General features: G+C 39.8%; 2 protein-coding genes across 8 annotated transcripts; both read right to left on the minus strand.

Moving 5' to 3' along the window:
• Positions 1-4373: 4373 nt before the first annotated feature.
• Positions 4374-4811, minus strand: KCNE5 (potassium voltage-gated channel subfamily E regulatory subunit 5). The gene has a single exon (XM_032618779.1). It carries the CDS (start codon positions 4809-4811, stop codon positions 4374-4376), a length of 438 nt encoding a protein of 145 aa, XP_032474670.1.
• A 15494-nt stretch (positions 4812-20305) lies between these two features.
• ACSL4 (acyl-CoA synthetase long chain family member 4) lies at positions 20306-94594 on the minus strand. 7 transcript variants are annotated; one of them, XM_032619285.1, is made up of 17 exons: positions 94400-94594; positions 68006-68058; positions 56633-56739; positions 54934-55464; positions 54518-54695; positions 54011-54120; positions 53755-53893; positions 49962-50112; positions 49693-49816; positions 47584-47655; positions 41269-41408; positions 40307-40479; positions 37889-37963; positions 33611-33802; positions 31920-32034; positions 28711-28868; positions 20306-23166 (listed from the first exon to the last, which is right to left on the minus strand). In XM_032619285.1, the coding sequence occupies exons 4-17, from the start codon at positions 55282-55284 to the stop codon at positions 23009-23011; spliced, it is 2136 nt and encodes a 711-aa protein (XP_032475176.1). In that variant the 5' UTR covers positions 55285-55464; positions 56633-56739; positions 68006-68058; positions 94400-94594; the 3' UTR covers positions 20306-23008. The 7 variants fall into 7 exon arrangements, with proteins under 7 accessions (XP_032475176.1, XP_032475181.1, XP_032475180.1 ...); XM_032619290.1 differs by having other exon boundaries at positions 54934-55170; positions 94400-94592; XM_032619289.1 differs by having other exon boundaries at positions 54934-55173; positions 94400-94592.
• Between the last annotated feature and the right edge of the window lie 49585 nt (positions 94595-144179).

The following is a 144179-nucleotide window of genomic DNA, read 5'->3' on the forward strand; positions in this document are numbered from 1 at the left end:
CTACCTGTGCTATGCGGCTGCTTCCCACTAGCTATCTATTTTACATTTGGTAGTGTATATGTGTCTATGCCACTCTCTCACTTCGTCCCAGCTTACCCTTCCCCCTCCCCATGTCCTCAAGTCCATTCTCTACATCTGCGTCTTTATTCCTGTCCTGCCCCCAGGTTCTTCATAACCATTTTTTTTTTAGATTCCATACATATATGTTCACATATGGTATTTGTTCTTCTCTTTCTGACTTATTTCACTCTGTATGACAGACTCTAGGTCCATCCACCTCACTACAAATAACTCAATTTCGTTTCTTTTTTATGGCTGAGTAATATTCCATTGTATATCTGTGCCACATCTTCTTTATCCATTCATCTGTAGATGGACACTTAGGTTGCTTCCGTGTCCTGGCTATTGTAAATAGAGCTGCACAGTGAACATTTTGGTACATGACTTTTTTTGAATTATGGTTTTCTCAGGGTATATGCCCAGTAGTGGGATTGCTGGGTCGTATGGTAGCTCTATTTTTAGTTTTTTAAGAAACCTCCATACTGTTCTCCATAGTGGCTGTATCAATTTACATTCCCACCAACAGTGCAAGAGGGTTCCCTTTTCTTTACATCCTCACCAACTCTTGTTATTTCATGTCTTTTTGATATTAGCCAGTCTACCAGGTGTGAGGTGATATCTCATTGTTATTTTGATTTGCACTTCTCTGATGAGACTGGCAGATATAGAGAACAAACTAGTGATTAACAGTGGGGAGAGGGAAGGGGGGGCAGTATAGGGGAGGGGGAAAAAAGGGGCTTATTATGGGATTATATGAAATCATGTGTGTGAAACTTTTGAAAATTGTAAAGCACTATAGAATTGAAAGAATCTTTCGTTCAATTAAAAAAAACACATCTGATGAGGGACTGGTGGGGTCACCTGGTCCCATGCTCCGAGATCTAGCAGAGAAAAAGAGTTGCCTTAGTCACATTGTTTGTCTTCCAGGATAGGCTGTAGTGTAGGTTAAGTAACAAAAGGGGCTGCGAAGTGACTTTCCAACCAACTTCTTCTCTCAAAGCCATTCTGATGGGTGGTTCAAGTTCACCTAGGCTTGGCTATTGACCGATCTAATCTATTCACCCTTGGGGGGTCCTCGTTCATGCTCCTTCACAGAACATTCTCGACTTCCCTTCCTCCTACCTCTCTCATGAAGCCCACAGTCTGTGATTCTTTCCCTTCATTCTCTTCTCTTATGCTCTCTCTCAATTCCTGACCCGTGTCTTCAGTGTCTAGACAAAGCCAAGGCTGGACCCCAGTTCTCCTGATTCTCATCCTATGCTCTCTCCACGACACCACAGTGCACTTGCTTTAGCCATCAGGCAAGACTGCTTGGAAAGCAGCCCATTCCCTTTTCTCTTTATTACAAATCATGTGCAGATCTTTGGTTTCTAAAGGATATGGCAAATTGTAAAGGAGATGGTAGCTACAAACAAAGGAAAGACCCCATTTATATCCCTCTAGAAAAGTGACTCGACAGCACAGAAGTATGTCTGTAGTGGGAGAAAAGCTTCTGTTTATTTTTGCACCGTCCATGAGCACTTCCAGACATTGGAACTCAAAACATCTCCTAGCCCCACTTGGTTGAAAGCCTCAAGTTACAAGTAAGGAAGCGCGGGTCTTCTTCTTCGTTATTATTATGGAGCGAAGATCTGAACCTGAACTGAAACGGGACCTGCTTACACAGAAGAAATAGACTGGTGGGGGAGGGAGTTGAAAAAAATTCACTCTAATTGATTAGAATCCCAGTTTGTACCGTCAGCTCGCGCTATTCAGGAACACATTATTAAAACTGCAGGCTGGCCAGGACTCTTGTTTTTCTTTCTTCTATCTCTTGCTCACCGCAGTGTGATCACTTCAATGCTGTCGACACCCGCACTGGCTGGTAGAGAGTCGAGTGTCCAAACGTCTGGGAAACTTCATTATCTGGGACACAGTTGCAACCCTGAAAATGTTTGGGGAAAGTGGGCAGTTAAACAAATCGCTCTCCCCAGACCAGCTCACTTTTCTCACTGGGAAAGCTCTGTGGCTACTCTCACTACATGTGCTTAATGAGGAACGTCATCATCATAAAAAAGGTTAAAACGTGTTTAAAAGCAGGAATATTTTGGCAGTGGGATTCGTTTCCCACGGCACATTCATGCTTATTACGGGCATCATCCCAACTGCTCCCAGCTGCCTTTTTTTGGCAATATATATATTTTTAATATCTATGAAAAATACTACAGATGTTTACAAAATTTCAACACCTAAAGCACTGGGGATGCTTCATTATCAAACAACCTCGTGTCCCCAGTCATGCCAGATCAATAAGGGACCTTGTTGTACCTGAAATACAAGGCTGAGGCCTGCCCTCCCCCATATGCACCTGGCATGGCTGGGTATCTGTGCCCTCCCTCCGCATCCCACTCAGGCCTCCCTGCCTGGCCCTGAGATGGCTCTCACAGCATCATCTCTCTTCGTCTCGTTATCTTGGACCACTGCCCAATCCCTGGCCCCCACCTGCAAGGAAAGGAGTCAACCTTAGGGCTGGAACTAGGACTGGAGAGGAGCCAATGGGGTAAGGCCATTATATCTTCAAGGAGTGAATCCTGGGAATGAAAGTAAGTTCATTTAACTTATTAATAGCTCCAGTAAAATACCATATGGGCTACAAGGTCAAAACCAATGCCTTGAATGAGGCTTGTGTATTATCCGTGCATTTAAGTAACCCACAATATCTTTGTCCTGCTGTTACTGAGAAACCAGTTGTCTTGAAGCAAGTTGGCTTAACGCTAAGAGGTGACTTTATGTGTGTTTGCTGAGGCCCAAACAGCCACCATCAGGTATAAGCATTTAAGCCCTAATCAGGCAAGTTTCTGATGACCTTCAAAGAAGGAGAATAAGTCAATAAGCATACACCTCTAAACTTACCCAGCATTGGTTAAGACAGCTTAGTTCAAGCATCTCCCCTCTGACTTAAGATTTACACTCTTTGGTGGCTTTTTCTCTTTTAATAAGCCGCTTCTTTGGGAGTTATGAAGGTGGCTTCTAAAAATGAACTTTGATAATAGCTAATAGTGATGGGTGTGAGAGGTTGTTTTAATTTAAAGTATATCCTGAAAAACTGCAAGAGGTAAGTGGGAAATCCTTATTTAGCACTGTGATATTTGAAAGTGCTTCAGAATTAAGGGAAAAGGAGCGGAGAAGTAAGAAAGTAGTTATAACTTGGAAACACTTGAAAAAACAACCCATTTAGCCATACATATACCTTTTCTTCACGCACAGTGATATCTGTTGCATTGGAACTGGATATATAGATATAGGTATCAAAACAACCCAACTCCCCAATCTAAACATTATTTCCAAAAGCAAAAAGGGTTCCTTCTCTATATAGTACTGGGTCTCAAGGCTGGGATCTTTGAGAAAAGAGTCTCAGGTTATTGTTTAAACGACCTTTATTACCTGCCTCTGACATTCTCCAGGTTACAGAGCAGGAGACGACTGAGCCTCATGTTCCATGGATGAAGCAGACAGCTGCCATGACAACTGAATCAATATAGGAGAGGCATTGGGAAGTATTAGGGTGACACGCCCAGCAATGGTTACCCATGGCAAAAGATGGCAGAGCTACTCAAAATTAGGCAAGTTACCTTCAGGACGACAACTGGATGCAAGAAAACCATACAGTTGGGGGTAATAGGTCTTCCCCACCCTCTGAGCCCCCCTCCACCTCCAGTCCCATTAAGTCCATTCTATGCCACAGACTGGTCCTAGTGTCCTGCTAGCTCCCTGCTGAAGGAGGAGGGAGGGAAAAGATGTCTGAGTTCTCTTCATTTTCTTTGTCTCTGTCCCTAAGGCAACAGGAAGCTGGAGCTGCCCCAGCCGGCCTGGCAGTGATGGCAAGCCCGTTGGCTCTACAGAGTGAGCAGTCCCTGGCAGCCCCCGGAACAGCTGCCAGTTAGACGGCCCAGAGTTCGGATAGACTTCATTGCTTCAATTCAATGCCAAGTGTTGGACGTGTTGGATTCAGTTCCCAGAGGGCTGGAGCGTGCTGTCAGGGCCGTCTGAAGACAAGAGAGCAGAGGCAGTTTAGTGCAGTGGGTTGTGCGGGGTCGGAGGTGGGGGGTGGGGGGCGGGAGAGGAGGGAGAGGCTGGCCCGGAGGGGGTAGGGTGGTGCTTCTTCCAGGGCCTTCCAGACAAGGTCTCCTGGCCTCTCAACGTTGTCCGGGCCTCAGGTGAGGAGAGCCCTGGAAGGGGAGGAGAGGAAAAGGCGGCAAGGCAGGCGGGTGCCGCGCCCAGGGATGAGCGAGCTGAGGAGGGCGCGGGCGAGCCAGCGAGCTGGGGCGGCGGCTCTAGACCCCCTCGGCGGCGCGGGCGAGGGCAGGGGCGGGCAGCCCGGCGGGGCCGGGCTGGCGGCGGTCCTCGGCGGGCGATCCGGCGGCTGTCTCAGCGTCGGCGGCGGCCGGGGCACCTCCCGGGAGCCACTCGTGCTGGGCGCAAGCCTGGGACGGCTCGTCCTTGGCCTCGACGAGCTTGCGGGAGCGGGTGTAGGCCAGGATGAGGCCTCCGGCCAGGCAGGCGTAAAAGATCATGATGAGCAGGATGTAGAGATAGGCGTCGTTGCCCTTGGCGCTGGTCACCTCGCGGCTCACGAAGGGGTCGGGCACGACCCCCATGCCCATGCTCGGGCCGGGGCCAGCGCCCAGGCCGCTGGCGTTGCCCCGGTGGTGCAGCTCGAGCAGCAGGCGGCTCAGCAGGGTCCGCAGCCGCTGGCTCTCGCTGCAGTTCATAGCTGTCGGGGAGTGACACGGCGGCTCCAGATCGCTGCTGACCTTGCCCCCGGGCCGGGCCGAGGGGATGCGGGCGAGCGGCGGCGGCTGCACCCGGCTCCCGGGCGGGCGACGCAGTGGCTGGGGGACCCCGCCGCCCGGGCCTCCTTATCCCCTCACCCCGGCGCCTCCTCCCCTTCCCCACCACGCCCCCTCGGCCCGAAGCCGCCTCTTCCCAGGCTCCGGCTGTCTCGCCGCCCCGGGGAAAGGGGACAGCTGGTGGGGGGAGGAGAAGGGGACGAGGGAGGGGGCGAGGCCGGGAGAGGGGCGGAGGGGGCGGGGGCGCGCGGAATGCGCGGGGCCCCGGGCGGCAGAGGCTGGCAGGGCGGCTCGCTGGGGCCAAGCGTAGACCCCGGGCTGCGGAAGAGAATTCCTTCCACGTTCTGGCCACCTGCCCTGCAGGCCCAGCTTTGGCCCAGATACAGCATCTGGCCCCCACGAGGCGGGTCCTGCACCGGGGTTCCATCAGCACTCACGAAACGGCAGCCGAGACCGCGGGTCCACATCTCAGGACGGGTGATTACTCCCAGGGACCAGAACCCTGGCCTATCTTTCCAGCCCTCACGGTTTCCCCTGGACCGAGGTGAGCATCTTATTCAGAAGATGCTCAGGACAAATTTGGTGACTGAAGTGGAGCAGGACGCCCGGGGCTTCCAAAAAAGGTTTCTGATATTATACCAGCCTCCTGGGAAGTACCCCTGCTCCGATTTCCTATCACATCTTTAGAGGGGCCTCCACATCTTAGCGTGTGAGTGTACCATCCATGATATGACCCTGTTTCCCGTGGGCGGCAAGCCATCTTCCCAGAAATGCAACCAAGTTCTTCCATTAAAAGGAGCAGGGACATTTAAAAGGCCCTTTGGCTACACTCCCTAGACGTCTCGGGATCTGAAAAGTGCCAGTTCTAGAGAATATGCTTACCTCCACATGCAATTAGCCAGATACTCAGTTCTGTGCCTCTCTGGGGCTTGGGAACAGGTCTAGGCCCTGCTGGCTCATGAGGCAGCCATTTTTTTTCTCAGAGGGTATCTTCCTTTAGGGGAAAACAAGTCACTAAGACAAATAAATCCATAGTATGTCAAACTGGAAACAGACTGGGATTCACAAAGGGAGAGCGCTCAAAGGATTGATTTCTAGACAGCGAGTAGGAAAAAAAAATGAAGTAGTGCTGGTCGGGTCGGGTTGTATATGATTGCCAAGTAATAGAAGGAATGAAACAAAGCTATATGCCTTTATGTATCCCTTGCAAACCAAGGTGCCTGTTCAAGACCATTGGGTCCAGGGACCATTCAATCTTCAGGGGCCATGGGTTAGAAAAAGAAGGTTTTCTGATGCCTCTGCTTCAGTCACCCTTCAGTCCACTGTCCACTCCGGGCTGTAGCCTTCTGTGTGTTGGAGTGAGGTTGGCACCAAACTATATCCAGGGTCTCAAACGGAGCCTCGCTTAACAGCCTCTACATACATCTTAGAGACATTCCACGTGCCCCTGACCACTGGCTCCCTCCTAATCACCTTGCCTCAATGTCCTCGCCTCAGAGGGGCTCAGGGAAGAATTGTTCAAGTGAGTTGGCATGACTAACGACAGAGGACACAGCTAGGAAATTCTCAAAGCAGTACCAACCTAGAGACAGGACTGTTAAGCTAAAAGACTCCTCTGATCTGTTAAAACATGCCCAGAATCTCTAGGGGTTTTTTTTGGTTTGGGGCAGTGGGAGGAAGAAGTCCCTTCACTGTAGCATAAAAACAATCATTTAAACGTGTATTGTACTTTTAACAGCCTTATGAGCCAGTAGATTCAAATGATTGAGCAGCAGGTCTAGAATAATAAAGTTTGACCTTGTTCTCTGTCATAACACATGACTCTTGTCACATGGGCTGCCTCCATTTCCCCACCACTCCCTTCCCTGGAACCTTCTAGAGTCCAGCGCTTTCTGCCCAAACCACTCTCTGTAAGTAAGTTCACCAGTGGCCTGCTGGCCAAATTTAAGGGTCTCTGCTCAGTTTGCATCTTTGACCTCAAGGATGAATTTGATACCATCAACCACCCACTCCTTCCTGTCCTGCCCTTGGCTCTCATGGCATTGAGTTCTCAAGTTTCTCCTCTTATCTCTCTGACGCATCGCTCTCTGTCTCCTTTGCTGGCCCCTCTTCTTTCCTCCTCCCATTAACTGTTGGAATTCCCCAAGACTCAATCCTCAGCTATTCTCTCTTAACATCCATTTCCTTGGAAAGTGTCTCCTTACATGCTTTCACCTACCACCTGGCATATATTTAGCCAAATTTGAATCTCTAGCTCTGATTCTTTCTTGGTAACATCTCTCAAATCCATCCGCTCCTTCCTTTCTGGTTTTATTGCCACAAGCTTAATCCAAGCTCTCGTTACCTCAGGTCAAATATGCAAACTGAGAGTCTCCTGGCAGATCACCCTGCCTACAACCCAGTCCACCCTGCTATGGCTGGAATAATCCTCTGCCAACACCACTTCCATCCACTTACCCCTGTGTTCAGAGACCCAGAGTTGCTCCCCACTGCTTCTTTAATGGAGCCCAGTCTTCTTTGATGGACCTGAAGTCCTCACCACCAGTAGACACCACCTTCTTCCTTGGCACTTGAAAAACAGCATATTCCTCGAGTTCCTCTCCAATACTCTGTGCCTTTCACCTTCCTCAAAATACACTCACAAAAGGAAGTCTTGCTTGATTCCCCTTATTTGTGCTCTCAGAGTCCCTACAATGCACCCCTCTTGATAGTGCCCCAATTCAGACTGCAGCATTCAGCGCAGAAATTTGGAAAACACAGAAAAACACCAATAAGAAAAGTCAACAATAGCGCACATGGACACACACACACACACACACACACACACACACACACAGGCACTATACATCATTGTTTTGTAGCCTATTTTTTCACTTAACAAGAGACCGGTAATTTTTCCCCGTGTCAATTAGTATTATTTACAACATCATTTTACTACCTATACAGTATTCCAGACTATGGATCTGCTAGTATGTATTTAAATTAGCTCTTATTGTAAGATTTCCGATTAATTTCCAGGTTCTCGCTCTTAAAGATAATGTTTTAATGAACACATACAAGGCCAATTCTAACTAACTCCATTAAAATAAATAATTACCAGAGAGAAAGCAAATTAGAAATTTACAGAAGACTGGCATAGGAAGCAAGAGATGTATAGAAGGGGGTGGAAACAGGAATGGAGACTAGTCATAAAATTTAAAAAGGCCCAACCCTCAGAAAAAAACAACAGGTGTGTGTGTGGGAGACTCTGGCTTTCTTTTCACTCAAGGAGCTGCTGGACATCCCTTCAATCCCAGCCCTGAATGGCTGAGATGCCAACCTCCTTTTCCTCCCCACACTCAATGAAAGTCCGAATCCATCAGACAAGGACTGAGTCTCATTCCTCCCCAGACTTCCAGCCCCTCTACACCTGTCCCATACCTGCCCCATAATCATCTGTTGATCTATTGTCCAGAACTCACTTATTTCCTGAACGGTAATCAAGTGTGTTGACAAAGGGAAGTAATTTATAATCATGTATTTAGACTTTCAAAAAGTCTTGGAAAAGGTTCTGTTCCATGCCAAGTTTGTTTTAAAAGTACAATTGAGGCGCCATGGGCTAGGAAATGCTTTCACCATTCCTTGAGACTGTGAATGCTTCCTGCCAATAGTGCAGCTCCATGGAAGTTGGTTGAATTGAACTGAGTTGAGTTTGGCTAGTTGCCAAAGGACGGGCACAGATGGTAAGCACTGTTGGAGTCCAGGAGGTTGGCAAAGCCACAATGCGCTCTGAGGGAGGGGAGGAAAAAAGTCTTCGTGAAGCACCAACTACAGACCCAGAATGAATCACTCATTCATTCATTCATTTATTCAACAAACACTTGTTGCATGTTACACTGTGCAAGGCACTGTGCTGGGTCCTAGAGACACATCAGTGAACAAGTCACACTGGTGAACTGTCTGTGGCTTTGATGGCTTACAGCCACTTCTTTGTGAACGGGGGACAAGTGCCAGGATCTGGAGTGGGATGAGCAGTGGGCATGAAATCCAGCGAGAATTCTGATTTGGAGAGATTTTTTTTTTTTTTTTTTTTTTGGTACGCAGGCCTCTCACTGTAGTGGCCTCTCCCGTTGCGGAGCACAGGCTCCGGACGCGCAGGCTCAGCGGCCATGGCTCACGGACCCAGCCGCTCCGCGGCATGTGGGATCTTGCCGGACCGGGGCACGAACCCGTGTCCCCTGCATCGGCAGGCGGACTCTCAACCACTGCGCCACCAGGGAAGCCCTGGAGAGAATTTTGACTCTGGACCCAAATACTGGAGTCCGAAGCCTTGTTCGAAAAAGGAAGATCCCTCTTTATTCAAAAGAGGGAGGAGAGTAAATGGGATAGTTCCTGGGTCTAACTGGGGCTTCTCAGTTGCTTTATGGGAATATATGCTCTATTTGGGGTGGGGGGACTGGGGTTTGATAAAGATCAATATTTATGGGTTGGAATGCACCCCAGGGGCTTCGAGTGCCTACCTTAAAGATTTCTTGAGGGTCTTGGTGGGCTTGTGCTGGGGTCACCCTATATCAGGCCACATACTGGAGCATTGAATATAGTCCCTGATCTCATTTATCAAATGCCTAGCATGTGCTATTAATTAACCTTACAGCACCCCTATGATGTGGGTAGGGTTGATATTAAAACTATTTAACAGGGACTTCCCTGGTGGCACAGTGGTTAAGAATCTGCCTGCCAGGTCAGGGGACATGGGTTCGAGCCCTGGTCCAGGAAGATCTCACATGCTGCGGAGCAACTAAGCCTGTGCGCCACAACTACTGAGCCCATGCGCCACAACTACTGAAGCCTATGTGCCACAACTACTGAGCCCGCGTGCCGCAACTACTGAAGCCCACGTGCCTAGAGCCCGTGCTCCGCAACAAGAGAAGCCACCACACTAAGAAGCCCGTGCACCGCATCGATGAGTAGCCCCCACTCGCCGCAACTAGAGAAAGCCCGCGCACTGCAACGAAGACCCAACGCAGCCAAAAATAAATAAATAAATATTTAAAAATCTATCTAACAGCCCTATGTCTTGGACACTGACCAATCAGAATGGACTAGCAAACAATCAGAATAGATGCTGGCTGTAAACAACCAGTATAGCCTTACAGAGGCACAACATCATGGGGCAAAGAGGTAGGAGAGGGGCACAGACCAAATAGCTTCCCGTTTCCCAGAAGATGAAACCAAGATCTCATCTCCTTGGACTTCAGAGCTGTCCCAGGTCTTTCTGAACCCCCTTCCTCCCTGTGGATGCCTCCACTGCTCCCTGTGTTCATAGCAGGTACATGAAAAGATCCCTCGCCTGCTGACTCCTCTAAAGCAATGATATCTACTGCAGCTGCCCTTTTCTCCCAGCAATTTTCTAAGGATGCCACTTGTTGGCTCAAAATTCTTGAATGTGCCCCATCAGATTGACAAATTATCACCTTAGTGTGGACTTCAAGACTCTCTGTGCTCTGGCTTGAAGACGCCTTCCAATCATACTTGCAGCAATAACTACCCACATGTCTCCAATACCAGGAACCTTTTCTTTCTTTTTTACAAATTATTTTTTATTCAGATATAATTGACATGTAACACTGTGTAAATTTGAGGTGTCAAATGTGTTGATTTGGTACATGTGTATTGCAATATGATTACCACCGTAGCGTTAGCTAATGCCTATATCACTTCACATAATGATCATTTCTTTTTTGTGGGGAGAACTTTTAAGACACTCCTTCAGCTAGATGAAATCTCACTGTCCTTAGCAACTCGACAGCATAGGATAACAGTGATATGTGTGCTTGTCAGATGGCCCCAACAATCCTTTTGAGGGCAAGGGCTGTATTCTTCCTCTTCGTATTCCTCACCTAGCCTGAAACAGTGCCTGGCATTATAGTAGGTGATCAGGAAATATTTACCTGGGTTTGAGGTCTGCCTTCCTCCAACGAAGGCTTTTAAATTTGAAAAAAAATTGGCTCCATTCAGGATATGGAACTTTGTGGATACATTTTTTTCCAAAAATTTATGCAAATTTCAAACATAGAGCGGAGTTGAAAGAATTTTCCACTGGTGCCTTGTTACTAGCCAGATTCTACCGCTAATGTTTTCTGATACTGGCTTTATCCATCCCTCCCTCACCTATCCATCTGTCTCTCTATCCAGTGTCTTTTCTTTTTGAAGTCGCAGACATCAGTACACTTCACCCGTAAGCGCCTTCCACATACCCATCCTTAACTAGAGTTCAATATTTGTTTATTATTCTTTTGTTTTCCTTTTGAAGTAACATATATGTTCGATGAAATACACAAACATTAATTGTATATGTGCTGAGTTTTGACAAAGGTAACTGCGTAACTTAGCCCCCTACTAAGATGTAGAACATTACCACCACTCAAGAAAGTTTCCTCTTGCCGCTTCCCAGGCGATCCCCTCCCTTCACCCCTAGAGGCAACCACTGCTTTGATTTTTTCCATCATTGATTAGTTTTGCCTGTTACAGAACTTCATATATATGAAATCATATAGTATGAAGTCTTTTGTATAAGGCGGCTTCTACTCAGCCTGATGATTTTGAGAATCATCCGCGTTGTCACATGTACCTGTAGTTTGTTCCTTTTTACTGCTGAGTAGTACTCCGTTGTATGACAATAGCACAGTTTGTTTATTGATTATCCATTTATCCATTATCCATTCTCCTACTGATGGACACTTGGGTTGTTTCCAGTTTCTGTCTATTAAAAGTAAAGTTGCTATGAATGTTCTCAAACAAATCTTTTTTTTTTATTTTTATTTTTTTCGGTACGCGGGCCTCTCACTGTTGTGGCCCCTCCCGTTGCGGAGCACAGGCTCCGGACGCACAGGCCCAGCGGCCATGGCTCACGGACCCAGCCGCTCCGCGGCATGTGGGATCTTCCCGGATCGGGGCACGAACCCGTGTCCCCTGCATCGGCAGGCGGACTCTCAACCACTGCGCCACCAGGGAAGCCCTCAAACAAATCTTTTTGTAAACATATGTTTTCCTTTTTCTTGGGTAAATATCTAGGAGGAGAAATGCTGGGTCACAGGGAAGATGTAGCTTAGCTTTATAAGAAACTGCAAGACCTTTTCCCAAAGTGGTTGTATTTTTCTATACTCCCACCAGTAATGTATGAGGATTCCAATTGTTTGTGGTTACTTTTGCAGCTCTTTGCTTCAATCGCACACTTAACTTTGTCTTGTACACGTGACATGCGTTTACTCTTATGATAGGGCCAACCCTGATTGTTTGTGGTTTATTACTTAAAGCTCCCCCCCATTTTCCTGACTACTAAATGTATAGCCAAACTCTAGATGGAGTTGCTGAAATGTGAGTTAACTCTATGAGATGATAGCTTTTCCTGAAAGCTTATGTGTGCCGAGCATTGTGTTAAGCACTTTATATGCATTATCTCACTTAATCCTTACAGGAACCCCATTATACAGATGAGGAAACTGAGGCCCAGAGAGGTTAACTTGCTCAAAGTCACATAGCTTGTAGGTGGCCAAGACTTGAACCAGAGTCCGTAATCTATTACCATCATGCTATAATGCTGCTGCCTAAGGTCCTTTGTCCAGAGGCTAGCAGGAAAAAAAAAAAAAAGAGCTTCTGTGTTCCCTCATCTAACCCCCTTATTTTTCAGCTGAGGATACGAAGGCCCAGAGAGGAGAAAGGACTTGCCTGAAGTCCCCTATTAGTTAATGGCAGAGCCATCAGAATCCAAGTCTCCTGCCTCCCAGTCAGGAAATCTTTCCACTCCAGTGCCCAGCCTCCTTCAATGCTTTGGGCAATTCGGATTTTATTTCTAGCTTTTTAGTGTACAAGAGTCTGAAAACCACTTTGAGATCTTTGAAAGACGCGCGTGAATCTAGGAGGGTGGAGTAAGGTCAACCTTCCCTTTGGGGCCAAAACATAAGGTCATAAATTGTCAAATTTGTGTCAATTCATACCTAAACGTTATCATGAAAAATGTTTCTCCTGCCCACTCAGTCTTCTCTGGAAAACAATGTGAAGACTTGGGGTATTCTGTGGGAAAGGAATGGGAAAGGAAGAAGCCAGAGGGCATTTTTCTCTTGGACTCCCACATCGCCATCTGGTGGAAGCCTTGCGTTTTTGTTTTTCTTCGTTTTTCTGCTCACACGTTTGTTGCCCTTTTCTGTGTCACGCCCTGCGTTAGGAGCCGGGGATCTAGATGAGACTTGCTTCCTGACGTAATGGAGCTAAAACTCTAGGGGGCGGGGGGGCTACCCAGACCCTTACAACGCCATGTGGTCAAGGCCCTGTTAGAGGCAAATAAGACAAACCTGCATTTTCGTTCTGGCTTGGCTACCTAGCAGCTGTGTTACCTTGAGCAACGTCACTTAACTTCTCTGTGCTCCGGTTTCCTCTTCTGTAAAATGGAAATAATAATAGAAAGCGCTCACTGTAGGATTTTGTGGCAAGGACTGAATAAGATAATGCTGGGAAAGCACTTAGCATAGTGCCTTGAACGTATTAAATGTTCAAAAATGTCAGCTGTGGTTACTTCATTATTAACAATAAGCGTGTGGTGCTGTGAGGCCCAGAAGAGAGGCATTTAACTCAACCTTGGAGAGCTCAGAGAAGACGTCCCCGCGGATGTGACATCTGAGATGTTTTGAATAGGAAGTAGCCATTCGGACCCTTTCTCCACGTGGAGAGCAATATCCGCAACGTATGAATAAGGAAAACAACAGTGAGAAATTGGTTCCCACAGTGGGTAGGCAAAGCCTGACTTGAAATTAGATGCTAAGAGAAAAATCAAGACCAGTTGTGTCAACTACCACGTGTTTGTTTTAATTTTGACTTTGTTTGGGGGCAATGATGTTTCAGCGGCTCTTTATTCATCCAACATTATGTTCAATAGGCAGGATGGAGCCTGCTCATTTCCCACTGCCTCAAAACATGAATAATTCTCAGCTGCTCTCGAAATTTTGCCTGGCACACACCATGACCACATCTGATTCTGTTCATACTGTTTTTCCCTGCCAATGCTTAACCCTTCCACATTGTCCAAGTTTTACTCGTCCTTCAAGGTCTAGACTTTCTCATTTGTTCATACATTCATGAAATATTTTCTTTTTTAATTAATGTATAATTGACCTATAACATTAAAGTGTACAACATAATGCTTCGATATTTGTATGTATTGTGAAATGATCACCACAATAAGTCTAGTTAACATCCGTCACCACACAGAGTTACACATTTTCTTCTTGTGATGAGAACTTTTAAGATCTACTCCCTTAGCAACTTACAAATATGTAGCACAGTGTTATTAACTATGGTCACCATGCTGTACATTACATGCCCAGGACTTATTTATTTTATAACTGGAAGTTTGTACTTTTGACCCCCTTCACCCTTTTCTCCCACACACCTCCCAGCAACTACCAATGTTTTCTGTATCTGTGAGCTTGCTTTTTTTTTGTTGTTAGATTCCACATAGAAGTGAGATCATGCGGTATTTGTCTTTCTCTGTCTGACTTATTTCACCTACTCCATTGTATATATACACCACGTTTTCCTTATTCATTCATCCATTAATGGACATTTAGATTGTTTCCCTATCTTGGCTATTGTAAGTAATACTGCAGTGAACATGGGGATGCATATATCTTTTCAAATCAATGTTTTCATTTTCTTCAGGTAAACACCCAGAAGTGGAATTGCTTGATCACATGGTGGTTCTATTTTTAATTTTCTGAGGAACCCCCATACTGTTTTCCACAGTGGCTGCACCGATTAACATTCCCACCCAACAGTGCATGAGGGTTCCCTTTTCTCCACACCCTCTCCAGCACTTATTTCTTGTCTTCTTGATAATAGCCATCCTAACAGGTGTGAGGTAGTAGCTCACTGTGGTTTTGACTTGCATGAAATATTTTCTGAGAATGTACTATGTGCTGGGCACAGTGGCAGGCGCTAGAGATATAGCAGTGAACAAGACAAACACAATCTGTCTACCTTCCCAGAGCTGACAGTCTGTCTGAAACTACAGACATGAAAACAAAGCACTGTGACCATGTGTTACCAGGGCTTTCTCAGACAAGGGATATATCTAGAATAGTGCTTTCCAATTGTTTTCACCACATAGCACACATAGATAACATATATGACTCCCTAGGATAAATGGATAAGAAAGCAGCCTGCCAGGGAGCTCTGGCCACTCCAAGGGCAGAGGGCATCAATACCTCAGGCACACCTAGCATGTCTGGGAGATCTCTGGTTGAGAATCTCAAGCTATGGCCCATGGCATTGCTGTTGCTCTCACCCCACTTTGTCCTTGCAGGCTGATGGGCACAGAAGGGATGCTGCCGCAGACGGCTACACGCTCTTTGTTATTAGCTAGAAGTTGGTAAGAGTCACTCTTGCCTCTTCAGCATTAGGCGCAGACCGGAGGCTCCAAGGAAGCCTTCCCAGACAACTGAAGCCTAAAAGGATCTCTGTCTTTTCCAAATTCCTACATATTTAGAGTCTTCAGCTCACAGTTCAGCTTCTAATTCACCCCCATAGTCTGACATTGTATGCTGAGAGCATAAGACCATCTTTTGTCTCCTCTATAGCAATACTACACATGAGAGGGCTCAGAAGTACTTCTTAAGTGTCACGGTTCAAGACAAAAGAAATCTTATTGGAACTTAAGAGGGCCTTCAAATGGAAACGGCTTTGCTATCTAAGAAAAGTTCAGTGCCCAAGCCATCTTTTAAAACTTCAGAGAAGAAATCCCAAAGCTGTAAGAGAATGAGGTCATCCAGCTCCAGGCCAGTTTGGAGTTTTTCTTCTCTGAGCACAACCAAAGGCCAACCAAGATATCCCACAACCCCAGGAGATGGGGTCGAGAGAGCTATTGTTTATATCATGAGCAAAAGGGAAGAATTCACAAGCAAAGAGAGCCAAAGGGGCGTCTTGCAGAGAAAACAAAGACTCCTGCTGAAATGAAACAGAAGAGTCCACATCTTTTCCTTCACTGGGACTCCCTGAGAAAGGTTAATTCTCTCAGCATCAAGAATCCTGATGGCTAATGAAATGCAGATCCAGTTTAGAAATGATGCAACCTCCAGGAAGGCTGGGGGGCAAATCTGACAAATTTTAACTCATCTCTGTGCATTGCTTGCTCAAATAGTTCGTGATTCAGTTACTAGGCAGGAAACCTTCCTGATTTCCCTCTCTGGCCCCGTCTCTCTCCCACTCTTGGGAAGCTACATTGCTACTTTCCTATACTGACACATACAATTCACCATCCCAAACTGAACGTGGGCATTGGAATGCCTTATCCTAAGGAATGTCAAAGATACTGCTAAGGTAGAGCTGTTGACCATAAAGAAGAAAATGTGTGTGGACATGTCTGTAATATATACATATACATATACATATATATATACACACACACACACACACACACACACACACACACACACACCTTGTTCCGAGCTTCTTATAACTCTACGAGCTAGAAAAAGCTGGGCACAAGAAGAAATACCTGACTTCAAAGGAATCATTTTCATAATTCTGCTTCAAAAGTCACTCTGAAGAGATACATGGATGGGTCAACATATTCTCTCTTCTTTTCCCTTGTCCCTAGGAGTCTCTTGACTCTTTTTTATTATTGATTTCTCACAGCCCCAAGGCAAAAATATGAACTAGGTAAAGTTGATGTTTAGCACTTCCAAGCGGTCCCACCCCTAGAGCCCATTTCTGATTCTTGATACCCTTAGGAGTATCTTCTAAGAAATAAAATGGTTCTAGACCTCATTCTCTCAGAATCCCTCAGGTTTTCAAGTGTCAAAGGAAATAGCTAATCTATCAACACAAAAGAAAAATCAATCCCATATCAACAGGAGAGGGTTAGGGGAGCCTACAGTTAACCAGGAGCCTCCTTCTTTGGTAACCTGTGAAAACTGCCCTCTCTTCTGTGAATTATTTTGTAGTTTAATCCTAAGGACAGGTGTTAATAGAGGAATTTACAGATCCAGCAAACAGGTCACTGTTGGCCAATGAGAGAGGACGAGGCACAGGTACTGTTTTTTGTTTGTTTGGGTTTTGGTCATTGTTATTGCTGTTAACCTTCCCATGTGATTCCTAAGTGCAGCCAGGGTGAAGAACAACTTGGAGGGATGAGCTTGGCAGATTGGAGAACACGGAAGTGAAAGAGAATGGAGTTAAGGTAAGACAGGTGAAGAGAGATCTTCTGATTCAGGGACTTGAATACCAACCTGACATTTTGATTTGAATAAGAACAGCATCAACAAGGTGGTATTTTAAGAAGGTAAGTTTGGCAGATCTCTGTACAAGATGGAGTATACTGAGTATCCTGGCAGGGATGGAAAGAAAAGACTTGCCAAGAAACTAGTCAGGAGGTCGGTATAGCTCTTCGAGGTGAAAAGGGGTAAAGGTCTGATGTAGGGTGGTAATAGCGGGAAGAGAGTAAGAAATGAACTTTAGGCACATGACGTCATGTCTCTCAAAAACTAAGCCCAACTGAGACTGAAAGTGGGTGCAAACACTGAAATATCCTGACATACTTCAGGTATTTTAAGTTCACCCAAGTTGTCTGTGTCCCTTACTTCACAGCTACCTAGGTCTACTTCCTCCCAATCAAGCCCACAAAGATGCTTCTCATCAGATGAACCTTTCAGGTTCTCCCACACCCTTAATTAAAACACATTTGTTCCAAAGACTGACCAGTTTGATGATTAGTACATGCCGAACAGAATATGATGAACCCGATTGGTTCATCCTCTTCTCCTCCAACACACCGAAATGCACCCAACTTTCAACTTCTCCTCCATATTATCAATCTTACCTGCTCATGCCGGACATGTCTGACCCTACCTACCCTGGATGCTCATGTAAACAAGATATGGGACATTTTCAGCATGCCAGAAGATTCCCTCATGCCCCTTTCCAGGCAATACCACTCTCTTCAGAGAAAACCATTATCCTGGATTCTATCACCATAGGTCTGTTGTGCCTATTCTCGAACTTCATATAAATACAATCATAATGTACTGTGAATAGCTTCTTTCGTACATCATAATTATCTGTGAACATAATTTATCCATGTCTTTGCATGTAGCAGCAGTTTACTCTTTTTACTTGCTAGGTAGCATTTTCTTGTATTGGATATACCACAATTTCTTTGTCCATTCTCCTGCTGATGGACATTAGAGTTATTTCCAATTTGTGGGTCATTATGAATACTGCTGACATGGGATCAACTTATAGCAAAGCTTTGTTAACAAGCCCCACCCACACTGTTCTGGGAAATTTTCTTTAATTCTTGTAATCCCTTTTTTTGGTTGTTATTCTCTCTCTCTAGAACTTCTGTTATTCAGATGAGGAATCACTTGGGCTGATCCCTTAATATTCTTATCTTTTTGTTCCTAGTTTTCATCTTTAAAAATTACTGTTTGGAATTAGATAGCGCTGATGGTCGTACAAAACCGTGAATGTAACTGTCACCTAACTGTACACTCAAAAACGGCTAAAATGGCAAACTTTATTATATATATTTTACCACAATAAAAAACATTTGGCCCCTCCAAAAGTTCTACTTCCTTTCTCTTGAATTTTTCATTTCAGCCATCATGTTTATAATTTCTAAGAGATGTTTTTATTTTTTTTTGTTTTCTATATATTCCTTTTTTGCAGCCTTCTCTTCTTGTTTAATGGTAGTTTTAAAAGTTTTTTTTAAAGCTTTCTTTATTTACCCTGCGGAACCAATTTACTCCAATTTGCTTTTTTCTCCTTGCTTTTATCTCTAGTCTTCCAAGGTTTGGTAATCCTTGCCTTCTCATTTAAGAGGAGAGTACTAGTACTGACTGGGAGGTCTAAGAGTGTGGTTGCCACTGAGGTGGAGGAGGTGGGAGTATGATGGCAGGGGATAGCTTTCTTTCATGGACATCGTAGGATAGCTTTCAACCTGTGCTTTCCAAACTGTGGCTTGCAGACTCTCTAAAGCCGTGCTGTCCAACATGGACACTAACTACATCTCGAATGCTCAATGGCCACACATGACTAGTGGTACTATAATGGATAGCACAGATATGGAACATTTCCAACCTCACAGGAGTTCCGTCGAACAGCACTATCTTGCAGGGTCATGAAATCAGTTTAGAGGGTGACAACCAACATTTAAATAAATGAAATAGGAAGTCTCATTAGTATTGTTGTTTCACATAAACATTGTTTTCACATAAACATTTCACATAAAATATTGTTTTATATACACATAAGCATGTGTGCAAAGCATCGTGGATCACAGTAAAAAAAAATGAAAGCACTGCTTTAAATTATGTGTTCACAACTCTCATTTTTAAAGAGAGAGAACGTGAGGATAACAGAAGTTCCTTGTACCTAGTAGAATCCTCACTTCTTGTGATGGCATCAGCCACAGCCTCATATCCCTATAGGAAACTTGGGACCTAGGGCATCATTAAAAAACAAACCGAAAATCACCTTGGGACAGCAAAATCACAATATGAAAGCTAGATGTGATGGGCCTTGGGGACAAATACACTCCCTATTTCTTCTGTCATTCATCTTTCCCTTTTTACAAAGCGTCTTTTTTTGAAGTCCAGTCTTTCTCCCTCTCTCCCTCTCTCCCTCTCTCTCCCTCTGTCTCCCCCCCTCTCTCTCTTTCTTTGACACAGGAAGAAGAAACTAAAGCTAAGGGGGGTATTTTGAGATTTGTCCATGGCTACAAAACTAGTGATAGAAAAAGCCCAGGTCTCCTCACCTCTAAATCCAGAAGTTTTTCTTCTAAGTCTTCAGGGGCAAGCAGTCCTTTAAGGCCCTAAGGTGCAAACCAATACGTTAAATAACTTGACTCATGAATGTTACCTGGATACAATGATAATGATAACAGCTAACATATGTTTTAAACACTTTATACGGATTAACTCATTTTTACCCTCACAACCATCCTCTGACGTAGATCCTATTTTATCAATCAACCCCATTTTTCGGGAAGGAGAAACGCAGTGGAGGGATGTTAATGAACTGCCCAAAGTCACACAGCGAGTGAGTGGCAAACTCAGATAAGTTAATTTCTCCCTAAATTTTAATTAGCCTAAAGGTAACAGTTACCATTTATTAGCACGTACTAATAATCCACACAACATGACTATGTTTTGTCCCACAGTATCAGTGCTGCAGAGGGATTCTACTCTATTAACTGTATGAAAGTTAACAGCTTTGGGTTCAAATCCTCCAAACTAATGGATATGATTTATACAACCCAGGTTATCTGCTTAATGCGATTCTATAAACCTAGAGAGGAGGACTTTTGAAATATGTGTTTAAAAGTTTGGCTAGTATTCTTCAAACTTGCACACTTTATCTTGACGCATAATTAAGCACAAACTGGCTTGATAACGTGGGTGGATTTATTTCTTAAGATCCGAGTGCAAACTTAAAAACCAGAACAAACGAAGCTTTTCATTAAGGAAAACGTGAAAACCTAAGTAACAATCCTGCAATCGTGCATTTTAACAGAAAGTAGAAATACGAATACATTCTAATTTGTAACTACATTTGAAAATTAAAATATTTCTCTCCGAATCCCAAATACCACACAATCTTTAATCTGTTCTCATCTTGTTACTCCAGAAACATCTGTCACATGCTAGCAGGAAAATATAGGCAAGGATTATTAATCAGTCTTTATGACCAAAGAAACATTATTCTCCTTAACTTCTGACTTTTTGAATCATTCACGTGTATCTCAGTTCCAAAAAGTGACACAATTATACCTCCATTCCAGAAAAAAAAAAATCAACACGAATATCAAATATCAAGGAGGCAAGGTACTTTCATGTAATTAAAGCAAAGTCACAAGGGTTCGTCTTAAAATGTACATAATTGCAGGAAATTTTCTAAGTACAACTATATTTGATGGCTGACATGTAATAATAACAATGAACGATTTAAACAGGTATAAAAAAGGTAGGATCAAAATCTTTACGCTCAAATACTTGAAAAGTCACTATGAATATGGAAAGATCTGTTTACATAAACACGTATATTTGCTGAGGAAAAATCAGGGGGTAGTGGCATCTCCCTGGTCCGTTAACAATATTTGGATTTTCGCAAAGAATTAGCAGCACCCAACCTTAAGTGTTGATTACACGTTTCTAAAGGACCCATACAACAGATTAGTTGGCAGTGTTCTAGCTTTTGGGAGATGGGAGCGGGTGAGGGTTCAAATATCTGAGTACGCATGCACTCACACATTTAAAATCACCATTCCAAAAGGAGGGGACTCACATACTGAAAAAGTCTAAGAACACCATCCTTAGAGGATCAACAGTGGGCCAGAACAGTGGAAGCTGAATAGTAGTCTACTTGGTAAGAATGGTTTTTCACTCTTAGAAGGCAAGTTGGGAAGAATGAGAATACTCACGTACACATAACTCAGGGAGACCTTGCTTCAAATTTTACATTGCAGAACACTGAACATTCTTGCTTATAATAACACCAGATGATTTTTCCTTTATACCACCATATACATAACATTTAAATATTTTCTTTATAAATATTCTAGAGCAAACAGAATGTGTTTTGTTGCAGTGGTGGCCCACATCTGTACAAAGCAATGTAAGCAGCATATATATATAGGTGTATATATATATATATATATATATATATATATATAAAATGACTAAGAAAAAAGTGCAAAGAATAACAGTATTAAGAATTTTTGTTTTTTTTTACAGTAACTATGGTTCAAGTGTGAATACCTATCAGGGACATATAATCCCAGATTTTAATTAAAGATTCAAAAAGAAGCCCACATACCAAGTTACTGCACAAGTATCAGTCCCTTAGCGAGTAACTTCCCTTCTCCCAAATCCAGCATTTCCAGTTTCTGAACTCTTCTCAAACAGAAAAAAAGTGGTAACAGTGTGTTCTTCCCTTTAAGTTCCTAAAAGTCGTCCAAGTTAATTAATAATTCAGAGATTAAATCAAGATAGTAGGGAAGTCATTCATCATAACCCGCTTTTGCTAAAATTAAAGCAAAATGAAAGGCTTTTGGTAATACAAATAACTGATCAAGAATCAAATCAGCAACAGCAAACAGACCTTAAATTACAAGTGTGATTTAATACACTTTAAAATCAATCCCTGCTATCAAAGATAAGTTCAAAGTCGAAATCCTCTCCCAGGTTCAGTGCTGTGCAAGGGTTGGAATTCTAAATACTTATGATTTCATCACCTTTTCTAACAGAGAAAATGCTTCCTGTTAAAATTTGATTAACTTTCTATTATTTTAACTCTTGGTTTGTCTTATTTTGAACAAACAAACGCAATGTTCGGCATTTTTTAAGATGTACTTTTACTCTTACGTCATTCAGATGATTACAGTTACTGATTTCACATCTCCAAGTTTCAAACAAGCAGTTGAATTTCCCTTTAAATATATTACTAGATAGTTTTGGGTGCGTTTATATTGTTTTATTCTTGCTTCAGGCACCGTAATTACTCACAATGTTATAATGATTCTGTGTAACCTACACAACGATTATGAATGCTAAAATGGTTTCCAAGGTATTACTTGATTCTGTATATTATGATTCAAGACAAATGGTTGGAAGAGAATTTTAAAGCCCTGCAGCACTTCTGCTTTGAGTAGTGTTAATATATTTTTTTTGGTCATGCTTAATATTTGAGCATCTTCTGAACTAGGAAGACAGTAGACATTGGAAGTTGCAAATTTCCTCAAACTACATTCTACTCCAGCTCCAACTTATTTTGTTCAACATTAAATATTTTTCTTTAATGAAACAAGTATATCTTAGGCTAATTTTTAAAAAACAGGAATCTTGCTCTAAAATTAATAACACAGCTACAGGGAAATAACTTTTCAGTTTCAGCTTCACTAGAACTATGCAAAACTAAGTCAAAGTAGACTCGACAACTATTTTAATCACTTTGGGTTTTGTTTTTTTATTACCATGGTTTTAGAATGATACACTTTACATTCTAACAGACAGCTCAACAAGGCTGAAAACTCCAGAACTGAAAAACCACCAGGCCGCCTCCTGCACAATTGTAAGTAAGAGAGCAGCATTTTATTTGCCCCCATACATTCGCTCAATGTCTTTGAGGTAATGGTTCTTCAGTTCCTTCCTTTTGAGTTTGAAAGCATCAGTGACCAAACCAGTTTCAGGGGTCCAGGGCTCTGGGCTTAAGCGAACCTTGATTGGAGTTTCAAATCGCTCCAATTTCACTGAAATGAGAAAGGGGGGGGTAGGAATGAGGGGGAAAGAGGGAAAGAGAGGGAGAGAGAGGGGAAAGAAGGGGGAAGAGTGATGAGGGTTAGGAAAATGGGGTCGAGTGGGAGAGAGAGAAACAATAAAACATGAATTTTGCAGGAGTCACCTAGATGATGCAGGTGATGAGGCAAACTTAATGGTATGTTAGAGTTAATTAATGATACCACCACCTTACAATTTCATTTTATATTTCTCAAAGTACACATCAGTTGTTTCAGTTGAATGGTTTTGGACTATGCAGTTTTTTTTCCCTAATATGTATGTAGACACCCTCCTCTTCAGAGTCTTTCTATCTGTTGCGCCTTCCGCCTGGGATGGCCTTCCCTGCTGTACTTGCATGGCTCACCTCCCTACCCCATCCACGTGTCTGTTCAAATGCCACCGCCTCAGAGAGGACTCCCTTGACCACTCCTAACAAAACAGAAGTCCCTTTGTCTCTCTGTATCCTCTTATGCTATGTCTTCTGCAAAATACTTATCACCACCTCATATATTATATATTTATGTCACCTACTAGAACGTAAGCTCCATGAAAGCAGGGGCTTTGTTCTGTTCACTGCCATCCATAGGCTACACTGAGCCCTCAAGAAACATACAAATTTATTCATTCATTCTACAGAAAAATAGCCTCTAGACAACTGTTCTTCGCAAGCTTTATTTTAATTCAAATAAGAATCAAAAGGGGGGGTTGCGAGTTTCATACTCTTAAATGATATAAGAATTGATGCAGCACATATTGGAGTTGAGTTACACAACACAACACATGTTGAAAGAAATGTAAGAAAATGGTGAAAATAAGGACACAGAAGCAATCCATACAGTACTCAATAATTTTAGACTCAATAAATTATATTCAATGAAGTTACTTATTATTAATACAAGGTCATCCTTAAAATTCTGAAGGCCTACTAACAGTAATGTTAATCTACAGATGAGCTTTATTTTATATGCAATTATTTAAAATAGCAATTTCGAAGAAGCAAACATCTGCATGTTTTAAAACAGCCTAGGTAACCTGAGAAACAACTTGGTTTCAGTGATAAGCACAAAGAACTCAAATTCAATGAAGTTTTTGTTCTAATGCTAGTCTGAGCTTTATGAAAGCTTGGGTGAATTAGCGAGTTTCTCATTAAAATAAGAGAAAAATATAAAGCTGAGTGTGAAAAGTAATGTTTCAAATTACTTAGAACCAACTTCCTAAAAGTAATGCCTAAAAAGGTAACAAAGGAATATAAAACTTGTTCAAATTAACCATATCTACTCTGATGATAGATTATAGCTCAGTTATACAGAGGTGCCTGAAATGAGGTCACATTTGGATCTCAAGGGAATAGTTCAATTCTCAAATACTGATCTGGCTCCCAAACCTTTCATTTCATATTACTTTACCTACTTACACAGGTCGTGTTCCAGAAACACTGACAACAATGGGACAAAGCAGGTACGTTATTTCAATTGTGCACAAGCAAATTAAGCATTTTTTTTTTAATGCTGCATTAGAGGTTTCATAGTTTTGGAAACTCCTAAACATTAGCTAGTACCACAAGCTATAGAGAGCAACGGGCAATCAATCACACAGTTTCCTATAAATTAAATAAATTTATAAATTGCAAACAAGTGAAAAAGATTAGGGGAAGAAAAAAACAAAAACAATTTTACACGTGGCATTTTATCAGAATTACCTAGGACATTATGAAATGTGACCTGCAGGTGGCAGCAAATGTCAATTTTTCTAGCCACTGATAGTTGTCAAATCCCCCCAAAACCATTATTTTGCATTCTTAGGATACTATCTATACCTTGCACTTATATTTAAAACATGAAGGGGCCTGCTATGAACGATGTATGATTTCAGGCAGATTTAACTGAAAACAATCAAAACTATTTTAAACCTTTTGGCCTAAGTCTCTGAAATTATAATTTGAAGCAAAAGGTTAGCAAAATAAATCTTCACGAGCTTATGAGTTATTTAGATTTAGCTCATGATTAGTGTCCATTATCCAAATCATGAATTGTTCGATTTCACGCCTCAATCCAAGCACAGGAAAGTTATGCAGGCCTAGCAGGTCCTAGAATTGTATTCCATTTTCCAGCCTGAAAAACTTTCCCCACTGTTGCTTTTACACAGGTGAATATTCAATGACAAATTATTCAAGTCACGTTCTGCTCCATTAGTACGTTCAGAGAGTGACTAAGAATAACAGCCTATTGGCTGAAATACTTTTGTTTTTTTCTTTTTTGTGTGTGGTACGCGGGCCACTCACTGTTGTGGCCTCTCCCATTGCGGAGCACAGGCTCCGGACACGCAGGCTCAGTGGCCATGGCTCACGGGCCCAGCCGCTCCGCGGCATGTGGGATCTTCCCAGACCGGGGCACGAACCCATGTCCCCTGCATCGGCAGGCGGACTCTCAACCACTGCACCACCAGGGAAGCCCTGAAATACTTTTTAAAATACTACATTTAAAGAAAAAAATGAGGATTTGTATCAAAGAAAATTCTGGAAGCCTGGTGATATTAACATTAAAAAGTGTGATATGTCAATAATACTATAATTAACAAAACCAACTTTAAGAAAAAAATTAAGCTACTGTCTTTATGCTTATACAGTAACTTACTTTGCAGATTATGTTAATAGGTAACTGCTATTTAAAACTTTACAGTGACCAGAGTTAACTAGAAGAATGTTCTTCTTGGGGAAAATAGTTTTTCAACTTCAACTTGCTAACAGATGTTACAAACTATATTTTTTAACCAAAATGGAACCCAAGTAGTTAATTTAAAAAATAAATAATAGTAGCCTAGTTAGGGAAACAGGTGTGCTCATGTATCTCTGACAGGAGTATAAACTAGTCCAGTTTTTCTGAGGGGAAGAGGGAGTTATCTGGCAACATAAGGGATAAAAGCTTTTAAAATATACATTTTTCTTGACTCAGATAATCCATATTAAAAAAATAATTACATAAGAAAATAAATGAGAGTAAAAGATATATATTCTATTTGTTTACAGTGGAGGGGAAAAGTCTAACAATAAGGACTTAAGTGGACACTCCTTTACTGGAATACTATTTAGCTTAAAAAACGGTAATTCAATTCTATATCTACTGACTTAGAAGAAAGTCGATGACGTTGGTAAGTTAAGTATATATAACAAAATGTAATGTCACCACCCAAAGGTAACTACTATCAAGTGATTTTTACTTCCTCCTTTAAACTTTCTGTATTGTCCAGTACTTTATAATGAATACAGGTACCTGTAATCAGAAAAATGACATTTTCATTTTTTAGGAGGGAAAGCAATAGGTTAAAACTAGGTTAATCGCTTCCAATTAAACATGAAGAGTACATAGTTTATCTCTGCTCCCCTGGAAAATAAACAGTTTAAAAATAATTTTTTAAATTCAAAAGGTATTAACCACAAAGGAAAAATAGAAATGAGAGAAAGAGGACACTGGGTGAGAAGGCCCAACAAAATCTTAGAAGACCAAAAGCAAACAGGCCAGCAGTTAACTGACTGGGAGCCAAGAGAGCTAAAAGCTAACTGCCCACATCGAAGAACGCCAACAAGAGGCAAACCAATCTCCCGAACCCGTAGACAGAAGCTGAGGGACAGAAGACAGAGATGAGAGGCCTGCTGAAAACAGCAGGGCTGGCCCTCATCTGTTCAGAGGATAGTTCTCCCTCATCCTGCTCTTCCCCAACCAGGCTGGAGATAGATAGATTTACCTTTTGGAAAAACTGAACTAAAGAGACTCTGGACTCAGGACACTTACAATAGAGGGAGGGAGTAAGGCTGAAAACCTAAAGGTTCAGTGAGGGGAAGACCTACCCACCCCAGCCCCAGCCCCCTTCCAATGCCCTTTTTTTTGGGCTACCAGAATATTGGCAGTCATGCTAATATCTCCCAGGTAAGAGACTGCAGAAGTCTCCTCTGGAGAAGTGGAATGACTCAAGACACTAACATCTGAATAACTTTTCAGTGAAGCCCAGCAAGCTTTCCAAACAGCTTTTTAGAACCTCATTCTCAAATATGAATGGACAGACAAGGATCAGCAGATATATGCGAGGCCGACCAAAGCAAGCAGAAAGTGGAACTTGAAGGAAACAGAAACAATAACAGGAGAAGGAAACTTCATAAAAGGAATCCCTTCAACATCCTCAGAGGATGACTGCACCCATGAAAGAGCAACAGGACGCTATTAAAAGGACACTAAGAAAGCAGGAAAGAACTCTTGAAAATTGAAATTCTGATATTGGAAGTTGGAAGCTCGACAGACTGAGGCAATGATAAAGCTGAGGGATCTGCCAGAATATAAAACAAAAAGGACAAGATATAAAGAAGATGTGGCACATATATACAGTGGAATATTACTCAGCCATAAAAAGAAAAGAAATTGAGTTATTTGTAGTGAGGTGGCTGGACCTAGAGTCTGTCATACAGTGTGAAGTAAGTCAGAAAGAGAAAAACAAACACTGAATGCTAATACATATACATGGGATCTAAAAAAAAAATGGTCACGAAGAACCTAGGGGCAGGACAGGAATAAAGACGCAGACCTACTAGAGAATGGACTTGAGGACATGGGGAGGGGGAAGGGTAAGCTGGGATGAAGTGAGAGAGTGGCATGGACATATGTACACTACCAAACGTAAGGTAGATAGCTAGTGGGAAGCAGCCGCATAGCACAGGGAGATCAGCTTGGTGCTCTGTGACCACCTAGAAGGGTGGGATAGGGAGGGTGGGAGGGAGACGCAAGAGGGAGGAGACATGGGGATATATGTATATGTATAGCTGATTCACTCTGTTATACAGAAGAAACTAACACACCATTGTAAAGCAATTATACTCCAATAAAGATGTAAAATAAATAAATAAATAAATTGCAATCCTCCCACCCCCAGCGCAAAAAAAAAAAAATAATAATAAAAGGCAAGATAGATTACAAAAGAAAAAAAAAGATAATAAAATTAGGGGATGAAAGTAGAAGGTCAACAACCATATAAAAGTAGTCCCAGATAAAAACATGAACACAAAACTCAGAGGGGAAAAGCAATGAAAGAAAAGCAGACAAACAACAAAAGGTAAATGGAGATTTCCCAGAACCATAGGGCAGAGATCTCTAGATTGAAAGGGCCCACACCAAGTAAGTATATGCAATGATAAATGATAAAAGATTCACACCAGGGCACATTAGTATGAACTATCAGAACGAAGATGGACCATTCCAAACACAGACTAGATGACCACCTAGCAGGGATGCCGTGACATGCAACAAAGAACTAGTTAGGTTATTCTACCATATAACATTTAAAGATCCTTCCAACGTGGAAATTCATTATGTATATTTAGGAGGCAGGTTTTGTAAAACACAACATAGTAAATCGACTATACGCCAATAAAAATTTAAAACAAACCAAATAGACATCTTGAAGAGTCTAATGCACAGGACCTCATTAAATAACTTTTAGGGACATCAACAGATAAGCCACTTCTTACTTACTGGTATTTGCAGCTTCTCTAATCTCTTTCAGTATTTCAGCTTCCATGGCAGGGTCATTGCAGATATCAACCCAAGTGCCTTCCACCCCTTTCTGTTGTGCCAAAAGCGTCAACCTTTGCTGATTAGGAACCACAAAACTTATCACATAGGACTGGTCACTAAAAAATTAGAAAATAAAACAAACTAGAAATTAGAACATTAATAACAATTATTCATAAATTATGCAAAGAAATAGTACACATAATTCTGAATATATTTTTCTCTTATTTGTTACAGCTTCATTAAGAAGTAATAAAGCCCATAGTACTGTCATAACGACAGACACATAGATAGCCCAATGATACAGAGAGTCCAGAATAAACCCTTGCACATATAGTTAAATGATCTTCAACAATGGTTCCACGACCGCTCAGTGGGGACGGTCTCTTCAACAAGTGGTATTAAAAGAACTGGATATCCATATACAAAGGAATTAAGTTGGACCCTTACCTTATAGCACATACAAAAATTAACTCAGAATAGATCAAAGACCTAAATCTATAAGAGCTAAAATTATAAAATGCCTAGAAGAAAACACAGGGGAAAAGATTCATGACATTGGATTTGGCAATGCTTTCTTAGATATGACACCAAAAAGCACAGGAAACAAAAGAAAAAATAGATGAAGAGTACAACAAAAATAAAAAATGTTCTGTGTATCAAAGGTCACAACAGAGTGTAAAAAGGCAATCTATGGAACTGGATAAAAATATTTGCAAATCATATGTCTGATAAGGGGTTTATATCTAGAATGTATAAAGAATTCCTACAACTCAACAACAAAAACAACAACAAAATAACCCCATTAAAAATGGGCAAAGACCTGAAACCATAAAACTCCTACAAGGAAACATAGGGGGAAGCTCTTTTGACATAGGTCGTGGCAATGACTTATTGAATTTGACACCAAAAGCAAAGGCAACAAAATCAAAAATAAACAAGTGGGAGTATATAAAACTAAAAAGCTTCTGCACAGCAAAGGAAACCATCAACAAAATGAAAAGGCAACCTACAAAATAGGAGAAAGTATTTGAAAATCATATATGATAAGGGGTTAATATCCAAAACACATAAAGAGCGCATACTACTCAATAGCAAAAAAAAAAAAAAAAAAAAATCAATTAAAATATGGACAGGGGAACTGAATAGACGTTTCTCCAAAGAAGACATACAGATGGCCAACGGGTACATGGAAAGGTGCTCAATATTACCAGTTATCAGGGAAATGCAAATCAAAACCACAACAAGATATCACCTCATACCTGTTAAAGTGGCTATTATCAAAAAGCCAAGAAATAACAGGTTTTGGTGAGGATGTGAAGAAAAGGGAAGGGAACCCTTGTGCACTGTTGGTGGGAAGGCAAAGTGGTACAGGCACTATGGAAAACAGTATGGAGACTCCTCAAAAAATTAAAAATGGAACTACCATATGATCCAGCAATCCAACTTCTTGGTATAAATCCAAAGGAAATGAAAACAGGATATCAAGGAGATATCTGGTCCATGTTCATTGCTGCATTAGTCCATAACAGCCAAGATATAGAAACAACCAAGTGTCCATCAACAAATGAATGGATAAGGAAGATGTGGTGTATACGTTCAGTGGAATATTACTGAGCCATGAGAAAGAGATTCTGCTATTTGCGATAAAATTGATGGAGCTGGAGGGCATCATGCTAAGTGTAACAAACCAGACAGAGGAAGACAAAAACTGCATGGTATTGCTTAAATGTGGAATCTTAAAAAAAAAAAAGTCAAATTCATAGAAACAGAGAGTAGAAAAGTGGTTGCTAGGGGCTGGGGGTGGAGGCTGATAAAAGGGTACAAACTTTTAGCTATAAGATGAATAGGGTCTGATGATCTAATGTGTAACATGGTGATTACAGCTGATAACACTGTATTGTATAATCAAAAATAAGAGGGAAAAAAATTTTAACAAGCAAAGGACTTGATTAGACATTTCTCCAGAGGTGATATACAAACAGCCAAACAAGCAGATGGAAAGATGCTCAAACATCACTAATCCTTAGGGGCAAGATATCCCCTCAAACTCATTACCGTGACTATTATAAAAAAAATTTAAAAAGTAGAAACAAATGTTACTGAGGATGTGGAGAAATTAAAACCCTTGTACACTGTTGATGGGAAGGAAAAAAAAATAGTGCTGCCATAATGGAAAGAGTATGGCAGTTCCTCCGAAAATAAAAATAGAACTACCATATGATCCAGCAATCCCACATCTGGGTATATACCCAAAAGAATTGAAAGCAGGATCTTCAAGAAATATTTGAATATCCATGTTCATAGCAGTATCATTCACAATAGTCAAGAGGTAGAAGCAACCCAAGTTGTCCATTGATGGATGAATGACTAAACAAAATGTGGTCTGTACATACAATGGAATATTATTCAGCCTTAAAAAGGAAGGAAATTCTGACACATACTACAATGTAGATGAATCCTGGGGAGCATTCTGCTAAGTGAAATAAGCCAGTCACAAAAAGACAAACACTGTATGATTCTATTTATTCAAGGTAGCTAGAGGAGTCAAATTCACAGAAACAGAAAGTAGAATGGTGGCGGCCAGGGGCTAGGTGGGGGGAGGGGAAATGGGGAGTGGTTTAATGGATACTGAGTTTCATTTTTGCAAGCTGAAAAGTTCTGGAGATTGGTTGTACAACAGTGTGAATATACTTAACCCTAGTGAATGGTACACTTAGGATGGTTAAGATGGTAAATTTAGGTTTTGTGTTTTTTATAATTAAATTTTTTAAAGGGAGTAATAAAGCCCAGAAAAATAAACCATATTAACACATAAAGAAAGAAAATGGTTCAATCTCTCAGGTTTTTTTATTTAGAAAACTTGTACTAGCTGTGTTACCCTCTTGGGAAAATTACCTATGCTAAATTTCAGTTGTTATGGATGTTAAATGAAATAACTGTTGTGGCATAGCTAAGTATTTAGCAAGACACAGTAGGTGGTCCAGTAAACAGTTAAAATGCCTGGATTATCTCAAATGACCTTTAAGCTGTTGAATTCAAGAACTTTCATAGATTTCTAACATTCCCCAACTCTGAAAGTTGGATGTTTCCCTTATGATTATATCAATCTTTCCCCAATTATCCTTTTACTGTAAGTATATGAAACACAAATGCAACTTTAAAATTACCTTTTGGCAAAAGCACAGATGTTGTCAATAAGTGGACAGTTCTTCAGTGCAGCTTCTACTTTCCCAAGAGATACATATTCCCCTGCTTGTAACTTCACCAGATCTTTCTTACGATCTGTAAGTCATGAAGCATGTTATGTTATCCATAGTACATTGATTAAGGTATGTCCAATTCTGATTTTCTTTCAGTCTCATCACCTTAATCTTTATTTATAAAGATATTTCTTTTAAAATCTTGTTATATCTAATGTTTGCCCAAACACATCAGTTAAAAAGAAAATGCCTAGTTAAAGAAGTACTGGCTAAAATGTTATATCCTACACCAAAAGCTTTAATATCTTACTATAATGTTTAATATTATCATGAATTTAATAGAAGGAACAAAGACTTTGGGGCATTAGATTTGAATGGTAGCTCTGCCCATTACTAGCTATGTGATCCTAGACATGTCATTTGACCGCTCCAACCCTCAAATTTTATCAGGGATAATGATGCCTACCTCATACTGGCATGTAGCACAATGTCTGACATACAGAACAGTCAATAAATGTTAATTCTCCATTTTCCAGATTTGTCATTATCTTGTTAAAATGACAGTGCACTAATAACATGCTGGCATAGGATGGCACATCATCAGGTTGCCTTACATCCTTCGTGTGAGTGCTGACTTGCCTACCCATAGGCTGGGAACCCAGCACACATGCCACCAGAGCCAGCCTTTGATTCCAGCACAATTAAGGATCAAGGGGAAAAAGGCGGTGATGGTGTAGGTGGGGGAGTTACTGGTTCTAGACTGAGCCGTGTTTCCTGGGAATTCCCCTGGCAGATCAAACTTCTAGGTGAAGAACCAATTTTCCCAGGAAATCTCTAACTATATTCAGGTCACATATGGGTCCAGAGACAGACTTAAACGGACCACTAGAGATAATGACTGGGGAAATTTTATGGCTTGAAAAGGATCTGAATGGGACCCAACAGAGTGGTCCTTATCGGCTAGTCAAATTTTTAACTTTTACCTGATTAAAATGAATAGTGTAAGGGCTATTCTGGAGTAGCTTTGAACTTAGTCTATTTCAGTAGGCTCAATAAGGGCAGTGCCAAGCCAACTGACATTCTCAGAAGAACCGATTCATGTTGAGGACTGATATTATATTTTTCTAAGAGTCCAGGCTAGTTAGAGTCATATAAATGGCCACTAGGGAAAATAACATGTCCACAATGCTTCTTGGGTGGGGAGGTAAATGGTGAGGAAGGCCTAGAATAGGGTATGTTACAGTAGATGGTTATACGGAACCGAACGTATCAACAGTTGACCAAAAGAAAACAAAACAAAGAAACAAACAAAGAAAGCCTCTTCTGAGCAATTTTTGTTTTCTCACTGCCAACTGCTCTTTTCCTGCCCACCCTCCCTACCCCAATGCTGCTTCTGCTACCACTCAGTAAGGTGCAGGCACTGCCCTGCTCTAAACATTTTACATGTAACAACTCATTTAATCCTAACAAAACCCCTACCAGGTCAGTACTGTTGTCCCTATTTCACAGATGGAGAAGCACAGACCAAAGTTAAATAACTCTTCTAAAGTTTAAACCAATGGAATCATCAACCCTATTAATGACCTGACCAATATTACCTTTCATATATGTGGAAGTTGCAAAAACTGAAGAAAAGCACAAAAAGAGAATACACTGACCAATAATCTGTAAACACCCATCGGGATGGAATTCTCCAATATCACCAGTGCAAAACCACCTTTGGCCATTTTCGTCCACAGAATAATCCTCAGCTGTTTTCTCTTCATTTTTAAAATATCCCATGGAGATATTCTGTCCACCAATTACAATTTCACCTCTGGGGTTTGGTTTGTCGTGAACTGTATAACCACCTGGAAGTCATAAAAGCAAATCAGTTATTGTTCTAAAACAAATTTACTTGTATTAATTCTTAAAGATCCTTTGCTACTATTTTTCTGCTGATCAAATTTTACTTCACTTTACGGGAGCATATTAGTTAATATTTCCCAGGATCAAAATTTCATACTTAGAACATCATTCAAGCTTAGGGTTCACAGAGTTCTGTTAAGATAAAATCACCCCCAAGAAGGGTAACACGTGAAGTTTTTAGAAGTAAATTATTAATATGTTGATATCAAATGTGTTTCAGATATATTCTAAGGTTTTAATCAAAGAGCATAGGTAGTTATAAATTTAAAACTATTCAATATTTCAGTATGACAAAACCCACTGTACACAAAACATTAAACTCATTATATAAAGCAAAGGTTCTTTCATAGCAAGGAAAACTCCAAATATGGACCCACTCTCCAAAACTGACATTAAAGCCCAGTACCAGAAAAATTAGAAAAATAAAAATTAAAGGCAGAATTCTCCTTACCAAGTTTTACAATATACCTTGTTTCTCTGATTCCACTGCTTAATAAATAACCCATTTAGTAAAGCAATATTGATGCTGGTGCCCAATATACATAGACACACACTCCCTATATTTTTAAAGATTTTCATTCTAAAATTGGAAAGGCATTACCATGGGAGAAAGGAGGACTTATTCCCAAGATGTAAAACGCTTGGGAATAAATTTGGCCTTTCAGTGTGGTATTTAAAAAGGAACGGCTGTTTGCTCATAGAGCACCACGGTAATGCACATAATAAAAAGTCACATAGGAGAAACACTTTTTGAAACTTCAAATTTATGTCAGACAAAGCTCATTCATTTTCTTGGGTTCAAACAACCTAAGGGATGTGTCCTACAAGGTAACTGGTCCTTTAAAGGTTCAGTCTATGGCTCTTTACAGACAACAATATTGTACTATATTCATCAGACTTGTTTAGAGACTAAAACTTAACTATCCCACCCACTAAAAAGGCAATTATGTAATGTAATAGAGATGCTAAATATCGCTATGGCAGCGATCATATTACAACATGTAAATGTATCAAATTAACATGTTGTACACCTTAAATTTACAGAATGTTGTATGTCAAGTATACCAAATTGAAAAATTAAAGAGGGACTTCCCTGGTGGCTCAGTGGTTAAGAATCCACCCTGCCAACGCAGGGGTGACAGGTTTGATCCCTGCTCTGGGAAGATCCCACATGCTGCAGAGCAACTAAACCCGTGCACCACAGCTACTGAGCCTGCACTCTGGAGCCTGCGAGCCACAACTACTGAGCCTGCGTGCCACAACTTCTGAAGCCCTTGCGCCTAGAGTCTGTGCTTCGCAACAAGAGAAGCCACCACAATGAGACGCCCGTGCACCTCAATGAAGGGTTGCCCCCGCTCGTTCCAACTAGAGAAAGCCCGTGCGCAGCAACAAAGACCCAAAGCAGCCAAAAATGAATAAATAAATTTAAAAAAATAAAAGAAAATCTTAAGCTTTTTAATTACTCTTCCTTTATCTGGCATGGCTAGGCTATTAATTATTTTGCAGTTAATGAATATGTTTAATATTTTTCACAATTTCATCATAGGAAGACTGCTTTACTTTTGCAGATTATCACCAGTGTCTGTAAAGCACAGGTTTCCTCTAAGTGGCTCGCCTTCTGCAGTTACTTATAAAAATTAAACTATACAAATAGCTGGACAATTGATTATCAACTATAAAGATGTTTCCTGGGGGCAATTGGGATTGACATGTATACACTGATGTGTATAAAATTGATGACTAATAAGAACCTGCAGTATAAAAAAACAAACAAAAACAACAACTAATACTAAACTTTCTTTGGGTTATTTGTATGGGAATATGTTAATATAAATGTTTCAGACATTACATGAAATTTCTAAAAACCTTCTATGTTCTGGTATAATGTTATAAGTCATAATTCTAGTTATTACTTTAAAATGTATATCTCGGAAATAACTAAATTTCCTTGTCAATTGCATTATTATGAACTTTCATCAAATCTTTAACCGTGGTCATTTTTAAGTCTTTTGTCATTTACAGACAGTTCTGGGTGTACTCTGATGCTTTTGCAAATATGTTCCTATAAAAGGGTTTCATCTTCAAGGAATTCATGGAAAAGACTCTGACAGGTACAGGTTTCTGGTAACTGACTATACTGCTGAACTGAATGGATAAGCATTTTCAGAACTCTAATGGAAAACTGATGAACTCATAAAAGTGCTAACAAAGAGTAAGATAAAAAAAATTAATTACATGGGACTGAGTGAACTAATGAGGATGATTATAATTTTTGTGACTTTCTTTTTGAATGAAAAAAAGTCCCACAAGGACTCAGAGGCAAGAAATATACAAAGCAATTTTCACTGCAAAGTAAAGGAGCGGTTACAGTGGAGGATTACTGGACTGAATGTCAATATTATGACGTAGTATGAGTGTGTTTCGTAATTGCAATCATCGTTGCTTTTGTTGTGGTCATCCATTTACAATGCTTGGTGCCAGTTTATTCATCTCTTGTAAAAATAAAATACAGTGTGTGTGTGTGCGAAAAAAAAAAAAAGCTGGAAAATTCCAAAATACTTCAAGGTTAAATGGTTCTATTCTAAGCAATACATGGATCTTGCTGTCTGTATGTGAACTGAATAACATGCACAGTGACCAAGCGAAAACAAAAAAAGAAATACAAATTATCAGGTCTCCTCAGATCTACTGAATGAGTCTTTCTGGAGGTAGGGTCCAGGAATCTGTGTTTTATCAGCTTTCTAGATGATTCTCATGCATGTGAAAGAGTAGGAACCACTCTTCTATATGCCAGGTTCTGTGAAAATCTGTCCCCATTGCTACATTCTCTGTGAGGTTATAAGGCCATATAGATAAGACAGGGAGTAAAGAAGGTAGTTTTTGAAAAGCCAGTAAAAAATTACTTAATATTGTTTACATAATGCTGTTTGTTAACTTCCTCCTTTCACTTAGTTGTTTGGAATAGCAAATAAGTGAGTTTAAGGTGCACTGGTGAATTAAATGCAAAACCTGGATTAAGTTTTAGATTTTCTTACTCCTTGTTCAGACCCAATCCATTCTTTTTATTTTCCTCCACAAGGTTCCCATTTGCCTCGAGTAATCCAGTGGAACTGTTTTTGCCTTACTAAACTTCAGGATGTACCAGGAGTCAGGTCCAGGAAAATGTCTTCAAAATAATTCTCTCCTTGGTATCTTTTCTGATATGAGATCTTGCCAAGAGCTTGTTCTCCACTGCAAAATCATATGCTGATTCACTGTTTACCAAAAGTTTGATTGAGCCAAACCAGGGATGTGACTTAGGAGACAGCAAAGTATGGTAGAAAGTGCATCAGTTTTAGTGCCAAACAGTTCTAGGTGTGATTCACGGTCTGCCACTTACTAGCTGTGCAATTAATGTCTCTGAATTTCAATTTCCTTGGCCATTGAATGTGCTGTGTGTTAAGTAATTCTTAATTTACTTGTTTGTCAGTCTATGGGTTTATTTGTATATGCCTATCTCACTACAAACAGCTGATGAAGTTAATGAAACAATTCACATCAAGTGTCTGGTCCTTTGCCTGGAACCTATAAGATATTTAATAAAAGTTAACTCTCTTTAAAAAAAAATGTTTGCTGGGGTCAAGCTCTAAGAAGTTGGGGGGTATGTGTGTGTGTGATTAGTCACTCTATCCCCTGAAAATATGGGGTTTCATTTCCCAGCCCAAACCTACTCACTAGCAAAATCTAGCTTCAAAAGATAGGATATACATCCTTCTCCAAATCCAGGGAATGCCCCACTAAGAATTTTTTCCTCTTTACCATCGAGTATTCCCAAGTTCAGAATCATCATGCCTAGATTCTAGAGATTTCCCTTTCCTCTTGGGAACCTAACAATGTTACTGAAGAAAAAGAAAGCACAGGGAACAAGCAACAGCAAAGACTCGCTTGCTACCGCAGACAACCTAATGCTTTTTAAAAATGGAAGTCTAGAGGCTCGCGGTAGGTTTTAGCATATCTAGAAACACTAGAGCTTGTCATAAAATGCTTACCTTCCTGCCAGTCTTTTAGCTTAATTTCACAGCAAATAAGAGGGGCTCCAACTCTGCCAGTAGTATAGTCAGTAACTATAAGGGAAAGAGCAACAAAGATATTAATTAGTGAAACACATTTCAGACTCCCACTAATGTGATTACAGGAATATTAAAGTTGGAGCCAGATTCTGAAAGATGACAAAAGAAGAGGCCATAGCGAGAGGAATGCAAAGCGTGACCATTTTTCAATAATTCAGCTTCATTTTTAAAAATTTATTTATTTTTGGCCACACCGCACAATGTGTGGGATCTTAGTTCCCCGACCAGGGATCGAACCCGTGCCCCCTGCAGTGGAAGCATGGAGTCTTACCCACTGGACCGCCAGGGAAGTCCCTTCAGCTTCATTTTAACAGTGTAATTGATTTCAATGTTGGTACACCATTTTGGCTTCTCATGGCTACATTTCAGATAATTAAGTATAAAAATCTGTTAAGGGAGGAGAGCTGGCTCCACCATTATCTACGTAGGATTCTGGTAAGACAGATTTTGATTGGAAGTCCTCCTCTACAACTCACTGATTGGATGTATAAATTGGACAAGTTACTTAACTTCTCTAAACCTCCATTTCCTCATCTATATAAAAGGGGATAATAACAGAACCCATTTCATATAGGGATATGCTGTGAGGGTTAAATGAGATGATTCGTAGACGTGCTTAACACTTCTTGGCAAAAAACAAAGTGTTCAATAAATGTCAGCGGCTATCATCCAACGTGATGATGATGATGATATTATCCTTTTGTAGTTTGTGATTATTGCTCGCAGTAATCAAGTATTTATGGACAACCTATTATGTACCTAGCGTTATATTAAACATTGTGAGGAAAACACATTAAAGGTAAGGAGACCCTGCCCTCAATGAGCTTACGAACAAACTACCTGGAGAGAAAAGCACGTGAAATAATTAGAGCACTTTTAAATACTAAACTGCATGGTACTGATGGTGAGAACAATAGCACCTTGGAGACTAGAAAGATCAATGTAAGATGAAATGTCTGGGAAACACTTAACTGAAGAGTTGCACATGAGAAGATGGCTGCGACCAGATAGCAAAAAGGGCATTGCAAGAGAAGGGAACAGGGCTTCCCTGGTGGCGCAGTGGTTGGGAGTCCGCCTGCTGATGCAGGGGACGCGGGTTCGTGCCCCGGTCCGGGAGGATCCCATGTGCCGCGGAGCGGCTGGGCCCGTGGGCCATGGCCGCTGGGCTTGTGCGTCCGGAGCCTGTGCTCCGCAGCGGGAGAGGCCACAGCAGTGAGAGGCCCGCGCACAGCAAAAAAAAAAAAAAAAAAAAATGTAAAAGAGAAGGGAACAGAAAATACAAGAGAGAGTAAGAAGATTGGCTTATTTGGAAACAAGAATCCTGGTGTGTACACAGGTGGCACATAATGATGAAGAGGTACAATGGTGCCAGGTGAGAGACGTCTTGAAAGCTACGTTCACCAGGTATGAAGTAGTGTTTGAGGTGGATGTGTCTAACAGAAGAACAGAGGATGAATCAGAAGCAATGTAATAGAGGCAGACACAGCAGCTGAAAGGCTGTTACCACAGGGCAGTGTGAAGTAATAAAAGGTTAGATGCCAAAGGTGGCAGGCAGTGGAGGGAGCAATCCCATGAAAAAGTGGGAAGATCTGGTGAAAGTTAAAGATATTAAAAATAAACAATCAGATGACTTCAAAGCTAATGCCCTGAATGATTTTGAGGATGGTAGTAACACTGTCAAAACAATTCGGCAATGGAAAGATGGTTTTGGAGAATGGCATTGACTTTGGACGTAAGTTTAAAGTGAAAGTGAGATAGTAAAACGATTACTATACCGCATTGTTTCACAACCTAGGGTGATTTGCCCCTTAAGGGATATTTGGTAACATCTCAAGATATAATTCACTGTCATATTATCTGGCAGCTATCTAGGGGCTAAACATCCTACAATGTGCAGGAGAGCTCCCAACAATAAAGAATTATCTGGTTCAAAATTTCAGCAGTGCTGAAGTTGAGAAACCCTGCTATAGGCTGTTGAAAACAACAGAAAGCAAACAAGAAGTCAGGGCAGGAATATAGATTCGAGAGGGAACACAAAAGTGATACCTTATTCCAAGAGTGCAGTTCTCCGAGGAAGTGATCATTTAGAGAAAGAAGATTACAAGACCAGGGTGACAGAACTTTCAGGACTGACAATGTGTCATAAGTATTTACGAGGCTTAAAAATAAAGGGTACACATGACTCAACTACAAGTTTCTAAAACTAAAATATGTAGATTTTCATTGAATCTGATTATTACTTAAGAGGTATAAAGTTACCATGGTTCCCAAAGGCAATGCAAATTGGCCTTACCAGTAGAAATTAACATAATTATTTGCCCCATTAAAAATGCTTACCTTCAGTAACTGTGCCAGCACCACACGATTCTGTCAGTCCATAACCCTGACCAACCGGGCAGCAGAAGCAGACATTCATGAATCGTTGTGTCTGCGGAGACAGGGGTGCTCCACCAGACAGCATCATACGGACATTCCCTCCTAGCAGAGCCTTCACCTTTTTAAATAGTATCCTTGATAAAAGGGGTGATAAATGATTTTAATATATGCACAGATTATTCTTGGTGACACACTAATTTATAGGCTCTGGAAAAGATTTCTCAACTTGGGTTGAACACCTATATTTCAGGACCATTGTGATAATGAGAGGTGAACAAAGCAACAACTAGTAACACACTGAAAAAAATGCCAGAAGAACTCTTAAAAAGGCAAAAAGAAAAAGGTATGGTGTCAGGAAACTACTTTGACACACAGTAAATGAAAGAAAAGGATGACGTCAAAGGAAAAAATGTAAAGTTACCTTTGGAACATTTAGTCATCTATCTTATTTCCTTTCCAGTGAAAAATGTTTCCCCATCTCAACTCCCCAGCACCACATTTAAAATAACCGTTATATTCAGACACTTAATATGCTATTTTATGAATACAATAAATCAGAAACCTTCACGCCAAATAAACCTTGAAAATCATTTTTTTGAGTTAGAAATGGCATTTTTTAAACTCAATTGTCTTGACACAAAAGTCTACTCTAGTTTTTCTTCATGAGACCAAATATTATAATTAGCTCTTAAATATATACTCAATTATTAAAATTTGTTAATTTGCCAAGATCAGAGTTCAAGGTTCTCTGCTTGCTATATAAGCAATGAGGCTTAGAAGTGAATAAAAGAGAAATTCAACGTTATGATCATGGTGGTGATGCTCAAACTAAATTAACTTGTCATTTACTTACTCATCTTCCCGATGTAAAAACACGAAAAGATTTAAAGGCTCAAACTACAGAGTCTATGAGATATACTTACAGATTGCAAAGCGGTGCATCATATCCCTTTTTGATCTGTTCCAATTTGTAATCATACCCTATCTTGAACAGAGTTTTCTGGATATAATTCATCTCTTGGACTTTGCTCATAACATTCTTATAAATTCTATCCATGATTTCCTAAAAGGCAAGCAACATATTAAATAAACAAAAGAACTACACCAACACTGAGACAGTCTTAGTTGAAAACACCTTATTTACAATACCTTAGGTAAAAGTTTTAGTAGAATGGAAATATTTATTATATCGTGGGATTAATTTCACTAACTTGTTCACTATTTCAAAAACACTAAGGACAAGTATAGGGGTTTCTTCAGTTCGACACACTAAGTTTATCTAAAATTTTTTAAAAATTGACTGGAGAATAAACAGTTCATTCACCTATCACATAAAGATAATTTTTTAAAAAATTCTTTTCTTCAAATATATTCACTTACTCTCAAATAGCACTAAAACATCCAACTATGTTGAATCTAATCCTGATGTTTTTCTTACTACTACCTTGTGACTCTTACAGCCTGGCAGAGAGTTTTACAGTTTCTTAAAATTCTTATGTCCCTATAATTTAGGCATTTCTATTCCATTTTAATAGAAGCTAAGATAACAACAACAACAACAAAAATAGGATTCTTGTTCACAGCTCCTTGGAAAATTAGACGTAGGACTAGGTTTGGGATATACTGACTCCCAAGCTAATACATGCAAAACAGAAAACAAAAAAACACCAAACAAACCAATAAAAGCCCCAACTATCACTAAATGATGTTTTCTTGGCATTACTTAGCACAAATTAACAAGAGTTATTGCATAAAACACACCTATTTATAAATACCTAGTTTTAAATATTTAAAATAGCAATTAATGTAAATTCAGTTGTGCTACAATGAATAACTCTATGGATGGCTCTTTCAATATTAGAACAGAGTCATTCGCAAATGAGGACAGCAGAACCAGCCCTTGCATTATGCTAAGTGAAATAAGTCAGACAGAAAAAGACAAATACTACATGATCTCACTCACATGCGAAACCTAAAAAAGATGAATTCATAGGCAAGAGAGAGTAAATTGGTGGTTGGCCAGGTCTAGGGGGTGGGGGAAATGGGGAGATGTTGGTCAAAGGGTACAAACTTCCAGGTGAGTAAGTCTAGAGATCTAATGTACAGCATGGTGACTACACTTAACAAGACTGTATCATATACCTGAAAGTTGGTAAAACAATAGATCTTAACTGTTCTCATCATAAACACACAAATAGTAACTATGTGAGGTGGTAAATGTGTTGATTAACATTACTGTGGTAATCATTCCACAATATATATGTATATCAAATCATCACACTGTACACCTTAAGCTGACACAATGCTACGTGTCAATTATATGTCAATAAAGCTGCGGGGGGTGGTGCATGGTACAGTGTTGTTTTCTACATTTCCACAAAAGGTATCACTGCTGGCTAACTGAAATCTTTGTTTATATCTGTGACTGAGAAATCCCAGAAGTTCCCTAAAAGGACTTCAACATCCTATAACTATCCTGCTTTAAAAAGTGTATGGAAACCAGACAAGGATGTCACAAAGAAAGAAACCTACAGGCCAATATCACTGATGAACATAGACGCAAAACTCCTCAACAAAATACTAGCAAACAGAATCCAACAGCACGTTAAAAGGATCATACACCTGATCAAGAGGGGTTTATCCCAGGAATGCAAGGATTCTTCATTCAATATACACAAATCAATCGATGTGATGTACCATATTAACAAATTGAAGAAGAAAAACCATATGATCAACTCAATAGATGCAGAGAAAGCTTTCGACAAAATTCAGCACCCATTTATGATAAAAAAAACCTCCAGAAAGTAGGCATAGAGGGAACTTACCTCAACATAATAAAGGCTATATATCACAAACCCACAGCCAACATCCTTCTCAATGGTGAAAACCTGAAACCATTTCCTCTATGATCAGGAACAAGACAAGGTTGTCCACTCTCATCACTATTATTCAACATAGTTTTGGAAGTTTTAGCCACAGTAATCAGAGAAGAAAAGGAAATAAAAGGAATCCAAATCAGAAAAGAAGTAAAGCTGTCACTGTTTGCAGATGACACGATACTATACTACATAGAGAATCCTAAACATGCTACCAGAAAACTACTAGAGCTAATCAACGAATTTGGTAAAGTAGCAGGATACAAAATTAATGCACAGAAATCTCTTGCATTCCTATACACGAAGGATGAAAAATCTGAAAGAAAAATTAAGGGAACACTCCCATTTACCACTGCAACAAAAAGAATAAAATACCTAGGAATAAACCTCCCTAAGGAGACAAAAGACCTGTATGCAGAAAACTGTAAGACACTGATGAAAGAAATTAAAAATGATAGAAACAGATGGAGAGATACACCATATTCTTGGATTGGAAGAATCAACATTGTGAAAATGACTATACTACCCAAAGCAATCTACAGATTGAATGCAATTCCTATCAAACTACCAATGGCATTTTTCACAGAACTAGAACAAAAAATTTCACAATTTGTATGGAAACACAAAAGACCCTGAATACCCAAAGCAATCTTGAGAAAGAAAAACAGAGCTGGAGGAATCAGGCTCCCAGACTTCAGGCTATACTACAAAGCTACAGTAATCAAGACAGTATGGTACTGGCACAAAAACAGAAATATAGATCAATGGAACAGATAGAAAGCCCAGAGATAAACCCACGCACGTATGGTCACCTTATTTTTGATAAAGGAGGCAAGACTGTACAATGGATAAAAGACAGCCTCTTCAATAAGTGGTGCTGGGAAAACTGGACAGCTACATGTAAAAGAATGAAATCAGAACACTCCCTAACACCATACACAAAAATAAGCTCAAAATGGATTCAAGACCTAAATGTAGGCAAGATCCTTCTTGACCCACCTCCTAGAGAAATGGAAATAAAAACAAAAATAAACAAATGGGACCTAATGAAACTTCAAAGCTCTTGCACAGCAAAAGAAACCAGAAACAAGACCAAAAGACAACCCTCAGAATGGGAGAAAGTATTTGCAGATGAAGCAACTGACAAAGGATTAATCTGCAAAATATATAAGCAGCTCATGCAGCTCAATATCAAAAAAACAAACAACCCAATCCAAAAACGGGCAGGGACCTAAGTAGATATTCCTCCAGAGAAGATATACAGATTGCCAACAAACACATGAAAGGATGCTCAACATCACTAACCATTAGAGAAATGCAAATCAAAACTACAATGAGGCATCACCTCACATTGGTCAGAATGACCACCATCAAAAAATCTACAAACAATCAATGCTAGAGAGGGTCTGGAGAAAGGGAACCCTCTTGCACTGTTGGCGGGAATGTAAATTGATACAGCCACTATGGAGAACAGTATGGAGGTTCCTTTAAAAATAGAACTACCATACGACCCAGCAATCCCACTATTGGGCACATACCCTGAGAAAACCATAATTCAAAAAGAGCCATGTACCACAGTGTTCATTGCAGCACTATTTACAGTAACCAGGACAGTAGCAACCTAAGTGTCCATCGACAGATGAACAGATAAAGAAGATTTGGTACGTATATACAATGGAATATCACTCAGCCATAAAAAGAAACGAAATTGAGTTATTTGTAGCGAGGTGGATGGACCTAGAGTCTGTCATATGGAGTGAAGCAAGTCAGAAAGAGAAAAACAAACACCGTATGCTAACACATATACATGGAATCCAAAAAATAAACAAAAAAGTGGTCATGAAGAACCTAGGGGCAGGACAGGAATAAAGACTCAGACATAGAGAATGGACTTGAGGACACGGGGAGGGAGAAGGGTAGGCTGGGACAAAGTGAGAGAGTGGCATGGACATATATACACTACCAAATGGAAAATAGATAGCTAGTGGGAAGCAGCCGCATAGCACAAGGAGATCAGCTCGGTGCTTTGTGACCACCTAGAGGGGTGGGATAGGGAGCGTGGGAGGGAGATGCAAGAGGGAGGGGATGTGGAGATATATGTATATGTATAGCTGATTCACTTTGTTATACAGGAGAAACTAACACAACATCGCGAAGCAATTATACTCCAATAAAGATGTTAAAAGAAAAGTGTATGGTATGCAAATGTCAAATCATGTAGAACACCCGGAACTAATGTAATATTATACATCAACTATACTTCAATTTTAAAAATCACCCCGAAAGGAAATAAATAAATTGTACCATGTGTACCCTACCAATAAATCATGTGTATGTCATTTTTTTAAAGAAAGTATGTTGGGTGGAAGAGAGCATATGGGAGTGAGACAGATGTGTGAGAACCACTTCCAGCGCTCCTTCCCATACTATATACCAATCACAGGCACAGAAAGGGCTTAATGAGTAAGGAACACAACACAGCTGCAGCAAGTTGGCAGGGTTTATTGTTAGCACATTCAGTCACCCTTTACCTCAACCTAACATTGCATGACGTTCGGTGGAGTCACTGCTTATCAGCAGCGATTTAGTCTGAATTCTCACACCGTGAATATGTGACCATCACAATACTAAATGGATCTTTTATTCTGACTCAGGAAAGAAACAAACTCAGAAGATAGAATCTATCAAAAACAATTGTCAATAATAAGATTTTTTAAAGGCCTATTTACAGACGAGTGGGAGGAGCTAAGGGAGCCAATAAGGCTTGGTGAAGCATCAATGGACTAGCAACACAGGAGGCCATTTACTATTCCTAGGTCTGAAGAAATAAGAGGAGAGAAGTATTACTGGACCCTGGTAGAGGATGGTAACCATGGGAAAGACCTGGTTAGAGCCAACAGGAAAGAGACTGTCCAATGAGCACCTGGCAACAAGTGCCAAAAATCGCAGCCCAGCAGGGAGAGGCAAAGGCAGTAAGTATGCAGACCTCTCTCCCTGCCCTCTGAACTTTCATGAGCGCCAACAAGTGGCTACACCCCACCAGAAATCAGAAGGCAAGCAAGTCCTCCTGGTAATTCATCCACAGCACTTAGCCCTTCCCGCTCCCTAATTATGTTCTCTGATACTGTTTCCTAGGAACTCCTGGGTAATAAATCCAACACATTGCTTCCCAAAACAAAACACAATCCTAAATAGACAGCCATAGTGGTTAAGAAGTCTCTGCGATCAGACTGCTAAGAGTTCAAGCTTTAATGACCACCTATGGGCTCTGTGACTTTTGGCAAGTTTTTTTTTTTCTTTATAAAATGGGGACAACAGGACCCACCTAGCAGAGTCTTAGGGGGGATTGAGTGAGATGATCCATCTAAAGCACTTTGGCACAGTGTCTAGAACATACTTAAGTACTATGGTACCTATTATCACCATTGTATTATGCTTTTAATCAGAAGCCTCTCCTTTTAGTTTGTCAACTTGCTGAATTCTATGGCACCTGGAAATAAAAAAGCAAAGGCTACACTGATCTGTTCTAATTCTTTCGTTATTTGGTAATTTCGTAATTAGAAGCTAAGAAAAAATTATCTTCCATCTGTAATTCTTAGAAAAACCTGAACACTTCATTGTGTAATCGCAGGCTTTCCGTGTGCAAAAACAATTCTTTGAAAGATACTGGGATAAGATGTAAAGTCTGATCATGATACAAGCAGTGGTGATACTCCCACTGGAGTTTCAGAAGCCTAAAGCGCTAGAATATATTTGATTATACAAGTTAGAAACACTGTGTTAAATATCTCATAATTTATCATTATAAGGCTATAAAATGTAACATCTTATTTTTATAAAAGGCGATATTTCACATAAGGATTTTGAATATCTAGAATTCAACTTTTTTCTCTGGGAGTTCTCTCAAATGACAGTTTCCTTACTCTTTCTTAGCCACCATAAGGGTCAGGAGGCTTGGATTCTAGAATCAGCTCTGCCATGAATCAGCTCTGCAACCTTGGGTACACTGCCCCAGTTCTCTAGGATGGCCTAGGTTGCCTCACTTTTGAATGAAGTCATTAAACAAAATGATCTTTAGAGTGCATTCTACCTTTAAAATATTATGACCAATTCCCAGACTAGGTAATTTGAGCTAGGTCAGTTTCATCGCTTAATTTTCAAGAATTGGCAAACCCTAACAGGCATACACTTCAGAAGTTTGCCATTTCATCTTTTCCCAGTGCTTAGCTAAGATTTTAAGGGACACGTTTGGCCATAATTTCCCCAAAGTAAAATTATTTTAAAATGTAGAAAAATACCTAAGAGTGTTACTTTTTTACAAGTCCAAGGGTAGGCAGTGAATAACATACATTCTGTACTCACCGGGACAGCTGCCATGAGTGAAGGCTTCAGTACAGTACAGTCTCCTTTGCTTCCCTTTTTAATTTTGCTAGACTAGAGTAAAGAAAAAGTAAATAGGATCAAGGAAAGAAACTTTCAGCAGAAAAGGTTATAATTCAAGTATTAACAAGAGCAAACATGGACATTTTTTAAAACATCTTTATTGGAGTATAATTGCTTTACAATGGTGTGTTAGTTTCTGCTTTATAACAAAGTGAATCAGATATACATATACATATATATCCCCATCTCTTCCCTCTTGCGTCTCCCTCCCTCCCACCCTCCCGATCCCACTCCTCTAGGTGATCACAAAGCACCGAGCTGATCTCCCTGTGCTATGCGGCTGCTTCCCACTAGCTATCTATTTTACATTGGGTAGTGTATATGTGTCCATGCCACTCTCTCACTTTGTCCCAGCTTACCCTTCCCCCTCCCCGTATCCTGAAGTCCATTCTCTAGTAGGTCTGTGTCTTTATTCCCATCTTGCCCCTAGGTTCTTTGTGGCCATTTTTTTTTTTTTTTAGATTCCATGTATATGTGTTAGCATACGGTATTTGTTTTTCTCCTTCTGACGTCACTGTATGACAGACTCTAGGTCCATCCACCTCACTACAAATAACTCAATCTCGTTTCTTTTTATGGCTGAGTAATATTCCATTGTATATATGTGCCACATCTTCTTTATCCATTCGTCTGTCGATGGACACTTAGGTTGCTTCCACGTCCTGGCTATTATAAATAGAGCTGCAATGAATATTGTGGTACATGACTCTTTTTGAATTATGGTTTTCTCAGGGTGTATGCCCAGTAGTGGGATTGCTGGGTCGTATGGTAGTTCTATTTTTAGTTTTTTAAGGAAACTCCACACTGTTCTCCATAGTGGCTGTATCAATTTACATTCCCACCAACAGTGCAAGAGGGTTCTCTTTTCTCCACACCCTCTCCAGCATTTGTTGTTTGTAGATTTTTTTGATGATGGCCATTCTGACTGGTGTGAGATGATATCTCGTTGTAGTTTTGATTTGCATTTCCCTAATGATTAATGATGTTGAGCATTCTTTCACGTGTTTGTTGGCAATCTGTATATCTTCTTTGGAGAAATGTCTATTTAGGTCTTCTGCCCATTTTTGGATTGGGTTGTTTTTTTGATATTGAGCCGCATGAGCTGCTTGTAAATTTTGGAGATCAATCCTTTGTCAGTTGCTTCATCTGCAAATATTTTCTCCCATTCTGAGGGTTGTCTTTTCGTCTTGTTTACGGTTTCCTTTGCTGTGCAAAAGCTTTGAAGTTTCATTAGGTCCCATTTGTTTATTTTTGTTTTTATTTCCATTTCTCTAGGAGGTGGGTCAAAAAGGATCTTGCTGTGATTTATGTCATAGAGTGTTCTGCCTATGTTTTCCTCTAAGAGTTTGATAGTGTCTGGCCCTACCATTAGGGCAAAGACAAACATTTACACATGGAATATTATCTCTACTGCTCTGTGAGTTATCTGTTCCAACTAATGTAACCTACAAGTCTGAGGTATGAGTGCCTAAGTGCTTTATGATGTAGATTATTTCTTCTAGCACATTTCAGCCTTTCTTAGAGGAGAAACTCTGATCCAGGATAAAAGAAAATGGGATATCTTGGTAAACTGAGCATTTTTATTAATAACATATCACACATAGCACAGACCATCCATTTTCAAACAAAAACAAAAACAAAAAGCAAAAAACTTCAACTAAGGTAGATAAAGCACTGAAACAAGCCTGAAGATAATTTTAACTTTCTTTGATTAGCCAAAAGGCAAAGCCACATCTCAGTCACCACTATGAACATCAACTAACATCACACAGAAATACTAATTTGATAACATTTTGGCTGACAGAATACTGAAGACAATGGAAGTAATTATTTGTCTCAAAATAATTTTAAAATATGTAAAATAAAGCAATGCTAACAAATCCTCAAGGTTATTTACTACAGCTGCATACTTTTGAAACCAAGGAGAAAGTTTTAGCTGAATTAAAATATCTCATGTTTTAGTAATCTGTTCTCAGCCAAACACTGTAACTTAGTATGATCATGCCAATATACTGAAAAGCTTGTCACCTGGTCAGAGAGAGTAAGTGGAGAAGAATATCCAATCCTACAACCATAGGTAAAACAAGATATCTCTGCTGTCAATTCTAGTACATGAGCCAAAGGCAGGTAGCCAATATATGTGTCCTTTGGTCTAAAACAAAGTAAGAGAAACATTTTAGCCATTCTTACAAAGACACAATGAGAAACATCAATGACCTTATCGTTTTAATACAGACTAGAGAATGCCAAACATGAGCTCTGATTTCTAAGAAGAAAGCTGAATAATTCTCTCTTACCCCAGTCCAGGAATTCTCTCACACTGGCCTGTCATTCCAGCTATCAAATTACTATGATGCATCATCACTCCCTTAGGTCGGCCAGTAGAACCGCTGGTATACATGACGATAGCCAAGTCCGAAGGAGTTGGTCTATTTGGAGGAACGCTTGCTAAATAAATGACAAAGCACCAAAATTTCTCTAGTTTACAAGTCAAATTGCTAAGCAAAGGTAAGACTTTCAGATTTTGGCGTAATGGTAAACTATTTAAAACAAATACTCTCTACTGTTAATCACCACGAAAATGGTTATCAAATTCTGGTTACCTGCAATGAGGATTTCAAACTCAATCTGGCCCATCTTCTGGATGTTTAACCTAATCCCTGTCTGTTCATACCTCTCCACAGTGCTGTTTACAGGGCCTTGTTGTGGAAAGATATCTAAGATTCGGACAATCAGGGAGATAGAGTAGTTTGTGTGAGCTCCTCAAGCCTCCGTTTTCTCATCTCTAAAACGAGACTGTTGGACGAGATTATGGTTCTTAACCACTGGTGGGCATGAGAATCACCTGTGGAACTTAAATAAAATACTATCTCTGGACCCTAGTTCTGAAAATTCTGATTCTATATGTCTGAAATGGATCAAAGGCTCCACAGGTGACACTCGTACACACTCCTGATTGAAAACCACTGGACTTGATTCACTCACTCCTGTAGTTAGAATACTTAGTATGTGTCTGGATTGGGGATTCTTTTGCATCTCCCAGAATTAGTGCTTTTTCCCCTATCAGGGCATACCATACTTTGACTCTTTTTAACCAAAATCAGACAGGAATTTTTGGAAACTAAGAAAAAGAGACAGTTTAAAGGGGTTTACAAGCCCTTCATTTCCTACCAAAGGTAATATCTAAACAGCTTCTAAACTTCGTTTCTTCTTGCCCTCTGTCTGCAGGTAGGAACGTTTAATCATAAGGGTCCTGAGCCCCAGTGCCATCTCTGCTTATTGAATGATTGGGGGAGGGAAATAGAGAGGTCTTCCCAACAGAATACAGTCAGCCATCTTGAGCAGGAATCTGCAGGCTTTCTTTGCAAAGGACCTGACAGTAAATATTTTAGGCTTGGAGGGTCATATGGTCTGTGCCCAAACTACCCGACTTTGTTGCTATAGAGTGAAAGGAACCATAGGCAGTTGTTAAACAAATGGATGTGACTGTGTTCCAATCCAACTTCATTTAGAGAAACAGATGCAGGCTGGAGCTTGTTAACCTGTCTGTTAAGAGTTGTGCTTCTCAAACTATCTGCTGTGAGGACCCTTTTTTCCCCTAATAATTGATGGATGGGTGCATTTGTAAAATACGATAAAAATGAATTCCTGGAACAACGCAGTTAAAAAGACGTAACGTAGAAGCTTAAAATTTTTAGATGAAACAGGCAACAAATTACATTTCAATAAATATAATTAGAATAGTCACACGCAGGGAAAAAGAATTAGAGAACCTGTAAATGTTCCTTGAAAGTATCTTTCAGCCTATTAATAAAGAGAACTGCTGTTACAAGACGTAACATTTTTTGTCATTCCACGATATTAACTGAACAAAAAGTTGAGTGAAATTTCAATTCCCCGTTTATTAACTGCCTACATGCACACTCTAAACAAACACTGTGTGTGTGTATATATATATATATATATATATATATATATATATGTGTGTGTGTCAATATTTTAAATTTTAACGTGACATGAATTTGCTTCCAGCTCTTAATCTATCTAACCTAGGCTGGATGGACAACAGTGCTGCCCACAAGAGATAACGTATATCTAAACTGTTCATATAGTTTTTTAATAGCTTTATTGAGGTATAATTGATAATATAAAGAACTGAATATATTAATGTGTACACTTTGATGACTGACCATATACAAACATCTGTGATACAATCACCACAATCAGGGCAACAGGCGTGTCCATCACTTCCCTAAGTTTCCTTGCGTTCCTTTGTTGTTGCTGTTGTTTTGATTTGATCTTTAAGGCGACATCAACTCTAAGATTCTAACATGCTAAGTTTTAAACAGCACACTGGGGCTTCCACTTTCAAGACAGTGTATTGTGCCAACCCAGTAATCTCCTTTCCTTTCTAGAATACACCAAAATAACGAAGAATCCCCAGGTATATGATCGCAATTAAATAAATAAAAGTTTAATAAGGTTGTTGAATGCTAAAAAATGAGTTTATACTCTGTATGATACTATAATGATAATACATGTCAGTATACATTTGTCCAAACCCGTAGGATGTGTAACACCCAGAGGGATCCCTAATGTGAACTATGGATTTGGGGTGATAATGATGTCAACGTAAGGTCATCAATTGTAACAAACATACTACTCTGGGATGCTGATAATGGGGGACGCTGTGCACGTGTGTACCTTCCCCTCAATTTTGCTGTGAACCTAAAACTGCTCTACAAAATAAACTTTTTTACAAATCAGTTTATAAAATGAATCACATTTATATATACAAGTTAAAATAACCATTTTAAACAGTATGATTTAGTACTGAGATAACCAAAGATAAAGCTATACTTAAATGGGGTGATGTTAGTGCTCCTTAAAGGTATCTACTGTCATAGTTTATAAATCAAGCAAATAGGGACTGCATCCTTCTTCTGATGACTGATGGAAGCGGCAGCAGTAGATATGTCAAGGGTCTTCTCAGGCTAAGCACACAATGTGACACTTCACTTCTTGTCATCATCATAACAACTGTCTACTCAGGTAAAGTATCACCCCAAACATGTGTGTCTTATTAACTGTAGAGATGAGTGGACTAGGTGGGACCTGTGGTCTATCATGCTCTGGCTCACACAAAATTATGAGGACCAATACCCCCCACAGTTTTGTGCCAACAAATCCCTACCAATCAGGACTTCCCAGTCAAGTTTACCGCGATCTTGCAGGGTCAACCTGGTGTTGAGAGATAATTCTCCACGGGTCTCTTGGGTTTCTGTACATCTTGCGAGCAGAGGCACTGACTGTTCCAGGCTGTCTTTGCGAGGATGACTGCACAGTGAACAGCCTTGGAAGACAGAGAAAGTGTCTCCCTCCAGAGCAAAGAGCAGGCATGTTCACTGTCCAGTACAATAAAGATAATATCTTTCCCCAGAGCAAAGGGCAGGCATACTTATGCCTATGATAAAAGACTCGGACTACTCATCTAGTAGAGTATTGTGATCTTCTCATTAAACATGAGAAAGAAAAATATTTCCGTGGAGTACTTCATTTGCTCAACCCTCTGTCCTGATGACCAACTGCCACTTTGATATAAGACACACTTAACTTGTTTCAAATGAAATACCAACTACCGTATCAGTGGTAGAATAAGCCAAGTATGGTTTTGGCAAACAGCTCTGCAACCTCTGAGACATGATGAAAATCAGCAGCATTAAGCATTAAAAAAAAAAAAGTTTACTGAATGGAAGGCCTGAGATCTTTGCCTTACGTGAGTCCAGTTTGGAAGGTTACAGTGGGTTTCTTTGAAAAAAGAGAAGTTTGGCAGCAACTGCCATAGGCCTCAGCCATTTAGTAACATTTCAAATAGTGGTTACCTTTTGGAGGAGAAAGGGAGAGAAAAATCTTCATCGTATATGGTCTTGAGAGTTTTTAAACACTTTCAAAGTTTTCTTATTGAGTTATACAACACTTGTTTTAAATCAGAGAACTTTACAGCTTTCACTTGCATTACTGCTTTTCCTAACCTACTGGAATAACAAGCCTTGAAGAGATTAATACATTTGTTTTAACTGCTTTACTTACAGTTTTCTGGCTTGGATCCCAACTCTTCTACCGATTGCATGCTGTGAATCTCAAATCCTTCAGGGTATTCTGCCTTATTGATCGTCTTATTATCCACATAAATGATACGTTTAACACAGTTAATATCTAACAATGCCGTCTGTTGAGCAGAAAGAAAATCCAGTTATTAAATATGGGTATGCAATAAACTCAATTCTTGAATATTCTCCTATGCTGTCAAACACTGCCATGAATTAAAAGAAAATTTCGTACTTACCTTAAGTTTACTCTCCAGAAGTTCGACACTAGTAATCAGATAGGTAGCCTCAGATTCATTTAACCCGTGAACTACAGCTTCTTTGCCAAGTGTGGCATATAAAGTCACAACTACATAATAAAAAATGAACACAAAAGTTAAATGATAAACATTTCTTAGATACATTATTTAAGTCAACTTTTAATGACAGATATACTCACAGATGCAAAGACATTTTATAATCTCATTTGATTTCATAGTCTCTGCTATTACCCTTCAACCTTGCCTCAAACTTCCTGGTAGTCACAAATCTTTCTTACAAATTTTCGGGCTTCTAACTTTTTAAACCTAAAGAAACCCAGAAATACTGGAAGTGCCACAAACTGGGCAAAAATCATCAGTCAATTCAGTTTCTCAAGGCCAATAGGTTCTGGCTGAACACCTGCTTGGAAAACAAGAGGCTCTCAGGACAATTTCACATGTAAGCAAAGCCCACTCTCTCCCCCTCCAAAAACACCAGGCACTTACGAGGAAAGTTGTACTTAAAGCAGGTCTGTGCGGCAATCATCCATTCAGCCCTGGTCTCACAGAAAATGGCAATAGTGCTCTTTGGTTTCAGTCCCAATGCAGCGAGTCCACTACCAAAGTTATTCACTCTGTGGTTCACTTCGAGATAGTTCATCCATTTATAATTCCCAAGAATTAACTGTTAAAGTGAGACATTCTGTAATATTAGCATATGTACTCAAACAAGCAATTAATATACTATTCAAAGTGTAGAACTCTAAAAATACTCTTAAGTGAATTACACAGATGCTGTGAGCACCTTCTGAGAATTAGTTACGGGCACTATAATGGAATGCCAGCATGTTTTAAATGCACTTGATTTATAATAAAGTGTACCTTCCCCTTTAAAAACAATAGAAAGCACAAAAATGCTTTACCTTCTTAAAAACCTTTCCATTTGGCTGCATTTCATTTTCTTCACTTAGGATTTCCCTGGTCCCCAGGCTGTCCTTCTTCCCAAACTTGGATACGGCATGATCGAATAATTTATCCAGGGTGTCTGCTCCAGGGATGTCTATGACAGCTAGTGAGTCGAAGTGCGTGACAGAGCGATACGGACTTCCAGGTTTGTCTGAGGTGGGCTTAGCTTTTATTCTCTTTGCCATAGCGTTTTTCTTCTTGGCATTGGTAAGAAAATACCACGGAATAAATACAAGGGCACTGTATATTGTTATTAACAAGTGGATAGGCAGCAAAATAACGGTGAGCACATTTTGCTTAAGTTTCATAGTGGCAAGGCTTCTAAAATGGTGTTTATTTCTTGTTATTCTTTGGCTTCAGAAAGCCTGATTTTGCTGAAGAAGGCAATAATGGAAGCAGTAGTGAGAGTAGCAGAAGAGTCAAGGCAGTTCAATTTTAATGATACAGACAAGAGTTAGTAATCTTTGGAAGCCAACAATAAAGTACACCTGTAGGCGAAGACAACGAACCAGGCAGAGAGCAGGGAAAACAAAACAAAACAAAAACAAAACAAAAGAGTATTAGCAAGTTGATAGACCATTGATTTAAATACTCAGGTCTTTATTAGTTTCTATAATTGATTTGATACAAGGAAGCGGAAATAACTGGTCTGAAAGACTGGCACTTTCCAGTTTTAATCATTCTGGCCATAAATTTTAAATTTAATTTTTATAGGTTTTTAGGTATACTACACATCACTCTGTAAGTCAGTCGTGTAACACTTATAGGGCCTATATGAGTGCAGGCATGTGGTATTTAAGTTTGGCTAAACTTGGGGAGAGTAGTGAATGCCAAATATTGAGGTTTCTCTTAAATATGTATATGTAAACTGGACAGCTTTAAATAGGATTTGGTTTTGTTTCCAAAAGAGAGAAAACTTCTACCAATTTTGGTTTATTTCTCACAGATCAAACCAGAAATATTATTCTGAGTTCTTCTTTAAAATAATTTCTTGGTAATGCTATTCACTACCTCCTATCCCCCAAACTGGAGCAATACAATCATAAAATCATTTCCTACTTGTCCACTTTTGTGCTCAAAATTGCACTAGTTGCCTGGGAGTGGTAGTATTAAGTCCAAAGTAGTGTAAGTCCTGGCCCTTGCTCATTACGAGTTAACACTTGTGAGGCCATCAGCACACAAGATAGGTCCAGTGTTTTCAAACTTTGTTTGCAGGAGAAGGTGTGGCAGCAAAACCATTTCTTCAAATAAACGCTCACGCAGACTTCCCATATATAGACACTACAGTGGAACTGCTCTGGCTGAAGCAGGGATTGGGGGTGCCCAGAGTCCCACCCTGGACTTCCTGGAATCCCACTCCCAAAGTGACCACTGGACCCTTTCCGATGAAAAGCCTGTGGAAATACCTAAGTGCTACGGTGTGCACTGCAAGCAATAAATGCGATAGCAGTTCAGAGCAAGTGCAAAATGGTCCACCGTTACTAGGGGAGGCTTTGTGGAGATTAGACTTAAGCTGGACCTTATGTCAGGGATCTGGAAACAAAGGAGAAAGAATGGAGGTCATTCTGGGCTGGGGAACCACATGATAAAAGATAAAGACGTAGAAATGAAAGGACTTCGGGAGAGGAGAGACTGCCAAAAAAAAAGGACACTCACCTGAGTGGGGCACAGAGTACTCGCTGGCTAAACAGGCCACAGTAGTACAGGGTCTGACAAATCAGGCAAAGTAGTTTTGATTTGATTTGACAGGAAACTGGAGGCCACTGCAGGTCAGAAAAAACAGTGCCAAATGGAAAGGAACTGCAGAAACAGCCTCAGGGAGAATAATGTCTCTCCAGGAACTTGCCTTCAGCTGAGAAAGCTATTTTGGAGAGTGGCAGTGTATTTCAACTACAAAAATTAAAATACTAGTTCACTTTGAGGAGACAAATTGAAGTGCATCCTCCTGCAACTCTTGTGGAAATGGACTACTGACCCCAAGAGAGTTGTGCGTTTTTACACCACACCAACTACTATAAAATGGTTAGCTTAATCCTTAATCCTGCCTCTGCTTTTGTTCATGTTCTTCAACTGAGTGTGGTGAAATGAGCAAGAAACTACAGGTGAAAAGACCTGGGTTTCAGACCCCATCTCTGTCACTGACTGGCGGCTGCGTAACCTTGGGCAAAACAATCTGTCTGAGCTTAGGATCTGACTAGATCGGTAGCCCTTAACTTCCTAGAGGTGATGGGCCCCTTTCAGCATCCAATGAGAACTATGAACCCAGTTCCCCTCAGAAAGATAGGCAAAATGGTATACACAAATTCAGGGGATTCCTGAGTTCCCTGGAATCCATCCATGAACACCAAAGGGTGACACCACCCTTACACTAAAAATTTCTGGCCTAGATGATTTCCTGGGGCCCTTCCAACTTTAATTTTATGATTTACTATACCTAGAAATTGCTTTCTCAGTCTCTTTGACAAGTCTGGTCATTCATTTTTTCAAGACAAGGTACATCAAGTGTCTATCATAGTGCCTGATCCTCAATATGCAAGATTCCCTCTAACAATCCTCTCCTCCATCAGACATTCCATGACTACCCAAATCCTTGATAATCTTTCCTTTTTCTAATTTCCCACATCACTTGAAATGTCTACCACTCATTCTGATCCTTGATTATACCATCATTTTTAAACATCTAAGCACCTAAGTACAGGGCACAGACCAGGAGTTCTCAACCCTATCAAACCCAACACCTCTTTGTTATAACAAATACTTCATAATACTCCTTTATAAACCTTAAAAGACAGTCACAGATGATAGTCCCAGATGATAGTCTACCCACACACACTATTTTTTAAAATAATTCTTTACTGGTAATATAAAGAAGTACTGAAAGGAAATCAATTCAAAATAAATACTTATTTCAATATGTAAATTATCAGGGACAATACCAGAAGTACCACCTCAGGCTCACCCTTGGGGCTGAAGAAGTAGAAGACAGCTTTTGAAGAGCTTACAATCTAGCTAGATTTAAACTGTATTGTATGTGTTCAGTCATTCATGTTGTCACATACACTTAATTTTTTAAACAGATTTGCCTTAAGTCTTGGAGGTAGGGAAACATCTACTTAATCCTCGTAGTACAGAGACACATACACATAAACACACACACACACACACACACACACACACACACACACAGTACACAAGGCTCAAAGAACATTCAGGTAAAGAGAGATCAGAGAGGTCATTTAGTCCAGAAGTTTTCTAATTCTTTCTGGTGGTACTGGGGGCAGGGGGCGAGGCATGGCTCATTCATTTGAATAAAATCTTATGTGGACGTGAAAACACAAGTACAGATAAAAGCAAAAGGCAGAGTTGCTTTGGTGGGGGCACACTGGAACCTCCATTTCAGCTGAATATTTGAGCCACTGATATTGTCTGATCTTTCATCTCAAAGAGAAGCAAATGTTGTGACAGTACAAACTGTAACCAAGGCCTGTCCCCAGTGTTACATCCAGCCTATTGATACATTCGTTAAAAAAAAAAAAAAGATCTGAACACCTACTATGTGTAAGTTTTGAACACTTAACACAAAGATGAGTAAAACATGTTCTCAATCCTTTACATGCACGTGTGCATGTACATATGTGTCCATATGTATGGTAGGGTGCAGGGAGATGAGTTCACAAATATATACGGTAGAATATGATAGATCCCATCAGAGAAACAAGAATGAAACGCTAAAGGTATTCAAAAGAGGGATGAGATTACATCCAGTTTTGGGGGGACAAAAAGAGGGAGGAAGGAGAACCATCCAGAAAGGTTTCACAAAATAGCACAGTATTTGGAGTCGGTATGAAGGATGGATATGTTTTCAAAAGGAGAGGACAAAGATTGGGAAATGAGGACAGTCCTCATGGACTGGGGAATGGATGGGGGCAGAACTGCAGGATGTATCAGAAAACAGCAAGTAGAGTAGCAGATGCTTTCGAGCTTTCTGTGGAAAGTGCTGTTCCCCTTTTATGATCTAAGTCAATGGGAAAATTGAATTATTTCAGAGTCAACGTTACTAGAACGCCACTATACTATAAGAGACACGTGTATGATGATTTGGCAACTCAAGACTATGCACCCCACTATTATGTTAGGGGAAAATGAATTGTTCTCTAAAGAAGAGAAAGTCTGATATCCTGGGTGGTAAACGGACTAAACGAAGTTAGGAAGTCTGGCTTCTAACCTCAGCGTCTGCTCTTATGTGTGACTTCGGATGAGATATATGACCTCTCACCTAAAAGCTCTGTACCAGTAGCATTGCGGGTAAAACAGGAATACCGCTTGTGTTATCTACTTCGTGCCACTGTTGGGAGAATCCTTCGTCTGATCCAGCTTCAATTTCATGAGCATTAATAATCAGTTCCTGGAATACACTTTCGACCTGCTTGCATCTCTCCCTCTTCATTGTACTCACTCAGCTAAACCACAACCTGGTTAAATCCTGTCCGCCACCTAATCTGCACCCGTCCCCATGCAGCTGAATTTGGCTGGAGAAAAACCCAGCTGCGCTGAACGTCCCCCTTTAGATCCGTGATTGCTCCCTCAAAGGGACCCTTGAAGCTGCACAGAAACCATGCTGCCCTAGCATCCACTAGGCCATCCAGAGGCTTGCTCTCCTGGGGTTACACCTTGTTCTCTCTCTTCAGACCACCGAGGCTCCTCTGCTATCCTCATCCTCAGCTGCTGACCTGGCTTACCATTTGGCTGAGAAAACTAAAACCGTCCGAAGAGAACTTCCACAGACTCCCACCAGTGTGTCTCCCCATCTACTCGGATCTGTGGCCATGTGCTCTCTTCTCTCCCATGACTAGAGATGGCCTGGTGATGCTCCTAGCTAAGGCCGACCCCTTCACTTGTGTGTGACACCCCTGTCTAGACCAGAAAGACCTGGCGGTGCCACTCTACTGATTCTTCCCTCTCTCTCCAGCCTCATTAATTTTTCTGGCTCGAATCGGTTCCATCAGCATCCTAACAGGCTTTTATTTCTTTCATCTTAAAAACCACTCCCTCTCTGTAGGAGAAGGAGAAGAGTTGTCTCTGTGCTCTCTCACCCAGCTCCCTCCTCCTATTTTCTCTTGAACCCACTACGCTCAGGCTTTCCCCTCTACCATTCCACAAAATTGCTCTGATCAAGTTCACTGATGACTTCCATGTTGTCAGATCCCAAGGTCAATTAAAGCTCAGTCCTCATCCCCTTTGACCCACTACCAGCCTTTAGCCCCGTTGACCCCTCTTTTCCTGCTGGAAACGTCTTCACTTGGCTTCCAGTAGACCCCATTCTTCAGGTTTTCTTCCGACTTCCCTGGCCATTCCTTCTCCATCTTCTTTGCTGCTTCTTCCTCATCTCCCTGACCTCTAAACGCTATAGTGCTCAGTCCTTGAACCTTTTCTTTATCTATGCTCACTCCCATGGTGATCTCATTTAGTCTCACAGCTTTAATTAGCATATATATGGTGATGACTCTCAAAATGTCCCCCCTTAGCCTGGAGGTCTCCCTTAGGCACCTAGGTTCGTATATCCAACTGTTTCCTCAACAGATCCATTTAGATATCAGTTACATATTCAAATTTAATACATATGTTGAAAATTGAGCCACTGATCGTCCTCCCACAAACCTAGCACACCCAGTCTTGCTCATTTCTGTAGTTCCAGTTGCTTCGACCAAAAGCCTTCGATGACCAGGTTCACTTTCACTCCCCTCTCTTTCTCACACATTCCACACCCAATTCAACAGCAAATCCTACCAGCTCTACTTCCAAAACAGATATCAAATTCAACTACTTCTCACCACCTCTACTGCTACCATCCTGGCTCAAGCCACTATCCTCTCTCACCTGGATAAATGCAATAGCCAATCTGATCTCCCTGCTTCCACCTTTATAATAAATTCTAAACTCAGCAGCCAGAGTGCTCTAGTTCAAGTTCAAGTTGGACCATACCATTCCTCTGCTCAAAACCTTTCAAAGAATCCCCATATGACTCATTCAGAAATACAGTCCTTACTCAGACCTAGGAGACGGGATCTGTCCTCCACCTCAAGTTTCCATCTTCATCTCCGACACTTTTCCCTGCCTCAGTCTGCTACCGTCCCACTTGTTCCTTGCTGTTTCTGGGACACACCAAGCATGACCCTGCCTCAGGGTCCTTGTACATGCTATTCTCTTTGCCTGGAATGTTCTTCTAAGATACCTGCACAGCTTATTCTCTCACCTTCTTTTTGTCTTTACTCAAATATCACCTTCTCAGTGAGGCCTTCTCTAGCCACTCCAAAATCGAACCCCAAGACCTCCTATCCCTTTCTCGCTTTATTATTCTCCTTAGTACTTGTAACTACTATGTCATATGCTTTATTTTTCATGTTTATTATGAATGCCCCCATTAGAACATAAAAGCTCCATGAGGCAGAGAGTTTATTGTTTGCTGCTGAATCCTCCTACAACAGTACCTCTGTGTGTTAACTGTTCAATAAACTTGTTGACTGAAATAAGAACGGACATGGAGGTACTTCCCTGGTGGTCCAGAGGTTAAGAATCCGCCTGCCAAGGCAGGGGACATGGGTTAGATCCCTGGTCCGGGAAGATCCCATATGCCTCAGGGCAACTAAGACTGTGCGCCACAACTACTGAGCCTGCGCTCTAGAGCCCATGAGCCACAACTACTGAGCCCATGTGCCACAACTACTGAAGCCCGAGCGCCTAGAGCCCGTGCTCTGCAACGAGAAGCCACCGCAATGAGAAGCGTGCACACTGCAATGAAGAGTAGCCCCCGCTCGCCGCAACTAGAGAAAGCCTGTGCGCAGCAATGAAGACCCAGCGCAGCCAAAAAAAAAAAAAAAAAAAAGGAATGGACATGGATTGCTCTGAAACTATAAAGTAAAAATGGACGTAAGTGCAATAGCCGGAAGACAACCAACCTTAGTCATCTTCTTAAAAAATCACTTGTCCATGCCAACACTCTAGGAAATGGTATACTCTTAAAAGTCCCTGGTAATTAATTTGAACACGTATTTAGTTGCTTGAGAGAAAATATGAAACTGGAAAAACTGCCTGTTACATGGAGGGAAAGGACAGTTGTTATAAAAGCAAGAGGGTTACAGAATTTTTACTATGTGCTTTTTCAAGGATGCCTTTCAGAGAGGAATGCTGTCCTGCCATGTATGAAGAGAAATACCGCTGTCCCACCAGGAGGACATAAACTCTGAGTTGCGCTTCCTTGAAATCAAGTGATGCATTTGTATTTCAGCTGTAAAAGGGCAGGGCATCAGCTTCAGTCAGGGGATAGCTAATCATTCCTCTTGATGTTCGGCATTCTATATGAGAATCAGATTAATAACCACTTATTGAGCCTGTACTAGGAGCTAGGCACTGTGCTCAGTCCTTTAGATACATTATTTCATTTAGTCCATCAGAAAACCCTTTTGAAGTCATACCCTGATGACACAGCTGATGATATAACAGTCGCAGACAGATCATTTGCCCAAGTTAACGCAGCTAAGTAGGGATTTGGACCCAGGTCTATCTGATTTTAAAGTCCATACTTTCAGCTGTACTGTCTGTGACCTTGGTCATACTGGTATAATCTAAATGGGTGAGAGTGACAAACTTTGTATATGAAAAAAATCCTGATGACAGCTTTGAGCCCTGATCTGTCCTAAAGCCTAAGGCATTTTTATAGGGGAAAAAAAGCCCTTTAGGTGTCTAGTAAGTCCTAGAAGTGTAAGTGAAAATCAGGTGCAATTTTTTTTAAATTTTGAGGTCAAGTTTAATGTCAAGTATTTCATTCCAGTTACTTCAAACGCTCTGAGATAGTTAGGTTAAACACAAAAAGCATTAGTAATACATTAAGCTCCAGTATACAAAGTAAACAAACACTACATACTGATTAAAGTCTGAATTTAAAAGATCTCATCTCTCCCAGCAGCACAGAGAAAAACTAACAAACTGAAGTCAATGCCAAGACACTTTTTTCCAAAAGTTTTATAAAATAGACCAAACCAAGGAAGGATGCACACATCTACTAAGCTGAAACACGTGGTAGGGCAAATTAACTTCATCTGTCCTTGATATAATAATACCTTATGAAAACATACAAAATATAAACTTGATAATCAATGATTAACTATGTCAGTGCTACTTTAAGAAATCACATTTTCAAATCATACCTCACTTAAGGGTAATTTAAACACCAAATAAAGAGATAATTTGCCTTCTGAAAAGGATAAGCTGTATTCACTAAACTTTAAATCAGAAAGTTATAAAAAAATACAAGAGATTAAACAGGTAAGCATACCAGTTGCACTTTAGAAGATCATACTTCTACATAGATATTACATCACTGAGACTTCTGTAAAGGGCTGGGGTGCTTTTTAAAAAAATCCTATTTTCTTTCACACACTATTAAAAAGCTCCAAATGATTTTAAAACATATAGGAGAAAGCTCATATACATGTTAAAGAAATTGGTTGCCTTTGGTTCATGAAATCAAACTTTACAGGAGCTACATTACAATATAATTAACTTTATATTTTAATATTAAAACTTTTAACATTAAAACATTTGTAGACAAATGACTTATTTAGCCATTTTCTTACAAAATGGCTAAGTAAGTCACTACAACTCAGCTACCTGGCCACCATGATGTGAAACTGTATCATGGTAGAGAACAAACAAAAAAACTTCACTCTGCTCTTCAGCAGTAAATATACCTTATAAGTGAGATTAATAAAAGAATTCCAAGACTGATAAATCTGTTGAAGACTGAAATCTTACAGCCATTCAGTCAACCCTTAACACTAAAACTAAAACATTAAAATTAACATTTTAACATTAAAACTTTTTAAATGTTAATATTTTAAGAAAATAAAAGTCATTAAGAGTAGCTAGCAGGATCTTTTGCTATCAGGCAGTCTACGAGACTGAATAATCATGTGAAATATACATCCGTCTGCCCCTTGTAAGTCTCATCTGACTCAAAGTTAGTAAGCCAATATAATAAATATGAAATAGCTAATACAAGCAAACTTTTAACCTGGTATACAGTAATTATAATAAATACATCTGAAAACTGAAAAAAGCAAAATAAAAACACCTAGGGTGAATATATAGATGCTCTCTAACACCACATTGCACCTGTGCCTAGCTACCTTGACTAGGAGTATCTCACAACTATGACTGATCTTTGGGTTTGTCTCTAACAAGATTAACCAAACCTGTTTACTTCATCACCTGGACAGGTATTAACTCCTGAAGTCGCCATCCTGCTAGTCTCTTCCCAGCTTTCCCCAGAAAAGAAAGCACCTCAGCTGCCATGTTGAAAATGCTCTTTCTTGTTCTAGCACGTGTTCCCTCCCATAACACCTTAAGAACATCCTCAGCATTCATTCATCAGATAATGTTTGTTCTAGGTCATCGGATAGTATATAATTGGGACCCTACTCACATGTGTTAAAGAGATCTAGTATGTCGAAATGAGATCTAGGAGCCCATGTTGTGCTTCTGCACTTCACACACACTGTGTATGTAACACTGTGTTACATATCTCTTCCTCATTTTAAGTGATCGCAACACACGATTTTTTTTTAACATCTTCTGGAGTATAATTGCTTGACAATGTTTTGTTAGTTTCTGCTGTATAACAAAGTGAATCAGCTCTATGTATACATATATCCCCATATCCCCTCCGTCTTGCATCTCCCTCCCACCCTCCCTATCCCACCCCTCTAGGTGGTCACACAGCACGGAGCTGATCTCCCTGTGTGATGCAGCTGCTTCCCACTAGCTATCTGTTTTACATGTGGTACTGTATATATGTCAATGCTACTCTCTCACTTCGTCCCAGCTAGCTTTCCAAAGTTGAGAGTGGGCTGGATATAATTTAATCCAAAGCTTACGTGTAAGGAATTTTGAGGATATATGATGCTAGAAGTGGCACCTACTGACAAAGCATGATGTTACAATCCAACTTTATCAGACGTCATGAAAAAGGGGAGACAAACTAACTAAGTTTTAGGAGTTATGTGTTCAGTGCTGTAGAAGGGAAGCAGCCAGCACAATGACAATTCCAGTGTTCTACAGCTGCTGCTAAAGAGGATCTGCTACAGGTCCCTGTAGACAAAACCCTGCTGCTACATTAGACGGCCCATCACGCATGGTGTAGACTTTAATTTTGTCTGTAGAGTCTTCCATTTACTGGATATTTTTTCTTTATGATCTTAACACTAGTTAATCAAAAACAACTGGGCTACAGATCTGGTCTTTCAAATTAGCTCACAGTTACACATGTGTTTCATCTGAGTGAGAAATATGCAGACTCTGTCATCTTACCTATTTGTTACTCATCTGTCTTCTATCATCTTATCTACTAATTATAATAAAGTAATACAACTGTGGGCTGCCAAACATGAACTCAGGCTCAAATAAAAATCTGTAACCAGCAGTGATACTTTCCACAGGAGTACCTTTGTGTTATAGGGAGAATTTTGCAACTTATATCTTTTTTGGCCACATGCCCTATCTTCCACCTTTGCTAGAAGAGGGACCAGTTTAATAGGTTGGTTCTCTGCTAATGTTGTTTCCCAGTACTTCACACTGTTAAAAGTTATGCAGCAATGTAGTCTTAAACCATTTCTTACAAAATGGCTGATTAAGTCACTACAGCTCAGCTACCTGGCCACCATGATGTGAAACTGTATCATGGTAGAAAACAAAACAAAACAAAAAAGCTTCACTCTGCTCTTCAGTAGTAAATATTCATTATAAATGAGGTTAATAAAAGAACTCAAAGAGTGATAAATCTGTTGAAGACTGAAATCTTATGGCCAGTCAACTCTTAAATATTAGTGTTGGTAAGAAAAGGGCACAGGTATTCCAGACAACGAAAAATTCAATACGTATTTTTTATTAACATTATTATTAATTCAATATGTATTTAAATTGTTGACATTATTATTAATTCAATATGTATTTAAATTATTGACATTGCATTAGTGTGTGCCTGACATTTGAGAAATTAAAGAATTCTTAACTAAAGAAGGAAGCCACATGAAGTCAAATACAAGAAGCCCTGGAAAAGTACTCCTAGAGATAATGTCTCCACGTTAGGGATCGGTAATACTTTCTGTTCTGTTCTCTCTTCACGTTCATTTGTTTACCTGGCCCATGCGAGCTTCACAAACGTGAGTGAGGCAAGGGAGATGAGGGAATTAGGTATTTCTGTTTTGAAGTGTGTTTGGGGATAGCCAAGGCAGAGCTATGCCAATTGAAGAGGAGTCTCCAAGGTGTCTGTTGACACCTGAACACAACTGGCCACAACTGGCCTCTCGCTAAGGCTCCTGGCAACTCCAGCTCTTCACCTTGGTAGTTTTTTCTGTTACACATCTAGACGGGCTGCAGGCCAACTACTGTAAGTATTTATCTATGTGTGTAGATGTGTGTGGTGGCGGGGGGGAGAGAGGGAGAGAGGGACAGAGAGAGAGAGAGAGAGAGAGAGAGAGAGAGAGAGAGAGAGAGAGAGAGAGAGAGAAAACAGACTCTCTGGATAAATAACTATAGAAGCCTGAATACTACAGCCCTCACAATTGCACTGTGGTCTATTTCCCAAAGGAAACACTAAACTTATTGGTATCTTCTTTGTCAATCATGGAAATAGCATGCTGCCTATGTAGCTGAATTCAGGGACAACTAATTCTGGCCTGTTGATGAAAATCTTTGGTCATGTTCAAGATTTTTCTAATGCAGGCTGATCAGTAGACTTTAAGCCTTAGCTTTACAAGAACACTGAGTGTTTTGAATTAGCACATAAGAACTACTAGATCTTCTGTTTCAATTTCATAATCTATCATAATGAAAGCAATTCTCAGAAGAGCAGAAACACAAGAGAGGCAGCATTGTATACAGGGCTTTGGTCCTAGCTCAGCAGCTCGCTCAGCTGCACTACCTGGAACAAATTAAATAACCTCCTGTGTGTTTCCTCATCTGTACCATGAGAAAGTTGGATTCAGACTTTAAGATATCATGGACCAATACAAGTTTTAAAAACAAAGAAGGCAGCAATGACACAGCTGCCAATTTTTGTTTTGGCCAGGTATGGACATAAAAACAAAACCCATAAACCTGTCATTTACTATCACTATCATTTCATAAAGTACAGAATGGGTCTAACTCCTCAAAATTAGGAGGATGTATCTTATAATAAGAAGCAATCATTTAAATGGAAAAAGTTTAGCTCTAAAAATCTCATGGCCTGTTGTCTTTATTTTCCTCACTTCACCATGGACCAGTAAAAACTCTTCACTGGTGAGGGCACGGTCTATAGGTCAATGTTTGGGAACCCCTGGACTAGGTAATTTTCAAGGTCCAAGGCTCAAACACTAAAATTCTAACTTTAGGTGCTCTGTTGTATTTCTTTCATTCTATATTATAGTCTAGAGTAGATGCCTCCGTAAAGGACAGTAGAGATGCTTAGATTTTTGAAGATCAGAAATATATGTAAAACAGTTTGAGAAACAGTAAGTAGAATAAGCTTCAATTTACTGGAGAAAATATACACTACTACAGATTCAACTTCATCAATATTAATGAACCAGTCACTGGACACTTACACTTATTAAGCTCATTTTACAGATGAGGAAATTGAGGCAAAGGGAAGCTAAACAGCTTGTCAAAGACACACCGCCTCAGTAGCCAGAATTGGAACTCCAATCTGTGACTCCATTTTTTGGTAATACTCAAAAGAAAAAGATTGTATTTGGATTTTAAGCATCACTTCCCCTTTGATAAGTGAGTGACAGTTTAAATTGTAGAAGTTGCCCAGAGTAAAAAGCTTTCCTATTTTACTTTCCCAAATATTGCCTTTTTACCACAAACATAAATACTGGCAGGGCTTTTCTAATATAAAGAGAGGAAAAATGCCTGTTAGTTTGGTCACTTAGTTTTCTCCAAAAGCTGACAAGATGGCAAATTTAGAATTTTTAAAGGACAAATACTTACAGATTTCCTCTTTTTCTCTTAAGAAGAACCCGTGTATCTTTCGTGACTCCAATCTGCAATAAGAGACAACATTTATGTATAGTGACATGAGAAAAGATCCCCTTTAAAAAGAAACCTCGGACTTCCCTGGTGGCGCAGTGGTTAAGAATCTTCCTGCCAGTGCAGGGGACACTGGTTCAAGCCCTGGTCCGGGAAGATCCCACATGCTGCAGAGCAACTAAGCCCGTGCACCACAACTACTCAGCCTGCGCTCTAGAGCCCGCAAACCACAACTACTGAGCCCGCGTGCCACAACTACTGTAGCCCATGCACACAGAGCCCGTGTTCCGCAGCAAGAAAAGCCACCGCAATGAGAAGCCCACGCACCGCAACAAAGAGTAGCCCCCGCTCGCCACAACTAGACAAAGCCTGCACACAGCAACGAAGACCGAATGCACCCAAAAATAAAAATAAATGAATTTTTTAAAATAAATCACTAAATAAAAAGAAACCTCACATGCTGTTTCACATTACCTGTGCATGATAAGCCAGGTAGTTCATGATAAGCCAGGTACCAAAGGAAAAACAAGAAATGACTAAAAGTCGTGCTATTGGGATCTCACAAAAGTAACTGAGCCTGGCTCAAAGAAACAATATTCAAAACTCTACAAGTGGGGTTTACCCCAGGAATGCAAGGATTCTTCAATATATGCAAATCAATCAGTGTGATACACCATATTAACAAACTGAAGGAGAAAAACCATATGATCATTTCAATAGATGCAGAAAAAGCTTCTGACAAAATTCAACACCGATTTATGATAAAAACCCTCCAGAAAGTGGGCATAGAGGGAACCTATCTCAACATAATAAAGGCCATATATCACAAACCCATAGCCAAATTGTTCTCAATGGTGAAAAACTGAAACCATGGCCTCTAAGATCAGGAACAAGACAAGGTTGTCTACTCTCACCACTGTTATTCAACATAGTTCTGGAACTTTTAGCCACAGCAATCAGAGAAGAAAAAGAAATAAAAGGAATCCAAATTGGAAAAGAAGAAGTAAAGCTGTCACTGTTTGCAGATGACATGATACTATACATAGAGAATCCTAAACATGCTACCAGAAAACTGCTAGAGCTAATCAACGAATTTGGTAAAGTAGCAGGATACAAAATTAATGCACAGAAATCTCTTGCATTCCTATATACGAAGGATGAAAAATCTAAAAGAAAAATTAAGGAAACACTCCCATTTACCACTGCAACAAAAAGAATAAAATACCAAAGTGAGACAGTGGCATGGACATATATACACTACCAAACGTAAAATAGATAGCTAGTGGGAAGCAGCCGCACAGCACAGGGAGATCATCTAGGTGGTTTGTGACCACCTAGAGGGGTGGGATAGGGAGGGTGGGAGGGAGGGAGACGCAAGAGGGAAGAGATATGGGAATATATGCATATGAATAACTGATTCACTTTGTTATAAAGCAGAAACTAACACACCATTGTAAAGCAATTATACTCCAATAAAGATGTTTAAAAAAAAAAACCTAGGAATAAACCTACCTAAGGAGACAAAAGACCTGTATGCGGAAAACTATAAGACACTGATGAAAGAAATTAAAGATGATACAAACAGATGGAGAGATATACCATGTTCTTGGATTAGAAGAATCAACATTGTGAAAATGACTACATTACCCAAAGCAATCTACTTCTCAGTGCAATCCCTACCAAACTACCAATGGCATTTTTCACAGAAGTAGAACAAAAAACTTCACAATTTGTATAGAAAAACAAAAGACCCCAAAGAGCAAAAGCAATCTTGAGAAAGAAAAACGGAGCTGGAGGAATCAGGCTCCCAGATTTCAGACTATACTACAAACCTACAGTAATCAAGACAGTATGGTACTGGCACAAAAACAGAAATATAGATCAATGGAACAGAGTGTAAGCCCAGAGATAAACCCACGCATGTATGCTCACCTTATTTTTGATAAAGGAAGCAAGAATATACAATGGAGAATAGACAGCCTCTTCAATAAGTGGTACTGGGAAAACTGGACAGCTACAAGTACCATTATATTTCAGAATGATGATAATCAATTTTAGCCAAACAGAAAATCTTTCATTTTACTCCTAAGTCAAAAATTATTCTTTTCAATGCTAGAAGAACATATAAATTGTATATCCATGACAACAATGAATATTTCTTTATGTAGTTAAAGCTGCAGTATTCAGGGGTAAGTTCTTTGTTTCACTTTCTAAGTTTTGAAGCAATGTTTATTTATACTATACCCACTGTCTTTACCCTAGCTCAAAGACAGAGTCTAGTTTGAATGTGAAGAGAAATACTTCAACTCTAGCTAAGAATTCTATTATCACTCTTTCTGTTACTTAACTTCTCCCCTTATAATTAGTATGATAAATTATGTATATAAATTATATATACACACACACATATAGTTTTATCATTAGTATGGTTTTATATATATCACACATACACACAATTTGCATAGCACACATATGTAAATTGTGTATGTATAAAAATGACAAGTACCTAACCTACAATATAAGTACCAGACTTCACCTGGGACGGGAAGATAAACTACGTGCATAGAAACTCCACTCCTTACTTCAAAAGTTGCACACTTTCAGAATGGAAATAGGCTTTAAAATGAGAGTAATGAACTAGTCTCTAAAAACAAACTCTCCTCCCTCTCCCCTCCAAATGGACTAAAATAGGGTCTACTTTCTAGAACATTAGGAAAGCATCTTATATGCTTCCCTACACAGCAAAATTAAGAATTTCTTTCTAATCAGTATTGATTAGTTTTACTCTTAAGGTGAATGTGGGGCTTCCCTGGTGGCGCAGTGGTTGAGAGTCCGCCTGCCGATGCAGGGGACACGGGTTCGTGCCCCAGTCCGGGAAGATCCCACATGCCGCGGAGCGGCTGGGCCCGTGAGCCATGGCCGCTGAGCCTGCGCGTCCGGAGCCTGTGCTCCGCAACGGGAGAGGCCAAAACAGTGAGAGGCCCGGGTACTGAAAAAAATAAATAAATAAATAAAGATGAATGTGAGAATATTAGAAAACAAAAAAAGGTGCACTATCCCTATCCTTTTGATTACCTTGGATGAAACTAACAACAGTATCAAGAGGGAAAGGCACATTCTTTTAAAAGTTCTCAATAGAACAACTGCATTTAAATAAGATTTTTTTTCAAGCAACAAATATCAAAAATCTACTTGTAAGATCCACCTAAGATACAGCTTGACTATTAGGAAACAACCACTGGGAAAGAAAAGTTTTAATAGATGAAAATTGCTGTCACATTGATAATTCTTGACTCAGGACCAGCAATCTTTTTTTTTTTTTTGCAATTTTAAAATTTTATTTTATTTATTTATTTATACAGCAGGTACTTATTAGTCATCAATTTTATACACATCAGTGTATGCATGTCAATCCCAATCGTCCAATTCAGCCCACCACCATCCACACACCCCCGCGGCTTTCCCCCCTTGGTGTCCATACGTTTGTTCTCTACATCTGTGTCTCAATTTCTGCCCTGCAAACCAGTTCATCTGTACCATTTTTCTAGGTTCCACATACATGCGCTAATATACAATATTTGTTTTTCTCTTTCTGACTTACTTCACTCTGTATGACAGCCTTTAGATCCATCCACGTCTCAACAAATGACTCAGTTTCATTCCTTTTTATGGCTGAATAATATTCCATTGTATGTATGTATGACATCTTCTTTATCCATTCGTCTGTTGATGGGCATTTAGGTTGCTTCCATGACCTGGCTATCGTAAATAGTACTGCAATGAACATTGGCGTGCATGTGTCTTTTTGAATTATGGTTTTCTCTGGGTATATGCCCAGAAGTGGAATTACTGGATCATATGGTAATTCTATTTTCAGTTTTTGAAGCAAATTCCATACTGCTCTCCACAGTGGCTGTACCAATTTACATTCCCACCAACAGTGCAAGAGGGTGCCCTTTTCTCCACACCCTCTCCAGCATTTGCTGTTTGTAGATTTTCTGATGATGCCCCTTCTAACTGGTGTGAGGTGATACCTCACTGTAGTTTTCATTTGCGTTTCTCTAATAATTAGTGATGTTGAGCAGCTTTTCATGTGCTTCTTGGCCATCTGTATGTCTTCTTTGGATAAATGTCTATTTAGGTCTTCTGCCCATTTTTGGATTGGGTTGTTTGTTTCTTTAATATTGAGATGCATGAGCTCTTTATATATTTTGGAGATTAATCCTTTGTCGGTTGATTCATTTGCAAATATTTTCTCCCATTCTGAGGGTTGTCTTTTCGTCTTGTCTATGGTTTCCTTTGCTGTGCAAAAGCTTTTAAGTTTGATTGGGTCCCATTTGTTTATTTTTGTTTTTATCACCATTACTCTAGGAGGTGGATCAAAAAAGATCTTGCTGTGATTTATGTCAAAGAGTGTTCTTCCTATGTTTTCCTCTAAGAGTTTTATAGTATCCGGTCTTACATTTAGGTCTTGAATCCATTTTGAGTTTATTTTTGTGTATGGTGTTAGGGAGTGTTCTAATTTCATTCTTTACATGTAGCTGTCCAGTTTTCCCAGCACCATTTATTGAAGAGACTGTCTTTTCTCCATTGTATATCCTTGCCTCCTTTATCACAGATGAGTTGACCATAGGTGCGTGGGTTTATCTCTGGGCTTTCTATCTTGTTCCATTGATCTATGTTTCTGTTTTTGTGCCAGGACCATATTGTCTTGATTACTGTAGCTTTGTAGTATAGTCTGAAGTCAAGGAGTCTGATTCCGCCAGCTAGGTTTTTTCCCCTCAAGACTGCTTTGGCTATTCGGGGTCTTTGTGTCTCCATACAAATTTTAAGATTTTTTGTTCTAGTTCCGTAAAAAATGCCATTGGTAATTTGATAGGGATTGCATTCAATCTGTAGATTGCTTTGGGTAGTATAGTCATTTTCACAATCTTGATTCTTCCAATCCAAGAACAGAGAATCTTCTTTCTCTACTTCCTTTAGGTGTAAGGTTAGATTGTTTATTTGAGATTTTTCTTGTTTCTTGAGGTAGGCTTGTATTGCTATAAACTTCCCTCTTAGAACTGCTTTTGCTGCATCCCATAGGTTTTGGATCATCGTGTTTTCATTGTCATTTGTCTCTAAGTATTTTTTGATTTCCTCTTTGATTTCTTCAGTGATCTCTTGGTTATTTAATAACGTATTGTTTAGCCTCCACGTGTTTGTGGTTTTTTTTACATTGTTTTCCCTGTAATTCATTTCTAATCTCACAACGTTGTGGTCAGAAAAGATGCTTGATACGATTTCAATTTTCTTAAAATTTACTGAGGCTTGATTTGTGACCCAAGATGTGATCTATCCTGGAGAATGTTCCGTGTGCACTTGAGAAGAAAGTGTAATCTGCTGTTTTTGGATGGAATGTCCTATAAATATCAATTCAATCTATCTGGTCTATTGTGCCATTTAAAGCTTCTGTTTCCTTATTTATTTTCATTTTGGATGATCTGTCCATTGGTGTGAGGTGTTAAAGTCCCCCACTATTATTGTGTTACTGTCGATATCCTCTTTTATAGCTGTTAGCAGTTGCCTTATGTATTGAGGTGCTCCTATGTTGGGTCCATATATATTTATAATTGTTATATCTTTTTCTTGGATTGATCCCTTGACCATTACGTAGTGTCCTTCCTTGTCTCTTGTAACATTCTTTATTTTAAAGTCTATTTTATCTGACATGAGTATTGCTACTCCAGCTTTCTTTTGATTTCCATTTGCATGGAACATCATTTTCCATCCCTCACTTTCAGTCTGAATGTGTCCCTAGGTCTGTAGTGGGTCTCTTGTAGACAGCACACGTATGGGTCTTGCTTTTGTATCCATTCAGCAAGCCTGCGTCTTTTGGTTGGAGCATTTAATCCATTCACGTTTAGAGTAATTATCGATATGTATGTTCCTGTGACCATATTCTTAATTGTTTTAGGTTTGTTTTTGTAGGTCCTTTTCTTCTCTTGTGTTTCCCACTTAGAGAAGTTCCGTTAGCATTTGTTGTAGAGCTGGTTTGGTAGTGCTGAATTCTCTTAGCTTTTGCTTGTCTGTAAAGCTTTTGATTTCTCCATGGAATCTGAATGAGATCCTTGTGGGCAGAGTAGTCTTGGTTGTGGGTTCCTCCCTTTCATCACTTTAAGTATATCATGCCACTCCCTTCTGGCTTGTAGAGTTTCTGCTGAGAAATCAGCTGTTAACCTTATGGGAGTTCCCTGGTATGTTATTTGTCATTTTTCCCTTGTTGCTTTTAATATTTTTTCTTTGTCTTTAATTTTTGGCAATTTGATTACTATGTGTCTGGGAGTGTTTCTCCTTGGGTTTATCCTGTATGGGACTCTCTGCACTTCCTGGACTTGGGTGGCTATTTCCTTTCCCATGTTAGGGAAGTTTTCGACTATAATCTCTTCAAATATTTTCTCTGGTCCTTTCTCTCTCTTTTCTCCTCCTGGGAAACCTATAATGCGAATGTTGTTGCGTTTAATGTTGTCCCAGAGGTCTCTTAGGCTGTCTTCATTTCTTTTCGTTCTTTTTTCTTTATTCTGTTCTGCAGCAGTGAATTCCTCCATTCTGTCTTCCAGGTCACTTATCCATTCTTCTGCCTCAGTTATTCTGCTATTGATTCCTTCTAGTGTAGTTTTCATTTCAGTTATTGTATTGTTCATCTCTGTTTGGTCGGTCTTTAATTCTTCTAGGTCTTTGTTAAACATTTCTTGCATCTTCTCGATCTTTGCCTTCGTTCTTTATCCGAGGTCCTGAATCATCATTATTCTGAATTCTTTTTCTGGAAGCTTGCCTATCTCCACTTAATTTAGATGTTTTTCTGGGGTTTTATCTTGTTCCTTCAACTAGTACATAGCCCTCTGCCTTTTCATCTTGTCTATCTTTGTGTGAATGTGGTTTTTATTCCAAAGGCTGCAGGATTGTGGTTCTTCTTGCTTCTGCTGTCTGCCCTCTAGGACCAGCAATCTTATGATACTGATTTTAGAAAATGTGTTGGACAAATCGATTGCATAATATCAAACACTGGACTTACCAAATCTCTTCCTTCCAAGTTTACTCAAGCAGTATGGTGATACATGGGTGATTCCGAATTCACAAGGCCTTTACTAAAATACTAAAGAACTGAATAATAGTTGAAAGAAGTATCTGTTAATTTAAGAGACCCTGACCAGAAATTACTGCTGTGTAACAAACCAAACGTTCCAAAAACTTGGACTATTTTTGCCAGAAGTTACATTTTGTTTTCAAAGGCATGACTCAATAAATATACATACAGAAAGCACTAACGTAATGAACAGTAAGCACTCATGAAGCAATAATTTTTTATTAATTTTTATTGGAGTATATAGTTGCTTTACAGTGTTGTGTTAGTTTCTGCTGTACAGCAAAGTACAGTTCGTGAAGCAATAATTTTAGAAGAAAAGTATTAGCATTTTTCCCTACATTAAAGATGAGATTGATAAACTACTTGAAAAGGAAAAATATATTTTTAGAAACACAGACTCTTAGAGCTAAAATATGGCCTGCTTCAACAATTCTCAAAGTATCTGGGGCCGCCAGTTCGTTGTAGTACTACTGTTTATAATATTACATCCCCCACTTTCATTTCTGCCAGGAATAATTTTTATTTGCTGAAACAGACAGCAATGCACTGGGGATCCATCAAAAGTAGTGCCAATTAAGAATAAAGAAATTACTCATTGTTGCCAAATGTATACAGAAAGGCACTTTTTATCCTGTTGACAGAAGTGTAAATTGGTACAAGCTTTACAGAAAGCAATTTGGCAATAGGCATCCGGACACTTGAAGTCATACATAACTCATGACCGAATAATTTCACTCTCTACTTCTATGAATATCCTAAGGAAATAGTCTGAGATGCACACACAAAAAAAATGTAGACAATAGTCACCACTGTGATATAAATAACAGAAAAACTAGAAACAACATCAAATGCCCAAGAGGAGATTGGTAAAATAATGATGTATCCTTATGACTGAATACTACACAGTCATCAAGTGCAGTGTTGTCAAAGATATTTAAGGATATGAGAAAACGGTCAAGATATATGAAGTGAAATTGGTTTAAGATGCAACTTAACCAAATATATGCAGGCTACAAGCTGAAATGTTAATCTCTGGGTTGTAGAATTATAGGTGATTTTTAGTTTTGTCCTTCTATTTTCCCCTACATTTTCTAAAACTTCTACAGTGAACACATTACTTTTATCATTCAATACATAAGTAGAAAATATAGCACCAGTCTCAACGAATTCTGGCGTGTGTCTGTGTATATATGTGTGTGTTGATAAGTGACAATGAGTATGGCCCTTAAGGCATTTGGCCCTGTTCACGTGGTAAAGAGATGCTACAAAAGGAGCCAAAAGTTGACTTCAACCTCACTACGGAAAGAAGATTTGACACTTATGTGTTTAAACTAGACTCAAAGTAAAATAAACTTCTTTCGCTCATGTAATATGATCTATGAAGCGAGACAAAATGAGTGGGGTTTTTTTCTTGCTATAACTACAATGTTAAATGCTTCCTAAAACTAAGCATCCCCGTGGTACCCTCTGTCAAAATGCGACTAACAAAAATTGACTACTACTGGCAAGTGAATAGACAATATCAAAAAGCCAGATAATCATGAGGGGTTCCATACAGATGGAAATACTGTATCAATAATTTCCTTGAAGCCCAGAGTTCCACTCACTTATCCTATTAAAACAAACAGGAACTCAAATGCCAGATGATACCAGCCTAAGATTTAATAGGTATGAGAAGAGTCATACTGGCACTCCTCTGCCCCACAAGGAAACCATTTTTCAGCTAACCAGACCCAGCCCAATGGGAATTGAGGCCTCCCAGATGAAGGCGTCATGGGCAAAAGGCACCAACTGGGTATCCCTTCTTTGCTTACCACACAGGGGATGAGAGGGACGGTGAAGGGAGGGGATTTCAGAAGTCAGCTCTCCATCAGTACCCACTTGTTTACAACCTGAACTCTGGGACCAACTACTCAGAACTTTAGAGGGTATCATTTACCTAAGAATGTCTTGCTTCAGATGTTCCAATCAACTGTGGTATCAGCTTACTAATGTGTACTAGCTGACTTCAAAAAGCAGTAGGAGGCAGAAAAGGCTGAATCATTTCTTTCCCTCAAAGTTTTCATTTCAAAATGTTTCAGGCAACAGTAAAGTATCATTAAGTAATCTCACTTCCTGTAAGGCCCACACAGCTCTGTGTCCTGCAATAACCTCGACAGGGCCTAGCAGCACTGAGTTCACAATGCTCAAACTTCTAAAAGGAACACAGCTGCTACACATACAATTCCACTGCGATATACGATAATACAGTTACTGGAAAATTAATGGTTTTACTCCAAAGTAAAGGGAAAGCTACCTGTGGCTGCTGGTTACCTCAATTTGTGAGCTTAGCTTCAGAAGCACTGGCTCAACCCGACTGACTTAGTACTTGGAAATTTCCCAGCTTGCCTAGGTCCGTCCCCTGGTTTATACATGTTGTCCCAGAGTAATTCTTATCAGAGTGTCCCCCCGCCTTTTTGCAAAAACATCCGTAATGATGACCCCAGTAATAACCCTAACTCTGGTCGCACGGAGAACAAGGCAAGAATGTGTGGCTACATCAGCAAAAGCCTACCTTCACTACTGGAAAGACACTTCCAAGTACTAAGTCCTGACTGAATCCACAGTCATATACAAATGGGAAAATAAATGAAACAACCAGCTTTGTGCCATCTAACACACACACACACACACACACACACACACACACACAACTTTTTATTCCAAGTGTTTCAACGATATCAAATTACAACAATCTTAAATAGTTTATATACAACTGAGTATTTATAACCCAACTTCTAAAATCTAGACTTAAACTTTAATTAATAATTTCAAACTGAAGTCAATTCCTCATCTTACAAAGCACACACTTGTATATTAAGTACATAAAGGACAAATCAGATCTGTTGTAAGAAAATATCTCCATGAATAGGTTTTTAATTCATATGACTTTTAAAGACTATAGTCCTATTTAAGAAGTTGTGTTTACCCTTTCACTAACTTAACCTAAGTCAGAGAAAGGGATATTGCCAAATCAACTTTAGCAAGCAAACAAAAACTCTAGCCTTGTGGGAAATACATACCTTACACTCATTTTTTAAAAATACGACCAATTACAACTTCCCATCTATGATTTTCTGGAAAATATGGGTTAGCAACCATAGAGTTGCACATCAAATGAGGTATTTGATTCCCAATCAATGATAAAAGACTAAAGCAAACCCGAGACTTTCCGGGCTAACCCAGATGCTGTAAGCTTAAGGACTTTTTCACATTATTTGTAAGCTCCAGTTCTTGGAAGAGGCTGTACCCAGTACAGCCTAATGTTCAGTTTACTAAGAAAGATTTAACTTGGCCCTTAAAAAGACCACAGATGAACAGGATAAGGCGCTATGCTTCATCAAAGGGTAAAGGGGGGGGGGGGAGCCGGGGAGGGGGGGAGGACAATGAAGCTCCAGTATCTATAATGCAGCGTCCTGCTGAGGTAGTTGTGAGCCAACGTGCTGGAGCCAGACGGCCTGGGTCCAGTTCCTGGCGCTACAACTTACTAGAGTGGGGTGACCTCGGGCAAGTTCTGTGCATCATCTGCTACAACTCTAACATGGAGGGAATACTACTCCTACCTCCCGGGACTGGTGTGAAACTTATAAATGAGTTGATCTCACAGCCCGAGCCATCACAAACTTCTTTCAGGTTCTCAAAAGCACGAAGCTTAATCTCTCACCTCTGCATCTAGCACATCCTTTTCTCTCTGCCAAGAACATTCTCTTCTCCCTTTTCCTGGCTTCCTTTAGGTCTCAGTTTGAATGACGCTTCTAAACAGCCTTGCCCGCTTTACGTCAGGTGCCTCTGCTGTTTCCTCTCCCAGCACAGCACCTAAACGCGTTCAAGTTTCTGTTCCCCAGCTGGGCTGTAAGCTCTTTAAAGACAGAAGTCATCTCTGTCCCCATCGCTGCTATAATCCCCAGAACCTAGCACAGTACAGGTACACAGCAGGCGCTTACTAAATAGTTCTTGACTGAAATAACAAGTCATACTAAAGAGGAAGGAAACCAAAGAATGATTTCCCAGTTAAATCTTTCACTCTATGTATGTATGCCTCCTCACATCTGAGATACATAGGCGTGCTAACTCTCATACACTGACAAGTTTGAAATTAAACACAAGATGGGCCACATTCTGGCAGAGTACAAATTTTACTCCCATTCTGGGTAGGAATCATGACTTCATAAGCAGAGCGAATAACAGTCTGCTCAGTATGTTTACACGTATGATTTCATGTCTCACATTCCAAAGCCTTTACTTAAATAAGGATATCACAGCAAAATTATATGGCTAGTGTAGCGCTCTGATTCTCATCAGCTGGGCTAAATGAAACCCGTTACTGCAATTGGTACAGATGGAGAAAAGAAAAGGAAGGTGAGACCATAAACATGGGAGAAGAGGAAAGAAAGAAAAAAGTGAAAGTAGAGGTAAGAGCAACATCAGCTGCTCGTCTACAAGGTACCACTGGGTGGCGCCAGTGCCCCTGGCTATCCGATATAGATACAGAACCAGGACTCAGAGCCATCAGTCAGCCTGTATTTTCCAGAGCTTAGGCTGGATGCTCAGAAGTCTATTTTCAACATGCTGATGGACAGATGCAATTCACCGGAGTTCAAGTTCTCTGCATATGTCATCAACATAGGCATAAGTCTTAAGGATGTTGTGTTTATCAGAGACACCTGGAAGGTGATTTGTCAACATTTTTGCCTGGTGAAATGTTTCAGAGTCAGCTCACCATTCTAAATGCAGAGATTCTCAGTAGAGTGAGAGGCCAGGGGTTCTCAGTGGAGTGAGAATGGAGGAAAGGGATCAGAATGACCTAGAAAGCTTTTTTAAACTATTAGGTTGAACCACATAAAATTGCCAATAGTTGAAAAGCTGTTACATACAAAAATATAGCAATTTCAAATGGTTCAACCTAATACACACATATTTAGAATCACTGGGTTAATGAGCCATTGTTACTGATAGGAGTGTCCTATTTCTCAGGTTTGTTGTGGGGGGGGGAAACGTTGAGAACACCCGCATAGTTTGGCCTTAAATCATGAAGAATTAACTGAACAAAGAAATGGAAAAAAGTAACTAAGGACAGGGAATTCCCGGCAGTCCAGTGGGTACTAACGACTTGGCGCTTTCACTGCCGGGGACCTGGGTTCAATCCCTGGTCAGGGAACTAAGATCCCTCAAGCCACTGGCATGGCCAAATAAATAAACAAATAAATAAGGATAGGGAATAGATTAAACTACATTAAAAATAGAAGACATGGGAAGATGTTCACAAAAAATTTAAAAGCTATATTAAGTGTAAAAAAGCAAATCACAAAACAGTATATAAAACACATTTTGTTTTTGGGGGGAATCCAAAAACGTTTGGGGGATATGGAAGGATATATACTAAAAAATCTCAATAGTTGTCTCTGCGTAGGGGCACTACCCGTACTTTGCTTTGTTTTTTTATCCATACATGTTTTCTAAAATAAAAATGTATAACAATTTTGGATCCTGGAACAGGAAAAAAATTAAAGACTTTGGTAGTAAAACTAGGGAAATCCAAATAAATTCTAGAGTACTGTACCAGTGTCTGTTACGTAAAATGTTAACATTAGGGGGAGCTGGGGAAAAATATCCAGGACCTCTGAACTATCTTTACAAATTCATTGTAAATGTAAAATTATTCCAAAATGAAACATTTATTTAAAAAAATAAGCCATGTATTAAGATCACATTTTTTAAATCCAGAAGAAAAAATCCATTTGGTTAAGAGATTCCTACATTTAAACAAGAATATGGTGGAATAAAACTTCTTTGGTAGAAAGAAGTCTTGGAAGAAGCTACGCCTTCTAGCATGACAACCGAAAGTTGTAAAGACTTAATGACATATGCAGTGACTTTCATAATATGAAAGTGATGTTATCCTATTGGGCATAGGCTCACTGAAGCAGGAAACAAAAGGCTGAGTCTCTATTTTCTTTGGTTTTGTAATCATCACTGCTGAAGACTAACCACCATAAGGACATTTGAGGGAAAAAAATTAAAAATAAGTATAGCCAGTAACCACCCTTTTCATCTGTAAAATTTTTTTTTTGCTGTACGCGGGCCTCTCACTGCTGTGGCCTCTCCCGTTGCGGAGCACAGGCTCCGGACGCACAGGCTCAGCGGCCATGGCTCACGGGCGCAGCTGCTCCGCAGCATGTGGGATCTTCCCGGACCGGGGCACGAACCCGTGTCCCCTGCATCGGCAGGCGGACTCTCAACCACTGCGCCACCAGGGAAGCCCCATCTGTAAAATTTTTTTAAATTTAGTTTCCCAAATCCTGGGCAGCTACAGGTACATGCACATGTGTTCGTTCAAGAAAAATTCAATGAGCATTTACCAAGCCCACTCCTTCTGGAGCTTACTGTTCAATAGACAATATTTTAAGAGGACATGAGACTAACAGAGAGCAGACATATACGTATAATAGGAAAAGAGGGATACCCATGAGCCAACCCTCAACTCTATAATAATAGCCCAACCAGACTTTTTAAAAAAGTTAATAATAATAGCTACCCTCTGGGATTATCCAGTTATACCTGTTAATGCTTAGGTACCAGCTGTCTTGCTCAAAATGGATTTTTTAAAATTTCCTTTAAATATTAGGGCAAGGAAAATTATGCAAAGCCTGAAAGTGAGGTTCTGAAAAGGAATAAAGGAAAGGACAATGCAGAGCTAAAAACACAAACAGAAAACTAAAAGGTCTGGATCAATTTCATCTGCAGACTACTATCCATCTGTTACAAACAGGTTATAACCTTCTGGTTATACTCCTCCTCCAGCAAGAGTAAAATTTGGAATAGGTTAGTTCCACTGCAGAACACACACAACGGGGGTTTCCTTACTTGTAGGTTTCATTACTTGAGTATTGACAATGTGTCAATATAAGGCACTTTTGCAGAAGATGAGATCCAAAACAAGAATTTCAAAAACAGATTTAAAGAGAAGTACCAGTGTTCTAAAAACTCCCAAGCAGAGCAGAAGTCTTTTTCCCATCTCCATGAAACACTGCTTAAGGAAGGGGAGTTATGTGTCCCCATAAAAACGTCAGCCAAGAAACTTGCTGTAACTTCAACAGTGTTGATATTTCCGACCAGCAGATATCACCCATTTATCCCTAAAGCATTTAACTTCTGCTGTACCTACAATGTGTAATTTGCTTTTAAGACATCCCTTTGCAGTTATTTCTGTGTATAGTTAAGCGAAAATACATCATCTTTAAATTAGGTTATAATTCAATCCTCCTGGAAGCATCTGCAAACTGTGAGCAGCAGTAAAAGGTAAAGGCGGTTCTCTTTCTCATGTACTATACGGAGCAACCTGCTGCTTACTCTTCTTCAAAAGCAAAACTAAGGTCAACACAGAGGAGGTTCTGAAAACAAACGTTCTCTGTTTGAGGCCTGATGGTTGTGTGACAGCAACAGGCCAGATTTTTAAAGAATAAGAAAAGGGATTATCAGAATGCTTCCAGCACCTCGATCTTATGGTTTCCAGGGCTGCTATGTCTGAAAGTAGAAGAGAAAGGCATTGAGGTTCGGCGCCTGGTGCCACGTCCAGGCAACATCCTGATCTTTCATCAGCAATGGGCTACTGCCGGTAAAATCAAGAAAAAAAAATTAAAAAAAAAAAAAAAAAAGGTCCAGCAATCGCAGGACATGTCCCCGGATCTGGCCAAGTACCAAACTCAAATTCTAAAAGTTTAGCTCATCCCACAGAACAATTTTATGCAACCCAAATATGTAACTGTATGACTTTGAAACATCATCGATTTTCTTTCACACAGGAGGCAGAGGTCAGCAGCAGAGGCAACAAATCTAAGAATTGATTTTCCATCCTAAACAGACTCCTAATCACTCGTCTCAAAGCAGAAGAAGCATTTTCTCATGATCTCATGACAAAATGTTATGACATCTAGAAGAGACCAGACAAATAAAATGACCTTAGTGTCACATTAGCTAGGAATGATGCAAAATTAAAGAAATCAACTCTAGGTTGAAAAGCAATTCTTTCAGCCAAAATTAGCTGCTTCAAAACGAGTTGCTTCCATCTCATCAAAGTCATTAAAGTAACATATATGTGTTTCATAACAACAATCCTGTCTTTGGAAAAACACAGAGTTTTGACTCACTTTTGCAGATTTCCACCAGAGACTGTGATATCAGATTAAACACTGCAAGGCTTCTCAACACACTCTTAGCTTAGGGACCCAACAGGCTACAGCTTGTTTTTAAAATATGTCTCTAAAGAACAAACTGGAGTTGAGATTCCTAGTTTTCAAAACTCAAGGTACGCTCTGGCTAGAGACCATATGTTCATGGCCAACTCTCACTCCTTTGGTCATGCCCTAGTACAGCACTGACCTCCTCTTTCCTGTGGGCAGTGCCCTAAGCAACATGACCCTTCAGTCAAAGGCAGGGAGGGAGGTGGTCAATAGTCTTCCTCAGTTGAGGACAATTTGAAGCTAGATTGTAAGGAAGCACTTTCTCCCTAAGAGGTGAAAAAAAAACCCTACAATCTTTAGGGTTAGGGGCTTTTTGAGAAAAAGATGAGCTGTCTGAAAGTTAAGTTAGGAATGACTCTCCCATTGCACCACATGTACTATATCACTGCAATCACAGGCCAATCACTCCACACAAACATTTCATATAACCAAATAACAACGGCTCAAATGCAGGGTACCACTGAGACAAGACAGAGATCGGGAAGCTATCTGAGCAGTGGAATATTCTTCCTCTGAGAGCCAGGTAGAATATTCTTCTACCCTTGCAGAGCCCTTAGGCTTACAGTGACTCCAGAATGACCCTACTGAGCTAGGATTCAAGTCAGCCGGCAGGGCAAGTACAAGTATCTTTTTAACCCCAATGAACACTTTGTACTTCTGGGGTTGAGGATCACCCCTCATTCAATTCTACTCAGGCCATAAAAGAAAGGCTTAAAAGTGAGGTTGGGGAACTCCATTTCAAAACATGGATTAAAAAAGGAGGTGGGGGCTTCCCTGGTGGCGCAGTGGTTAAGAGTGAACCTGCCGATGCAGGGGACGCGGGTTCGTACCCCGGTCCGGGAAGATCCCACATGCCGCGGAGCGGCTGGGCCCGTGAGCCATGGCCGCTGAGCCTGCGCGTCCGGAGCCTGTGCTCCGCAACGGGAGAGGCCACGACAGTGAGAGGCCCGCCTACCGCAAAAAAAAAAAAAAAAAAAAAGGTGGGAGATTCACCAGGGAAGTTTCAATTTTACAGTTGTCTTTTCTAAAATTACTTGTAAAGAAGTAAATTCTTTGGAGGATACTTCCTAAAGAAAGCTACTCCCTTACTAACAGTTTAATATTCAACAATCTCTTGGTGATCAAGAGAATATTCAAATTAATGTAAATATGTGCATAAATTAAAAACCTGCTTCCACATAAAAACCCTGGCCTTTATACTTGACACTAAATACAAAATCAAAAAAAAAAAAAAATCTAACAAAGGAATCCAAAATTTTCTGGTGGAAAAGCTGTGTTATATAATGTCCTTACGAGTTCAGTCATTCTGCTTGAAAATGTAAAATGTGTAACTATATTTGAATGAATATGCTAATACTGACATTTCTTTCTATTGGGGGAAATAAACACTACACAGCTTCCCATCTGCAGGTTGCTGTAATTCACCAAACAGTGAGCCTGAACCATGACTTTTCTAGTTTCCAGAGTATGGAAACCACCTGCATCACAGAAATTCTAACCTACTCCTGTAAGGAAGGGCCTGGGCACAAACGGAATCCCAAATATTTCACCAAAGGCTTTAAACCATACTAAACTAACCTTGCACCAAATCCTGAAGGTCTCTGTCGTTCCAAGTACAAGAATACCATTATCCTAGCCTGCTTTTCTCTTTTCTGCTCTATTTGTCTGAAACACATTCATCTGACAGTTGTTTATGGCTAGTTCTGCCCAGTTCTACCCCCCAGTCAAGTGATGATTTTTCAATTACTCTTTTAAGCTATGTCTCAACTTAGTATCTTCAGTGGTCATGGGGAACACAGCATCTTTTACTTGGATGCGTCCCATGAGATACTAGCGCTAGTTCTATCTTCTCTTCTGTTTCCAAAGCCATAACTGAACTTTAAGCTCATTCAACCAAGTTCCTGTTTCCTGTCTGCGGGAAATGTTCAGCTTTCAGTTCGTTTGAGAAGCAGAAATGACTAACATATTCCGAGAATAACGAATGATCACCATTTCAGCAGGAGCAGCTCTGCCCATTTCTGCAGGCTTTCTCTGATGACTCACCACTCGGGTACCCCCAGGGGAGTGGTCCTTCAAAACCCTATCATTACTTTTTTTGTAGTATTAAAATGCTTTAGGCACATATTGAAGGTAATAAACAGGATACCTAAGAGAAAACAGGTATTTCACCATGCCTTCCACTGCCTTAACAACCACTAGAAGCCACCATAAATATTTTCAATACCTCTGTTACTAGCCTCATCTCACATGTCCCTGTCATCAATCAAGTGAGAAATGGGAAACCTCTATTCTGACTCCCACATAAAATCTGCTAACTTCACAGCGCCTATGAAAGAAAAATCCTCTTGCTGTGAAATCAATTCCAGAAAGGCCAAAATGCACAAGATGCACAGCCTTGGAGAGCAGCGATGCTATCTCAATCGCCATAACAAAAATATGAGCAGCTACGCTAGGCCATCACATTAACACCATTGTCTACAAGGTAGAATCTTCTTTTGTTAAATACTCTATTGAATTCATCATAAACTAAGGTCTTTTCACCTCTAAGTCCCACAGCATAAACCCAGAAAAGATTATAATGAGCCTAGGGCGGATGTGCTCAATAAATGCTTCTAGAGGACATGCGAGCAGAATACGTACATACTTGCCCAAATCAAACACAGTTCTCCTAATGTACAATTTTATATACTACAGACTGACTTACCATACACAAAGATTCATGTTGCCACAGAGACCTAGATTTTCTTTACTTTTGTAAGTTGTGAAAGAACACAACTAAGCCCACACATTTACCAAAAATTAGACCGGTTGGTTTTTCTTTGAACCAAAATAACCGTTCAAGCTCAGTTTTAAAATCTTCATTAAAACCAAACCCCACCCAAAAGATTCCTAATGACATTTTAATACATTGCACTTATACATCATTACTAGTAACTACAATTTAAACAACATGTGCATAAATTCCAAACAGAACTGAACTGGTTTAACATTGAGGATTTTTTAGTTCCTTGGTTATTTACTTTTGGTGGCCATGACTTTAAGATTATAGTTTGTCCTAGAAACCAGTTGTTTTAAGTGGAACACTATACTTACATGGCACAGTGTTGTTCTTCTTCCCACTAAGATGTCTTTTTCACTATTCAGAGTTACCAAATGTGAAAGATGCTCACAGTATAAAGTTAAAGGAAGCAAATTACAAATAGGTATGCACAGTAAGAACCCATTTTTGTAGAAAGAAGATACGTATGTTTGCACACGTGCATGTATGTGTGCACACGTGTGCATGCAAGCATCCAAACATGTGTGTACACAAACGTGTACCCAGAAGTTGACAATAGATCTCCCTGGGTATGGGATTGTGGTGCTCTTATTCTTCTTTACACTCATATTTTCAGTGCAGAAAAGTTAGACAATACAAATACTACTTTAACAAAGGGAGAAAATTATTTTTAAAAACTACCTGAGTGCTGTCTAAATACAAGGCATTCACTCCATTTCAGAATCGCATTGTAATTATCCTCCAGTGTGTAATGTTGCATATGATGAATCTGTATAATTAGTATCAAAATAGTAATCATAAATTAAAATGCATTGTAGAGTTGTATAGGGTAAAATGTATAAGTATCTCTATACTGCCTTCCTCTAAAACCACTCCCTTTTGCCCTAGAGATAACCATTTGTGGTGCGTATCAATCACACTTTTTTGTATTATCCATACGCATGGTAAGGTTTTGTTCTTTTAGATAAGTGGAATCATGGTATACGGACTGTTCTATAACTCCCTCCTCTGCCCCCCCCCCCACCTTTAACAACATATTTTGGAACTCTTGCATCAAGTTTATATAGGTCTGAAGGGCTTCTTTCCTTTAATAGCCCCATGTTATTCCACAGAACAGCATGCCATTATTTAAATCATTCCCCTTCTGATGCACATTTAGGTTGCTGTGAAGTTTTCACTGTTATGACCAGTTTCACTGCATTGAAATCTTGTATGCATCTTTATACAAATGTGCAGATATTTCCTTAGAATAGCTTCCTACAAAATTGCTGGGCCAAAATATATGCATATTTAAAAAATGAGAGGATTTTGGTACCCTCTATCAAAAAGCTACACAATTTGCACTCTCATTAACAGTGTATGAGAGTGCCCATTTCTTTCAAAAAGTGGATATTATAGTTTTTGCCAATGTATTTGGTAAAAAAAAAAAAAAAAGGTTTTCATTTCCCTAATTACTAGAATGACTTTGAGCATCTTTTCTTTTTTAATCATCATTTCAATCTCTTCTTATGTGAAAGGCCAATTCATAACCCTGTGCCACTTTTTCTAACAGGTGCCTTTTTCTTATTGATCTGTAGGAGCTCTTTACATATCATAGATATTACACAGTAGAAACCTTTTTATCTAACGGTATTTGGAACACTTGATTAGCTAATTGAAAAGGTCAACTAAGGTGAACAGTCATAAGAAAATATGCACATGACAAACATTTCATTTTATCTTCATTTTATCAGTGGTAAATGTACGCTCATTCGTCAAACTTTTGATAAGGGGCCAAGAAGCCAAGACCTTTCTTTAACTCCAGGCCCATGGATTGTAAAGAAATTTAATTTGAATTCTTAATGTATAACTTCAAAGAACTTAAAAGACACTTGCAAGGAACTATGAGTAGAGAACCCCTCAGATTTTTATATTTATTTTATACAAATCTTTTATCATTGTCTTACCCACACCTAATTATACAGTAATAACATGCTTTCATCAACTCTTTCCAAAGCATACCATTTGTTTTGTTATAATAAACCTATCCCCCAGCTTCAACAATTATCTATACATGCTGAATTTTATTTCTTTCACATCTCTATGCACTCCGTACCTCAACCCTCATATAATCTGAAGCAAATACCAGACACCATATCATTTCATATGTAAATTTTCAGTAAGAACTTCAATTCCCCACTACTCAGACTGTATCACATTATAAAATATGAAAATAAATTACATATTTACAAAAACAAGAACAACGAGCATATATAGGTTCAGTAATAAAAGCATCTGTTGTACTGGTGGGTCCACAAGCCTGGCTTACCTGAGACCAACCTACTAATAGCAAGTGTTCAGTGCACAGTGTATTTTACGAAAGAAATGAGTATCATTTAATATGGTGAGTCAGTTAAGTAAAAGTCAATAAAAGCTTCCACTGCATATGTAGAAGTTATTTCCCCCCAGTCTGTCATATGCCTTTTTAACTTTGTTATGGTGTCTTGTGCTTTCCAGAAATTTTTTAAATACATCCTTAATGTATTTTTGTGTATGATGTGAGGCTGAGATCCATTTCTTTCCAAATATACAGCCCACAGTGCTAACTCAATTTCCATTTTCAACATTACTTGTAGGTAGGACGTTTAAAAGAACTAAAGTGTGAACTTCTAATGTACGAAAGGAAGCTGTGCAAACAAAGTAATAAACCAGCCAGTCTTAAGGTCAGCTTATTAGGCTCAAACTACTATGTATTTAAAGATCACAGGGCTTCCCTGGTGGCGCAGTGGTTGAGAGTCCGCCTGCCGATGCAGGGGACACGGGTTTGTGCCCCGGTCCGGGAAGATCCCACATGCCGCAGAGCGGATGGGCCCGTGAGCCACGGCCGCTGAGCCTGCGCGTCCGGAGCCTGTGTTCCGCAACGGGAGAGGCCACAACAGTGAGAGGCCCGCGTACCACAAAAAAAAAAAAAAAAAAAAAGATCACAGAAGTTTTGGGAGCAGGAGCAACAGTGCTGCCATAACTGGCTCTGTCGTTACCGCTCTGGCTTACAGCAGGATCTCCAAAGGACATCGCAACTGGACAGGCCTGCTTCTGAATCTCACTATTTGCCATACTTGTAGATTGACATTCACACTGAAATACTCCACACTTGACGACAACAACAACAACATCAACCTTCCCAACTCTCTATCCATTCCTTAATGCTGCTCCTAGACCACAGTGCCTTCAGACTTAGTTAAAGAAAATGAATACACTGTTCTGAACCACAATTTCCCATGGAAATATACCTAAAAGATACTAAAAGTCAAGGTAAAGTTTGTCAAATTTCCTTTATAACATAGAAACTCAATAATTTTTAAGGTTGCGTTACCTCTGGGCAAACTTTTTGTGTAAAATTTACCAGAGAGTAAATTGGCTTTTAGGGTCATAAGTTCTCTGTTTCAACTCTGCCATTGTATTTTGAATGCAGCCAGACAATACATAAATGAATGGATGTGCCCGTATTCCAACAGAAATGTATTCATAAAAACAGGTGGTGGGCAGGATTTGGCCACCGGCAGTATTTTACCAGCCCTTGTCTTATACCAATGATTGATCTTTTGCAAATCCACTACCCTGGCTATACACTTATTTGAGCAAATATGGTGACACTGAAGGGACAAGTAATAATTTCAGTACCACCTTACAGAAATGAATACTCTAAAAATCAATCACTAAGCTCTTCCTGTAAGTTCTCATAATATGAGCACATATATTTTTCAAAATATAACACTGTAAGTCACCTTAAAACTAATGCTTATTCTAAAAGATAATTAAAATGAACATTAAGTAGCTACTATAAAAGAAAAACATGCAGTCTAGACAGACAAATTCAACAGTCTTCTATTCACTATTCTGAGTAGCAAAAGCCTACTAAATCTATCATCACATTCGTAACTTCACTACTTAAAATGCAGAAGCAGACTTTCAAAGTACATTTAAATGAGAACACGATTTTTTTTCTTTGGACTACTTACCACAAATGTTGATTAGAAACTATACAGTTTTGCCAAAATATTTTAAAATTAGAAAGTGAAACCAAAAATCTCCTTGGCATATGACGTGTCTACTTAATTTTAAAATATTAATTTTAATGTTTCATTTGACTGCCTGGTAAGGCAGAAATTATATTTTAAGGCACAAAAGGATGGCAGCCATTTTAATATAGTGAGAGCATGTATGAGTATGTACACACACTGTAAGCCACCAAGACCACTAGTTCAAAGAATACATCTGAGCTCCAGGATTGCTCAAAGAAAAAAATATTCACACTGCTTACAGAAGTACTGGATGTTATACAGAACAGCAAGGAATAAAATTAAATAACAAAGGTACATAAGACCCCTTAACACAAAAGGCATGATCCATAAAAGGAAAAATTGATAAACCGGACCTCATCAAAATTAAAGATTTTTGTTCTGCGAAACTTCCCTGTGAAGACGACGAAAAGGCAAGCTGCAGGATGGGAGAAGATATTTGCAAACCATGTAGCCAACAAAGCACTAGTATTAAGAATATATAAAGAACTCTCAGAACTCAACAGTAAAAAAAAGAAAATGGACAAAAGACATGACCACACATTTCACTGATGAAAATACAGAGATGGCAGATAAGCACATGAAAAGATGTTCAACATCATTAGCCACCAGGGAAATGCAAATTAAAACTATGACAAGATATCACTATATACATATCTATCAGAATGGCTAAAATAAAAAATAGTGACAACACCAAGTGTTAGCAAGGATGAGCACAATTCATGCATTGCTGGGGCACGGGCGGGGCGGGGGTATGTAAAATGGCACAGTCGCTCTGGAAAGCAGTTCGGCAGTTCCTTATAAAACTAAACATGCAACTACCATACGAACAGCGATTGCACTCTTGGGCAACTATCCCAGAGAAGTGGAAATTTATGTTCATACAAAAACCAGTACACAATTTTTCATAGGAGCTTTATTCATAATAGGTTACAAAATACAGGAAATAGATGTCCTTCGATGGGTGAGCGATTAAGCTATAATACATCCACAGCATGGAATACAACTCAGGAATGAAAAAGAACTATTGATACAAGACACATTCCCTGCCTGAATCTCCAGGGAATTACACTGAGTGAAAAAAAGTCGATCTCAAAAGATTACATATTGCATGATTTCATTTGTATACCATTCTTGAAATGACAAAATTATAGGCAAGGAAAACAGATCAGTCGTTGCCAGGGATCAGGGAGGGAGGGAGATGGCTGTGGCTATAAAAGGGCAACATCAGAGACCTTTGGGGTGATGGAATTGTCCTGTATCTTGACTGTGGTGGTAGTCACACGAATTTACACATATGGTAACACTGCATAGAACTAAATACACACACGCAAGTGAGTGGATGTAAAACTGGAGATCTCTGAATCAGGTGGATGGACTGTATCTGTCTCAATTTCCTTGTGACATTATGCTACAGTTATGCCAGATGTTACCACTGGGGGAAATTAAAGGGGATTATTTTTATGATTGTATGAGAAACTACAACTATCTTAAAATAAACAGTTAAAAGAGAAAGGAAGATAAAGAATATATAAGACCAACCAATAGCAAGAGTGGAAAAAATAAAGCTTTCATTTTTGCTAAAGTCTCAATAACTGAAAGTCAAGGAAAGAAAAAAAAAAAAGAAATGCCAAGAAGAGAGTCTACAGGCTACAATCATCTATCTCCTCCTCCCCTGGGGAGCCTTAACTTCCCCAGGATTTTGCTTCTGTCCCTGATTTGACTGTTGTTAATAAAAATAAACTGACATACAAACTGTCTCTCCAAAACTCCCACCATCATCACCTCCATCCTGAACTATAAAACTAAACCTTGCAGGGTAAGGACTGTCTTCTTAACCATCATATCCTAGTGGCCTGGCACAAAATACGTGACAGATGGAGGAACAAGATAAGTTGAATGAACGAACAAATGAATGAATGACTGAGATGCCTGCATATTCTTTTCAAGCGCCTAGCCAATTACAGTTACAAGGCAGTATGTATACATTCCCGTACAAATTTCTTAAAAGCCCTGAATGTTTAAAAAAAATAATAAAGTGTGGTATGCACACCCTTCACTTGCAAGCTTAAGTTAGCAATACCTGACTTTTGTAAAATGCTTCCCAATTTATAGACTTCCACATATAGTAATTCATTTGATAAGGATGAATTAAGAATTATGCATATATAGATTGGAACCAGTGTAAGCAGATCTTTCAGAAAAACGTTCTAAATAACTAAGGATTTACCTTAGCTTAGTTTAACTAAGGATTTATGGCACAGCCTTAATGCAAATTGTGAGATATATATATATATATATATATATATATGTATTTTTCAAATTGGGGGACTTATACGGATTATTCTGCCAACATCAAGACCCTTTGACAGATGCAAAAATGAAGAGAGGTAAAGTGACTTATTCAAGGTTATACAATCAGCTAGCACTGGAACTGGCACCTGAGCCTCTCCGGAGTCCTAATTCATTTCTCTTCTCACTGAACTGGGCAAGCCTCTCCTTTCTCCACCCATCCCACCCCTACCCAAAACACTCAAACAAAAAATCTTAATCTGAATCTCTTATTTTTAAAATAGGGGTTTTAGGGGGAAAATTGAATTTATTCAAGATGTTAATTGTTGCATTACACCTTCTGTGGATTTTTAGGTGTCAAATTACTTCTCCTATCAGAACAATAAGGTACTTTATTCTGTGGTGCGAGCAGACTAACAGTTTAATGTTTCATCCTCCACCTAAGTGGCAGAGAGGGTGTTAATTATTACAGGAGTCTTACAAGTCTCACACTTCTTTTCAATCGTAAAGATGAGCTCTATTACAATCCGAGGAAGAGGCCTCATACTATTAAAATCCTGATTGATATGCTCATTGACAGTACAGTCATTGGATCTCTGCTTACAGCCTTATGTATCAAGAGCAGGTAAAACTAGTTGTTACAGGCAATATAAAAGAAAAAGTAACGTAGCAACAAGCAACTACCGGGAAATGAGGATTTCATCAGGTTAAATCTCCGTTATGCTGCAACATGTTACTAAGCATGGGTTTAGAGGTCCTAGGATCAAAACACTAGAAGGAACCTTCGTTCAACATCCTCATTTTTGTAAATGAGGAAACTGAGGCGTTGATCAAACCATTAACCAATAAAGCAGACTGCTTACTTTTTCAAAGGGGTTCACTTAAATGCCATTTAGCCCTTATTCTCCATCTCGCCGTTTCTTAGAGGGATGATTTTCTTTTTTTAAGGTGAAAACGATTAGAGCAAAGTCATTTCAAGAGGGTGAAAAAAAAATGCCTTTGAAGGAGGAGATGGCTGGAGTGAAGAGAAGAAATGACGTCTTATTTAAAATATGTAACTCCTTAATGGGGGCTAGGCAGTGAATCATATTCTCCTCGATTCTTCTCTGTGCTATTGACATCGACCACAGTTCTTTCTGTAGGGCAATCGAATGAGAGGAAGAGGAAGTGAATAAAGCTGATGCTAAATATACAGCACCCATGGAGGACAAGGATGTAGATAGGTAGAACAGGAAAAAATAAGAGCATGTTTCTGCTAGAAACCAGCCGTTTTTCTAACCTACCTAAAGATACGGAAGCTAAGAGGATATCGGAAGCTAGGGCATCCCTCAAATTCGAAGGGCGGATTCTTCTAGGGCCAGAGAGATCCCCTAGCTCTCAGATATAGAGAGACTCGAAGGGGACAAAATGGAGTTGAGGTCCAGGAGCGCCCTAAAGGTCGTTTGGAGGTCTGGCGAGCCCCTGATGTGCTCATTTGGAAAGAAAGGGTCATGGCAAAGCCTAGTACCCCGATCGGGAAGATGCTTTTGGCTCTCGGAGGGCGGTGAGCGGCAAGAAGAGGCAGGTCAGGGTCTCGAGGACCCCAGACCTCAGCAAAGGAGATGATACCGGGACCTCGGGAATCTTCCCGGCCCCGGAGGAGGCGGGAGGGTAGAACGCCCGAGCTCCAGAAGAAAGCGAGCGGATTCCGGTAATGGAAACGGCCCCTCAACCTCCTCCGGGCTCAGGTGTGGGACGATAGCTTGGCCGGAGCGGGGGCCCCGGCACAGCGACAGGGCACGGGTTGCCGGGGCAGGAGCCTCGCCGGCTGGGGTTACTCACCAGAGGCGCTGCCTGCTGCGTCTCCGCAGCCGGCCAACACTCGACACTCGAGAGGCTGGTGGAAAGGGGCCGCGTGCCCGCTAGCGCTGGGGCAAGGAGGGGCACGCCACGGAGGCCGGAGAAAAAGCCGCAGCGGCGCGCGCACACACGGAGGGCCGGCGGAGGAGGAGGCGGGGCGAGGCGCAGCGTGGCGCGGGCCCGGAAAAGACGCGCCCGGAGGGGCGGGCGGAGCGGGGGCGCGCGGTGGTGTGGCAGAGCCGGCCGAATCGCCGGCGAAGGCGCGCTCGGCCCACCCACGCTCCCGCCTCCGCTCACCCCGACGTCAGCCGAAAAGGAGGGCCCGAGCGGGCTGGTAGCGGCGGGGGGGGGCGGGGGGTGTTCGGTGTGCTCCGGGGGAGCTAAGCCGGCTAACGGCGCCCCGCGGGCTCACCGCAGGGTCCAGCTCCAGTCCCCGGGGCCGGGTGATTGAGCGTGTTTTCGGGAGGTCCGGGCGCCTGATTTCAGCGAGGTGCAGAACGGACCCACTCCCGCACCTGCGCTCGCTTCCCAGGACTCCACCCCAGAATGAAAGTTCCCCTCGGGTCGTCCTCCAGCTGCCCTTTCAAGATATTCATCTTCGGACTTCACTGCTCTTCCTATAGAGAGAGATCTTAACGTTCTTTGCCTAAGACATCCTGCTTCTCCAAGCCCCAGCTAACGCCTCTCTTTCCTTTATCTCGCCTCTCACTACGTTAAGACCCCATCCAGCCATCCCCACTTATGAAATATTACAGGAATGCAGGGTTTTCACTTAATGCCTTGCATTTCCACGATGGTGTAATGGCAAAAGAGCTCATAACTGATAAGGAAACGTCACCGCAGCAGTATGACATCTTACTGGCCCCGATTGTTGTTTCTGAGCCAGTCCTACAAATACTGTTCCTAAGAGATTCAAGAAATTGTTGTTAAAAATAAAATGCTGGCGAACTGTCTCGGGGTTTCAAAAGAGACAGACCATAATTGCAAATGAGCCACGACAAACTGCCAAGAATATATCACCAAAAGAAAGAAAATGCCAGTATGCTTCCAGTTGTCTGATGCATAATGGAGGACTAGCTTCCTCTTCTTGCTAGGAATGGACATGTCATTTCACTTGCTGTTTTGTGTTTTCCCATAGAATTACTGGAGGTAACAACGTGTGTGTTTGTGTGTGTGTGTGACCACTTCAGGTTACAGGCTAGAGTTGTTCTTAGACTTTAGTATGCATCTGAATCATCTGGGGTGATTGTTAAAATATGGATACCTGGATCTGAGCAGGGCTGAGAAATATGAATCTTTAATAAGCATCTCGGGTGACACTGTACGTGGTTGGAGGCCCACAGTTGGAGAGCATAGAGCTACAGCCTTTGTATGTTACTTCTTTGAAGTGGGATTACTCATCCAATTTCCAACAGGCCCACCCACTTATATATAATATGCCTATGAATTTTGCTATGGCAGTCATATAACTTCCTTTTTCGAGATTGACCTAGAAAGTTCAGGACTTCAACCAACAAGTTTGTCATGTTTATTTACAAGATCTTGTTGTAATACCAGAAATAACTAATCATTTCTCAGCTATATAATTTACTGGGTACCTACAGTGACAGAGCACTGTCATGTACAATAGGGTTAACACAAACGAAATCAAAGAAATGATCATCCCTGCCCTCAATAAACTTAGTGACTAGTGGTGGAATTAAAACACAGACACAGGGCTTCCCTGGTGGCGCAGTGGTTGACAGTCCGCCTGCCGGTGCAGGGGACGTGGGTTCGTGCCCCGGTCCGGGAAGATCCCACATGCTGCGGAGCGGCTGGGCCTGTGAACCACGGCCGCTGAGCCTGCGCGTCCAGAGCCTGTGCTCCGCAACGGGAGAGGCCACAACAGTGAGAGGCCCGCGTACTGCAAAAAAAAAAAACAAAAAGAAAACCACAGACACAGAACAGACCCAGTGTAGCACGTAAATCAGACCAAAATGAAAAAGAACACATAATGAAAGAGTACTCTTGTCAATTTCCTTTACTAGCAGTCACTGAGCCCAGACCTTTTCAATTAGGTAACTTCCTATGAACACTGAGTCGGTCCTAGGTTACTGAAGTTCCTCCAACTTTACAAGGTATAAAGGGAAGAGCCTGAAGCTATCAGTTTTTGTTTGTATGTATGCATATGTCTACATCTATACCTATGTATAAGGATGTCTGTAAATACAGATATAGAGGTACTTATCAGACAAGAAACTAGTCGAATTTTCAAGATCGTTATCACTTACGCTATTCATTAATGCTGACAGTTCTGGCTACCTTTATCACCTACCGTACCCCACCTTTTCCTCTCCAGTTAACCACACCCCGGGTGAAGAGGATAAAAGAGCTACATCTACAAAAAGGAAACCAAGTATATCCACACTATTTCTAGCTGCTCTTTTTTCACTTTTTCAGGGTCAAAATAAGACTTGCTTAATTTCTTGTCCTCAGAAACCCTCCAGAACAACTACCCAGGAACAAAACATTCCCCCAGCCAACTGTCTGACATTTTAGAGAGAACATTTGCACCATTGTTTACTAGTTTGGAAGACAGGGGATTATTATCCCATTTACAAATAGAGAAACAGATGCAGGTTAAATGACTTGTCTAGTCATACAACTAACTAGTAGCAGAGCCCGGATTTCCTACCACAGTTCCCAAGACTCCTAGACCGGCGTGCCTACCACAACATCAGGCTTCCTGGGTAATAAGTTTTTCCCAGAACTCCTAGTCCAATTAGAAACAGAAGAGATAAACATGTGAAAATGGAGAAGAGTTAGGAAAACGTACAGTGCAATTGACAGATTCAAAATACAACATAAAAGCCACCGAAAGCATGGAAATTAAACTGAAGGCAAACAGAATTTACCAAGACAGCTGTTAGCGGGTATTGATATATAGGCCTTGCCCATTTTACTCTCCTGTAACAAGAAGCTGAAACAGATAGCCAGGCTGCTCTTGGCATTAGTTATTTATGGAAGGGCAGAAAACAACTGTTCTTCATTGATTGTGTAACAAGCCTTTGCATGTTAAACATACTTCACATGTTTGTAAAATAATAATTTCCTTTTTGGTCCCACTACAAGCAGCAGGACTTTATAATAATATTTGCATAGACAAATGATGTTATGCTTTGTCGTTCATGAGACCTTTTTTTTTTTCTCAGACCCAATAACCAAGCCAAATATTGTCTTCAATGGCATGTCTGAAACAACTGGTGAAATCAGAAACCTAGACAGAAGATGCTCTCACTGTGAACATAAATAATAACCTAGGCTACTCCTTTCAAAAATGGCCAAAGCCACTGCAGCTAGATTTAATGTCATTTTTTGAGAAATGACTTTTCTATCTTTTCAAACAACTATTTCTTGTCATTCCAGTACATTTCACTGGCTTTTAAATTAATTGAAAAGCCAAAACAAATGGAAAGACACTGAACGCATCTGGATGGGAAAACAGAGTATAGTAAAAACTCGGTTCTTCCCAAATTCATCTGTAAAGTCCAAATCAAAATCCCAGCAGGGTTTTAATGAAACTTGAATTTACTGTCTCTCATTAACTCATTCTTTCTCTTTTGAAAAACGAATTCCTATCCCCTCTAAATAAAATCCTCCACAATATCCTTGCAAATTGCTTTAGCAACCTCCCCCAAAAGAAAAATAGATATTCATATTATCCATAAGACCAGAGGCAAATTAATGGGCGGTGGTAGTCATCAAATCTGCAAAAAGTTACCTTTTTTTATATTTTGCCCATTTTCTGTAGTGATTCTAGCCCAGTAATGTTAGGGGAAAAGGTCATCAATATCATAACTCACCTTAAATCTCTATTTTCCTTTCCTTTTCACATACAAGAAGATTTGATTTCATCACCCATTCTTAAAAGACAAGCCAAATTTTAAAATTTAAAAAATTTTAAATGTCCCTTACTCAGAATCATTGGCTACTAGAGTCAGGAGGCCACAGAGAGTCAGAGTAGCAGGAGGAAAACTATTTGGGCTTTGGACTTGGACCACCCTAGACCAAGTTATATAACCTCTTCTGAGCCTCAGCCTCCTCATATGTGAGTTGAGGATAATGATGGTACCTCATTCATAAGGCTTTTCTGAGGGAGGGTTCAATGAAATCATGCTCCTAAGATGCCTGGCTTATGGCAAGCATGTAGAAAATGGTGGCTATTAATTACTAACTTTGACCTCCTCATTTTACAGATGAGAAAAAAGGAAACTAGAACCAAAACTCGTATCCTTCCATTACACCATACCTATCTTTCTCCAGATTCTCCTATTTATTGAGCGACTTCTTTAAAGCCAAGGGCTAAATTCCTTTCGAAGTGGTCCACAACCACCACCTTCACTTTCATTCACTAAATCACTCTCTGACCTCCAAGCCAACCCCCATTCTTTTCAATCCTCTAAATATACCCTTTCTAATGCCTTCTATGAAATCCACAAGCCCCATCATTATACCTAGGTATTCACTCTGCTTAAACCTTCGAACATTCATTCAGAGCAATCCTTTTTCAAACTAAAATACTGTAAGAAATATGTCTCCTTCACTTGGACCATATATGGCAACTGGTACAGGCCAAGTTATTGTTATTCAAATGGAAAATCTTTAGCAAGTGATTGGATAATGATGGCCACCAGTTATTGAATACTTAGTATGTGCCGGGCACTGCCCCAAACACATTACATGTATTATTTCATTTTACCCTCGCAATGAGCCTATGAGGTGGATACTATTATTATTCCAGAGGAAATGTACATATGACTGAATAAGTAATGTTTCACATGTCCATCTCATTATCACATAAACCCATCTAAGAGAGAAGCAAAGTCTTATTTTGGAACATCCTACTTCTATATTAGACCCAGGGAAAACCCTTCCTATAAAAAGACATTTAAAGCAAATACCTTGAAGGTGAATTCATAGATTTTGAGAGTCACTTTTGGCTATGATATGTATCTAATACATCCACACTGGCAACTTTCTGAATCGGTGGCTAACCTCAACTTTCTGCAAGCTCATTTCAATGGTATTTATGAAAGAGTTCAACAAATCTGATTTTATTGCCCCTGGGCAAAATTTAAGTATGGCAGTCTAGATCAGTTTATGAATCAGCTCCTGCCTGAGACTATGCTCGCTCTTTATTGAGCCACGGTGCAGATTAGGTCCTATATGAAGGTGGACAAACTCTTAGTAGCTGTACACCACTGTACATGGAATAATACATTTCTGAAAGGCTATTTACAAAGCAAATTTTCACACAGCAAGCCCCAGTTTCCATTGACGGTCTCTCACTGTCATGGCCTCTCCCGTTGCGGAGCACAGGCTCCGGACGCGCAGGCTCAGCAGCCATGGCTCACGGGCCCAGCTGCTCCGCGGCATGTGGGATCTTCCCGGACCGGGGCACGAACCCGTGTGCCCTGCATCGGCAGGCGGACTCTCAACCACTGCACCACCAGGGAAGCCCTAATTGTCTCTTTATTTTATATATATATATATATATATTTTATTACAAATGAAGTGCGTGTTTACTTCTTTTGTTCAAATAGAAGTATATGAAGTAAAAGAATCTCTGATACTTCTCCACAGACATAACTGTAAACAATCTGGTATATATCATTCTAAATGTTTGCTGTGCATATATACAGTCACATATACTTATTTTTTCAAAATGAGATTACGCATATTGCTCTACAAATTGCTCTTATGCACTTAATAATATATCACAAACATTATTCCATGTCATTATGTTTGTACGTAGATAGGTAGCTAAAGAATTTTACCTCATCCTTTTTTCACTGTTACACAGTATTCCATAGTATGGGTATACCATAATGTATTAGTCATATCCCTATTCATGTACATTCAGGATTTTCCCCAGCATTTTGCAGAAACTGCTTCTTTTTGGGAAATAAACAAGCTGACCTAGGGCTAAGAGAAAGACTAAATACAGAAACACAAGGAAAGCACTGATGCAAAGTACACCTGTAAATTAACAAAAAATAGCCAAGAAGTAATAAATATATGAAAAACAGGTCTTAAGTTAGTGCAGAATAGATCACTTTTCTGATAAAGTTCTGTGATCATAAAGTTTGATAGAGCCTTAATCTTATCTAGTACAGTTTTTTTTTGACATCTTTACTGGAGTGTAATTGTTTTACAATGTTGTATTAGTTTCTGCTGTATAACAAAGTGAATCAGCTATATGTATACATATATCTCGATATCCACTCCCTCTTGCATCTCCCTCCCACCCTCCCTATCCCACCCCTCTAGGTGGCCACAAAGCACTGAGCTGATCTCCCTGTGCTATGCAGCTGCTTCCTACTAGCTCTCTATTTTACATTTGGTAGTGTATATATGTCAATGTTATTCTTTCACTTTGTCCCAGCTTACCCTTCCCCCTCCCCGTGTCCTCAAGTCCATTCCCTACATCTGCATCTTTATTCCTGTCCTGCCTCTAGGTTCATTACAACCTTTTTTTTTTTTTAGATTCCATATATATATGTGTTAGCATACGGTATTTTTCTCTTTCTGACTTACTTCACTCTGTATGACAGATTCTAGGTCCAACCACCTCACTACAAATAACTCAATTTCTTTCCTTTTTATGGCTGAGTAATATATTCCATTGTATATATGTGCCACATCTTCTTTATCCAGTCATCTGTTGATGGACACTTAGGTTGCTTCCATGTCCTGGCTATTGTAAATAGTGCTGCAATGAACACTGTAGTACATGTCTCCTTTTGAACTATGGATTTCTCAGGGTATATGCCCAGTAGTGGGAGTGCTGGGTCATATGGTAGTTCTATTTTTAGTTTTTTAAGGAACCTCCATACTGTTTTCCTTAGTGGCTGTATCAATTTACATTCCCACCAACAGTGCAAGAGGGTTCCCTTTTCTCCACACCCTCTCCAGCATTTATTGTTTGTAGATTTTTTGATGATGGCCATTCTGACTGGTGTGAGGTGATACCTCATTTGTAGTTTTGATTTGCGTTTCTCTAATGATTAGTGATGTTGAGCATCTTTTCATGTGTTTGTTGGCAATCTGTATATCTTCTTTGGAGAAATGTCTGTTTAGGTCTTCTGCCCATTTTTGGATTGGGTTGTTTGTTTTTTTGTTATTGAGCTGCATTAGCTGCTTGTATATTTTGGAGATTAATCCTTTGTCAGTTGTTTCATTTGCAAATATTTTCTCCCATTCTGAGGCTTGTCTTTTTGTCTTGTTTATGGTTTCCTTTGCTATGCAAAAGCTTTTAAGTTTCATTAGATCTCATTTGTTTATTTTTGTTTTCATTTCCATTTCTTGAGGAGGTGGGTCAAAAAGGGTCTTGCTGTGATTTATGCCATAGAGGATTCTGGCTATATTTTCCTCTAAGAGTTTTATAGTGTCTGGCCTTACATTTAAGTCTTTAATCCATTTTGAGTTTGTTTTTGTGTATGGTGTTAGGAAGTGTTCTAATTTCATTCTTTTACATACAGCTGTCCAGTTTTACCAGCACCACTTATTGAAGAGGCTGTCTTTTCTCCATTGTATATCCTTCCCTCCTTTGTCAAAGATAAGGTGACCATATGTGCATGGGTTTATCTCTGGGCATTCTATCCTGTTCCATTGAACTATATTTCTGTTTTTTGCTGGTACCATACTGTCTTGATTACTGTAGCTTTGTAGTATAGTCTGAAGTCAGGAAGCCTGATTCCTCCAGCTCCGTTTTTCTTTCTCAAGATTGCTTTGTCTATTCGGGGTCTTTTGTGTTTCCATACAAATTTTAAAATGGTTTGTTCCACTTCTGTGAAAAATGCCCTTGGCAGCTTGATAGGGATTGCATTGAATCTGTAGATTGCTTTGGGTAGTATAGTCATTTTCACAATGTTTTTTCTTCCAATCCAAGAACATGGTATATATCTCCATCTGTTTGTGTCATCTTTGATTTCTTTCATCAGTGTCTTATAGTTTTCTGCATACAGGTCTTTTGTCTCCTTAGGGAGGTTTATTCCTAGGTATTTTATTCTTTTTTGTTGCAATGGTAGATAGGATAGTTTCCTTAATTTCTCTTTAAGATTTTTCATCGTTAGTGTATAGGAAAGCAAGAGATTTCTGTGCATTAATTTTGAATCCTGCTACTTTACCAAATTCATTGATTAGCTCTAGTAGTTTTCTGGTAGCATCCTAATATGAGGAAACCTCTAAAATTGGAAATAAATACTAATGCAAAGACCACGTCAGCTTCTCTCATCTGAGATAACCAGCTTCACCCTTTCCATTGGCTTTGTATATTAATCCCAAGATTATGAACATGCTTTACCTACATGTAACATAACCCTTCCCAGATAGATCGTAAGCTCTTGACTCTTCATCAGGGACTAGAGTTGTCAGTTTTACTCCCCTGGCAATGGCAATGAAATGACCCAGATCTCCCCAGGTCTTGTGCCACAAGGCCTGGAAGGAAGCTGTATGGGTGGCAGGGCAGAATCACCTTATCATTTAGTATAACATTTTCCACAAGTGAAGGGAGGGGATCGTTTCAAAACCCAGTATCTTCCTGCAAAAAATAAAATCCATCATCAGATTAAGTGAAAGTCAAGGTATCTTCATTTGAGGTCACAGAAGTTATGGAATTTAAGACTGGTAAAGTTCAGGAGGTAAGAAATGTTTTAGCCACTGACTAGGAAATAGTGTTATGTCCTGTCTGAGCCAGTTGCATTATGTTTGATAAACAAATATCTATGACACACATTGCAAAATTTAGATTAAGAAACCTCAGGGCAGAGGACAGATCATCACATGTAGAAAATACCGAGGCACTTAGCCAGTACACAAAGAGGAGTGTGGCTTCAGAACTTGAAAGCCTGTGTCCCTAGGCCTTATTTTTTTCTCCTTTTTAACTTATTCTGTTGATACATGTTTGAACGGAGGCAACAGCTTTAATTTTTATATATGCAAACATAGAAATAGTATGCATTGCCTCTGAAATTTAACATAACACATGAACTTCTCAAATAGAATTTTAGAGCTGTAATGGACTTTAAGGATAATCTAGAGTCCAATCATTCATTTATTTACAAATGAGGAAACTGGGGCTTCAAGAGGTTAAGTAATTTATCCAAGTTTACAGAACTAGTTATTTCAGAACTGGGGACCGGAACACAGATCTCCTGACTGGGCTCAAAGCTCAACCTATTTTGCTACATTGCCGACCTCATGTCAATTTGCCAGACGTTTGATAATCTAATCATAAGCAAAATTACCATAACCACATTTATTAAAGTGCCCTGTATTGCTCAGATTAAAAGAACAATCAGGAATATCATTTTTAAAAAACAGGAAAATATGGTTTGTTCTATTTATGTGGAATGTGTCTGAGAAAGCAAGTGGAAATTTTGAAGGGAAAGATGATTTCTTCTCCATTACCTAATTTGTTAAAGAAAAAAAGTAAACTCTTCCAATACATTTGTCAATTATCTGCATGTGGTCAATCTACTCTACAAGGGTCCACTCCTTTGTAGAGGAGGTTGCAACCTCCTCTTTACCCAATGGATACATGGAGTTGGTGGTCAACTTGCCCTATCTATATGCCTTCCATAATTCCTGTCTGCCACTTTTATGACATTCCTGCTATGATACAGTTAAATGTACCTGTATCAGCAAATATTCAAGGCCAGTAAGACCTGATATCAGAAAGGAACTTTGCAGTGTTATGGAAAATGTGATATTCTCAGGAGTTGAGGCCAGGAAGACATTTGGGGTATCTGCCAAATATAATTTTATAACACTAGCTCTTTCATTCCTGTTTGCTTCTGATCTTTCTATCTTCTGCACAGTATAAAAGAAACTATAAAAGTTCAGAAATATTCTAAAGTCAGAAATAATCTGAAGATGGTGGAGTAGAAGGACATGCACTCACTCCCTCTTGTGAGAGCACCAGAATCACAAATAACTGCTGAACAATCATTGACAGGAAGACACTGGAACCCACCAAAAAAGATACCCCACATCCAGAGACAAAGGAGAGGCCACAATGAGATGGTAGGAGGGGTGCAATCACAATCAAATCAAATCCCATAACCACTGGGTGGGTGACTCACAAACTGGAGAACAATTATACCACAGAAGTCCACCTACTGGAGTGAAGGTTCTGAGTCCCACATCAGGCTTCCCCCCTGGGGATCCAGCAATGGGAGGAGGAATTCCCAAAGAATCGGACTTAGAAGGCCAGTGGGATTTGATTGCAAGACTTCAATAGGTCTGGGGGAAACAGAGACTCCACTCTTGAAAGGCCCACAGAAAGTAATGTGTGCATTAGGACGCAAGGGGAAGGAGCAGTGACCCCATAGGAGACTGAACCAGACCTACCTGCTGGTGTTGGAGGGTCTCCTGCAGAGGCAGGGGATGGCTGTGGCCCACTACAGGGACAAGGACATTGGCAGCAGAAGTTCTGGGAAGTACTCCTTGGTGTTAGCCCTCCCGGAATCCACCATTAGCCCTACCAAAGAGCCTGTAAGCTCCAGTGCTGGGTCACCTCAGGCCAAACAAGCAAGAGGGAGGGAACTCTGCCCCACCCATCAGCAGACAAGTGGATCAAAGTTTTACTGAGCTCTGCCCACCAGAGTAACACCCAGCTCTACCCACCACCAATCCCTCCCATCAGGAAGCTTGCACAAGCCTCTCAGATAGCCTCATCCACAAGAGGGCCAACAGCAGAAGCAAGAAGAACTACAGTCCTGCAGCCTGAGGAACAAAAACCACATTCACAGAAAGATAGACAAAATGAAAAGGCAGAGGACTATGTACCAGATGAAAGAACAAGATAAGACCCCAGGAAAACAGCTAAGTGAAGTGGAGATAGGCAAGCTTCCAGAAAAAGAATTCGGAATAATGATAGTGAAGATGATCCAGGACCTCGGAAAAAGAATGGAGGCAAAGATTGAGAAGATGCAAGAAATATTTAACAAAAACCTAGAAGAATTAAAGAACAAACACAGATGAACAATACAACAACTGAAATGAAAAAATACACTAGAAGGAATCAATAGCAGAATAACTGAGGCAGAAGAACAGACAAGTGATCTGGAAGAGAGAATGGTGGAATTCACTGCTGCGGAACAGAATAAAGAAGAAAGAATGAGAAAAAATGAAGACAGCCTAAGGGACGTTTACGACAACATTAAACACAGCAACATTCACGTTATAGAGGTCCCAGAAGGAGAAGAGACAGAGAAAGGACCAGAGAAAATATTTGAAGAGATTATGGTCGAAAATTTCCCTAACATGGGAAAGGAAATAGCCACCCAAGTCCAGGAAGCACAGGGAGTCCCAGGCAGGATAAACCCAAGGAGAAACACACTGAGACATATAGTACTCAAATTGACAAAAGTTAAAGACAAAGAAAAATTATTAAAAGCAACAAGGGAAAAATGACAAATAACATACAATGGAACTCCCATAAGGTCAATAGCTGATTTCTCAGCAGAAACTCTACAAGTCAGAAGGGAGTGGCATGATATACTTAAAGTGATGAAAGGGAAGAACCTACAACCAAGATTACTCTACCCAGCAAGGATCTCATTTAGATTCTACAAAGAAATCAAAAGCTTTACAGATAAGCAAAAGCTAAGAGAATTCAGCACCACCAAACCAGCTCTACAACAAATGTTAAAGGAACTTCTCTAAGTGGTAAACATAAGAGAAGAAGAGGACCTACAAAAACAAATCCCAAACAATTAAGAAAACAGTAATAGGAACATACATATCGATAAATACCTTAAATGTGAATGGATTAAACGTTCCAACCAAAAGACATAGGCTTGCGCTTCCATGGTGGCGCAGTGGTTGAGAGTCCGCCTGCCGATGCAGGGGACATGGGTTCGTGCCCCGGTCCGGGAAGATCCCACGTGCCACCGAGCGGCTGGGCCCGTGAGCCATGGCCACGGAGCCTGCGCGTCCGGAGCCTGTGCTCCGCAACGGGAGAGGCCACAACAGTGAGAGTCCTGCGTAACGCAAAAAAAAAAAAAAAAAAAAACCAAAAAAACATAGGCTTGCTGAATGGCTACAAAAATAAGACCCATATATATGCTGCCTACAAGAGACCCACTTCAGACCTTGGGACACATACAGACTGAAAGTGAAGGATGGAAAAAGATTCCATGCAAATGGAAATCAAAAGAAAGCTGGAGTCATAATACTCATTTCAGATAAAATAGACTTTAAAATAAAGAATGTTACAAGAGACAAGGAAGGACACTACATAATGATCAAGAATTCAATCCAAGAAGAAGATATAACAATTATAAATATATATGCACCCAACATAGGGGCACCTCAATACATAAGTCAAACGCCAACATATAAAAGAGGAAATTGACAGTAACACAATAATAGTGGAGAACTTTAACACCCCATTTACACCAATGGACAGATCATCCAGACAGAAGATTAATAAGGAAACACAAGCTTTAAATGACACAATAGACCAGATAGATTTAATTGATATTTATAGGACATTCCATCTGAAAACAGAAGATTACACTTTCTTCACAAGTGCGCATGGAACATCCTCCAGGATAGATCACATCTTGGGTCACAAATCAAGCCTTGGTAAATTTAAGAAAATTGAAATGATATCAAGCAACTTTTCTGACCACAACGCTATGAGATTTGAAATAAATTACAGAGAAAAAATATAAAAAACACAAACACATGGAGGCTAAACAATATACTACTAAATAACCAAGTGATCACTGAAGAAATCAAAGAGGAAACCAAAAAATACCAAGAGACAAATGACAACAAAAACACAATGATCCAAAACCTATGGGATGCAGCAAAAGCAGTTTCTTAAAAAAAATTTATTTATTTATTTATTTATTTTGGGCTGCGTTGGGTCTTCGTTGCTGCACGCGGGCTTTCTCTAGTTGTGGGAATGGGGGCTGCTCTTCATTGCGGTGTGCGGGCTTCTCATTGCGGTGGCTTCTCTTGTTGCAGAACATGGGCTCAGTAGTTGTGGCGCGCAGGCTCAGTAGCTCCACGGCATGTGGGATCTTCCCAGACCAGGGCTCGAACCCGTGTCCCCTGCATTGGCAGGTGGATTCTTAACCACTGCACCACCAGGGAAGTCCACAAAAGCAGTTTTAAGAAGGAAGTCTGTAGCAATTCAATCCTACCTCAAGGAACAAGAAAAATCTCAAATAAACAATCTAATGTTACACCTAAAGGAACTAGAGAAAGAAGAACAAACAAAACCCAAAGTTAGCAGAAGGAAAGAAATCATAAAGATCAGAGCAGAAATAAATGAAATAGAAACAAAGAAAACAATAGCAAAGAGCAATAAAACTAAAAGCTGCTTCTTTGAGAAGATAAACAAAACTAATAAACCTTTAGCCAGATGCATCAAGAAAAAGAGGGAGAGAATTCAAATCCATAAAATTAGAAATGAAAAAGGAGAAGTCACAATGGACACCACAGAAATACAAAGCATCATAAGAGACGACTACAAGCAACCCTATGCCAATAAAGTGGACGACCTGGAAGAAATGGACAAAATCTTAGAAAGGTATAACCTTCCAAGACTGAAGCAGGAAGAAATAGAAAATATGAACAGAACAATCACAAGTAATGAGATTGAAACTGTGATTAAAAATCTTCCAACAAACAAAAGTCCAGGACCAGATGGCTTCACAGGTGAACTACATCAAACATTTAGAGAAGAGCTGACACCCATCCTTCTCAAACTCTTCCGAAAAACTGCAGAGGGAGAAACACTGCCAAACTCATTCTATGAGGCCACCATCACCCTGATACCAAAACCAAAGATACTACAAAAAAAGAAAATTACAGACCAATATCACTGATGAATATAGATGCAAAAATCCTCAACAAAATACTAGCAAACAGAATCCAACAGCACATTAAAAGGATCATACACCAAAATCAAGTGGGATTTAACACAGGAATGCAAGGATTCTTCAACATATGCCAATCAATCAATGTGATACACCATATCAACAAACTGAAGAAAAAAAACCATATGATCATCTCAATAGATGTAGAAAAAGCTTTCGACAAAATTGAACACCCATTTATGATAAAAACTCTCCAGAAAGTGGGCATAGAGGAAACCTACCTCAAAATAATAAAGGCCACATATGACAAACTCACAGCCAATATCATTCTCAATGGTGAAAATCTGAAAGCATTTCTCTAAGATCAGGAACAAGACAAGGATGTTCACTCTCACCATTATTATTCAACATAGTTTTGGAAGTCCTAGCCACAGCAATCAGGGAAGAAAAAGAAATAAAAGGAATCGAAATTGGAAAAGAAGTAAAACTGTCACTGTTGGGCTTCCCTGGTGGCCCAGTGGTTGGGAGTCCGTCTGCCAATTCAAGGGACATGGGTTCATGCCCTGGTCCGGGAGGGTCCCACGTGCCGCGAAGCAGCTGGGCCCGTGAGCCATGGCCACTGGGCCTGCGCGTCCAGAGCCTGTGCTCCACAACGGGAGAGGCCACGGCAGTGAGAGGCCTGCGTACTGCAAAACAAAACAAAACAAAACCAAAAAAAACCTGTCACTGTTTGCAGAGGATATGATATTATGCATAGATAACCCTAAAGATGCCACCAGAAAACAACTAGAGCTAATCGATGAATTTGGTAAAGTAGCAGGATACAAAATTAATGCACACAAATCTCTTGTATTCCTATACACTAATGATGAAAGATCAGAAAGAGAGATTAAGGAGACAATCCCATTCACCATTGCAACAAAAGAATAAAATACCTAGGAATAAACCTACCTAAGGAGGTAAAAGACCTCTACTCAGTAATCTATAAGACACTGATGAAAGAGATCGAAGATGACACAAACAGATGGAGATATAGACCATGTTTTTGGATTGGAAGAATCAATATTGTGAAAATGACTATTCTACCCAAAGCACTCTACAGATTCAATGCAATCCCTATTAAATTACCAATGGCATTTTTTACAGAACTAGGACAAAAAAATCTTAAAATTTGTATGGAGACACAAAAGACCCTGAGTAGCCAAAGCAACCTGAGGAAAAAAAGAAAACAGAGCTGGAGGAATGACTCCCTGACTTCAGACTATACTACAAAGCTACAGTAATCCTCCATCACAAAAATAAGCTCAAAATGGATTAAAGACCTAAATGTAAGGCCAGAAACTATCAAACTCTTAGAGGAAAACATAGGCAGAACACTCCATGACATAAATCACAGCAAGATCCTTTTTGACCCACCTCCTAGACAAATGGAAATAAAAACAAAAATAAATAAATGGGACCTAATGAAACTTAAAAGCTTTTGCACAGAAAAGGAAACCATGAACAAGACAAAAAGACAACCCTCAGAATGGGAGAAAATATTTGCAAATGAAGCAACTGACAAAGGATTAATCTCCAAAATTTATAAGCAGCTCATGCAGCTCAATAACAAAAAAACAAACAACCCAATCCAAAAATGGGCAGAAGACCTAAACAGACATTTCTCCAAAGAAGATATACATATTGCCAACAAATACATGAAAAGATGCTCAACATCACTAATCATTAGAGAAACGCAAATCAAAACTACAATGAGGTATCACCTCACACCCGTTAGAATGGCCATCATCAAAAAAATCTACAAACAATAAATGCTGGAGAGGGTGTGGAGAAAAGGGAACCCTCTTGCACTGCTGGTGGGAATGTGAATTGGTACAGCCACTATGGAGAACAGTACGGAGGTTCCTCAAAAAACTACAAATAGAACTACCATATGACCCAGCAATCCCACTACTGGGCATATACCCTGAGAAAACCATAATTCAAAAAGAGTCATGTACCAAAATGTTCATTGCAGCTCTATTTACAATAGCCCGGAGATGGAAACAACCTAAGTGTCCATCATCGGATGAATGGATAAAGAAGATGTGGCACATATATACAATGGACTATTACTCAGCAATAAAAAGAAACGAATTTGAGCTATTTGTAATGAGGTGGATAGACCTAGAGTCTGTCATACAGAGTGAAGTAAGTCAGAAAGGGAAAGACAAATACCGTATGCTAACACATATATATGGAATTTAAGGGAAAAAATGTCATGAAGAACCTAGGGGTAAGACAGGAATAAAGACACAGACCTACTAGAGAATGGACTTGAGGATATGGGGAGGGGGAAGGGTAAGCTGTGACAGGGCGAGAGAGAGGCATGGACATATATACACTACCAAATGTAAGGTAGATAGCTAGTTGGAAGCAGCCGCATAGCACAGGGAGATCAGCTCGGTGCTTTGTGACCGCCTGGAGGGGTGGGATAGGGAGGGTGGGAGGGATGGAGACACAAGAGGGAAGAGATATGGGAACATATGTATATGTATAACTGATTCACTTTGTTATAAAGCAGAAACTAACACACCATTGTAAAGCAATTATACTCCAATAAAGATGTAAAAAAAAAAAAGCTACAGTAATCAAGACTATATGGTACTTGCACAGAAACAGAAATATAGATCAATGGAACAGGATAGAAAGCCCAGAGATAAACCCACGCACCTATTGTCAACTAATCTATGACAAAGGAGGGAAGGATATACAATGGAGAAAAGACAGTCTCTTCAATAAGTGGTGCGGGAAAAACTGGACAGCTACATGTAAAAGAATGAAATTAGAACACTCCCTAACACCATACACAAAAATAAACTCAAAATGGATTAATGACCTAAATGGAAGACTGGACATTCTAAAACTCTTAGAGGAAAACATAGGAAGAACACTCTTTGGCATAAATCACAGCAAGATCTTTTTTGACCCACCTCCTAGAGTAATAGAAATAAAAACAAACATAAACAAATGGGAGCTAATGAAACTTAAAAGATTTGCACAGCAAAGGACACTATAAATAAGAACTGGCTTTAATAGCACTCCTTCCAGGAACTCTGATAAAGCTGAGAGGACCCATTACTGTAGGTGCCAGGTGCTGGTACAATAATGGTATGAGTTAATGCATCAGGCAAGGCCACAGCCTAATGAGATCTTCTTTCACACACCCATTGACCGATTGAGGCAGAGATCTGCTAGTTTATTCATTCATTCATTTACCTGCTATATGTATCACACCCTAATAAGTGCTAAGAAAGAAGCAACAGAAATTAACCCATATTCAGTATACAGATGGTGCCTAATAAACATTCTTTCACTTCCAGAAGCTTAAAATATTTTACAGAGATAAGATACTAGAAAGAGCTAAGTACATGTAAAAAGTATGATATCAAGGCAGTGTTGCACGATAGAAAGAACATAGGTTTCTACGAATATCAAAATGTATTATTTAAAGTTATTTCTTTATTATTTAAAGTTATAGGAATTAAAATAGTGTGTTATTCATGTAAGACTAGACAGATCAACGGTATAGGACAGAGAACAGTACCATAAATAGCCATGTAAATGTAGATGAAAACAACAAAAAGATACCACGTTCAGCAACCAGATTAAATGTTTCACAGCACCACCTGCTGGTAAGAGTGGTGGGAAAAGGGAAATCTTATATAGAAAGTAGGACAAATTAGAATAGCAACTCTAGCAAAGCAATTTGACAATATTTAGATAAACCCCAAGATACTCAAACCCTCTAAACCAACAGTTCAACTTCTAAGTAATTTTTCTGCAGCAACTTTCACACAGTGTCTTACACAGAAACTCCGCCCAAAGAGACACATAAAAATATGCACAATGCATCACTGGGGAAAATGTAATGTCAGTTAATCAAAGAATGGTGCTATGAGGGCTTCCCTCCCTGGTGGCGCAGTGGTTGAGCGTCTGCCTGCCAGTGCAGGGGACGCGGGTTCGTGCCCCGGTCCGGGAGGGTCCCACGTGCCGCAGGGCGGCTGGGCCCGTGGGCCATGGCCGCTGGGCCTGCGCGTCTGGAGCCTGTGCTCCGCGACGGGAGAGGCCACGGCAGTGAGAGGCCTGCGTACCGCAAAAACAAACAAACAAACAAACAAACAAAAAGAATGGTGCTATGAAAAAAAGAGCAATAGATGTAGAATTTTAAACAAAACTTGGTCATTTACTAAGAATGGCATTGCAGGAAGGAAGGAGGGAAATGCTTAATATCCAGAGGCTAGGCAAACACCATACCTCAGTTCCTTAACATGTCAAAAATCGCAAACTTTCTTTAGTATATGGCACTTCCTAAAAAAGCCCTTCAAGAATTTTTCTGGGTTTTCAGAAGCCTTCTGACATACAGGTAGATCTCATGACACTCAGCAGGGAGGGGAGAGCAGACCTCATTATCACATGTCAGCAGTCTTCAAAAGGTTATTAAAAAGATATGCTTGTAATACATGTTTGAAAGGGGATTAGAGTGTCTTTCCAATAAAACACAAGTACTTATCATTCTGTTAATGGGTAAGACTTATTTAATGAAGAAGATTTTTTTTTCAGCAGTGGACGAATAAAATATGGTATATTTATTCAATATATTTATGTGAATGAAATTGATCTATATGTACCAGCATGGGGACAGATCTAAGTAAAATAAATGGCTGCAAAAAAAAAAGACAACCCTCAGAATGGGAGAAAATATTTGCAAACAAATCAACAAAGGATTAATCTCCAAAATATATAAACAGCTCATGCAATTCAATATTTAAAAAACAAACAACCCTAAACAGACGTTTCTCCAAAGAAGACATACAGATGGCCAAGAGGCACATGAAAAGCTGCTCAACATCACTAATCATTAGAGAAATGCAAATCAAAACTACAATGAGGTATCCCCTCACACAGGTTAGAATGGGCATCACCAGAAAATCTACAAACAACAACTGCTGGAGAGGGTGTGGAGAAAAGGGAACCCTCTTGCACTGTTGATGGGAATGTAAATTGATAAAGCCACTCTGGAGAACATTATGGAGTTTCCTTAAAAAACTAAAAAGAGAATTACCATATGACCCAGCAATCCCACTACTGGGCAAATACCCAGAGAAAACCATAATTCAAAAAGACACATGCACCCTAATGTTCATTGCAGCACTATTTACAACAGCCAGGACATGGAAGCAACCTAAATGCCCATCGACAGACGAATGGATAACGAAGATGTGGTACATATATACAATGGAAAATTACTCAACCATAAAAAGAAACGAAATTGGGTCATTTGTAGAGACGTGGATGCACCTGGAGACTGTCATACAGCATGAAGTAAGTCAGAAAGAGAAAAACAAATATCGTATATTAACTCATATATGTGGAATCTAGAAAAATGGTACAGATGAACCGGTTTGCAAGGCAGAAATAGAGACACAGATGTAGAGAACAAAAGTATGGACACCAAGGGGGGAAAGAGGGAGGTGGGAGTGGTGGTGGTGGGATGAATTGGGAGTTTGGGATTGACATATATACACTAATATGTATAAAATAGATAACCAACAAGAACCTGCTGTATAAAAAAACTAAATAAATAAAATTAAATTTTTTAAAACAGAAATAATCTACACTCAAAATGTACAATAAACACAGGACAAGATGCTCAGCCTCATTAGTCGTCAGGGAAATGTAAATTGAAACCACAGTGAGACACCACTTCACATTCACTGCGAAGGCTATAAAAAAAGAAAAAGGAAAATAACAAGTATTGACAAGAATGTGGAGAAATTGGAGCCCTCCCACATTGTTAGTGGGAATGCAAAATGGTACAGCTGCAGAAAACAGTTCAGCAGTTCCTCAAAAATGTAAACACAGAATCACCATATAATCCAGCAATTCCACCCCTGGCATATACCCCAAATAACTGTAAACAGGTAATCAAACAAATACATGTACAACCCAATTTCCTAGTAACTTTATTCATGATAGCCAAAAAAAATGGAAACACCCCAAAGATCCATCATTTTATGAATGGATAAACAAAATGTGGTATAACCATAGAATCAAATAATATTTGGCCATAAGAACGAATGAAATACTGATATGTGTTAGTACATGGATGAACCTTAAAAACAGCATGCCAAGTGAAAAAGGCCTGGCACAAAAGGTCACATAATGTATAATTCCTCTTTTTCTTTGGCCGTGCCATGTGGCTTGCGGGATCTTAGTTCCCCGACCAGGGATCAAACCCTGGCCCACTGGCCCCTGGCTGAATCCTAATCACTGCACCGCCAGGGAAGTCCCTATAATTCCATTTATATGAAATATCCAGAATAGATAAATCCATAGAGACAGAACGCGGAAAAGTGAATGTCAGAGGCTGAGGGTAGAGGAGACACTGCTTAATGGGGGCAGGGTTTTACTTTGAAGTTCTGGAAATGTTTTGGAACTAGGTAGAGCTGGCGGTTGTACAACATTGTGAATGGGCTAAATGTCACTGAATTGTATAGTTTAAAATAGCTAATTTTATGCTGTGTGAATTTCACCTCAATAAGTTATTTATTGAAACTCTGCATTGAAAGAACAAAGCAATAGATGATAAACTTTCTATTTTCAAAAGATCACGAACTGAAGCATCAAAGAAGACAGTAATATCTCAGTAATACCTCAATGCTGATAGTAATACTTCAGAAAATAAAACTGAGTAGACAACGTTCCCTGGGGGTAAAATCTATGTTCAGTGAGTTGTGAGGTATTTTTCTTGCTCACTTCTCTTGGCTTGTTTTCTAAGAGTGAATGTTTTCAATCTCTGCCTGAGATCCTAAATCCTAAAACCTAACAGCTTCAGCATTGATGTTTTCACCTGTCCTCAAGGGTTTTTCCACTTCTCTTAAATGGGAAAAAATCTAGGAATGAAAGTTTAATTATTTTTCATTTAATTCTGAATTTGTAATTACTTGAATAAATTCTTCACTTATATGCAATACAACAAGCATAACTATTTTATGATCTAATGAAATTTATATACCATGTAGTGTGCTCCTAAATGATGAAGACTTCAAACTACAACTAGTTCTTTTTAAATATTCTGAACTTGAACTTTTACTCCCCAATTTTCATTTTTTTTCTTAAGAGCCTACTGAAGCAAAAAAAAAAAAAAAAAAATTCTTAGAAATTCGAATTTCCAGAAATTTAAAATCTTTACTCCAAACTCATTTATCCATCCATTTTGTCATTAAATAAATATTCATTTAACTCTGACTCTGTGCCAGACTCGGTGTGGGGCACACAGATACGAGCTAAACTAAAGAGACATGGTTCTTGCTCCTAGAGAGCTTGTATGTTAATGTAGAAGGCAAACGAATAAGATAACTTCAGAAAGTGGTAAGTGCTATGGACGATATAAAACTATGGGATCAAGAGTTTTGTGTGGCGGTATACTTTAGATAGGGTGATTAGGGAAAGCTTTACTGAGAAGGTGATGTCTAAGCTGAGATGGGGATGATGAAAGGAAGCCAGCCATGCTTAAATCTTGGGGAAGAGTGGTCCAGGCAGAAGGATCATCAAATACAAAGGTCGTAATGCCAGTCTGGGCTTGCACCTTTCACAGTTGGCTGGATCAAGAGAACCAAGGGCAGAAGAGCATGGAAAGAAGACAGAAAGGTGGGGAGGGCCTGGTTTTTCAGAGTTTTATAGGCTAGCGTAAGAAGTTTGATTTTTTTTTTTTTTTTTAAGAAGTTTGATTTTACTCAGATGCACCTAGGCTCTGAAAATGTCTTTCAGCACCGGAAATCATCTGGACAAAGAAGTAGTGAAAATAGCTTGGTGAAACACACACACACGCTCACACACACACACACACACACACACACAATTTTAAAAGCGCTCTACCAAGATAACTACACCTTTCTCTGGTTGTGAGAAATTAATTTGATCAAGTTGAAAGATTGTTTTCTTCCCCTCTAGTCCAGGGTTTCTCAACCTTGGCACTATTGGCATTTGGGGCTGGATAATTCTTTATTTGGGGAGCTGTCCTGTGCATTATACCATGTTTAACAGCATCCCTGGTCTCACTAGATGCCAGCACCACCCCTCCCCTGAGGTTGTGACTTCCCCCAAAACATCTGCAGATGTTTCCAAATGTTTGGGGGGATGCAAAATTGACCTTGGTTGAGTACCACCATTCTAGTACAAGGCAAGGAAGTGGAAAGGAGCCTGTACAGAGGTAGACTTTGAAGGAAATGGCATTTTCTTTTTCATTTCACCTTCCCACCTCAAGGGTCATTCCAAAGCCTCTCTTGATTCCCAGAACTCATACACTGGTGCTAAGTAAATATTCAGTAAATTCACTCAGTGCACACTACCACTCTGTACTACTCAAAATTTTTCAATAGCAGGGTGATAGGTGGAGGATACCACTGGATTTGAATAGTCTGGGTAGCTGCCTCAACTTTCCAGCTCATTTTGTACATAGTCTTAGAGAGACTAAATCTCCTGCTTTATGTCTATATAACACCAAAAGAATTATTCATTTTATGTATTCCAGCAAAGTTCTCTGAAAACACAACTTTTATTCACTGACTTCAATTATGAAATTAGACCTGTATTTCCATATGCAATATCTAACGTAGTAGAACATCCAAGACTCTAAAGCAGGGTTTCTCAACCTTGGTGTTATTGACATTTGGGGTGAAACAACTCTTTGTTGTGGAGATCTGTCCTGTGCATTATAGGACCAGCAACTACTGTCTCTGCCCACTAGATGCCATAAGCACCTTACCCAGACTGTTATAAAAATCTAAATGTCTGTAATAAATATTCAGGATTCCATACAAATGTAAGTGAACAATGAATAAATAAATATGGGAGAAGAGACAAATCTCCTGTACAGAATTCCAAATAATTTACGTAGATACTCCCCCTTTGATAAGATGGAGCATACCTTACCCTGCAAGGGAGGGCTACACAAGCATGTGACTTGCATCCAAAGAATAGAGTATGGGATGGGCAGGGCGGGAAGTGGATGGGAATAACTTAACAGTGGAGAAACCTCACAAATACTATCTTCAACAGGTGGTCAAGATTAACACCATTAGTGATGTCATGTTGATAGCCTTACATATGATGTGATGAGAATGGCACTTCACCTCTATTGTCCTTCCCCTTAAAAGCCCACAACCCCAATCTAATCATGAGAATAACATCAGACAAATAGCAATTGAGGAACACTCTACAAAATACCTGACCTGTACTCCTCAAAACTGTCAAGATCATCAAAAGCGAAGAAAATCTGAGAAACTGTCACTTAGAGAAAGCTAAGGAGATATGACAATTAATACAATGTAGTTTTCTGGATAGGATCCTGAAACAGAAAAAATATACTAGGTAACACCTAAGGAAATCTGAATAAGCCATGAAATTTAGTTAATAATAATGTTGCCCGTATTGTTTCTTTGGTCATAACAATGTATCCTACTAGTGTGAGATGTTAACAACAGGAGAAACTACCTAGAGGCATTCAGAGAGTCTCTGTACTGTGTTAGCAACTTTTTCGTAACTCTAAAGCTATACTAAAGTTTAAAAGGTTTCTTTTTAAATGTCTACAGACATTGCCAAACATCACCTAGGGGGCAAAACGTCTCCTGATTGAGAAACAGAGCTCTAGGTCAATCTAACCATTTGCTTTTTCGTTATAGCACTTCCCATCCCTTGTAATGTTTTACCAAGTCGAGATTCTTCTCTATGTTGTCAGCAACTCTTGATGTTCAAGAATTTTTCTTATAACTTTAAAATCTCCTGAGTCATCACCCATAGCTTCCAGAACTTTCCTCTTCTCCACTTTTGTCTGGAAATTCACAACATACTTATTGAAGTGGGGTTTACTGTTATTTCCCTCATGGGTAACAATATCTAACAAATCAAGTCTGTAAATTCTTCCATTTCAAGACATGAGGTAATTGTTCAACTATTTCTTTTTTATGGTTTGAAAATCTTCATAGTGAGATAACTAATTTAAAAGGGCTACTTGTGGAGTTTGGGTCTTTTGAACATGAGCCACCGGTTCTCCCTGCTTGGCCCTGCAATAAACTTTCTCTACTCAAAAAAAAAAAAAAAAAAAAAAAAAAAGGATGGGGGGAGTACTTGCATGTTTTCACTGTTGCAGTAACTGTAGTTCGAGAGTGATATTATCTTCATAATAAGGCTGGTTTTCCTGAAAAGATATCCCACTGAATTATGGAACAGAAGCCTTCTGCTTTAGATATAAAGTAGAATTAATTCAAGGCAAAGAGGTCTACCAAACTCAACATCGCCCATCACTTTCCATAGCGTTTCAAGATGAAAACCCATCTTAACTCATGGCTGTTCAGCCACGAATACTAATTAATCTCTGTACTCTTCTGGATCTAAAGAGGAATGAACAAAAGAGTTTGACTCAATATTGAAACTAAACCTGAAAAAATGAAAGAGAACAGTAAGAAAGAATGACAAAGACAGTCAAAACCTCTTTCAAGGTTGAATTCTCTTTCTGAAGTGGTGGTTCCTTTTATACCACTGTTTCCTTCCTCTGATATGCTCTTCCTATTTCCACCCAGGCCCTAATAGAAACATAGCCTATGTTCTTAATATATGTGTAAGAGACTATCTTGACTAGGCTGAAGCTAGTGCTAGAACTTTGTCTGAAAAAAATCAGTTGACACTTTCTCCTATTCCTTCCTTCACCTATTAGCCTAATTCTGCATACATGGAGACTTTGTGGTTTGGCCTGAAGAAGGAGTGATAAGTTGGGTTTTTGTTTGTTGGGTTTTTTTTTTTTTTTTTTGGTTTTTTTTTGCTGGGACACACTACATTTCCCTCTATTCTTTGGATTCAAGGCTCAGTGTGGAAGACAGAGCCAAAAGCTGAAGAATCCATTTTCATGAAGGACCTTCTGTGATTCTAGGCTCAAATATTGCTGTTTAGGGCCAAATTGATAAAAATTAATATGAAGTTGGTGAGGGTCCCAGATGTCAATACCTCAAGGACTGGAAGCTCAGTGCTATTTGCATGAAGGGTATCAGCAACAGAGGCAGTGATGAGGTGCCTTGTTTAGTAGGCTGGACTATAAGTATATGAATGGTACTGTTATAAACACATGCGGTGAACCCTCTTGCTGAGGATGGCTAGAAATAACTGGAGAGTCTTTGGAAGGGGGTTACACTCCTCTGTGAGCCCGCAGGGCCCTGCAGCTGATGACATTTGGATAGTAGTGTTCATGTGATCTCATTTCACCCTCTGGAAAAGTCTGACATATTTGTGTTAAATAATTCTTGTCTTCAAGGCCACACTTCTAATGAAAACTGGGACTTATTAAGCCTACCTCCACCATAGAAGACTGCTACTCCTCCAGGCCTAAGCCATCACTCCCCTCCCAGAGCTAAAGGAATTCTACTGCAGTTTCCACTGAGAGTCCTTCAAGCCATCTTATCTAATGTCATTAGCTGGCTACAGTTCTCATCCTCTGTAAATTCCCAAGAGTTAGTCTTCCTCAGATAGTCTCTTAAGTCAACAAGGATCTTCTTCTCCTTCAGAGGAATCATCTAGCTTTATCCCCCATGGTAAGCTCTAAATACCCTTTTATAAACACTTCACACAGGGAGCCATTGCTTCTTTCAGTGACCAATGTTTCTTTTTATGAAAGTAGATAGCTTCAGACCATTACATGGCTGAAAATCCAGACTTCTACAACTCTTGGATAAATATAACACTATTTTGTTCCTTGTCTCATTTTCTTTGAACCATTTACTTAATGTGGAATAACAGGCATTCATGCTCTTTGCATTGTGACAGATACAAAAAAAAATTCAATCAACACGAAGAATTCTAGAACATATTATCAACTGACAAAAGATTTAGCACAGATTTCTTGAACCCTAGTCACTTGTCTTATTTGCTAAGAATCAGATAATGTCCATAAGATCCCATAATAATATGGTCAGTTATATTGTAGGTATTGGTATCCTGACCATTCCCCTCAGTCACTAAGGATGTAAAAAAAAGATTGCATAGTAGGTCCATTTTTATCTTTGGTAGCCAAGACTAACAACCCAGCAAGGAATTTAGAAACTCGTCTTTGGGGTAAGCTTCCAATCTTCTTCTCAATAAGCATGTAATTCATACGAGATCCAAGTGCTCCTGTAGTCTGAGTGTGTGCCATGGAAAATATTCACAAGATGACGTGCAAATAATCAAGGAAATAAATGCAAATACTACTGAGGTCATTTACTGGCTATATCAATGGAAACATTACATAACATCCTAAGATAATCATGGAGATAGACAACTAAAAATTAGTGACAAATCTTGCTATCAGGACAAAGCAGAAAATCAAAATTATAAAATCGATGTCTCAGGTGATTAAGGAAGCAAGAATACTGTTAAAGCAATATCAATCTTTAGATCAGTCCAAAGATCTTCAGAGTTTGGTCTAGGGTTTCTTTAATAACTATATCATCATTGTCTTTAAAATCAAATGAAAAACGAGGATCACCAAAAAAGAGGTCTTAGAATGAAGGTAAGTGGAATTATACCAGGTCTGTTGCACATTCTAACAGTTTCCACATAGCAGGTACAAGTTGGGTAACTATAGACAGGTAGTCCCTCTCCCCAGGAAAATGCCATAAAGTCGAAGTAAAGCAGAACTCTGAGGATTTTCCCATTACTATAGAATTTCAGACATCCTCAGCAGATAATAATCAAGCAAGTCATCAACAAGCAGAAACTATGATAACGTGCCTTCCACTGTACTAGGTGCCATGGGAGATATGAAAGAGACATAAGATATAATCTCTTATTGTGGAGACAAGACTTGAATACATAAACCAGAGGAAGCTATAAAACAAAACAAATGGGCTAAATGCCCTGGTACTGACTAGAAGTGTCAGAACAAGTGCAAAAAGGCCAAGGTAGTGGAAAGTTTTACCGAGAAGTCTGGACTTGAGCCAGACGGATCCTGAAGGAGGGCAAGAGAGGATAACAGAGAAGAAGAAACAATGTGAGTGACGGCGGAAGCTGGGAATGAACATGGCATGTCGAGGAGAGTCTGAAGACTGGCCTGATTGGAGCAGAAGATTCATGTTGGGGAAGAGCTGAAAAGAAGTTTGGGAGAGACAGACTGCAAATGGGAATAGACTTTTAGAGCTGTGAACTGTGAAAGGTCACAGAAACGGCACCTAGATCTCCTTACACACATGAGTGTAGAGAAAACTGCCTCACTTTTGAGACTCTTCAATCACTCTTCCACACATTGAAGACTCCACCAACAGTGACATCTCTTAATAGTACAAGAGGCGGTGATGATGATGCAGAGATGGATGCAAGTAATCATAAATAAGAATGGCTTAGGGTGTAGTCCCTGTCTTCTGAGAGTTAACCATTATTGCTCCACCCTTTGAGGTTGAAGTCCTTTTCTTACAAAAAAAAACCTTAACCCTTGCCTGGGGAGAATAATAGCTATTTGATCAGTTGTACAGTTAATATACAACGAAGTGCCTGTCATTCTAGCCTGCCAATATTTCAGTAAGCAATTCACTCTTTAACACAGATCAGATTACCTTTTTGTTTCTAACGTTTGTATCTAAGCGTTGCAGAGATAACATCTACATTGAAAGGTGGCATTAAAAACATAACAGGAACTTCTGGTTTCCTGTCCAGCATGTAATGAGCTTGGAAGTCGGCACTCCATCCTGACAAAAAGTAAAAAGCTGAACAAACTGAAAAATCAACAGCTTTTCTTAGATCCACAGAAGAAGTGAGGTCACAGGGTAAAATGTTCCCTTAAAATTGGAGAGACAGACAGGCAGAGACAGAGAATCACAGCTTATCTAAGCAGAAACCTCCAGAGGAACCAGTCTGGGGTAGGAAAACCTGAATTGTAATGGATGAATTACTGGAGGCTTAGTGTGGACAAGTCTATGAGTTAAAAACTCAAGGGGAGAACCCACACTTGTGTGAGTTTTATTCCTGGAGCTCTACCAGGTTCTTTTTTTTTTTTTTTTTTTACTATTTTAAAATTACTTTTTAACGTTTTTATTAGAGTATAATTGCTTTACAATGTTGTGTTAGTTTCTGCTGTATAACAAAGTGAATCAGCTGTATGTATACATATATCCCCATATTTCCTCCCTCTTGCATCTCCCTCCCACCCTCCCTATCCCACCCCTCTAGGTGGTCACAAAGCACTGAGCTGATCTCCCTGTGCTATGCCGCTGCTTCCCACTGGCTATCTATTTTACATTTGTCTACCAGGTTCTTATAGTGAGGAAAAAAGGGAAATTCCCTCAGGTTTCTGGCAGGAGGAAGGGAAAAGTATCCATTTTCAAATAGTCCAGAGCATTCTGTTTTTCTTGACAAGACTTAACCCTCAAGAGAATCTATCTTACCAGAGCCTAACCTATTAGGGTTGTAGTAGAGCCTGACTTACTTGCAGGGAATGAAATACTCAATTTTAGCTTACTCTAGCCTTCCACATGAGGAAAGAAAAATACCCACTCCAATCCCCTCCAGCCATCCTGTCCTACCTAAGGTGAGAAGGGAGGACTGAGAAACACTGATGACTTTTATAGCCCAGGGATACAGGCTCATTAAAAGACTGAGACCTAATCATAGGACTATAGAAAACTTTCTCTCCCCGCTACACATTACCAGCATATCACTAAAGGCCTGTATATGGAAGGTCTTTACTTTCAGTACAACATGTCTTGCTTTCAACCAAAAATTATAAGGTATACTAAATGACAAAAAAAAAAATACAGCTTGAAGAGACAAAGCAAGCGTCAGAACCAGACTCAGTACGGCAGGAATATTGGAATTATGACCATGAATTTAAAACAACTATGATTAATATGCTAAGGGCTCTAAAGAAAAAGTAAAAATACGCAATATAAGCAGAGAGACAGAAACTCTAAAGAAAAGAATACAAAAGAAACACTAGACATCAAACATACTGTTAAAGAAATGAAGAATGCCTTTGATGGCCTCATTAGTAGACTAGGCACAGGTAAGGAAAGAATCTCTGAGCTTGAGGATATATCAGTAGAAACCTCCAAAGCTCAAAAGCAAAATAAACCCAAAGCAAGCACAGGGAAGAAAACAATAAAAATTAGAGAGGAAATCAATGAAATTGAAAACAGGAAATCAATGGAGAAAATCAACAAAACCAAAATTTGGTTCTTTGAAAAGATCAGTAAAATCAATAAGCCTCTTGCTAGGCTAATTAAGAAAAAAGAGAGATGACACAAATCGCTAATAGTAGAAATTAAATAGGTAGCATCATTAAAGATCCTATAGACATTAAAAGGATAATAAAGGAATACTATGAACAATGCCACGCCCACATATTTCTTAACCTGGATGAAATGGACCAATTCCTCAAAAGACACAATCTGCCAAAACTCACACAAAAAGAAATAGACAATCTGAATAGGCCCATATCTATTAAAGAAATTGAATCAATAATTAATAACCTTCTAAAACAGAAAGCACTAAGGCCAGATAGGTTCACTGGTGGGTTATATCTAACATTTAAGGAAGAAATTATGCCCCTTCTCTGCAATCTCTTTCAGAAGATAGAAAGAGAGGGAATATTTCCTAACACATTCTGTGAAGCCAGCATTACCCTAATACCAAAACCAGACAAAGACATGACAAGAAAAGGAGACTACAGATCAATATCTCTCAGGAATATATAAGCAAAAATCATCCACAAAATATTAGAAAATCAAATCCAACAATGTATAAAAGGAATTCTATACCATGACCAAGTGGGATTGGTGAAAGAACAGAAAAATAAAGGAACAGAGTAGAGAGCCTGGAAATAGACCCACAAAAATACATATAGTCGACTGATCTTTGACAAAGGAGCAAAGGCAATACAATGGAGCAAAGATAATCCTGTCAACAAATGGTGCTTGAACAACTGGACATCCATATGCAAAATAAAAAATCTAGCTACACTTTCCACGAAAATTAACTGAAAATGATCATAGACCTAAATGTAAAATGCAAAACTATAAAACTCCTAGAAGATAACGTAGGAGAAGAAACCTAGATGACCTTGGGTATGGCAAGGATTTTCTTAGGTACAACACCAAAGCCAGAATCAGGAAAGAAATAATTAATAAGCTAGACTTCATTAAAATTAAAAGCTTCAGTTCTGTGAAACACACCACCAAGAGAATGTGAAGACAAACCACAGATTGGGAAAAAAGTATTTGCAAGAAACATATCTGATAAAGAACTGTTGCTCAAAATATACAAAGAAGTCCTACAATTCAACAATATGACAATGAACAACTCAATTTTAAAAATGGACAAAAGACCTGAACAGATACCTCACTAAAGAAGATATACAGATGGCAAATAAGCATAAGAAAAGAGTCTCCACATCATATATCATTAAGGAAATGCAAATTAAACAACAATAAGATACCACCACACACATGTTAGAATAGCCGAAATTCAGAACACTGACAACAACAAATGCTGGTGAGGATGTAGATTCTGGTGGGAATGCAAAATGATACAGCCATTTTGGAAGCTAGTTTGGCAGGTTCTTACAAAATTAAACATGCTCAGTATATGGCAGAGCATTCACACACTTTGGTATTTATCCAAATGAGCTGAAAACTTACATCTACACAAAAACCTGCACATGAATGTTTATAGCAGCTTTATTCATAATTCCCCAAACCTGGGCTTCCTTGGTGGCGCAGTGGTTGAGAATCTGCCTGCCAATGCAGGGGACACGGGTTCGAGCACTGGTCTGGGAAGATCCCACATGCCGCGGAGCAACTGGGCCCGTGAGCCACTACTACTGAGCCTGCGTGTCTGGAGCCTGCGCTCTGCAACGAGAGGCTGCGACAGTGAGAGGCCCACGCACCGCAATGAAGAGTGGTCCCCGCTTGCTGCAACTGGAGAAAGCCCTCGCGCAGAAACGAAGACCCAACACAGCCAAAAATAACTAAATAATAAATAAATGAATAAATTAAAAAAAAAAATAATAATTCCCCAACCCTGGCAGCAGCCAAGATGTCCTTCAGCGGGTGAACGGATACATAAACCGTGGTACATCCAGACAATCGAATATTACTCAGCGCTAGAAAGCAATCCAGGCATGAAAAGATATGGAAGAACTTTAAATGCATATTACTAAGTGAAAGAAGCTAATCTGAAAATGCTACATACTCTGTGATTCTAACTATATGACACTCTGGAAAAGGCGAAACTATGGTTGCCATAAAAAGGTCACTATAAAAAGAGGGGACCCAGAGTGAATGTGGGAATAAGGGGGGAGAGAGGGATGAATAGGCAGAACACAGGAATTTTAGGGCAGTGAAAATATTCTGTGTGATACTGTAATGGTGGATACATGTCATTATATGTTTGTCAAAACCCATAGAACATACAACACCAAGAGCGAACCCTAAGGTAAACTCTGGACTTTGGGTGATTATAACGTGTCCGCGTAGGTTCATCGATTGTAACAAATGTACCACTCTGGTTCGGGGGAGGCCGTGCGTGCCTGGGCACAGAGAGTATATAGGAACTCTCTGTACTTTCAGATCACTGTTGCTGTGAACCTAAAGTTGCTCTAAAAAATAAAGTCTATTTAAAAGGGGAAAAACCACAACGGACAAAATGTTAAAAATTAAATTATTCTAATGGCACTAATAAGGTGGCATTATTTTCAATGGTTTACATCAGAAATTCCAGTTGCAAAACTCTATGCCTTTTATTTCACTGGTATTTAAATTTATGGGAGCCCTAACTAGGCCTATTTTTTGCCATCCTTGAATCTACTGTTACAAAACATGGGTAACTATTTAAACTTGGGCATGGCCATGGAATCCAGTCAGTAGCTTTAAGGAATGTAAAAAACTGAAAAGGCCCAGTGTTTGCTCTCCAGGGAGAAAAGTACTGACCCAATGTACTTAAACATACTCAGTCATTCATTCAACAAATAATTATTAAGTGCCTACTATGCGCCAGGCATATAGTGTGTGCTAGGCGCTAGGAATACTGTGCTAAGTTCTTGCTCTCAAAGAGCTAACACTCTAGTGGGGAGACAGACAATAATCAAGTAATCACACTAACAGATGTCAAAAGGGAACTATAATAAGTGCTACAAAGGCTAGTACACAGTGCCCAGACACTTGATAACAGCTGGAGTTGACCTGCTTGGGGACTCAAAATGAGATCTAAAGGATGAATAAGAGGTGAGAAAGGAAGGAACACCAAAGAAATCAAACAAAGAAATCCGGATATGCAAAGGCCCCATAGCAGGAGGGAGCATGGTGGCATGAAGAACTTAAAGACAAATGTGGCAGTAGGTGAGGAAAGTGTAGGGGTCTGTGATAAGGCTGGAGAAATAAGTACGTGCCAGGTCACGCAGGGCCTCGTAGGCTACATTAAGGGGTTTTCTTTGTGTTTATTTTAAGAGTGATGGGAAGCCATAAAGCTTTTAAGCATGAAGACAATATGGCATCCCTTATGCTAAGACCATTCTGGCTGCAATCAAGAGAACAGATTAGAGGGAGCCAGAGTGAATGTGGGTAGATGAAGAGCTATTGCAGTAGTCTAGGAAAGAGGTGGTAGGATGGTGGTAATGGAGATCTAAAGAAGTGGATGGATTCTGGAGATTTTAGGAAGTAAAATAAGCAAAATTTGACCCCAGAAAAGCAGGTTTCAAAGTGGGGGAGGAACAAAGAGGTATCAAAATATCCCTAAGTACCACTGGATAGAATGATAGGGCAATCCACTGAGAGAGGGAAGGCTAGAAGAGGACCAGGCTGGGGAGCAAGTTGAGTTTGAGGGGGCGTTGGGACATCCTAGAGGACCGGTCCAGTTAGGCATTTGGATATACCAGTCTGAGGTCAGATGAGAGGTCTGAGCTGGAAATATAAATTGGGGAACTCATGGGTGTGCATGTAGCAATTAAGCTGTGGATGTGGGTGAGTTTGCCCAGGGTGAGAGTGTAGAGATGGGAGACGACTGAGGACTGGGCCTCAGGAAAAGTCAACATCTGTAATGAAAAAGTAGCCGTGACAATATGTGGATTCTCTCTCCACTTCCGGAATTCAAAAATCCTGAATTCTTTCTTTCGCTTTGTCACTCAATCACTTGATAACGTCCAAAAAATAACTCTCCCCTCTTTAAATCAACATTCCATTTCTTGAAGGGGATTGTGCTATTTTTATGAGGGGGTACTTTTACTTTTTACCATATACCATTAGGAAGATGTTAGTAGATATACTGTTAATACTTCTCAGTAAAACTAGAAAAAAAATATATATATACTGTAAATACTGTTAAGTTGAGAATATGATGGCAGAAGTTTAACTTGTTAAAGTAATGAGCCTTATTCATAGATGCGTGGGACTCAGAGAGAGCTGCTGTACTCTTCCAGAGTGGTTTCTGGAAGAGTGGGAAAAGGGTAGCCCCCGTACTATTGTGATCTTCAATATGGTTGGGTCCTACGTACCCAACCTTTCTCTGAGTGTAGAGCTATGCTTTCAAAGTCTATAGGCTTCTGGTCAAAGATTGCTCTGGGAGAAAGAGAGACAGAGACAGAGACAGAGAGACAGAGAGGCAGAGAGAAATCCCTTGCCTTCTTACTCAAGTCTATAGTGCATTTTTTTATGCCCTTGGGAGGTAGAAGGGAGGAACAAGCTAATAATTTGGTTGATTCAACATGCTGACCTCTGAGTCAAAAAGTTACTCAATAATCCTTTTAGCAGGCGATGCTAAAAGGATTATTGGGGGGAGCGGTATTCAGAGTCAGGAGTCTCTTGCTCTAATACTGACTCACACTGGGTTATCTTGGGGTAAACCATATCAACTCCCTCCGTTTCCATATCAGCAATACCACCTGTCCCCCCATCTCTTGGAGTTGTTATGAGAGTCTGATGAGATCACAGATCTGAAAGCATTTTGAAAATGTCAGGCATTATCATGCCAAAAATTAAGCCATCCACTGGGAACTAGTCTGTTTTGAATAAGACACAACTTTGTTACACCATACAAGTATCAATTCCTGTTCTAATTGTTTTATTTCCAAACCATGTTTCTTTTGAAACTAAAGGTTTCTGAGCTATTGAGATATAAGCTGGCTGCTTTTACCTCTGCAACTAAATATAAAAATATCTAAATTAAACATTATTATATTAATCAATGGTCCAGTTTACAAATGGAAACTCTAAAAGAAAAAATGTAAAACCAAGATTAGTTTTTATCGTAACATGATCTGAGCCCACTAGACCTTACATTATCTAGTTCCCAACTATCTCCTTGACCTCCCCACGTAATACCCCCCTCTTCCCTCACTCTGTTTTTGCCCTTTAGCAAAGGCCTCCTTGCTTTTCCTTGAACAACCCAAGCACTGTCTTTCCCCACGGACTTTGCTTTGCTGCTAGTCATGCAATTCCCTCTGACATCCTTCATTTCATTCAGGTCTCAGTGGATCCCTAACTACCCTAACTGCCCTCCCTAAAGTCGTACATATCCCTAACACTGATCATCCATGTCTCTCTCTCTCACTCCCTCCTCTTAACTTGCTTTATTATTCTTCGTAGGACTTATAACCACCTGACATCTTGTATTTGTTCTTCTGTTTTCCTCCCAACAAGTATGTAAGCTCCATGAGAGCAAGGGATTCTTGTCTGGTTTGTTCCACGGTTGTATCCTTAGTACTTAGAGCATATAGGTACACAATAAATAGCTGTTGAATGGAAGAATGAAAGAACGTATTCCTACCACTCCTCTGGCTGGCAAAGTCCTTCCTAACACAGCACCTCAAAACCATGAACTTAAGAAATCAGAATGGGATGCAAAGTAGCAGGATGCTTCCGCTGGGCGTGATCATGTGGTTGGTTTTGCAAAAATGCGGGGAGGAGCATCAAGATTACACATGGTATTTTGACCTAACCGAAGCCCTTAATGCCATCGACAGAACTGGGCTTCGGCAACTTTTGAATAAATCTGGCTGCCTCGAGAAGTCTAGCAGGTTCACAAGTTCCCACTCACTAAAACAACATGGGCCTGTTAGTGGGAATTGGACATTTCATCTAGGTGTCCTTTAAGCTTGTTATCTTAGCAAATTAAGTGTGTTGGGGTCAGCTACAAGCTATATACTTAGCATTAATTGTCAGGATAGATTCACCAATAACCAAGTCCTGGAATACAACTAGGCTAATGGCATTGAAGCAATTTGAATTCATTGCAAAACAACCCAGAGAATAGAGGACAGAAACTTACTGCTGCCAGTGCTGACTCCAAATGGTGCAGTTATCAACACAGAAGGTCAAGGCAAAACTTTGTGCACAAACTGAAGCACAATATGTCCTATGTGTTGCGGGGTGGGGCGGGAATCTTAATTTTGTTGCAATTTGGGCATCCGCTCTTTAAATGATCTTGTGTCTGAGATCTTATGACCATTTTATGAGAGGAGGGGATAGTCAGAGTACATCACTGAACTAACCAGAGCCCATAAGAGCAATGAACAAGAAAAGAAAGAAAAGGAAAAAAAGAAAGAAAAAAAAGAGCTAAGCATTGACTGTGGAGACAAAACTGTTTTGATGAAGTCCATTTAATCATATCAGAAAATTTGAATGAGTTAGATTTTGTACTCATAATTCATTTAGTGAAATGTGTTCTCATTATTTTTAATATTTATAGAGTATGGCTTATTGATTCTGTAGTATAGTTAATTAATTACTGTTTGCTTCCATCTTCCATTTTGTTTACAAGGAAGAACTAAGCAAAGTATTGAGATATTTCTACTTCCACTCACATGCTCAGAGGTAGCCAGATCTCTAAGCAGTGAATCCAATACTTGGAACTATATCCTCATCCACTGAGGATGAGGTGGATCTCCTAGTGGAGAATTCTTTGTTTTCATCCTCTTCCTCTTCAATGCTATCTCACTTCCAACTACAATAAAGACATTTATTGATTGACTTTAATGTGTCTGGCAGTCTGCCAAGTACTGGGATTTTTTTTTTTTTTTTTAAACCTTTCCACATCTTACCTTCAAACCTCAAAACTCTGAGTGGTCCCACTTGGAAACAGCAGCACATGAACTGTCTTCATATTCAGAAATCAAAAGCGGGGTGGCTTTTTTGGAGTGAAGGAATCAAATGGGAAGGATGGTAGAGTGGTTAAAAGCACAGATCCTGCGTGGAGTCAGAATCTTCCAAATCAAATTCTTGCTCAGGTACTTCCACAAGCTGTGTGATATTGACATGCAGTGTAACCTCTCTGGGCCTTACTTGCCTCATCTGTAAAGCAGGAATAATAATAATAATCTATGCACCAAAGAGTCATTGTGAGGAATATATGAGAAAATTCCATGTAAGGTGTTAAGAGCCTGGTTCACTGAAAGTGCTCAATAAATATTAAGTATCATCATGCAAGGTACTCAACATTTGCGGGCTCAGTAGGGCCGACTTGGGCTACAAATCAAAGAACACCTTCTTTTGTGAAGATTGTGTGGAAAGACTACTAGTTGCCTAATATCCTTTTGTGTTAAGCCCTCACACACAGTGATCATTTTAAGTGTGTAACTAGGAAGTCCAGCAACACATGGGAAGTTAAACGCAGATACTGTGTTTTCAAAAAGCCCGTACATTTCTGTAAAAAGGAGTTAGCAAACTTTCTCTATAAAGGGCCAGATGGGAGTTATTTTAGGCTTCACGAGACAGTTTCTATTGCAACTACTTGACTCTGCTGCTGTGGGGCAGAAACAGTCATAGGCAATATGTAAATGAATGGGCATAGCTGTGTTCCAATAAAACTTTATTTACAAAAACAGGCCATGGGCCAGATTTGGCCCATGGGTCATAGTTGGCCCACTCCGGCTCTAAATAATTATCCTAGCCTATCAGGATTCTAATGGCCATTTCAGCTGAGTAACCACAGAAAGCAAATAAATTGCAGAGGGGAATAAAGAGAGTGAGAAGAATTGAAGAAACCAGAGGATAAGCAGTGGCTCCTCCAATGTGCCTCCCCCATCCTAAATGGTATTAGATGTCTTCCATGACGAGGGAACAGCATATTCCATTCATTCTCTCCTTCATTTCACAAGTAATGGTGAAACACTCACCGGGCCCCAGGCACTGTGCTGTGACCTCTAATGCTGAGTGAAAACAGACCAAGTCCCAGCCTTCATGTGACTTACAATCTCATCAGGTAGGAATAGGGACCAACATCGGTCATATAACCGCACAAATAAATGGAACCCCACAGCTGTGCTGGGTCCTGCCCAAGCCTATAAGAGGAGGTTTGCTGTAGTCATGGAGCTCAAGGTGGGCTTTCCTGAGGATCATAAATCTAAAACTGGAGCTGGTACCTGACAGATGAGTAGTAATTAGGGAATAGAGTGGAAGATCATTCCAAGCAAAGGGAACAGCATGGGCTCTTTGATGGTAGACAGTAGGGTGTGGTCAAGGGATGAAAATAAGGTCACTGTGACTTGAGTCCAGAAAGCCAGGTGGAACGTGGTGGGAGAAGGGGTTGGGAAGCGGGGTAGAGGTCAGACCATGCAGGAACACCTAGAAGCAATCATTTATTTATTTATTCAGTAAATATTTACTGAACAATATGTTAGGCTCTGGATACTGGGGTGGAAAAAGGCAGACAATTAAACAAGCACACAAATAAATCTATAATAACAAAGTTCCACCTCTAGAACTTCAACGCCCCAAAACTCTGTCCAGTGGCCTGATATATTTGTTTTTTAATTACCTGGGCTGTTCCCAAGATGCAGTACCAATTTAACCAAGTGCCCTGGTTAGAGCTATACATTGATATATTACTCACTCTATCCATTTCTTTTTGGAATCATGAATGGATTTGATATATCATCCCCAGGGCTCGGCCTGTGAAACACCGTGTATCTCTTTTCTGGGTGTGAGCTTCCAGACAGATGTGGCTCCCTTGTGCTGTTCATATCGACAAGTCTACGCAACTTGCCATTGACGATGCTATCATGGGCAAGACTGACAATCAATTAATCTGAGTATTTGACATATAAATTCAATTGTTTAAATCTGAGCTCTTTTTTTTTTAATTTGCCACCTGCCTTTCTTACATATTTATTCCTGTGGCAGACTCTGTCAATATATTCTAGCTTACACTTTTAAATCCTTAGAAGAAACAGGGATCTATCCTTGGGAACTGCAAGCTTAACAAATGCTTTCTGTTGTTGATGACCGTGAAAACCTAACAAGACTTTTAAACAGTTTCAAAGTGACTTCATTACAATGATACTGTTTCACTCAACTCCTTGGCCTATTTTTCTATCAAAGAAAGAAATTAAAATGTCATGGAATGACTCCCTTTATATAAAGCTGGGCTGATTGCTATCTAGTACTTGACCCCAGAGCAGTTGTGATTCTCAAAGTATCGTTCACAGATGCTTGGGGGTTCCCATGACCCTTTGGGGGCACTGGAGAGGTCAAAATAGGATTTCCTTTTTTCTGGAGTGTTGGCATTTGTGCTGATGGTGAAAAAGCAGTGGTGGGTAAAACTGCTTGTGCCTTAGTGTGAATCAAGACAGAGGCATGAAACTATACTACTAGTCGTTGTATTCTTTACCACCATCCACTTACTGAAAAAGAAATGCCAGTTTGCTTAGGAATATCCTTGATGAAGTGGTAGAAATTAAAATTATTTTTCATTAAAATGTTATTTTTGTTAACATGTGATTCGTTTTTATTTTTAAGCTAATAAACATTTTTAATTGTCTTAGTTTTAATTTCTAATTTGATCAACATGGATAGCTATAGCTCACATAAACAAAAGATCTTTAGGGCCCTCAATAATTTCTAAGAGTGTAAGAGGTTCTTCAAAACAAAATATTTGAAAACTGCTGCTCTCTTAACTTACCAAGCATGACTCTTAACTAGACAAATATTCAATTATGTGTTGTACGCAGACTTTTCATATCTCCAGGTCTATCTCTTCTTCATGACTTCTCAAAAATAATGACTAAGGGCTCTAAATTAGCCTTCTAAAATTCCTTAAACGTTCTCCTGTGTGTTCACCCAATTTGTTTTTCTTCACTCTCTCCTAGCGTGGTGATTTGGAAAGAGTGACCTGCATTTTCCGGAATGTTGGTGTAGTGGGCAGTGGTAGTTGTGGTTCTCGTCTACCCCACACGCTTGCCCATTGTTCTTTGCCTAGTAACATTATCTTCCCTTTAGTGAACCCTCTCCCCATTCCTTGTCTTCCTGGTGAAGCTGTCAATCAAGTGCTCCCCCTTCACCCTCAACTCTGCACTACAAGAATGGGCACATGGTCCAGGCCTGGACCAACCATAGCACAGCATCTCCTGGGAAATGGTGATTGGCCGAAGGGAGAGGGCACGTGACCTAGGCTAAGCAAATTGGAATCCTTACCCAGAATTGTCTGAAGTAAAGGTAGTCCTCACTTTGATCATGACTTTTTAAGGGCATATGATTGGGGCTACTACCCACAATCTTTCCCACCATATGAAGAGAACCTGCATATAGAAGGAATCCAAGCAGAGACAAGAAGAAATAAAGATGATTAGAGAGACATTTCTGGTAATTTTGATTCCTTATTTCAATCTCTGAGGCCCTGGTTCCTGGCAACATTTTCTCCCTTCAATTCTGCCAGGTATCAGAGTTATGAGAACAAATAAATCCACTTTTGTGCTCAAGTTACCTTTCCAGTTGAAAGAGTTTGGAATAGTACATTTGAGGAAGTGACTTAACCTTCTGACTTCAGTTTCTTTGTGGAAATACCCACACTCTCACCTCACAGCTTGGAAGGATTTAATGAGACAATATTAAACACATTGAAAATGGTAAAGCATTAATCAAGTGTTAAGTGTAACAAGTATTCTCTCTCTCTACCCCAGAAGCAAGGTGGCTAGCCTTCCTGCCCCAAAAGATGAGTATACTTTAGACCACTAAGTATATTCATCCCAAATCTTTGGGTCCAAGAATGGCTTAAGAGGTCCTTAAATTTCTTCTGGAAGTCAAGTAAGGTTTAGAAACCCTTTATAAGACAGTTATTGTATCTAGAAGGTTCATCCTGCACTTAGGGCAGCTCAAGAATTATGAGGACACCAGGAGAGCAGTGACTATTTAAGAATCTGATTGGAGGTCTGGATTGGATCTCAGGGGACTTCAGTAAGTCCAGAACAAAAAACCATTGAGTCTTCCTTCCTGAGAAGGTTCAGTCAGCCCTGAGTGAAGACAGGCTAGAAAGTCTTCAGAAGATTGTCACATATTAACCAAAGAGGACTCCCACACAACTAAATGCCACTTAATCTGAAGCATAAATGAATGAACCAAAAAAGAAAAAGCTCAAATGGTGGGAGGAACACAGTCAGGTGAATCATCTATGGCAGATGGAATTTGGGGTGTAGGTGGGGGCTACTGCCATGGGAACATTAGTGGCTTCTACAGTGTGCTTATTAGCTCTAGGTTACCAGGATATTTTAGCCCAGTGTTTTCTCACTGTGGCCTGGGCTATCCAAGGACTCCATTGGATCAGAACCAAGGTGTTCTCATTCACTAGTGACTACTTTATACTATGCCTTTTCAGAAAATGGCAGAAGGAAACATGAAGCCTCCTGGGGGTCAGTCTTTTGTTCTGTCTCGTCAAAAGATTGACTTCCTCTTAAATGACTCTTCTATTATTTCTCATTGTCTCCTTAACTGAATTTGAATATGTGGCTACAGAGAGCTCGATTCCCCAGGTGAGGCTTCCCACCAGGAAGTGGATCATTTCAATGGGAGAGTAATTTTATTTCAATCGTTAAAATAGCAATCCTCCCCACTCATCTCTCGAAAAATTCAAGGACAGTGAGACAGGCATTTGCAGTTTATATTCCAGGTAAATATGCAGCATTTTTACTCATTAGCTGAGAAACAAGAATGGCTTTTAATTTTGAAGGAGGATTTGAGCATTAATATTCTTTGTATTGTTTTCGATTCTGCCGAGGTCCTGCCAGATGGCCTTGTTTCTAGGGGGAAATGTCTTACTCATCACTCAGCTTTCTTTTTATCAATAATATAACAATGTAATAAATCTCCTTCTCTTCTGGTAACCCTTAGGCCCTCTTTCCTGCCATTGGTGAGAATGCATGGGGTTTCAGAAGCGTTAAGTTCAGAGATGAACATAACATGCCTGTTGAAGGCCTGACTTTACAATATCATCACACCACACGCACACCGGCCCTCAAATATCATTGAGCTTATTCCCTCTGTTAAAAAGCAAATTTAATCCCTGAGAATTTTGGTTCACCTGTCTTAGTAGGTAGTATTCCCTTTATAACCACACAGGACTCAACTCTGCAGTGCCTTGAAGTAAATTTGGAACATGAAACTTGTAACTTTACCAGACCAAACTGGAAAAAAAAAGTCGGTTCGGTTCTCCACAGAGCAGGATCCTCGGCGGCCTGGTGAGTCCCCATGACCCAGATCACCTCAGCTTTGGCCCTACAGACTGAACAGACCGGAACAGTGAAAGCAAATCAGACTTTCATTAGCTCTGCCTTTCTGAAAAGCATGTTTGTTTGATATGGGGAAACAACCAGTTAATGTTCTATGCCACTCAGGTGTAGCTTTATTACTTTTTTTTATACTTTATTACTTTTTTATAATGAGGTAGATTTAGCTGGCACCGGAAAATTGCAGAATAGGAAGTTCCAAGGAAGGGGCGGGGCTTGGAACAGTTAGCCGCTTCTCTGACAAGTAGAGATCTCTGTGTGACACTGTTACAAGGCCATTTGGCACACTTTGCTTCCTGACCCAACTCAGTCGGGTACATTATAAGCTCCAGGGCACCCTCAACGCACCCCTCCCCGACTCCCGAGTTGTTCTAGTTCCATGCACGCCTTCCAGGTCTGCTTGTCTCATGGGAAGTAGAACCAATATTTTAGGAGAAAATATTAGGCAGCACTAACAAACATTGCAAATATTGCTAGAAACAGACACAGTGATCTTCTGAGGCCAGGGTAGACCTCTGACTATGACTGTTTACAGCTATTGATGACTATGATTTTGACTAGACTACTTCTCTAGAGCTTACCCAAGAGAGTCACGTTTGCATCTCGAGGATGAACCAATGCAGATTTGAGACCTAGTCTTCAAGTCCCTTGATTCACATCCTCTGGGCAAAAAAAAAAAAACAAAAAAACCCACAAAGACCCAATTACCCCAATTATTATAAGATAATAATTGATAATGCAATCTGACTCATTCAAAGAACAAATTGTGGAGATATTTATTTACACCCATTTAGGCCTCTTCCAAAACATTAAGCAGAAACCTACCACCCAGCATGGATATTGGTCCAGAATACAAATAACATTTATTGAACACTTACAAGAGGCTTGACACAGTCAACTGCTTTACACAAATTCCCGTTTACTCCTCACACCTACCCTTTAAGGGAGGTATTAACTCCACCACTCATTCATGGGGAATTGGAAGTCTGTTGCCAGATCCCGTGCTCTTAACCACTATATGCCACTCTGCATCATTACAGGAGGATGATGAGGGTTCTGTGAACCGAGTGGACCAGATCAATACCGCTAAAAAGTGTGGGCTGCAGACCAGTGGTGGTTCACGGACTGCTTGTTACTGGCCTGTGATGAGATAAGTCAGATATTAAGAGTTAGCTTTTATAAACATTTATAGCAAAGCAGCAGTATTGATTATATCTGTTGGACCTAATTATTGGGTTCATTCGTTTTTCCTGAACGAACTTTTTGGCCAATCCAATAATAAAAATTGGGGGCTTGCATTTTATGTGTCTTTGGTTTTTATTTACTATCATTTTATAGTAATTCATTCTCATTGTAATTTTTATTGAGATATAGTTGATGTACAATATTATATGTTTCATGTGTACAATGTACTGATTCACAATTTTTAAAGGTTATACTTCTTTTATAGTTATTATACAATGTTGGCTATATTTCCTATGCTGAACAATATATCCTTGTAGCTTATTTATTTTATACATAGTATTTGTACCTCTTAATTCCCTACCCCTATACTTCCCCTTCCCTCTTCCCCACTGGTAACCACTATATTCTCTATATCTGTGAGTCTGCTTCTGTTTTGTTATGTTCACTAGATTGTTGTATTTTTTAGGTTCCACATAGAAGCAATATCATACAGTATTTGTCTTTCTCTGTCTGATGTATTTCACTTGGCATAATGCCCTCCAAGTCCATCCGTGTTGTTGCAAATGCCAAACTTTCATTCTTTTTTATGGCTGAGTAGTATTCCATTGTGTATATATATCACTTCTTCTTTATCCGTTCATCTGTTTGTTGATGGACTCATTTTATTTTTTAAATGCATCATTCAGCAATTATACTCCAATAAAAAATGTGAAAAAAATTAAAAGCATCATTCCATGATGGATTGGAATTTTTAAAAAAGGAAGAAAGAAACACTGGCTTTTCACTATAGATGGTTTGAGAAGCACTGAACTAGATAGCATATCTTCGTGAAGACTATTATAGTAAGGAAAACGGAAGGTGGTGAAGTTTGAGCTTCTTCATGAGGTTTGTGAGAGTTTTCTTTCTGTTTTTATCATCCCTCTCTACTTCTTCCTGATAAATTTACCCATTGTTCTGTTGGGTTTTAGGAGAACGATAGAGAACACCCCTTTTCCTCTTCCTAATTTGAAAGCAACTGAGACAAACACCAGAGTCAGATAGGAGCTGAAAATATCAGTTAGAAAACTGGGCTGGAAGAAACAGCTGAGATGTGAGACCTCAGCTGTTTTTCTAACACCTCCCTCCACCCCTGAATTAGGGATCCTCGTCCACTTAGTCACTGATTCAGGGAGACAAGCTCAGGCTTTCTCCCATAAGCTAAGACAAAACCACAATAAAACCCTTACACAGAAGACCTGGAAATGGCAGAGCAGAGCATTCTCAATCTCTTCTCAGAAACTCATTACCCAGGTAAGTCTTTCTTCACTTGGTAGGGTGAAGCATAAAGGAGGGTCAAGGATAGAGACCATGGGGGTCCCTCTAATCTATGTTCCCTCAAGAAAATGTGAGGGTAAAGGAACAGAGTTCCCTAACAGATGTCATTTACCCATTCATTTGATGCCCGTCTCTGAATATTCTACGAAAATATACCCAATCTCATTCTATGAGCTTCATTTTTCCCATCATTTAAACAGCTCTTAAAAGTCTATCTCCACCAGACAAGTCTTGAGAAAGTGGCAGTAATTCCTTATTCAAGCTCCTTTGCTCAGTGCTCTGGTAGATGCACTTACCCTTTTATGTGCACTCAGTGAAAACATGTAATTTATTACATTAATGTCAGGTATTAAATTTTCAAGTTCTGAATTTGTTTACTGTACTTCTGCCATGGAATTGTCTACAGCATTAGAAATCCCATGAGGGCAGGGGACCATGTATATGCTTACTTATTTGCTACAGCTCCGTGTACCAATAGGTATTTAATGACTGCTTTGATCCCAAGGATGACGAGGATGCAGATGGAGGTAAAGATGTCTCTCCTGGCTATTTGCATTTAAGTCCTTAACCTTGGCTGATAAACCAGTTTTCCCACTTCTACTCTTGTTTTCTGGTAATACCTGATTTGCAACTTTTGTCCCAGAGTATCAGTTCTCAGCCAAGTACTTTTCAACAACATACTAACATTAGGAAAATTAGATGCCTCTCATAAAATATGTGACTTGACTTTTGGAAATTAAATTCTCCTACAGAGTAATTCTTAATGTACAGTATTTGTATTGTTGGATACTGTTACAGAGCCATCACAACTCTGTGATATGGTCAATTTTATTTTCTAACGCTTCCACTCTTCTTTTCCTGCCCTCCTTGTCACTGATCCTCCTTCTTGGTATCTAGAGCTCTCATGGCACCTCTCATGGCACTTTCCAGAGCCGCCCCCATGGCTTCCTTCTCAGGCCTGCCCTCTCTGCCTGCATTCTAGACCTTTTCATCCCACTCTTTTCTTACTCCTCTTTAAAAGATCCTGCTGCATTTTAACACGGGCCTTCTGGAACTAACTCTTTCTCCAAAGAAGTAACATTAATAGTGGGAATGTCATAAATTAATGTTGCTAGGGGGACATCAGGGATCAGGGAGGCTGGTAATCACCCTTCAGATCACACCATGTAGGTGGCTGCATACATGGAAGGCCAAGTCTATGTATTAGTATTTGTGTCACCTTGCATAAGTACATAATTACATTTTAATGGATGAGCTATATATTCACATATATGGATATGAATGCAACTTTCGTAAGTGCATGTCTGTGCAACCCCCTCATTAGGACATCAATAAAAACCTCTTCCTTGCTCATCTGGAACCCCTAGTTTCTGGCAGTAAGGAGAGTGCATCCATGTTGAGATCATAAAATTAATTACTAATTTCTTTTTTAAAAAAGCAGCTGTGCTAGATATAAACTTAATTAAATAGTCATCTGAATCTCTGGACCTGGGTACTATAAAATTGGCCAGCCTGGAATGCATCCACCACCATCTACCACTTAGCAACTTGGAAACCTCATCTTCAAGCCTGCCTTGAACTCAAAACTGGCTTGGCTTAGGGCAGATCCCTCTGAATGACTCTTTTTAATACAAAACAACTTCCCTCACCCTTGATTAGGTTCCTGGTCCTAAGAAGCTCCAGACCAGCTTGGGAGCCCAAGGTATGGTTGCAGGTATCCGTAACCCCCATTTCCAGCCCTGTGGCCTGGTACCATTTGCTACTACTTCATTTGCATTCTGTTTGTGTCTATAAGTCAGATGAATAGGGAAATTTATAATAAGCAAAAAAGATGACTGGCTGTCTCCATTGGAAACTATGCATTGTTTAGAGCAGATTCTTCCGGGCTATCTGATTCCAGGCTTTGATTTTCCCTGAGCTATTTTAAAACTCTGGAAGTTGGAGATAACTGGTAGCAATGAAAAATAATTCTTGCCCACAGACATACAAATAAGTTCTGTCTGGTGGAGGTTCAATTGAGTTTCCTCCTCCTCCCTGCCCCCCATGGAAAAAGCCAGTGTCCCATCTATTTTTAAATTCATTTCAACATTTCTTTACTCCATATAAAGGTGTGCATCTTCAACTACTCCTTTGAACTGGTTGTAGCATCTTACCACTTCTTTCATTAATAACAAGATGAATAAAATCTTTAACACATTCATTTTATACCTTTAGGAGAGTCATGATGAACAGGTGTAAGCTCCTTGTAGGCAGAGGCTCTCCTGGACCTGGAGTGGTACGTGCTTCCACTCGCTGGCTCTAGACCCAGGGCAAATTACTTACCACTGTGCATCAGGACCCACCTATGGGCTAGAATAAGAATGCCTTCTCTGTCTACCTGAAGGGCTTGCCACAAAGATAGAATGAATCTATATACAGGAAAGAATTGTAAAACTAGGAAGTAATGATTCTCGCCTGCTTTAGCCACCCTGTTGTCACCCTTCTCTCAATTCGTATTTTATTTACATGAGTTTATGTGAGCAATATCATACCAATCATTATTTATTCCCCTCTAATGATCTCACGTGTGTTAATTTCACTGGTTGGGTAGATTGTAAGGTTCTTTAGGACTCCTTGGACTTATTCTCTGTGTTGACTTTGAATATCTGATTCTTCACCTTCCAGAGTCACATTCTGTTGAATGACCCTTGCCCTGATGTCATCCATGTCCCAGCATGTAGGCCATGGGAGGCAGCCCCCATGTTTCTGAATACGCCAGGGTGAGGAGACAATGCCCTCAACTTGCTTTGCATTCCCTGTTGCATCTAGCAGTGTTAGATTCCTGATAGGATAGATTCCTTAATTGAAATGCAATAGTATTCTGATGGAAACATAGTACCTACCTTGCAAATGATATGCACTCAATTGAAGATGATGATGGTATTGAAGATGACTACATCAATCAGGAACTTATATGGTAGAAAAGACAATTCAGGAATATTCTGCCTTCAGAAAAGAAGAAAGATGAGAAGAAGAGCTAACTTGAATGGAACTATTAGTATATGCTTGGCATTATTGTAAACCCTTTACATATATTAACCCATCTGAGACTCACAGCAACCCAGTGAGGTAGGTACTGTTACTATCCCCCATTTTACAAATGAGGAAATTGACACACAGAGAAATTAAATAACTTGCCCCAACGTCAACCAGCTACTGAGTGAAGACTGGCTCTAGAGTCTTCTACTATAACGAGAAGAAACATGAGACACAAAAGAGCTTTTTGGAGGAGTAAGTTTTACATTATTTTTGTATGATAGTCTCCTTGATCGTGAGAAAAATGAATTACAATAAGAAGATAGAAATGAGGAAGAAAGAAAGATGTTAGCAAGGAAGAAGGAACAGTAATGATAATGGTCAGGTCACCTTGAGAATATGTGACCTTGGACAAGTCATTTGACTTCTTAGTAAGATTGTTGTGGGTATGACAGGAGATAATTTATGTAAAGTGCATAAAGCAGCACCTGGCACATAGTAAGCCCTCAATATTGTTATTCTCTTTTAAAATTATTATTGTCTATTACTATTATTAACCACAGTAGATGAAGACAGCTTATCTTATTATTGTTAAGTATGGGATTTCACCCTACTTGCAGGCCAGCAAATTAACTTGCTGCAGGTTCATGGATTGCTGGCAGAAGACAGGAGACTAGTTGTTCAGGGATAAAGGATTTTTACTCACAGCACAGCGAGCACACAGTGGGTCTGAATCATTGTCGAGGAACGCTGAGCTTGGGGGATTCATAGCTTTTATAGTAAAGCAGTAAGCAAGCCTGCTCTTTGTCCAGGAAGAGAAATCACCTCATCTTGCAAGGTTGTGTGTGAAAACACAGCTCTGAGAAATGGCCCAGGTAAAGGGCGGTCAGGGCCTTGCATGACTGGCATACCCAGAAAGAGCATGAAGGAAAACTCAGGGGCTAGGGCAGACTGCTTCTCACAACAATTATCATCATCAACTACTATTATGAATCAGGGTAAAGGAAGATGACTTATCTTTTTTTCCGTTTATATCTGCACATGTTCCTACTATACCTTCTCACACTGGGCCCTGAATTTGGTCTGTTGAGGGATTATGTAGTGACTCAAGTAAAAAGGAGTCTGTTCTCTTAACTCCTCCAATTTCCTTGTCATGACTGAGGACTTAAGCTCCTCCCACTCTTGCTTCCTATTTTACTTCAACCTGAGACATCATAAAGACGTTTACTTTCATTTCTTCCCCTGCATTAAGGCATTTTGAAAAGGCATTAATTGTGTGGCTCTGGAACAGGTCTGTTATCTTCTAGAATAATCGCTCAGTCTGGAACTATTACTTTCTCCACATGGACATCAATAAAGTGTCACATTTTAGACAAGATGTGGCTTTCTCCAAAATGAGCTTTGAAACGTTATGATCAGCATAAATTTCACTCGGCTACCTAGAATAGCCATCTGCATTTCACTGGATAGTAAATGTGCCTAGCACTATTAAACTACAATATCCATTAGAAATGCTTTTCTAAATCACAATCAAAAAGTGTTAATGGGAAAAGAAAACTTAGATGCTGGTCATATTTGTTTCTTAGGGCTGCTGTGAAAAAGTAACACAAACTGGGATGGCTAGAAACAACAGAAACTTATTCTCACACTCCAAAGCTGCTAGGAAAGATTCTTCCTTGTCTTTTCCAGGTTCTGGTAGCCCCAGGCATCCCCTGACTTGTAGCTTCATAACTCAAATCTGTGTGTCTCTAGTCTCCTATTATAAAGACACCAGTCATGTTGAATTAAGGGTCCACCCTACTCCAGTATGACTTCTCTCATAATTACATCTGCAATGACCTATTTTCCATATAAGATCACATTCTGAGGTACTGGTAGGTAGGATTTCAACATACCTTTTTGAGGCAAATAGTTCAACTCATAACATTGACTAATCTAATCCCTTTATTTTACAGATAATAAAAATGAGGTACAAGAAGGTCATAAGGTACCCATGGTCACTGCTCTTCAAATTCCTTGTCTTTCTGGATTTGGGACCCTTCCCCATCTTCTCCTTTAAGAACTGCGGAAGCCCACGCACCTTGCCTAACTCCTTGGACTTATTCTCTATGTTGACTTTGAATATCTAATTCTTCACTTTCCAGAGTCACATTCTGTTGAATGACCCTTGCCCTGATGTCATCCATGTCCCAAAGTGTAGGTCATGGGAGGCAGTCCCCAAGTTTCTGAATACTCCAGGGTGAAGAGACAATAGGCATTGGAGAGCATTTGTGACTTTGTTTCGGAAAATTGAGTCAAAATGAGCTTCCTGGAGAACGTGTGGGCCAGGAGGATATTAATATAGAGAGTACTCATACATGGGACAATTTACTACTGCAAGTCCACAAAGTTCAAACCTATCACTGAATGCATTTAATGGTATTGTTTTATATTGCTGAAACATGTTCGGCACCTTGAAACCTCTCTTGTTGCATTTATATTCTGAAAATGTCAACTACACAAAGAGTGGAAGAAAGACCTAAGGTTGATAATTAGCTGGATTCTTCCAATGTAGAGAAAGATCATAGCACATTCCAGATCCAAGAGACTCTTTTAAACAAAAGAAAGAAAAAATGGATTTCCACAGCACTCTTTTTTGCCTCTAGAGTTCATCACATTTCAAAACTAAGCGCAACGGACAGGGTTAATTAGGTCGTTCCTGCTTGTTGGAATAGAATAGGTCCACCAACTCTACCTTAACGCCCATTCATAATTTTGGGTTAAAAAGAAAAACAGAGTGTGGCCTTCCTTTAATATGCATATTGAGCCTGTTATAAGCAGAAGCTGA

This window comes from Phocoena sinus, chromosome X (assembly GCF_008692025.1).
Source record: "Phocoena sinus isolate mPhoSin1 chromosome X, mPhoSin1.pri, whole genome shotgun sequence".
Classification (NCBI taxonomy): domain Eukaryota; kingdom Metazoa; phylum Chordata; class Mammalia; order Artiodactyla; family Phocoenidae; genus Phocoena; species Phocoena sinus.

Bases quoted from the DNA above. Each gene is read 5' to 3' on its own strand.
- ACSL4 (XM_032619286.1), bottom strand. From the start codon at position 55,284: ATGAAACTTAAGCAAAATGTGCTCACCGTTATTTTGCTGCCTATCCAC. The intron at 49,817-49,961 runs GTAAGAGAGAAT...ACTTTGTTTTAG, and splicing joins GAGAGAATTCCTGGACTGGG to ACCAAAGGACACATATATTG. The intron at 37,964-40,306 runs GTAAGCATTTTT...TTTCCCTTATAG, and splicing joins TGCTGGCACAGTTACTGAAG to TTACTGACTATACTACTGGC.
- KCNE5 (XM_032618779.1), bottom strand. From the start codon at position 4,811: ATGAACTGCAGCGAGAGCCAGCGGCTGCGGACCCTGCTGAGCCGCCTG.